Source organism: Camelina sativa, chromosome 12 (genome assembly GCF_030686135.1).
Source record: "Camelina sativa cultivar CO46 ecotype springtype chromosome 12, ASM3068613v1".
NCBI lineage: Eukaryota > Viridiplantae > Streptophyta > Magnoliopsida > Brassicales > Brassicaceae > Camelina > Camelina sativa.
This window is the reverse complement of record NC_141891.1, coordinates 17,331,750-17,473,103: the sequence shown is the minus strand read 5'-3', so window position 1 is coordinate 17,473,103 and position 141,354 is coordinate 17,331,750. Positions and strand designations below refer to the sequence as shown.

General features: G+C 36.2%; 16 protein-coding genes, 3 long non-coding RNA genes, 3 other non-coding genes and 5 pseudogenes across 25 annotated transcripts; 12 read left to right on the top strand and 15 right to left on the bottom strand.

Annotated features, from left to right (window-relative positions):
* Window positions 1–3,538: 3,538 nt before the first annotated feature.
* LOC104732069 (uncharacterized) lies at window positions 3,539–5,039 on the bottom strand. The gene is made up of 5 exons (XR_758716.3): window positions 4,648–5,039; window positions 4,309–4,527; window positions 4,066–4,210; window positions 3,952–3,987; window positions 3,539–3,863 (listed from the first exon to the last, which is right to left on the bottom strand). It is a non-coding gene; the product is annotated as an uncharacterized LOC104732069 (long non-coding RNA).
* Window positions 5,040–17,037: 11,998 nt separating this feature from the next.
* LOC147930649 (uncharacterized) lies at window positions 17,038–22,481 on the top strand (annotated as a pseudogene).
* A 44-nt stretch (window positions 22,482–22,525) lies between these two features.
* LOC104732067 (uncharacterized) lies at window positions 22,526–24,134 on the bottom strand. The gene has a single exon (XM_087478159.1). The coding sequence runs from the start codon at window positions 24,087–24,089 to the stop codon at window positions 22,752–22,754; it is 1,338 nt and encodes a 445-aa protein (XP_087334285.1). The 5' UTR covers window positions 24,090–24,134; the 3' UTR covers window positions 22,526–22,751.
* A 12,117-nt stretch (window positions 24,135–36,251) lies between these two features.
* Window positions 36,252–37,454, top strand: LOC104732066 (cytochrome b561 and DOMON domain-containing protein At3g59070-like; annotated as a pseudogene).
* Window positions 37,455–41,015: 3,561 nt separating this feature from the next.
* Window positions 41,016–41,735, bottom strand: LOC104733619 (protein SRC2-like). Its single transcript, XM_010453189.2, has one exon. It carries the CDS (start codon window positions 41,730–41,732, stop codon window positions 41,094–41,096), a length of 639 nt encoding a protein of 212 aa, XP_010451491.2. The 5' UTR covers window positions 41,733–41,735; the 3' UTR covers window positions 41,016–41,093.
* A 2,898-nt stretch (window positions 41,736–44,633) lies between these two features.
* LOC104733618 (uncharacterized protein At4g04775 pseudogene) lies at window positions 44,634–45,063 on the top strand (annotated as a pseudogene).
* Window positions 45,064–48,031: 2,968 nt separating this feature from the next.
* Window positions 48,032–49,208, bottom strand: LOC104733617 (protein SRC2 homolog). The gene has a single exon (XM_010453187.2). It carries the CDS (start codon window positions 49,020–49,022, stop codon window positions 48,150–48,152), a length of 873 nt encoding a protein of 290 aa, XP_010451489.2. The 5' UTR covers window positions 49,023–49,208; the 3' UTR covers window positions 48,032–48,149.
* A 6,964-nt stretch (window positions 49,209–56,172) lies between these two features.
* Window positions 56,173–56,278, bottom strand: LOC147930648 (small nucleolar RNA R71). The gene has a single exon (XR_015576852.1). It is a non-coding gene; the product is annotated as a small nucleolar RNA R71 (small nucleolar RNA).
* Window positions 56,279–62,844: 6,566 nt separating this feature from the next.
* LOC104732065 (monooxygenase 1-like) lies at window positions 62,845–64,873 on the bottom strand (annotated as a pseudogene). The gene is made up of 5 exons (XR_015573899.1): window positions 64,721–64,873; window positions 64,473–64,619; window positions 64,330–64,386; window positions 64,067–64,232; window positions 62,845–63,680 (listed from the first exon to the last, which is right to left on the bottom strand). The product of XR_015573899.1 is annotated as a monooxygenase 1-like (transcript).
* A 748-nt stretch (window positions 64,874–65,621) lies between these two features.
* LOC104732064 (monooxygenase 1-like) lies at window positions 65,622–67,777 on the bottom strand. Its single transcript, XM_010451591.3, has 5 exons — window positions 67,611–67,777; window positions 67,345–67,491; window positions 67,030–67,258; window positions 66,535–66,763; window positions 65,622–66,278 (listed from the first exon to the last, which is right to left on the bottom strand). Exons 1-5 carry the CDS (start codon window positions 67,679–67,681, stop codon window positions 65,740–65,742), a joined length of 1,215 nt encoding a protein of 404 aa, XP_010449893.2. The 5' UTR covers window positions 67,682–67,777; the 3' UTR covers window positions 65,622–65,739.
* A 3,256-nt stretch (window positions 67,778–71,033) lies between these two features.
* On the top strand, window positions 71,034–71,902 carry LOC104732063 (uncharacterized). The gene has a single exon (XM_010451590.3). It carries the CDS (start codon window positions 71,153–71,155, stop codon window positions 71,714–71,716), a length of 564 nt encoding a protein of 187 aa, XP_010449892.1. The 5' UTR covers window positions 71,034–71,152; the 3' UTR covers window positions 71,717–71,902.
* A 774-nt stretch (window positions 71,903–72,676) lies between these two features.
* Window positions 72,677–72,749, top strand: TRNAK-CUU (transfer RNA lysine (anticodon CUU)). Its single transcript has one exon. It is a non-coding gene; the product is annotated as a tRNA-Lys (tRNA).
* An 8-nt stretch (window positions 72,750–72,757) lies between these two features.
* LOC104732062 (vesicle-associated membrane protein 724) lies at window positions 72,758–75,337 on the bottom strand. The gene is made up of 5 exons (XM_010451589.2): window positions 74,864–75,337; window positions 73,815–73,956; window positions 73,585–73,705; window positions 73,316–73,378; window positions 72,758–73,231 (listed from the first exon to the last, which is right to left on the bottom strand). Exons 1-5 carry the CDS (start codon window positions 75,054–75,056, stop codon window positions 73,082–73,084), a joined length of 669 nt encoding a protein of 222 aa, XP_010449891.1. The 5' UTR covers window positions 75,057–75,337; the 3' UTR covers window positions 72,758–73,081.
* Window positions 75,338–79,111: 3,774 nt separating this feature from the next.
* Window positions 79,112–80,156, top strand: LOC104733616 (uncharacterized). The gene has a single exon (XM_010453185.2). The coding sequence runs from the start codon at window positions 79,126–79,128 to the stop codon at window positions 79,969–79,971; it is 846 nt and encodes a 281-aa protein (XP_010451487.2). The 5' UTR covers window positions 79,112–79,125; the 3' UTR covers window positions 79,972–80,156.
* On the top strand, window positions 80,050–82,133 carry LOC104732060 (uncharacterized). Of its 2 annotated transcripts, none has more exons than XM_087479707.1 (8): window positions 80,050–80,399; window positions 80,511–80,582; window positions 81,047–81,085; window positions 81,152–81,205; window positions 81,340–81,393; window positions 81,487–81,540; window positions 81,656–81,727; window positions 81,860–82,133. In XM_087479707.1, exons 2-8 carry the CDS (start codon window positions 80,514–80,516, stop codon window positions 81,971–81,973), a joined length of 456 nt encoding a protein of 151 aa, XP_087335833.1. In that variant the 5' UTR covers window positions 80,050–80,399; window positions 80,511–80,513; the 3' UTR covers window positions 81,974–82,133. The 2 variants fall into 2 exon arrangements, with proteins under 2 accessions (XP_087335833.1, XP_087335834.1); XM_087479708.1 differs by having other exon boundaries at window positions 80,115–80,307.
* A 608-nt stretch (window positions 82,134–82,741) lies between these two features.
* On the top strand, window positions 82,742–83,268 carry LOC104732059 (protein RALF-like 33). The gene has a single exon (XM_010451585.2). The coding sequence runs from the start codon at window positions 82,807–82,809 to the stop codon at window positions 83,173–83,175; it is 369 nt and encodes a 122-aa protein (XP_010449887.2). The 5' UTR covers window positions 82,742–82,806; the 3' UTR covers window positions 83,176–83,268.
* Window positions 83,269–85,805: 2,537 nt separating this feature from the next.
* Window positions 85,806–88,066, bottom strand: LOC104732058 (heat shock factor-binding protein). Its single transcript, XM_010451584.3, has 5 exons — window positions 87,763–88,066; window positions 86,849–86,902; window positions 86,712–86,735; window positions 86,574–86,616; window positions 85,806–86,161 (listed from the first exon to the last, which is right to left on the bottom strand). The coding sequence occupies exons 1-5, from the start codon at window positions 87,763–87,765 to the stop codon at window positions 86,031–86,033; spliced, it is 255 nt and encodes an 84-aa protein (XP_010449886.1). The 5' UTR covers window positions 87,766–88,066; the 3' UTR covers window positions 85,806–86,030.
* Window positions 88,067–88,618: 552 nt separating this feature from the next.
* LOC104733615 (uncharacterized) lies at window positions 88,619–92,206 on the bottom strand. The gene has a single exon (XM_010453184.3). It carries the CDS (start codon window positions 92,204–92,206, stop codon window positions 88,742–88,744), a length of 3,465 nt encoding a protein of 1,154 aa, XP_010451486.2. The 3' UTR covers window positions 88,619–88,741.
* Window positions 92,207–92,306: 100 nt separating this feature from the next.
* Window positions 92,307–94,963, top strand: LOC104732055 (uncharacterized). Of its 2 annotated transcripts, none has more exons than XM_010451582.3 (4): window positions 92,307–93,533; window positions 93,809–94,044; window positions 94,188–94,397; window positions 94,568–94,963. In XM_010451582.3, the coding sequence occupies exons 1-4, from the start codon at window positions 92,573–92,575 to the stop codon at window positions 94,700–94,702; spliced, it is 1,542 nt and encodes a 513-aa protein (XP_010449884.2). In that variant the 5' UTR covers window positions 92,307–92,572; the 3' UTR covers window positions 94,703–94,963. The 2 variants fall into 2 exon arrangements, 1 of the variants encoding a protein (XP_010449884.2); XR_015574804.1 differs by having other exon boundaries at window positions 92,520–93,533; window positions 93,820–94,044.
* On the bottom strand, window positions 94,787–96,427 carry LOC104732056 (uncharacterized). Its single transcript, XM_010451583.3, has 5 exons — window positions 96,071–96,427; window positions 95,848–95,954; window positions 95,597–95,744; window positions 95,304–95,498; window positions 94,787–95,208 (listed from the first exon to the last, which is right to left on the bottom strand). Exons 1-5 carry the CDS (start codon window positions 96,281–96,283, stop codon window positions 94,957–94,959), a joined length of 915 nt encoding a protein of 304 aa, XP_010449885.2. The 5' UTR covers window positions 96,284–96,427; the 3' UTR covers window positions 94,787–94,956.
* A 173-nt stretch (window positions 96,428–96,600) lies between these two features.
* On the top strand, window positions 96,601–100,815 carry LOC104732054 (uncharacterized). Its single transcript, XR_015575343.1, has 12 exons — window positions 96,601–97,034; window positions 97,153–97,336; window positions 97,423–97,491; window positions 97,582–97,680; window positions 97,996–98,075; window positions 98,169–98,898; window positions 99,070–99,707; window positions 99,831–99,915; window positions 100,013–100,064; window positions 100,160–100,209; window positions 100,305–100,352; window positions 100,495–100,815. It is a non-coding gene; the product is annotated as an uncharacterized LOC104732054 (transcript).
* Window positions 100,816–104,192: 3,377 nt separating this feature from the next.
* Window positions 104,193–104,845, bottom strand: LOC147930647 (uncharacterized). The gene is made up of 2 exons (XR_015575342.1): window positions 104,505–104,845; window positions 104,193–104,423 (listed from the first exon to the last, which is right to left on the bottom strand). It is a non-coding gene; the product is annotated as an uncharacterized LOC147930647 (long non-coding RNA).
* A 585-nt stretch (window positions 104,846–105,430) lies between these two features.
* LOC104732053 (DEAD-box ATP-dependent RNA helicase 1) lies at window positions 105,431–108,359 on the top strand. Its single transcript, XM_087479706.1, has 10 exons — window positions 105,431–105,683; window positions 105,823–106,057; window positions 106,161–106,415; window positions 106,502–106,650; window positions 106,780–106,957; window positions 107,066–107,253; window positions 107,344–107,548; window positions 107,815–107,920; window positions 108,067–108,236; window positions 108,284–108,359. The coding sequence occupies exons 1-9, from the start codon at window positions 105,556–105,558 to the stop codon at window positions 108,189–108,191; spliced, it is 1,569 nt and encodes a 522-aa protein (XP_087335832.1). The 5' UTR covers window positions 105,431–105,555; the 3' UTR covers window positions 108,192–108,236; window positions 108,284–108,359.
* A 67-nt stretch (window positions 108,360–108,426) lies between these two features.
* LOC147930646 (uncharacterized) lies at window positions 108,427–109,113 on the bottom strand. Its single transcript, XR_015575341.1, has 2 exons — window positions 108,893–109,113; window positions 108,427–108,703 (listed from the first exon to the last, which is right to left on the bottom strand). It is a non-coding gene; the product is annotated as an uncharacterized LOC147930646 (long non-coding RNA).
* Window positions 109,114–111,845: 2,732 nt separating this feature from the next.
* On the bottom strand, window positions 111,846–112,237 carry LOC147930645 (terpenoid synthase 1 pseudogene; annotated as a pseudogene).
* A 404-nt stretch (window positions 112,238–112,641) lies between these two features.
* On the bottom strand, window positions 112,642–117,109 carry LOC104723556 (terpenoid synthase 1). The gene is made up of 7 exons (XM_087479923.1): window positions 116,839–117,109; window positions 116,456–116,735; window positions 115,957–116,341; window positions 115,695–115,868; window positions 113,535–113,676; window positions 113,186–113,434; window positions 112,642–113,103 (listed from the first exon to the last, which is right to left on the bottom strand). The coding sequence occupies exons 1-7, from the start codon at window positions 117,085–117,087 to the stop codon at window positions 112,807–112,809; spliced, it is 1,776 nt and encodes a 591-aa protein (XP_087336049.1). The 5' UTR covers window positions 117,088–117,109; the 3' UTR covers window positions 112,642–112,806.
* A 12,885-nt stretch (window positions 117,110–129,994) lies between these two features.
* Window positions 129,995–131,587, top strand: LOC109128114 (putative F-box/kelch-repeat protein At3g46050). Its single transcript, XM_019233905.2, has one exon. It carries the CDS (start codon window positions 130,546–130,548, stop codon window positions 131,512–131,514), a length of 969 nt encoding a protein of 322 aa, XP_019089450.2. The 5' UTR covers window positions 129,995–130,545; the 3' UTR covers window positions 131,515–131,587.
* The last annotated feature ends 9,767 nt before the right edge of the window (window positions 131,588–141,354 follow it).

The window sequence follows — 141,354 nt, the reverse complement described above, 5'->3', positions numbered from 1 at the left end:
TCTTTGCTCCTAGTTTGGGCCGCCCTCCATGGGGTTCTGGTTTGGTGTGGTGGTTGTGGTTTCTGTTTCTCTGTTATGGTATGAATTATGCTTTCGTTCCTGCCGGTTTGATGATGGCTTTTCAACGGAGTGCTATCTTAGTGCTTCCGGTCTTCCGTGTACTCTCCGGCGCTAACAGGTTCTTTGGGAAAGCTTAGTGGAATTCGCTCAGTTTCAGTTGGGCAGTTTTAGAGCTTTGATCCTTCTCTCATTCTCTTTGTAAACTTTTACTTTAGGTTTTGGCTTTTGTTTTTCTGTTCTTAAGTCCTAGTTTCCGGAGGTGTGTTACCTGCCGGCTTAAGCCTCCAGGGATTGTCCTTTATCCGCTGGCTTAGTTTCCGGGGTTATGTTGTTAACCGCTGGCTTTAGCTTCCCTTGTTTGGGCTTAGTGCTTCCCTTGTTTGGGATTAGTCTTAGGTAATTTCTATGTTTTTCACCTTTTTGTTTTCAACAGATATAATCTGTTAATGATAATATAAACCTAGATGACAAAAAAAAAAAAAAAAAACTATATTCAGTGATCTACCTTTGGGTGATCTTCAAGAATAAAAAAAAATAATTGATCAATCATAACTTTTATGTCATTTTTTCGCATCTCTTTAATCATGATCAATTAATAACTCTTTTTAAATTTATCGTCTATATGTAATATAACAAGGCCACTTTGATGACTAACAAGTTATATACATATAAACATTAAAATATTTAATTATTTAATGGGTATTACCTATTTTATATTATGTTAATATTACATAACAAATTACCCAGTTATTAACATAAACTAAAAATTTTGCAGCGGAAGCAAACTACAAGCCATAATCCTACAAGTCACCACTGACCTCCCATCACTACACGTAGGTCCGCCATTGATCACGACTTTACGGTGGCGCTAATGGTATTTTCAACATACCATAATCACCGGTTACCGTTTAGCACCACCACAGATCAAAGAACATAATTGATGCAATAACCGTAAGCATAATTATCAATAGTGGCCCAGATTCTAATCATGCACAACATCAACACCGATTTCATAATAATATATTCTAATCAGAATAATAAAATAACCCAGAAACCTCTAATCATGATTCTACGATGCACAGACAATATTATTCAAAGTGAATTAAACAGTTATGTTCATTCATGCATGCATGAAACGATTTAGAAGAATATGGCAGTTACTTATACGTACGTTGTACGTACGGTTACGATGGTTTCATACACACCAAAAATTCCAGAATTGATTTACGAACCGTTAAGCATTAGATTTTCATGTCGTGCGTTAGATGGTGAACTAAACAAATCTAGATTGCTCTGATACCAAATATAAACTTTAGATTTCTATATTCATGAAATCTATCATATAGATTTAATTTAATTCAACCATAAACACTTTCTTAGAGAAGAAGAAACACTAACCTTGATCCATTGCTTGGTTATGCTTGATGATGGATCCAAGTCTTCAAATTGATTTTCTCCTTCCTTTGACCTTTCTCTCTTATGATTCCTTTGATGGACAAGGAATCCACATTCTTCTCTTTCTATGTTTTCTTTTGTTGTTCTTTTGTTTTGTTACGACATACTAAAATGATGTTCGCTCACTTCTTATATGTGACCAAAAGTCACTAGTGAACCCACGTGACCATTCACGTAACCATCACTTACTTAACAGCCACTTAATAACATATGTATAATGACCTTTCATGTAATTAATATAATACTGCAGATTAATTACACATTATCATATGTATACGAATAACGTAGAAAGATATTAACTATATATATTGGTAAGGAAGGAGGGTTATCAATACACCCAATTCTAATCATTAATTGAAACCGATCCATCATGGTGTCTTCTTATATATTAGAATTCATAAACGTTTTTATGAACTTGAACTTTACAATTAAACCGAATGACATATAGGCCACATAGAATATAAATATTCTTACACGTGAGTTGCCGTTCTAGAGAGAAACAAGAGGGAGAAAGGTATTCTTGAGAGTTTGGAGGCTTTTGGAGAGATCCTTGGCTTGTTTGGTGAGATCTGTTGTTGTGGAGTGGAGATCTTGTGATAGAAGCTAAGGAGAAGGCTTCCAAAGGTTGGATTCATCGTTGTTGGGTTAGAACTTTCTGCAAAAGAGGTGAGTGCAGGACCATGGCTGATCTAAGCTAGAGAATCATTTGTTTTGCTTGTTTTGTGGCTGTTTGTGTTGTTTTCTTGTATGTTTGAGGTTGGGATGTGGTTCCCATGTGTTTCCAGGAATTTTGGATGAGTTTCAGACGATTTGGAGGTTTTGGGAAGCGGTTCTTTGACTTTCGGCTTCGTGCAGATCGTGTTGCAGAGTCGGTGTCGATCGACACCAAGTAGGGGTCGGTCGACACCATGTTTGGGCCAGTGTCGATCAACACCACTATGGTGTCGGTCGACACCAACTTTGTCTGTTCCGTGATTTCTAGTTTGTTGTGTTTGTTGTTGCTTGTTAAACATTGGAATCTCAGTTGCTTGTGTGTATAGCCTAGTAGATGGGAGGATTGCCTCACTTAGTATTTGTGATAATACTTACGCATCTCAATTGTTGTTTGTGGTGTGCAGGTATGCAACATGGAATCATGGTGATGAGGAGGAGGGTGATCTAGGGTCTCGTTTGTGTGTTGTTTGGTTATATTATTTATGTTGGAATTTTGGTTAGAGTCATGTTAGGTTGCTGGATTGAATGGTTAAGAATGTTAATGTATTGATGATGTATTGGTTTTGTATTATTGATATGTTTCCGATGTGTTTATGGTTATTGTTGGTTGATGAGTTTTGGTTTGGGTTGGTTTAATTAAGTAGTATGGGATGCTTAATTATATATTATATTTATTATTAAAAAAAAACGGGTCGGGTTGTTTTAAACTCGTTCGCGGAAACCGACCTTCCATCGACCGATGCACTATGTTATAACCCAGAATTCCGGTTTGCGGATGTTACATTTAGAATCACATTTTTAATTTTTCATAGTATTTTAGTTGTATATACTATATTGAATAAAATATGTCATTTTGTGTTTTAAAATTTTAAAAAGATATCAAAGCATCTTTACTCCAGCAGCCCTCTCATGTTGCTCAAGTATTAATTAATCACTAGGTAACAACCCGCACTATGTGCGCGATAAATATATGCAGATGATATTAGAGTTATGAGTAAAGTTATTTTTAAGGATCTAAAATGTGTTTGTGTAAAAAAAAAAATATAAACCTTGAGAATATGTTTAGATAATCAAACTATTATGTATCAACTAAATATATGTATAAGCAGCTATTTCTTAAATCTATGCAAGATTTTTTTTAAAAACTTTTTTTTTGGTTTTAGGTAAGAATACTAAACAAATTAAAGCAACACACTTAGAACTTAAACAAAATCATCCCTCCACTATAGTACCCCAAATAAGGTTGCTCATCATTTAAATAATAATTTTTTTAATTTTGTTAATTAATTATAATGTAGAACACAAGAGAGGCTTAAAAATTCAATTGATATAGAAGAAAACTCAAAATGGTGAAATATCTACAAGGAACCTATATTGCAGAACAACAAAAGCTCACTTAAACAATGTTTGCAAAAATCATTCGCATCAAAAACTAAGAATATATCAGCAACAAACAAATAAATCAATCAACGCCCACCTGTTTCATAGAATCAAAAACAACCAAACCCGTCAAGATACAAAACAATATTGAGTTGTCATTTGTCTCGGTTATCATGGTAGCAGAGACTGAGCTCAGGGGAGCGGTTGAGCCGTTTCTGCATGTTTTGAGTTTCCTCTGTTTGTTCTTGTGCTACCTAATAACAACAAAATTGTTCCATTAGCTTATTAGCTCAGGTATGTCACAAACGAGGTTAAAGATGCAGTGGGAATTCAAACACGTACCTGAATCTGAGCTTTAAGATTGTCCAGTTCCGATTCCTGACACAAGTAAGTAAAAGAATGAGAGATAGATCACCAAAATTCTGAACTTGCAAAGTGCAGAAAAGCTTTTCGTACCTGTTCGCGTAGTGCATCCTTAAGCTGGTTCACAAGGGAAGTTCTACTTCCTTGAACAGATTTAAGTTTCTCCATACATTGTGTCAAAGGTATTCTTCTTCTTCCAATTCCTTTGCCAACGATTTTCTCTTCGGGTTGTCTTTCGCTGGATAGGCACAAATTGATAAATAAGAATTACATTAGACTTCAAGAAAAAATTGGGGCACTTGTTGGTAATCAATAATTAGTAAAACAGTTTTTTACCAGTAGAGCAGGCTTCTTCAACATCTTTCTCCATCTTTCTGATACGTTTAACAACAAACTTGCATTTATTCATCTCAGCTTCTTCATTTGAGTTTTCTGCAACAACCAAATGATATGCTATCTTCTCAGCCAGACCTCCACTCGAAGATAATTTCTGGTTCCAAAGGCACGCATCTGCTCAGTTTCTACGCTTACACGAATGACTTTAGCTGATACAGCCTGCAACCACAAACCAAAACACCAAGCCATCCTTATTGCTACGCTTACACTAATCGATGAGCAAAACTTTTCAATCTTCTACATAAATAACCCAAAGACTACAACTTTTAACAAAATTACCTCTCCAGATTGACCGAAGATGCTCATGATGTAGCAATACTGCTGCTGTTGACCTAGTGCCGGCGCCGACTACCTCTGTTGCTGTTGTTGCTGTTGTCAAATCATCATCAACAACGGCGGCTGTCCCGATTGTTGTCCTGCTCCGGCGGCGTTTGATGGTGGCAGATGCATTACTAATGACGGACAAAAAAAACCTAACTTTCGCTATGGAGACGAGAAATGAAAACGACACGAGATATGCATCAACTCTTCTGATTTAGCCAAAAAAATTCAACCCATTCAATGTGAATCGATTGGATTTCCCGATTTTCGCATCAATCGCATCTTCTCTCGCCGATAAGAACGAGAGAGTCGGGAATAATGAAAAAAAGAAATGGAAAAAAAAACTTTTATATTTACGCGTCCACCAATGCGTGTACGCCACGTCGCGTTTCTCAAGGTATTGATTGTAGTTTAAATGTTTGGTATTATATGGAATGAGATTAATATTGATGATAGTTAAGGCAATTCGTTTTTTATAAGAATTTTAATTCATTCATATATTCCTTAGTTATCATTATCTTTCTGTTTCTGTTTCTGAAAGCAACGATACTCAGCTTATTAGACTCGAAAATAGGTTTTTAATGAGAAATTGGGGCCCAACACTGAGAATAACTTAGAGAGTACTCCCCAGTAAAGATGGTCTCACTACGCCATGTACAGAACAAAAAATATTGGATAAATTAAATATAATATTCTATTTTAAAAAATATTTATTTTTAATATATAGTTAACGTAGAAAATGAATTAAAGTGTATGGGAATTATATGAGTGGAAGGTAACAGAGAGTATAAAAATTTACATTTGTCACTAAAACTCATCTAAGCTCGGTGCAAAATCATAAAATTTAAATATTTATAAGTATCAAATAAGTTAATCCGTAAAGTATTGTTATGTTTCACATAGACTGACATGATAATATATTACATCTCCTGTAACGACCGCACCCGGATTCCTAATCATTACACCGGACACATGGGAAACAATCTCACACGAACTCCATAATTCCGACAAGACAACCGGCATTAACCGCTTCTTACAAAAAGTTCCACAAATACTAGCTAAAGCAAACTATTTCATACTCTGCAGCTACTAACAGAAATCATAAAAACGTACTTCAGCTCGACAAGCATTTTACATTTATAGACTCTGATTACTCCTCCAACTGGCTATTTCGTGATCCACCCGAACAAGCCACTTAAGCATGTATCCCAAACACCACCTCATCTAGTTACTGAGTCGCACAACCAACAACCCCTAGCGACCGAGTAACAAGAAAAGTGAACTGGAATACTTTATTCCGGTTAAGCCACAGAAACACTTCTCTGACGAATCCATCGATTCACCGTCTTAGCTTTAGCCCGACACTCCTGAGCTCTAACTTGGTTCTACAACCACCATGACCTTGCCCCATAAGCTTACGGAGGTTCCAGCTCAAACCGAGCTTGTTGGCTCAACCAACAACACAACTTAACACAATTCAGTCCATACAAAAGCTTATATAAACACTCGAATAATTCATAAACTAACCGTTCAAATCGAAGTTCCACCGTTGGATGTGAAGCCCGTACTATCATGAGTCTTTCTACCAAATTTCGTCTCGATCAGACAAGTTTTGAACCGCCAAATGCCGCCTAGAAGCAACGCACATAACTCTTCGTGGTTAACTACAAATGAAGTTATCTCTGTTACTTTGGAATCTTGGCTTGATGGAGATTACCTCAGTATCATCATCTTACCGGAAAAATTTCGGATACGGCGCCGGAAAGCCTCCAAAGTCGGCTTCTCTACACTGCATTTATCTCCAAGCTTCTTCCACTTTCCTTCTCCTCTTCACCTCTGTCCACGCCCGCTTTGTTCTTTCACCACTAATGAAGCTTCCCACAGCCACAAAATGACCAACAAGATCCATAAGAGGCTTCCCCACCTCTATCATGTGTCTCTCTCTCATCTCCGCACATCTCGTTCTCTCTCATCGCCTCTCCTCACGGGTTGCACGTTTCCCTTCCTCCTATCCCTTGTCCAATAAGAACAGACCCAACCACAATACATAAACGCTGGCTCTAAGACTTGAACACAATTACGACATCGGTGACTCAACCCATACAACGATGCCTCACTCTCCCTTTTATATAAGAACAACGTAAACAACACAACCGTACGATAACCACAAATGGAGAAGGAGATGCTTACATGTATACATATACATGGCTCACTCCTCTCCTCCTTACACCACCTCAACCACAACCAGCCGTTTCTTCTCTCACACCACCACCAAACTCTCTCTCTCTCTCTTCCTCTCCATCACGGCTCAACATCCCGCTCCATGTCGTCTCGCTCTCTCCGCTATCCCCCGTCTCCCTCTTTAATCCGATACCAAATCACAGCCACATCACAACTAAGGTGACTCCAAGGCCCATATTGGTTCTCTTCCTCACGAGTCCGACAACACCACCTGACCACCACCACGCAGCCTTTCCTTTCGAGCAAAATCAACCCCAGCCCTCTCTACTCTCTCGCCACTACCGAGCTATCCCCCAACCACAACAAAATCAACCACTACCGACCTCCGGGTGAAACCTAGCCTTTCGGTTTAATTTAATCAAACCAAAATTTAACTAAACAATAATTAATTAAACCATTCCTTTGGTTTAATTAATAAATTGACCAACGTAATAAAACAAGTGAAATTAACCGATTTCGTTCTGATTTCTGATATAATTCAAATCATTTATTTTATCGGACCACGGGCGTTACACTACTGAAATATATATTGTTGTAAATTATATCAAACTCTATCTGTATATATATATATATATATATATATATATATATATATATATATATATATATATATATATTAAATAGTAATAATTCCTTAGCTTTAATCTCCCAATATGAATAATTATTTGTGTTTAAATTCATAATTTATTTGTTTAATTTTAAATAATTATTTAATGATTATTCGAAATTTAATTTATAGTTTTCCACTATAATCATATTCAGTTTTATTATATTTTCATAAATATAGTTTTTGTGTTTTTATATTTATATAAATATATATTACATTTATTATAATATTTTTTGTTTAAACTTTGTCGTATCCGCTAGTCATTCAGTTTTAAATCTTCTGGAAATGTTCAACTGTTCTAATAAGGCTTGAAACCTTAAGTACGGCATGTTTTCATAAACTCTTGCAACTACAATTGTTGCGGTTAAACCTGTGAAACCATAAACTTTAATACTGCACGATCTTGGGTTTTATTTTTTATTTATTTATTAAATTACAGATGGATAAATAATGATTTTAAAGTGATAAATAAAATGTGATGTGTATTAATCATTATAATGTTATTGGTTACACATTTTAATTGATATGACACCTCTTAAAAAATCTGATATGTCATTCCAGGAAAAAATCTCCTCTTCTTTTTCTTTTTTTTAACACATAATCTCTTTCTTTAATTGTATCCCTACTAATATTTTGAAAGACGTTTATAGACTAAACATTTGTTTTGTAAGAAATTACAAGGGTATGCCATTGGAGTTATAACCAAATAATATATCTTCATTAAGGGTAAAAACGAAATTTTGTTCATATCCTAAGTGGATAAACACGCGGATCCTGGATCGAATCTTTTAAAATGGCTTTTTCACGTCTAAATAATAAATAAAAGCAATACATTGTGTATTTTGATGTGAAAATTCTAATAGCATATTGGTCCAATGAAGCTAAAAAATTTCGGAAGGTATCATGTTCGATGCACCTTAGCTACAATTTTTGCTGTTTCCAATAGTAATCCCACTACGATTTTTTTGGGAATTAGTGAGGAAATCTTATTTCCACTAATAAGCGGATTACACAGATCAAATATAGCACTTGCCATATATGCTTCCAAAACATGAATATTATAGTTTCCATGTATGCTTCCAAATATAATTTAAATTATTTAAATTACCATATTCCCATAATATTACCTTTAAATTTGATCTTGATATCTGAGTTTCTTACAAAAATATAGGAATGTATATAATTTCAAAATCCCGAATATAACTGATTACGTGATTATTTGTTTTATCATTCATATTTAGATATCTTCCTGAAATTTCACGCATACCGATTCATGCATTTTTGAGTAAGCTGTTACTAATATTTCTCTATTTTCCCATTTTTAATTTCTATATTTTAACGTTTTAAAGTAAATAAGATTTTCCTTTTATTTGTTATTCAAATTAAATTTGTATCCTATTTTCATGATTGATTCCTATGAGTGATTTCATTCCATATACGTAAGATATTCTTTAACTAACAATATATATACGTTGACTATTTACTCAAATTATAATGGTATGTTCGATTTCGTATGCCTCTAAAATTTCGGGAAATCTGTTGTAGTATAGCTTTGCATCCAATAAATTCATTAATTACCTATCAAAATATATTTTCATAATCCCGCTTAACTTGGTAGCAGTTCCAAATTTGATAAACTGGATTAGATGCGTGTGCAAATTATTGAAAAAAAATTAGAAAACCTATTCCTTATTTAAAAATCTATATATGCCCTCCTATTCCTGACTCTTCCATCACCGGCTCACATTCGCAATTTACTTCCTACTCCACTTATATCATATTAGCAATTTACAGATGTTGATCTTATATGCGAATGTGAAAAAATGGTGAGTAAGATTAGTTTTTTTTTATTGTATGTTATGACATTCAACCATTAGCACATAATCATGCTTTTACATTGTCCAGATTATCTTTAATAATATGTTATTATGTGTGTGCAGGTAACTTGGTAAATGGTAAATGGTTGCTGTCGAGGTCCAACCATATTATAATATCCAACACCATGAGTTAGAAAGGTTCGGTTTCAATTATCGAAACATATATATACAAATGTTTTTATAGTTAGACAGAAACATAACTCTAATGATATCTTATATGAATGCATGTGGTTTTAGTATTTTATTTGGCAAGTACAAACTAACTAAGCAACCCAACATTTTAAAAAAGATTGCAAATGAGGTGACTACAAAAAGCATAAACGTAGTTAAGTTTCATTTCCTACTTAAAACTATGTTGGTAGTTTTTTTTGTTTAGGTTATATCTTTCTTATTTTTTCGTTGTATTTCTCTTGAACATAAGCAGACAAAATTCATGAAAAAGCCTAATACCGAGATGTGATAAAGATGAAGATCACAACAACAATAAACATCAACAACGTCGACAAGGTTTTTGCTAATTATAATAATATATAAAAAATTTAAATTATTATGGTTTATATGATTTTTAAGGTATGCTGTCACTATGGAAGCAGGGATGTGTGAGTCGAGGAGCCAAAAATTTAAGGTGAATCGTGAGCGAAGATAACTATTTCAACCTTTGTCACACCAAATGTTCCCCCGATAATAATTGCGACGGATGCCTTTGATGTTGCTTCTGCCAAAAATTTGGTCATTCCAATCATATATCAAATTTAGTCAACTATGTATTAAGCAAATTTATCAATAAATTTATCTTCTTCCTGCTTAGTGTGTTTGTGCATTTGTTCTATAAACACTATAATAATATTTGTCCCCTATTATCACTTTAATATTAATAATATTTGTCTGTAGTAACAAATTAACTTATTAAATTTTAGTTCCTGTATCTATCAATCGTAAGCAAATAAATATATATATTCGCATAACAAATTAACAACCAAGTGAGTCAATAAACAAAAGTTGATGTAAAAGTTGGCTTATTTGGCTTTGTTAGATCTTTGCTTATTCAAATTATCTTATCATTCTCATATTTCCCTACTTTCCCATTTTTAACTTATTTTAATATTTTGTAGGGTGATAAGATTGCTGCTAATGTGAAAAAGGATCAAATCAAGAACTTAGAGAAAAAAAACTCATACTTGGAAGTTGGAATCTAATTTCAACTTTTAATTTAATTATTTAATTATGAGAATTCACTTTACAAAACATGACATTGTTTCGTAAATAATTGCATGTTCATGTTGTTGATATCATGACTATTTAATTAATCTACAAAAGGTAAACACATATATTTGCCACTTTTTGAATTCAGATTAACGAGCTGGTCTCACTGACCCATATAATTTTTTTTGGATCTTTGCATCCAATTCTATCGATGTTTATTTTCTAATTGGTGAATGTCTTTTTAACTATTTTAATAATAATTCAACTTTTAAAATTTGAAAATTAATTTAAAAACACATTCGAATTTAATGGGATTTTGTAGATTTTGTAGTTAAGGAAATAAATATTAATTTATATTTAAACACACTGTTTTCGTATATTCTGAAAATCAGGAATCAAAGATCATTCTTTTGACTAGCAAATATTATTTAGATATTTTTCAACCAGCTATTTTGTTATAGATATGGATAGTTTCAACATTTAAATATAAAATATAAATTTTCATAAAATAAATCTTATAAGTTTTTCAATTAACAGATTCATACTAAAAAAGAAATATGACAATAACGAATTACTTTGAGACAGGTATATTGAGAATTTTGTATACTTTTGAAAATTTTGAGAATTTCTTAACCAAAATGTTTAATAAATATTGTCTAAAAAGTAATTATTTCAAAAAGAACGGTTATAGGACACAAAATTTTTGGCTGTGTGAAATGGACAAGACGGGATAAGAAGAGACTATATGACATGTAAAAAACTACTTTAAAATGGGTATTTTGAGATTTTGTGTATTTTTAAAAATATTTTGAGAGTTTTTGAGAATTATGATCTACTAACTATATATAAATTAAATATTCAAATAAAGATTTTATGTACTTCGTCTACATTTTTTAGCCAAACTTTTTTTAAAAATATTGTCTAATCGAAAATTATTTAAAATAGAAAAGTTATGGGCATTAAATATGTTTCCAAACTCAAATATGATATTTGGGTTTAACACCCTTAAACAAACTGTGAAAAATATTTTTAATAGTTTAGTATACACGTGAAAAAAAAACACGGGCTTTGTTTGGTTATTATGAATGAATTGCCAAAAATCATATATTTTCAAATTTAATTATCCTCGACACGGGTTGCGATATTCACATATAAACCAAAATATTGACAAAACACCCAAATAGTGGCCAACTAATTTTAATAGAAAATACTAACAGCATCTAATTAATTTTTTAATTTCTAAAACATTTTTAACTGAAAAAATATCACAATGTGTTGTATCCCGAGATAGTAATTCGAAGACATTAAAAGTCTCAGTAGTTGATGAGTTTTTGTGTATTGGGTTGCCTATACACAAATATATTAAATTTAAAAGGTTGACCATGCGACATGTAATCAACTAATTTGGAACGGGTACTTTGAAAATTTTGGGTACTTTTGAAAACAGTAAGATAGTTTTTGAGAATTATAATTTTTTTAGATAGTTTAAACCAACTAATTTTTTTAGATAGTCAAAATGAGACGTAGACAATATCCGATAACCGTTGCTTTTACAATGACTATCAACAAAAGCCAAGGTCAGTCACTCTCAACTGTTGGGTTATATTTGCCTAGACCTGTTTTCTCTCATGGCCAGCTATATGTAGCGATGTCCCGTGTAATTACTAAATCAGGATTGAAAATTCTCATTACTGACCCAAAAGAAAAACCTCAAAAGAAAACAAGAAATGTCGTCTTCAAAGAGATTTTCCAAGACATTTGATTCATCTTTATGGATACTTATGTAAGATTCTATTTTATTTTGTTTCCACTTTTTAAAAATTTATGTATATGTTATTCGTGTAAATTATTTGACATAATCTTATGTTTTTTTTTGCAGGTTAAATTTCATAATATCACCCATCCAATAAATTTATAAAAAATCCTTATTCATGTACTCGAATAAATAATTTTTATTGCGTACTTCCATATTTGCATTTTCATTCTTTTTATTTATTTCTTATAATTATTATATTTAATATTCTACCATTTTATTATTTCCAAATTATTTAACCATGTTTATATATATATACTATTAGAGAAATTTAAAACTTATTACATTCATTATATTCTTGATACATCTTTTAAAATCTTATTGTACATTATTTTAAATTTTAGTAGTAAAAACATATTTCTTATAAAATATGGTTGAAGAAATTATAGTAAAATACACAATTATATAAAAGAGATATAACACAGCAGCTAATACAGGAGGATACAGGACAGAGATTATTAGATATGGTGGAAAGTGAAGTATAGAGACCAGAGGTAACTAGATATGAATAGAAGGGTTTCGGGTTCCAAAGTGAATACTCATGTAAATTATACTATCAATATAAAATAACTAACATAGATGTAACTCATACAATATTAAGAATTTTAAAATATAATAAACTTTTTTGCCTGTGCTGTAGCACGGGTTATCACCTAGTTGATTAACAGCACGGGTTATCACCTAGTTGATTAAGCAAAAGCAAAACTTAGTAAAACTTTACTTACTAATAATCTTTTTTTATTTTACCAACATTCGAAAACACAAATCTTAAATTGTCCATTATTGATGAACAATATTATTTAATTGCCATTAATAATATTAATTATATTAACAAAATCAACAATATTTTGTAGTCTTGCTTCATTTTTCGTCGGCAGACCTTTGTATCCATAATCCGGTGGCGGTGGAGGCGGTATGTAACTATAAGGTCCATACACATGCTGACTCGGAATAGCCCACGTTGGCGCCTGGTGGTAACCGTGACCAGATAGAACATGTGCCCCATTGAACCGGTACGAGAAAGTCAAATGACCTTTCAGTTTCTTCGACGTAGTTTTCACCTGATACGTCACAAACCGCATGCCATGGTTGTTACTATTACCACTAGTAGACTGCGAATGTAAGCGCAAGAGATCAAGTATGTTTATGTGACTTGGGAGCTAGTGTAAACTTAATGCCGCTTTCTGTGTCAAAGCATTTGGGAATCACCAATTTCAAACCATCAAGGATTTCCTTAGTGTTTGCTGATCGTTCTGTGCGATCTCCAGTTGGATTGGTGGAGGATGTGCATGCTAGAGTTGGAAACTTCTACATCTTAACTGACTTTACGGTTTTGGAGCTTGATAAAGAACCACATGATCCTCTCATTCTTGGTCTCCCATTCTTACATACCGTTGGGGCTATGATTGATGTAAAAAAGCAGCAAATTCACTTGCAGATAAGTGACCATACTTAGGAGCTAGACATGAAAAGGTTGTTGAAAAAACCTACTATTGGAGGATAAGCCTTTTCAATTGAAACTATTGATGATCCTAGGGATAAGTATGTGAAGACATGCATTGGTTGGAGTGAGGTCAAGGAAGTCCTGGATAGAGACCCTCAAATTCCAATAGAAAAGGTTAGTGCGACATGCAAGGTTAAGCCTAAAAGGATCAAGGAAAATCCTCATGTAACCTTGACACCTATGAAGTGTGTTGGAGATACCATAGAGTATAAGGTGTAGTGTAAGGGAACCTCAAAACCGTTTTCAAAAGCTAGGAGTATTCTAACTTCAGAATTGAAAGAAAAATGTTGAAAAGCTGTGAAAGGGGTTATGAGTAAAGTTCTGAAGCTAAAGATGAATGATTGGGGACCTTGTTTCGGAGCAAGTCCTTGTGCTCATACCCATTAGTTCACAAGAATCCGGTCAAGCTAGTGACATGAAACAAGCGCTTTGTGGTAGGCAACCCACCAGGTATTTCTTTCTTTTACTATATTTTTTTTTAATATATTTTGAGTCTGTTTAGCATCCTTTCTTGGATTTGTTTTCACACCGAGACGGTGTAAAGCGAGTCTGGGGGAGGTTTCATATGTCTATTAATCTTGTTTGCTTTGGTTGTTTTCTTTTTCTTGCTTTCTTTTGAGTCAGTCAATTTGTTTTATCGAGTCAAAAGTGTGTTTTATTGAGTCAAAATGCTGGTTGAGAACTATGAGCTTTACTTAGGGAATTGTACCATGCTTGATTCATTACCTTGAGACCATTTAGCATTTTTTAAGGATGACTTGGAAGTTTAAAAAACAAGAATAAAAAATCATGACATGATCACTTCTTATAATTTATGTCACTTTGAAATTTGGATGATTTAAGCTTGACCTTGCTTATTTGGACTTAATATGGACTTATTATATCTCACTTAGGGGATTGGTAATCATGTAATGGATCACACATTCAGAGTTTAATCCACATTATTTTTACTACTCTTTGTAAACTTCTAAATGGCTAGACTTATTTTTAGTCTAGTACCACACTTTTAACCCTATATATGCTTCATACCACTTGCATTCTTATGTCATCATCATCATGTGCTAGATTTGGTGTTGTGATTAGGTGTGGAGACGATGTGCTAGATTTGGAGTCTTTGGGTTGGATTCAAGTTTAAGAGGAATAAAGAAACAGGAAGTGACTTTTGGACATCTTCAAGTTGAACTGAAGCATGAAGTCTGGTGAAGTCTATAGACGAGTCTAGTGAAGTCTGTAGACAATTCTGGAGGAGTCTGGTGAAGTTTATGGACAAGTCTGCTGAAGTCTAAAAAATTCTGAAGAAGTCTGGTGAAGTTTGTAGACAAGTCTGGTGAAGTATGGTGAAGTTTGTAGACAAGTCTGGTGAAGTCTGTAGACAAATTTGTTGAAGTCTGGAGAAGTCTAGTGATGTCTGCTGTCTTTCTGCCTTGGTTTCAGACACTTATTTCCTTTTCCTGAATTTTTATATTTTCACTTTTATTTTATTTTATTTTATTTTAATAAGGGTATAAATACCCCAAGGACCTAATTAGCAACACATTCTATTTTTCTGAGTTTTTCTGCACCTTGAGACTTTTGTAAACCATTTCTGGAGATTAGAGATTCATCCTCTTTGACAATTGGGAGAAGATTTCTAAACTCTTTCCTCATTTTATTTCATCAATTTAATTATGTCTTCTTCCTCTCTTTGTGTTGTTGCTTTCAATATGTGTGAGTAGTCACCTAATTGGGTTTTAGGATTCTAAGTAGGGGATCAAATGATTTAATGGTTTAATTGTTGCTTAGGAATTCTATTTTCTTTGTGGTTCTTTGATTCATATGCTCTTAATGCTAGAATAGGACTGATCACCTTGTTCTAGATTCTAGGTCTTTCTATGCATCAAACAAGTGTTCGATAGAATGTCTGAACCAATATGAATTGAGCAATATTTCTCTAACCTGTGAAAGTTGATGTTAGGGGATATTGTGAACTTAGTGAACTTGTTTGATAATGCAAATTTGATTAGGAGATTACAAATGAAAATTTAGTAATTGAGTAGTCAACTTTAGTGATTAATACCTTGTAAGAGGGTTAGTCAATGTGTTCATGTTCTAGAACGGTTCTTAACTATTGAATTCGTTGTTTCATTTCCCCATTGGTCAATGATCTCTGAAATATCCTATAGCCCAATTTTTTAATCCCAGAAGTTAAATCATTTTATTTATTGCATTTTTATTTACAGTTTCTGAAACCATACAAAAAAACATTCGTTTGCTTTAGCTATTTACAAGTCTTGCAAATCTTTAGTGTACCATTGGTCCTCATGGATTCGACCCTGCATATACTGCCTTACGGTTAAGTGTATCGGGTAAATACTCGAGCAATCAGAAACTATTTAGTCAAAAAATAGAAACAAAATAATTTAGAAAATGATAACTCATATAGGTTCTTAAATACTTTCAGAATTCATTGTCTTATTCAAAAATAATTCATCATTTCATGCTCTTAAACCTATATTTAGAAAATTGAGACCATCCTGAAAATTAGCATATGTTATAATCTCTGTATACAAAAATTTAAACTTATGACCTTAAATTAGGAGACGGCTCCTTAGGCTTCTCAAGCTACGTAAAACCTACATAAACACATTGTAATTGTTAGCTTATTTAAATAGAATCTAACAAAGAACAAATAATTATAAATAAAAAGAAAAACATAGATTAAACGGAACATGTTAACATGCATATAACAATCTGGAAAAAAAAAGATTTAATAAAGAACACGGAAGTAGATACCTCGGATCTGATCCGTGAAAATTCCCTTACCCTCATAGGGAGACTCACCAACCCAGCTGATCAAAAAATGTGGGCTCTCTTACCTTTTCTTATCAACAGGTGGAATCTGAGAGGAAAAGCAACGGGAGCTGATCTGGGACAAGGTGTTTTCCAGTTCAAATTTGACCTAGAGGAAGATATTTTGCAAGTGCTGGCGAACAGACCTTACCACTTTGATCAGTGGATGGTCATCATACAAAGATGGAAACCAGTAATCTCTCCATATTTCCCTTCTTCCCTCCCGTTCTGGCTAGAAATCCAGGGACTACCCAAGCATTACTGGAAAAAGGAAATGGTTCACTCTATTGGCGAAGCACTTGGTGAAATTCTGGAATGGGAAATCTCCTTTACCTGTGTACAACTCAAGATCTTACTCAATGGCCTAGAGCCCATTACGAAGGAGACCATTATCGAATTCCCGGATGGTAGTGAAGCTGTTATCTGGTTGGAATACAAAAACCTTAAGAATCACTGCTCTCACTGTTTGAGACTGACCCACGATAAATCCCAATGCCCTACAAAAGACAAACAAGGATCAAGCTAGACAAAGCAGAAAAGAACCAGCTTCTTCTGAACAGAGAACAACTTCGAGGAACTACTACACACCTCAGGATAACTTCCTCGCTCCTCGAAACCAGTCCCAAGGCTCTGGAAAGAGTCAACCTCTTTTCCCCAGTTTCAACCCAAGGAAAAGATCTTTTGCAAACATGAACAATGACTCGAGATCTCTCTCGACGGTGAGAAGATCCCCCACCCCTGTCCGAAAACACTACAAAAAGCCATACAGGGCCCGATCTCCTTCAAGATACACCAACAATAGGGAACATTCCCATCCCTCTCGATCCTACAGATCAATGGATCTTCTCCCCCCGACATGAAACCTGAAATGGAGAGAGAAGTCAACATCCTCTGCTGAACAGTATGGTGAACCCTCTATGTCCTCCAGAGCTAGGAGACCGCCCCTAGAAAGAGACACTTTTACTACGGAGAACTCCAGTCTCCCGACCCAACCTACTGCTGCCTCTCCTCGAGTCCCTCCTGGCTTAACAAACACTCCAACTGTCCCTACCAGAGAACAAATAATGGAGGATCTCCAAGAGGTTACCATTCAGTATGTATCATGCCCTGACTCTATTGAGAGTGCTGCCCGAAGAGTGTGAGTCAGAGTGACTCGGAGAACCTTATGGAACACACAGCTGACACCATTATGGAAGCCAACCTACGATCCTCATCCCTGCAAGCCACCCCAGGTAGCAACACTCAGTTGGAGGAACATCCTGCGAACCTTCCTGTACCCACTTCCCCCCCCCCCACGAATCAAGGAACCGGGCAGCTCGAGTAAACGAGGTCGGGGTCGTCCTCCCCTACAAAAGCAAACTGGTAAGTCAAGTCTCAACTTACCAGGTGCAAAATCACAAAAAAGAAACCTTACAAAAGGGTCCCCACGCAAAAGCTCTGAGTCAAAAGGCCCAAGTAAAACCCCTTCCTCCAAACCAAATCAAAAACGAACCTCAAAAGGATCCAATAGTTCGAACTCTCGAACTCCAAACGCTTCCTCCAGTCAACAAAACCAACCTGGTGATGGGGATCAATTGCAACCGAGAGTAACACCACCACCACCCCCATCCTCTGTACCACCAAGAGTTAATATAATTCCTGGTATCAAGAAGAAAAAGGCGGATTTTCAGAAACTGCCAACCCCTCTACCTTAAGAGTGGTAAGCTGGAACTGTTGTGGGTTGGGGAACCCCATAACAGTCCAGCGACTAAAAGTAATCAGGAAGAAGATCTTTCCTGATGTTCTCTTTTTAATGGAAACCAAAAATCTCTCAGAGAGTGTCCAGAAAATCTTACAGTGGCTGGATTATCCACATCATCACTTTGTTCCCCCACACTCTCCTGCCGCAGGTGGCCTTGTTTTGTTCTGGAAGTCAAACATAGAAGTAGAAATAATTACCTCTAATCAGCATTTCATAGATAGCAGAATTAAAGCAAAAGGTAGAACTTTTGCTGCTACCTTCCTCTATGCAGACCCTGAGAGAGTCAAACGAATCCAAGTATGGAACCTCCTTCATGAGATTGGCTTAAGTAGATCCAGCCCCTGGTTCATCACGGGAGACTTCAATGACATCATCTACAGTGATGAAAAGGTGGGAGGCCCTGCTAGAACGGAAGGGTCTTTCTCTGATCTCCGCACCTTCATGTCCATCTGTGACCTGTATGATTTAAAACATTCAGGTAATTTTCTATCTTGGAGGGGACGAAGATATTCCCACTTAGTCAGGTGTAGATTAGACAGAGCAATGTCGAATAGTGATTGGATCTTGGCTTACCCTTCTGGTAGAAGTGAGTATCTGCGTTTTGAGGGTTCGGACCACCGTCCTTTGGTTACATTCTTTGATCCTGCTATAAGGAAGCACAAGAGTCTGTTCAGGTATGATAGAAGACTCAAGAATAGTCCTGAAGTCAGTGAGTTGGTGAGTCAAACCTGGAAGTCAAATCCATCAGCATCCATAGATCAGCGCCTCCAAAAGTGTCGTTTAGCCATCATCCAGTGGAACAAAGAACAAACACAAAATAGTCAACAGGAGATACAATCAATCAAGGAACAACTTGAAGAAGCCATGACTTACGATATGTTTCCACAAGCTATCATTGATGATCTAAACCAAAAACTCTTAACAGCCTACGAACAAGAAGAAGAGTTCTGGAGTCAAAGGAGCAGATAACTCTGGCTTACCCTTGGAGACAAAAATACAGGGTATTTCCACGCTGCAACAAAAACCAGAAGAGCTATAAACAACATTTCGGTTATCGAAACAGTAAATGGAACCAAGGTCTATGAGGAAAAGGAAATTGTTAAAACAATTGCTGACTACTTCCAAGACATCTTTACCTCACAGGAAGGTACAAGAACCAATGTTGTTAATGAAGCCCTATCCCCATGTGTTACTCAGGAGATGAATGAAAAGCTTATAGCTATGCCTTCTTCCTCAGAGATCCAACAGGTGTGTTTCTCAATCCATGCAGAGAAGGCTCAAGGCCCCGATGGCTTCTCAGCCAGTTTCTTTCAGACCAATTTGAGCACAGTGGGGGACGCAGTCATTGCAGAGATTCAAACCTTCTTCATCACTGGGAACTTACCTGCAAAAGTAAACCATACTCATGTAAGGCTCATCCCAAAGATAACTACAACACAAAAGGTCTCTGACTATAGACCTATAGCTCTCTGCTCTGTGTACTATAAAATCATTGCAAAGCTCTTAGCAAAGAGACTACAACCTGTCTTAGACTCCTGTATCTCGGAGAATCAATCCGCCTTTGTTCCTCAGCGAGCTATCTCTGATAACGTCCTGATAACTCATGAAGCATTGCATTACCTAAAGACCTCAGGAGCCAAAAAAAGATGTTTCATGGCGGTCAAAACCGACATGAGCAAAGCATATGACAGGTTAGAATGGGATTTCATAAAGGCTGCTTTTGAGAAAATGGGATTTCATCGAACCTGGACTCTATGGATTATGCAATGCGTTTCCACTGTCTCTTATTCCTTCCTTTTTAACGACCAAATTAAAGGATTGGTAATTCCCCAGAGAGGAATCTGCCAAGGTGATCCCCTGTCTCCTTATATTTTCATCATCTGTAGTGAAGTTCTCTCTCGACTCTGTCTTAAGCTCAAGCACAAGGCACCCTCCCTGGTTTGAAAGTCGCAAAGAAGAGCCCAAGAGTGAATCATCTCCTCTTCGCTGACGATACTATGTTTTTTATCCGCTCTGATCATCACAGCTGTGCAAAGCTTCGCAGTATCCTCCTAAAATATGAAAGAGCTTCGGGTCAGAAAATTAACCTAGATAAATCCTCAATCACCTTCTCTACAAAAACTCCCCCATATCTAAAGGTTCAAGCGAAAAGAATACTAGGCATTTCAAAGGAGGGGGGTCAAGGAAAATACCTTGGCTTACCGGAACTGTTTGGCAGGAAAAAGAAGGACCTCTTTGCCTCCATTGTTGATTGCATGAAACAGAGAGCACTAAGTTGGTCTTCCAGATTCTTATCCACAGCCAGGAAGCTAACTATGCTTAAGTCGGTCCTCACTGCTATGCCATCATACACCATGTCCTGCTTCCACCTTCCTGCTTCTCTCTGCAAACGCATCAATTCTGCGCTTACTTGCTTTTGGTGGGATGCTAGTACTGAAAAGAAAAAGATGTCTTGGTTAGCGTGGAAGAAGATGACTAAACCTACCAAGAACGAGGGTCTAGGTTTGAAAGACTTACAGACCTTTAATAAAGCTTTACTGGTAAAGATCAATTGGAGACTGATCACAAAACCCAACTGTCTCCTTGCTAGAGTTTTGTTGGGAAAATATTGTCACTCGGTGTCCCTACTTGATTGCACTGTCCAAAACTCTTCCTCTCATGGCTGGAGAAGTATCTGTCTAGGTCCGGACCTTATTATTCAAAAACTGGGGATGCTAGTGGGTTCTGCCTCCTTAATCCCTTTGTGGCGAACCCCGTGGCTCTCCTTGTCCTCTCTACAAGCCCCAATGGGACCTCCAGCGGAAGCCCATCAGAATCTTACAGTCGCTGACCTTCTTCTACCAGGAACATGTGACTGGAACCTTGAGCAAATACGCCTTATCATCCCACATCATGAAAAGGAGATCCTCAAACTCAAACCAAGTTCAAAAGGGGCTCCGGATATTTGGGCTTGGCTTCCTACATCTAATGGTATCTACTCTGCTAAATCAGGGTATATCGAAGCTTCAAAACTGGAGGTTGAACCCGCAGACTCCATCAACCTACCCTCTTCAAACCAAGACACTTTCAGCTGGAACTCCGATATCTGGGCAACAAAGACATCTCAAAAAAACAAGCTCCTCCTATGGAAAGCAGCACAGAATGCCCTCCCAGTCGGAGAAAACCTGAAATACAGACATATTACAGAATCAGCCCAATGTCCCCACTGTGGAGAAGAGGAAACCGTGTCACATCTTTTTCTCCACTGTCAGTTTGCTCGATAAATATGGGCTAAGGTACCAGTTAAAACCCCTTTCCTCCCTGACTCTACCTTGACAATAAAGGATGGTATTAAGAAAGCAAAAGAGCTTGTATGCTTACCACCCTCGGGATTAGTTCTGGGACCTATCTCTCCATGGATATCCTGGTCCTTGTGGACCACCCGCAACCAACTGATCTTCAGTAAGAAAAAAATCTTGGAGGAAGATGCAGTTCTTTTGGCCCTGATTAGAGCTAGAGAGTGGCAAATTGCTCAATCACTCATCCTGCAACCTGTCAAGGTACCCAAACCGTCTCCAACCACTCGATCAACCCCGGCTCTGACCTGTTTCACAGATGCTTCCTGGAAGGAAAACGAAAAGGCGGGGTTCGGATGGATTGTAAAAGACCAATCTGACGCTACCCAGCTGCAAGGATCTGCTTCTGCGATCGATGTAGGATCCCCCCTGATGTCCGAAGCACTGGCAACTCTCACTGCGATGAGAGTTGTGAGTGAATCAGGCATCACCGATATCACCTTTGCTTCCGACTCGCAAGTGCTAGTCCAAGCTCTCTGTCAGAAGAACCTCCAGAAGAAACTTCACGGGACTCTCCACGATGTCCTGGCTCTATCTGCTACCTTTAATTCTTGTCTTTTTACTTTCGTTCCTCGGAATCAAAATCGCCAAGCTGATGCGCTGGCTAAGGAGGCTCTCCTCCGGTTATATATCGAACCCTAATTTGCTTAATTGAAATTACTCGTTGTTCAAAAAAAAAAAAAAAATGGAAAGAACAAGCGAAATAAAACAAAAATTAAAGAAACTGTTTCTTACAAATTAAAAAGTAAACATTATAAATATCAAACGCATTTAAAAATATAAATAACAATCAAGAAGATTTAATTTTGCATGCACTAAATGTAACACGGGTGCGACACATTATGCTTCTAAAGGGAAGCCCCCAAGGATTGTTGCCTGTTGGTGGTATCCATGCGATTTTGTATCCGGTAGTTACTGAGGAAGCGGCTGCATACGCAACGGTTGAAGCTGCGACTGTCGTGGTGACGGTTGAAGCTGCGATTTTGACTTCCTTGGTGAATATTGTTGGTATCCATGTGACTGATATGTTGGCGGCATATATATTGGTACTAGACCGTTGCTTGGCCCAGAATTAGCACCCGGTTGAACTGACACATAACTCGAGGTCACCTGAATCTGATCCGATGACGCGTATGACTGAGGCGAAACCGGTACATACATGATGTATGGTTGGCGTGGTGTGGATGGTGGTGGGATATTAACTTGTTCCGCAAGAAACCTATACGTGAAGCTCACGACACCTTTTTTGCCATAAGGACCCGTCAAAGCGTGCGTCTCCAACATCATACCGTTAGCATCACCACTGTTGGTCAACGGATAAGGTGGATTTGAGCCCAATAACTGTTGCATGGGAAGTCTGAGAAATCCAATTTCCTTATCACCAAGGAAAGGCCGGTGACTCATCAATTCCACGAGGAGCGTCAAACGCCCTTCTTGAGCTAACTTCTCATTGACAGAAAACTTAATCATTTGATTCCACTTTGGGTTTGTATAAGCGGAGAAAGCGACAGGGGTATTGATCCTATCCTTAACTTTTCTGTCCTTAAGAATAGCAACCGAAGCGTATACGTCCATGGACGAGAAGGCGTTGACATCTTCGATGTTCTTGGCGTATTTGATTACGAGCTCTAGGATCATTTTCGTCGTGGTGGATTGAAACCGAGGGGAAAATACAAGAGGCTGACCTAATGTTCCTGGATCCAGGTTCCGGTAAACGGGTTTACCGATGGATGGCGAATAAACCGGTGATGGAGGATCACATTCCTCAACCAGCACAGGTTTGAACCGGTATGAAAGGCTTAGTGTTGCTTTGATACTTTCTTCTGTGGCTTTGATAGGACAAGCCATTGACTTCATCTTGTTGATGTTACCGTTAGTAAACGGTGGGATCGGATTTGAGGCAAGAAGCTCCTGAACCGAGAGGTTGACTTCTCCTAAATAAAGGTCATTGTCACCTTGTAGCCAATAGCTAAATAGCTTGACCGTTATTGTCAATAGGCCTTCGGTGGCTTCTCTCTTGTTGACGGAGAACTTAACGGTGTGATTCCACGTAGGGTTGTAGCCACCGTCGTAATCAATGGGAGTTTTGGCCGCTCGTTTTTGATGAGTTGTGTCGCCGTTGATTGTAACGACGGCGTATACGTCCATTTTGTCTGGGGCATCGATATGGTTGATGTCACTAGCTGATACAATTTTGAGCTCAAGAGTTGGGTTCTCCATGGCTGTTTGCAACTGTGGGGATGAAGACATTTTCAAGAGAGTATCGTTTTGTTCTATCTTGGCAAATGTCAACTAGACGAAGACATTTATATACAATTTATATGAGGACATTTTCTTGAATTACAAAATTATTGAAAATAACATGGATGTCATTTCGTGAGTCACCTTTTAGTTTATATACAAAATACTGACCATGTTGTAAAGTAGATATCATATTATAACACGCAAGAAAAAATCTTATCAAATACTTTTATTCAAATTCTTGTAATTCGACATCATTTATAATTGGCCCTTTATAATTCTATATCAAATTTTAGAATATATACTGAGTTTAATACTTTTTTCATTCACCTAGCAACTTTGCTTCGCACGTCAAAACTATCTATATACTGAGTTACATATTTGATAATTTTTTTAAATAACATGGAAGACTCACGGCTAAAAGAAAAAAAAAAAAACAATAAAATAGCTAAATCAACTTGGTCAAACAGGATTATGTACGGACAAAATAATATCCGATTTAGCGAAGTCAATGCTTTTTTGATAATTCGCTAGTCAATGCTTACACGTATAGTGACATTGTTTATTTTGTAACTTATGTTGGTCAAAACGATTTAGTGTTACTATTTACCAAAATTTGATGCAATAACACTTATGGTTCATGGTGCTCACGTAATAAACAATTGATCCATTTTATAAATCGAGAATAGCTTGCACAATTTAATATAACTATGTATCAAATGGCTAGAGTGAAAGGGCAGATCGACAAAAATAAATGGAACAATTAACATTCAAAATATTCAAGCAGGCAAATCAGAGACCACAATTTTTAACTGAAAAAGTGACGCTCCAAATAGACAACATATATGTTTTCTTATACGTAAAAAAAAAAAAAGTATGAAGTTCAAAATCAACTGTGAAGTTCCAATGCTAGATATGTGGAATGGACATTGGTACATAGATACCTGTTGTCTATCATATCCAATCCAAGACGTGAGGAAAAGAAACATATAGTAGTAACTAAGTCTCTTGCCGAGTGGTTTCCCACTATCAAACACAACATCAGTTATAAGACAAGTTCCATAGAAACAAAAAGAAAGATTAATATTAAAATACATGCACATATGTAAGGTTTGGCATTCTAATATTAGCTGTCATTCGACAACTTAATTTTCGTTATATATAGTTTTTTTTTTTGCTGGAGCTCCAACGGATGTATATACGTTGATTATGCTAATAGTAGATACTACGATACATGGAGGAGACGACGTAAATTCAATCACGCATGAAATTAAGAATATGCATATGATAGATTTTTTATTCTCATTTAATTTCTCGGTATCAAGCAACTGATTCATACATATATAGGTAATTTCTTAAGCTATATAAAATTCTCAAGACGCTGGATCATCGTCATGACAGCAGATGCGAGTTGGCTATAAAGAATAAACTGTTCGTAAACTTTATAAGGTGGCTCTTTGAACACGAAAAGGTCTAGATTGTCTCTACAAGCCAGAGGATTTATAACTGCATATTTCATCCAAATGATGGCTTCATCGTAATTATCGGTTACCACTTGGGACTCGGCTTCGTGAAGCTGTAAATTTGCAACTGATAAACCTTTCTTGCAATCTTCTATAACTTTCTTGAATTCTTCAATCTCTTCTTTCGCTGATGATAGACTCTGGACGATGCTACAGCAGGAAAATAAATACAAAATTAATATATAGTCTATAATAAAATGTAAATCGTGACATATATAAATAATTTATATATATATATATATATATCTTATATAATATGAGAAGGTTTTTTCTAGATTTTGCTAACATTTTAACATTTGGTATCTTCTTTTGATGACACCTGTCAATTTTCATTTTAACTTTATTGCTTTTATAGTAAAGATTTTTCATTTTCCCATTTTTTTTTTGCATTAGTTAACAAATTTAATGAAACGATATACCACCCAATTAATACTGTGATTTAAGACAGGTAAACACACTACTCCACTAACTTTTGTCAAATGTATAAGTCAAAATTATTTAATGACTATACAATACAAATTAAGACACATAAATTAGAGAAGAGTAAATGACCAACAATAAGGAACAAAAATTTGATATTTACAAATTAAATTTTGATCATTAACTAAAAGATATTTTCGTGTATCAATGACTCTGAATTTTATTATTTCCAGTTTATAACGAAAAACGAAGACTTTCAACATTTTAATATTGTTCTAATATAAGTATAAGTCTACTTACGTCTTCGACTCATATTGGTGTTTCACCTTTCATTTTTTAGTTTAGTGAATCATTCAAATTGTTAAATGTTCTTAAGATGGCTCAATTGCATATGTTCCTTTTTTGTTTTCCTGTTTTTTCTTTGAACATATATTACAAAACACATCACAAGGTGAAGCAGATTCTATTGTGGAACATGACTAATACCTAGCATGATGTGGTTGAACTAAAGAAGAGAATTGAGAGACATCCAATGCACTTTAAACGATTGAATATATATGAAAAAGGAGTGACCATGGGAAATAGAGTCAGTTGCAAGACCAAGCAAGGACCAAGGAAACAACTGGTACGGGCATAAATTTGTTTATAGTATCATTCATAAAGAAGAAAACCAGAGCCAAGTGTTTTGAATGATCTCTAAGAATGATGGAAAGATAATGACAGGTGCGTTTTTAAAAAAAAAAAACTATAGGTGAGTTAACGTTGTAATTTATTTATCTTCCAAAATAAAATGTTTCTAGCTTATTTTAATTGATTTATTCTATACTCTATATGTTACTATTTTAGGCTAATCATACTCTTATAGTCTTATTGTATATATCATCATCTTTGACAAATTGGTACTAGAAGTAAAGCATTAATTTTAACGTACCTCATTCTCTTACAATTATCTTTTCTCAGTTTTACAAGTGCTATCTCTTCACGTTTTTCTTCATGTAATTCATGTTATTTTGAAGACCAAATATAAAAAGTTGGAGTGAATGGTCTATATTTTTTCATACATCAAGTTTTTTTTTTTTCAAAACAAAAAGAAAGAAACAATTATACATTTGAGTACAAAAGACATATAAAACAACAAACCATTCACTCCAGCTTTTGATATTTGGTTTAAAAGAGATTGGCAAGAATTGGTTAAACTTTTTGAGTGCTCGAAATAATTCTTGATGACATCTGTTTTTGGATGTATAAACTACCTAAGCTGTCTAGATTCTCACTATACGAATGAAATTACAGATCTTTTGAATTTATATATTTCTTTTTTATATAATACATGTTTGCTTAATAAAATAAAATATATATTATGAAAGTTGTTCAACTCTTTCCATATGAAAGACACGTCAGTAATGGAGAGAGTGACACCTGTCAACCCAAATTAAAAGCAAATATGTTTAAAATTAAAGAAGAATTTGAAGCATCTTCATGTCTTTTATTCTTTTTCATATCACAAACAATTTTAATATTTATATATGAAATCTAGAGAGGCTTAGAACATGTTGATGTATTCTGTAAATAAGTAGATGCATCACCAAAAGATAAAAATGTATCGAGAGTAAACCCAAAGATTTGCTTTGTCATCTTAGTGTAAACCATGAAGATATGAACATATGGTTTAGGCGCTAGAATTTTCTCAATAATTTGAATGATTGTAGCAGTGAATGGGAATTTGGTTAATATTGTAGAGAAATTCATGAAAGTGTGTCCTTAGAGAAATAATTTTTTATATATGAAAAAGATCGGAGTTTTGTTCACTATCGAATGAAAGATAGTTAAATCGATGATATAATATTGGTGAGGAAAATACAGAGAAAAAGATTTAGGAAATTAAATTAAATTTTAGAGTTATATTCAAGAAATTGAGTAGCTAGCAGGAAGAGAAATTGTCTATCTTAATTATAACCATTAAAGAGTTAACCAAGCTGCATGAAAATCTTTTTGATAAAAGAGAATTTATGAGTCTCATGGTATTTAGTTGAGAATCTTAAATACAAATACATCTAAATACCTAAGTTTTAGGCAAGAATTATAGGATATTTAAATATTTTTATCTATCAATCAAATATGCAAAAGAAAATTTTTTTGATAAAAGAGAATTTGAGAGTTCCATGGTATTTAGTTGAGAAGCTTAAATACAAATATATCTACCTAAGTTTCAGACAAGAGTTGTAGAATGTTTAAATGATTTTATCTACCAATCAAATGTGCAAATGGTACGATTATTTTAGGGTCAATTTGTGTGATAACCAATATCACAAATAAAATTAAGAATATAGCATTATATTCAAAATAATTAGAAGAATAGGAGGAGGGAATTGTAAAATTACTATTTTAGTGTATTGTAATAGAGGAGGGTAGTGGTGGCTGATGGCCAGCGGTGGTGGCCGGTGGCCGAAGGAGATGGCCGACGGTGGTTGCCGGAAAAGATGACTGGCGGGCGGTGGCCGGAGAAGTTAGCTGGCGGTGGTGGCTGGAGATATAGGCCGGCGGTGGTGGCCGGAGATATTGGCCGGCGGCGGTGGCCGGAGGAGTTGGCCAGCGGTGGTCGCCGGAAAAGTTGGCTGGCGGTGGTTGCTGGAGAAGTTGGCCGGCCGTGGTGGCTGGTAGCCGGAGAAATTAGCCGGCGGTGGTGGTGTTAAAGAGATAGGGTTGGTGGTGGAGGGATAAAATGATATATATTATAGTTTATATAGTGTATATTATGTTTTAATGGTTAGTTTAGTTAGTTTTTGAATTAAAGTTTTTTTGTTGGTTATAGGGTGCAATTCCCCATGATTTTACTTCTGAAAAAAATATGTTAATAGTTTTCGTCTACAAAAATCACTTTAGAAATATTTAGCTTTAAATAAAATTTAGTATTTTTTACCTCTTCACAATAAAATCTAAGTTTTGTCTGTTAATATATAATTTTAATATTTTAAATGTGAAAATATAAGAAACAAAAATATATATAAACAAACTTGCACGTAGTGCGGATATTCATCTAGTATATTATATGATGAAAATATTATAATCATGACATATATAATATGTGCTTGTCGCTAGTGGCTCGTTGGTAGCATTCAAGCATGGGTCAGTGCTTGTGACTAAGAGCTCGAGTGATCGAGCACACTTACCAAACCAAAACAAAAAGAAAAAAAACAATATATATAGTATAATATATGATATATGATGAGGATATTAAAGAGACTGATGAGTACTGAAAGATGCTTTGAAATAAATTCACACGTATATATATATATATAGACTTCGGGTAAAAGAAACTTACGTAATGAGGGTATGGAGGTGAGATTCGAGACAGTGTAAAACAATGAGGGCGAGTCCAACACGGTCAGCTTCAGGGGACGTGGGATCAGATTCAAGACATTCGAGGCATGTGTTTTGGACTTTTGTGTAAACTCTTGCTTCATCAGCTCAACGTCTGCTCTAATCGGTATGACAAGAAGCAATAATATCACAAGCTTGATTTTGGAATAATATCCCACATCAAAAAGATGTGAGGAGTTTAAATAATATATAAAGGGTTAGAGCCAATCCACTCATTGCCAATTGGTTTTGAGTTGGAAGCCCGTAGTAAACCCCGAGTTCAATACATATTTTGCTTTATCTTGGTATTACGTACATCAGATTCCTTGTGCCGTTGGGTAATTGTATGAGTTCATTTATTTTGATCTGCCATCAGATTCCTTGTGACGTTGGATATATGGCTTTAATGTTAAAGTTCACAGAATCAGATTTGTAGGCCTCGTGCAACTGAATTTCATAGTGAAAGATATAAAACATGAGTTTTCAATTGACTGTTCTGATGTCTTAACCATCTAAAATTAATGAACTTATAATGACTGTATGAAGTTTGTTCAAAAAAAATAAAATAATAATGACTGTATGACACATTGGAAAAGTTTTTTAGGCTAAAGGTCCACCTGCCCGTTGGCCATATATATTGCTTATTAGTTTAGTAAAAACTTTCATTATCGTACGTTATTAGTGAATAAGTTTAGGAGTCAATTAAATTTAACCACTCATGAAATATAATAGAGTTTTATTTTATTTTATTTAAATATCTGATCGCAAGCAACCGATCCACACATAGATATATAAACTCTCAAGCTATGTATAATACTCGAGACGTTGCATCATCGTCTTGGCAGCATCGGAGAGTTGGTCATAGAGATTGATCTGGCCATAAACTTGAGGTGATTTTACGAACATGAGACGATGGAGCTAGATTTTCTCTACAAGTTAGAGGCTGTTCAAGCGCAAGTTTCACCAAGTTGATGACTTCATCGTAAAAATCAACTTCCATAAAATCCTCGGCTCTGTGAAGTTGTAACTTTGCGAGCCTTAAAACTTTGTTGCAGTTTTCCAGAACTTTCTTGATTTCTTCGCTCTCTCCTATCTTTGCCAATAAACTTGTGACGTTGCTTCAACAACAAATTAAAAGAAAAACAAGATATACATAGTCTTTATTTTGACCTATAAACTTTGAAAACTGAAATATATATATATATATATATATATATATATATATATATATATATATATTGAAAAACAAACGTTGTACGTACATTATTGATTTTGTGGATAATTAAACATACTTAATGGGGATATTGAGCTGAGATACGAGACAGTGATGAGGGCAAGTCCAAAATTGTCGGCTTGAGGGGAGGTGCGATCAGATTGGGACCTTTGTGCAAGAACAATCTTCCTACATCAGCTCTTTTTCTGCACTAATCAACATCACAAGAAACGACAATAGCATAGCCTTGATCATGGGATTAGTCATATCTCTCTTTTTCGCTAGTTCTTCCGATCAATAATATAGCCTAATAGGTTTTCTATGCTGATGTTTTTGTGGTAGTGATGCTTTGATGATCATTAGGTGTTTTGTACTTATTTAAACTAAAACCCATGAGATTTGATTCGGTCATGAGTCAGTATCACATTTAAGGGGTTTATGAGGTGCATGGTGGCCGTTTGAACCTCTTTTTTGCCATTCCTAGGCAAATTTTCATTTTATTCAACATAAAGTTAATGTAAGCTGTAATCGTTTTTTGCTCCTCTTGGGTATATAGATTAAATCAGATTCTTTCGGACCTTGAGTAATTATGTGAGCTCATTAATATTGATCTGCCATAATAGACATTTTCCTAGCTAAGTAAGGTTTTTTGACCCCTACGCAGGCTACGCTCCAGCAAAGTGGATATGGGCTTTATATCCTGCATGCATGTTCGTGGCCTTGGTGGGCTGGCTCCTAAATCGATTCCCTAATTAAATTAACTCCCTAAACTATGTACATAGGCTTTGTCATATAATTTCAAGGTGCAACACAAAAAGTTTGTTAAGTAAAAAGATAAGGACATCGAAACTGTGTTTTTCAATTGACTCAGATGAATAATAATGAAGTCAAATTCTTAACCATCTAGATTAGAGAACTAGTGAACTTAATATAAAGAATGAACTTACTTATCAACTTTTGTGATAACTAGTGTGGTTGCTTTGAATTGAAGTTAGTATTGCGATGAGTTATCGCCTCTAGTTGCTTTTGATTTGTACTCTAGAGGAGCTAGTAAGGCTGATGGTGTTCTATGTGGTTATGAAAAGCATAAATCAGAATGAAAGCATGAAGACGTTCTGGTGCTACAAGGCTGTGTTGTAGGACTCTGGAAGATGTTTACGCGTCTTGGAAGAGTCACGGATATTGGATGACGTGACAATACTTTTGAAGGCTTGTTAATTAGAGGACAAGATATTATCATATTGACTTGACGATTTGGACTTATCCTTGTTTAGGAAAGTAGGTCATAGGAGGGTTCTTATATATTGTGTTATTAGGCCAAACATGTTGTTTGGCCGTTCAAGAAGATTTTTAGAGAACTAAGCGAATAAGCTTTTAGGGTTCTTAGGGATTTTGGTTAGATTAAGAATTGGTCATTGACAAGTCGTGTTGACTGTGTCTAAATCTGATTAAACATATCTTGTAAGATTGTTTAAGTGATTCTTAATAAGAAAAGAAGTTTTTTTCAATATTGGCTGCATCTTCATTTTTACAATTGGTATCAGAGCAGTCAACCGACGAGAGCTCTGTACTCGCTACAGGTTGAGATCTTGGGATAATGATGCAGTCGGGTAATGAGTTGATGATGCTTCAAAGGGCTGTGATCTTGGATGAACAAAGCTATGGTCGTTGGAAGGTCCGCATGGTTCAGTTGATCCGTAATCTTGGTGAGGATGCTTGGACGGCTGTTGAAGAAGGCTGGGAGCCTCCATATGAGAAAACCGAAGCTGGTGACAATATCACTAAACCTAAGGCACGCTGGACAGTGGAAGAAAAAAACTTGTCTAAATACAATGCTAGGGCTCTTAATGTTATCTTTGGTGCTATTGATGATGATGACTTTAAGCTTGTTCAAGGTTGTGAGTCAGCTAAAGAAGCTTGGGACATTCTGCAGAAGACTCATGAAGGAAACTCAAGTGTCAAAAGAACAAGATTGGATCAGCTTGCTTCTCAATTTGAAGTCCTAAGGATGGATCCAGAAGAGACAATCTCTCAGTTCAGTGCTAAAATGAGTTATATTGCCAATGAAGCTAAGAATCTTGGTAAAACATACAAGAATACCAAGTTGGTTAAAAAAATAATTAGGTGTCTGCCATCTAAGTATGCAGCACACAAATTGTCATGAGAGTCTCTGGAAACACTGATACTTTGAGATTTGAAGATCTGGTTGGTATGTTGAAGTCAAAAGAGATGGAGGTTGCTGAAGAACAGAGAATTCATGACAAAGGGATTGCATTCAAGGTAGATGACACAAACGACCAGCTGAAAGAGATAAAAGATAACATGTCCTTGATGGCAAGAAACTTTGGAAAAGCTCTCAAGCGTGTTGAAAAAGGACAGGGACGAGAATTAGCATGCTGGAATCGAAGTGCTACAGAGAGGTCTTGTTCTACGCCAAATGTATCTGAGAAAGAAAAAGCTAATCGGAGAAAAGAGATTCAATGTCTTGAATGTGGTGGTGTTGGTCATTACAAACTTGAGTGTCCAATGGTTAAGCGCAAGGAGATGAAGTGCTTTGAATGTAAAGGGATTGGACATTTAAAATTTGAATGCCCAAACATGGTGAAAGGAAATAATAAGGCATATGTTAGCTTTAGTGATTCAGAATCAGAGAGTGATGGGGATGAAGAAGAAGGACGAATGTTGAATCTTTTTGCATACAGTGCTAAAAGTGATGATATAGCTGATGAAAGCTCAGACGATGATGATGAAGAATCAATTTCAAAAGAGAGCTATTGTATTTTGTATGACAATTGGGTTCAGTTGTGTAATGAAAAGCTGTTACTTGTCAAGGAAAAACTAAAATTGGAAGCCAAGGTCAATATGCTAGAAGAAGAATGTAGGTCTGAAGTTACAACTTGTAAGGAGCTACTTCCTGCTGAAAAGGAGTCGCTTGAGAGAAAGTTGAGAAATCTTCAAGAACTCTATGGTTTGGAGAAGGAAAGATCAACAAGCCTTGAAAGGGAGCTGAACGAGAATCATAAAAAAATCAGGATGTTGAACAATGGTGGGAAGAAGTTAGATGAGATCTTATCAATGGGAATTGTTGGATCTCAACATCGTGGTCTGGGTTATAACAAACAACAGGATGTTGAACTGTTGTCTCGTGATAAATCAGTAAGCTTCGTTAAGAGCAATGTAAATCATGAAGCTGAGTCAAGTATTCTGGGAAAAGTGGTTCAACAGGAAGCCCCTGTAGCACTAACCAGGAACACACGAGTTCAATCTATATCGGCTCATGAGCAAAAAGGTTGGACTAAATCCCAGCGAGGATGTAGGATTTATGAATGTTTTCACTGTGGTAAACCTGGTCATGTCAGATCTTTGTGTTACAAGTTTAAGAACAAGATCAAGGAGCTTTGGATGGCTAGGAAGTGCTTTATCGATCCATCTCACTTTTGCAAAGTCTGGATTGCTAAAAAGGATCTTTACAGTAAGGGTTCTGAACATAATGAAAGACAATATAATCAAATAATCCAGGAAACTGAGGAAATCAACCTATGTTGCAATCTCTCGAAGATAGTCACTGAAGATGATGTTGGGGTTGAACCTTAGGTTCTACAGAAGCATGTTGCAGAACCACCTGTACAAGATAAAGTCACAACTGAATCAACCAGATCCAATAGTGCTGATTGGAATGATGAATCATCAGGAGTCTTAGCTACATCTAAACAGTTTCAAGGTCATAAGAATCAGTCTGCTGCAGTTCCATTTGTTGAGCAAAGTGTTCGTCATGTTCAGCTGAATTCTCAAGGAGTGCTGCAATATTGTTTTGTTTCACAGGTTGAACCTAAACATTATAAAATCTCTTGAGGATTATTTTTGGTACAAGGCATGATAGGAAGCTTGTTGTGTCTCCCTGCATATATGTCTTCATCCTTGTTTTTATATGAATGTGCACTCACGCTGGGGGAGTATGATGAGATGGTGATATTGGTGATGATGGTGATGTCATAGCTGAATGTAGCTGAGGCTTATGGTTTTGAAAAGATTTTAGTACTATTCACATCTGGAGCTTCAGTTGTCACATTCATATAAAAAGGGGGAGAATGAAAGTATGAAGACATTCTAGTGCTACAAGGCTGTGTTGTAGGACTCTGGAAGATGTTTACGCGTCTTGGAGGAGTCACGGATATTGGATGATGTGGCAATACTTTTGAAGTCTTGTTAATTAGAGGACAAGATATTATCATATTGATTTGAAGATTTGGACTTATCCTTGTTTAGGAAAGTAGGTCATAGGAGGGTTCCTATATATTGTGTTATTAGGCCAAACATGTTGTTTGGCCATTCAAGAAGATTTTTAGAGAACTAAGCGAATAAGCTTTTAAGGTTCTTAGGGATTTTGGTTAGATTAAGAATTGGTCAGTGACAAGTCGTGTTGACTGTGTGTAAATCTGATTAAACATATCTTGTAAGATTGTTTAAGTGATTCTTAATAAGAAAAGAAGTTTTTTTCAATATTGGCTGCATCTTCATTTTTACAGCTCTGCGCTAGCCGACTTCGGGGAATGAACTTGGTAGAGAGGGAACTCATGGATTTGGTTCATGAGGTTCCATTTTGGGAAAGCTCATGGATTTGACTGACTAGTCGCTCTCACATGATGCAGCATGAGTATGTGATCTAGGAATTTGATTTTTTGTCATTGACGACCCATCCTCGGACATCCATTGAAAAGCTTTTAGTACTAAGAGTTTAACACAATTTAGCGTTTTCAAGTTGCAGCCGCCTTTTTCTTCAGCTACTTATCTATGAAGAACTTTAAAATCGTCATCGCTTCGTCTAACTCCTTGAGCTTCAACGCTTTGGCCGAGTGGATGGATGGGAATTTGTGAAATACAATTTATGCTTCTATGTTTTTACCTTTGTTTGCCGTGAGACCATTTGTAGGTTTAAAATATTTGGTTGTAAACCTGAACTGTTTTTATTTTTAATGAAATATTTACACTACTTTTAGCAAAAAGAAAAACATGTCCTATGATATACAGGGATGATGCAATAAACTGTGAATTCTGAAAACTACAAATATTTTCATTTATTTTATTTGAAAAGACTATAGTTTTATCTATTTTAAAACATATAAGATTAACGTGTAGAATTTTTCTTTTCAATAGTTTAAAAAATTTCAGTTTCATTTTCTAAATAATATTTATCTAACGTTTTAAAGAAAAAAAAATACAAATGTGGCCGAAAGAAAAAGAAAAAAAAAAGCAATCCAAAATACTAGTGTAGTTGATTGTAATTTTAAAAATAATTTCCTTTTAGAATTGCTACTGAAAAAAACTTATAAATAAAAGAAAAGGAATATACAACAGGCCTTAGTTGCAATTTTTGAAAGAAGTCGTATTCGATAAAGCAAAGATGTCAAACGATTTTTAATTTTTTGGATTAATGAAGATTCCTTATAAGATATGGGCAAAAAAAAAGGTCACAAGATTGAAATATGGAAACGTAGTCCTAAGTCCTAACGACACTAGGACGTGGATGAAACTCGCTATAAATATTGCGGAAATAATCGAAGTTTGTATAGCAATCAAACATCATAATCTCTTCTTCCAAATTCGTAACCCAATTAGTGCTCTCCGATAATAACCACAACCATAATCATCATCATCATGTCTTTGTTTTGAAGAGCCGCTTTAGTCGTTTTGTGTTGCATGTTTGTGTTGACTCCATCTTTTACTACAGCAGCAACAGTACAAGGACTTCATGCTAGATGTGAATCTCACAGCTTCAAAAACGGAAAAACCTTTAGCTCCTGCACGGATCTTCCGGTGTTAGACTCGTTTCTACACTTCAGCTATGCTCGAGAAACCGGAGCTCTTGAAGTTGCTTACCGTCACGCCAATCTAGAGTCTTCTAGTTGGATCGCTTGGGCCATTAACCCGACGAAAAAAGGCATGCTAGGTGCTCAAGCTATTGTGGCTTACCGTAACTCAACTTCTGGCGTTATGCGTGCATATACTTCCTCCATTAATAGCTACGCTCCTAGGCTTCAAGAATCTCCTCTTAGCATCCAAGTGACACAAGTATCTGCTGAATATATTGATAGGGAGATGACGATATATGCAAATTTATTGTTGTCTCCTAACACAACCGTCGTGAATCACTTATGGCAAGATGGCCCGTTGAAGGAAGGAGATACACTTGGAATGCACGCAATGAGTGGAGATCATCTCAAATCTATGGCTTCTTTGGATTTGCTTTCCGGACAAGTCACATCCACAAAATCAGTTAACGGAAACATGTTGTTGGTAAAACAAATCCATGGAGTTGTAAATGCAGTGAGTTGGGGAATTCTCATGCCAATTGGTGTTATGGCCGCAAGATATATGAAGACATACGAAATATTAGATCCTACATGGTTCTATGTGCACATAATTTGTCAAACCACCGGTTATTTTGCTGGTTTAATTGGAGGATTAGGAACAGCAATATACATGGCGAAACATACCGGGATGAGAACTACAGCGCATACAGTGATTGGGTTGCTTCTTTTTGCTTTAGGGTTTTTACAGATACTTGCACTTAAAGCAAGACCAGGCAAGGATCATAGGTTCCGAAAATATTGGAACTGGTATCATCACACTGTGGGTTACATAGTGGTTATACTAAGTGCCTACAACATTTACAAAGGCTTGTCTATTTTACGACCCGGAAGCGGCTGGAAGATCGCCTACACCACAATAATATGTGCCATTGCAACATTTGCGATTGTAATGGAGATTTTGCAGTTCAAGAAGAGATGGGGAAGCTTGTTCTGCAAGAAAGAGAAAGGTGTTAAAGCTGATCCAACAAATTCTATTGATGTGGTCTAGTTTTTCTTTTGGTTATAACTTACAAGGATGTTTTAAAATTGTCCTAGTTATTATCATTCGTCTGGTCTTCTTCTTCTCTGTAACATTCTAGGCTTGTTTAGTCATTCTTCGTTTTTACTTGTAGAAGATGAATTACTATTTTGATTAAATAAAAGTTCTTTCAGTCACCAAAAAAAAAAAAAAAAAAACAAAAACACTATATAATATTTTCTAGACCAAACTGAACGTATATATATATAACTGGCCATTATCTTTTTTCTTCGCCTTTTGCCTCTGATTGTTTGATTGGAGTTTGTAATGGTATAACTTTATTGCGCTTGTCTTATGGGCAGCCGAAGTGACACCGCTGGTACTCTTCAAGTCCACCTGTTTCTGCAATGTGGGTTCAATGGTTCACTCATGCCTAACTTAGAGCTCTTAGGCCCTGTTCGGGAGGCAGTCGCTGCGACAGCAGCCCAGTCACTATTCCATCTAGTTATTTATTGCTCTTACACCGCTGGTATACTCTTTAAGTAATTTGGCATGTCAGGTTCTAAATCAGTGAAATCTAAGTCATATTGTTTGGAATATTGTAAAATTTCTACCTAAAATATAAGTTTCATTAAGAAAACAAATGATTTCATAAAATTCGTGAATTTAGTTATTTTGCAGAATAACGTTAGTGCAGCAGTTTTGGCGATGGAAAACCCACAAGAATGGCCAAAATATCGTTCAACACTGGTTAAGATACAGAGAGTTCTGAGGAATATGAAGAGAGTCACGTTTCATCTATCAACCCCCAAGGCTAATACTGTGGCCCGAGACATTGCGTGCAGTGTTACCCGGGACGGTAGGTTACAGTTGTATTTAGCTCTGGGTGGACCATAGTGGCTTCACGACCGTTTAAAGCTGGATTGTCGTGGTTGACTGGTTCCTTTATTTTTCATACCGTAAACATGATGTTGCTTTGTGCTTATTGCTTTTCCTTGTTGAACACTATGGTTTATTCTATTTAAAGACGATCAAAAAATATATATATATATATATATATATATATATTTTGAAAACTTTTGATCTACGAACGTTTGAAAATTCTTTTGCACAAGAAGTTTTAGATTTGAAGAATCTTTTGTATGGACCTTCAGAACTGTAATCATCGGTTAGAAGATGGAAATTACCAATTCATATCTAGGCCTGGCCATTTGGGTGTTCGGGTCGGGTTCAGGTTCGGGTAATTCGGGTTTGAATTTTTTGGTTTACTAATATAAGATCCGAGCAGGTGTTCATATAATTTCGGGTCGGGTCAGGTTCGGTTTCTATCGGGTTCGGAATATTTGGGTATCGACTTTAAGAAACCTGTAATATATCCAAAGTACCCACAAAAATCTGAAATGTACCTACAAAATCCAAAAAAATTGAAATATAATTAATTGTACAAACAGTTGTATAATCTAACAAACTCAATAAGAAACAATGAACAAAATCTTAAACAAATAAAACTGAGCATACCATAAAATCTTAAACAAATGAAACTGAGCATACCATGTTTCGCAAAAAAATTCAAACACATACCATATCTGGCAAACTGATTTCCGCAAATCTGCATATGTGATACAGTAATATTTTATATAAATATATTCGGATATAAACAGATACTCACGAATTCTCGGGTTCGGTTCGGGTAATACCCAATACCCGTGGTTACTTGAAAACAAAAACCGATTGGTTATTTATACAGAATCGGTTCGGGTTGGGTTCAGGTATTTTCTAGTCGGGTTTGGGGCGGTTCCTCGGGTTCGGTTTATTTGCCCAGGCAATCATATCTATAAGTTAGAAGATGACATTAATTATCCAAAGAGGCGACGACTTATGCAGACATGATTTATTTCACCATTGAGAATATAAAGTCGAATACAGCGACACAATTGAGTAATTCAAAATTCTAATTAGAAAACAAATTTATTATGGCCATGAATTTGGGGTTTTATATCGACAACAAAAAAAAACAAAAAAACAAAAAAAAACAAAAAACCAGTAACGATAACCGCTTTCATCTTTGCTAGAGGCGACGAAATTATAATTTATTTATCTAACACTTAGTTCATCCAACTCGCAACTTGCATGCAAAATAAATAAAAAAAAAAAAAATGCATACAAAATAAAGGTTTCGACCAAGTGTTAATGTGTTATTATTACTAGATAAATACCTGCATTGCACTTTAATTAATTTATTTTATTTAAAGTTAATTTTTTTTGTTATAAATTATTATAGAGAACTTCGATTAGAAACTTATCATTAGAACAACAGAAACGTTTATCAAAGTTTGAAGAGTAACTAAGATTATTATTCTCACATAATTATGTGCGTTTCACTCCATCATTCTTAAAAACTAAATATCAAACATTGTAACATAGTCTTGAATTTCTTGATAGTATTTGTCTCAAGACAATATCACAACACAATACAACATCAAATAAAATATGTTTGTTTAAGATTTTTAAAATAGACAATAAAATAAAAAATATTATTGAACAAGAAAACACCAAAAAAAAGTATCATCTCATTTGGTTGGTGTTGCCTTGTATCATCTTGTTCATAGATATTATATTGCAACGTCTTCATGTTTTTAAAATGATGTATTGGGTTTAGAACTTGATTGGTTATACCTCTCCAAACTTCTCAAAATCGTTATATTTCAAAAACTTATTTCCGTAAGCATTTGCGGTTGTAGATAAACATGTGGTACATACAAAAATATGAAGGAAAATCACATAAAATAAATAAAACTATATAAATACTTTTTACTAATAATTCCTTATTATATATATTTGCAGATTCTACTGAAATATATATTGTTGTAGATTATATCAAACCCCATCTGTATATATATATATATATATATATATATATGATAATTATCAAACAGTAATACTTCCTTAGCTTTAATCTCCCAATATGAATAAATTATTTGTGTTTAAATTCATAATTTATTTGTTTAATTTTAATTAACTATTTAATGATTATTTGAAACTTAGTTTATAGTTTTCCACTATAATAATATTTATTATATTTTCATAAATATTGTTTTTTGTGTTTTTATATTTCTATAAATATATATTACATTTACTTTAATATATTTTTTGTTTAAACTTTGTCGTATCCGCTAGTCATTCAGTTTTAAATCTTCTGGAAATGGCACATTTTCAACTGTTCTAATAAGGCTTGAAACCTTAAGTACGGCATGTTTCCATAAACTCTTGCAACTACAATTGTTGCGGTTAAACCCGTGAAACCATAAACTTTAAAATTACACCATATTGGGTTTTATTTTTTATTTATTTGTTAAATTACAGCTGGATAAATACTGATTTTAAGTGCTAAATAAAATGTGATGTGTATTAATCATTATAATGTTCTTGATTACAGATTTTAATTGATATGGCACCTCTTAAAAAATCTGATATGTCATTCCAGGAAAAAATCTCCTCCTCTTTTTTTTTTTTTTTTAATACATAATCTTTTTCTTTTATTTCTTGTATTGTATTGATTAAGCAAAAGCAAAACTTAGTAAAACTTTACTTACTAATAATCTTTTTCATTTTCAACCAACATTCGAAAACACAAATCTTAAATTGTCCATTATTAATGAACAATATTATTTAATTGCCATTAATAATACTAATTATATTAACAAAATCAGCAATATTTTGTAGCCTTGCTTCATTCTTCGTCGGAAGACCTTGGTATCCATAATCCGGTGGCGGTGGAGGCGGTATATAACCATAAGGTCTATACACATGCTGACTCGGAATAGCACACGTTGGCGCCTGGTGGTAACCGTGACCAGACTGAAGATGTGCCCCATTGAACCGGTACGAGAAAGTCAAATGACCTTTCAGTTTCTTCGACGTAGTTTTCACCTGATACGTCACAAACCTCATGCCATGGTTGTTACTATTACCACTAGTAGACTGCGTATGTAAGCGCAAGAGATCAAGTAGCGAGACTTCAATACTACCAATATCTTTATCACCGAGGATTCGTTTGGAGAACAATCTCACGACGAGTGTCAAACGACCTTCAAGGGCTAATCTCTCGTTGACGAAAAATTTGATAGCGTGATTCCAATTGGGGTTGGATCCACCAGAGCGATCAACAGCAGTTTTCATCTTCTGTTTCTTTTGGTGTTTGTTGCCTTCAAGGGTTATGACGGCGTAAACGTTCATCTTTGTGATGTAGTTGACATGCTTAAGATCACTTGCGGAGTTGATGTTAAGCTCTAAGGTGAGATTTGCCATGGCTTCGAGCTTCCACGCAAAGACGATATTAGTTAATCAGACTTTAGTTTATAAAGAAGTTCCACTGTTTTTTTTTGTAAATTTGACTACTTCCCCTTCAGGGATACTGTTCCTATATCTATGGGTTGCAGAATTAACAACTAACGTAACAAACGTAGAAAGACTAAATAAAAAAATGAAATAGAAAACGGAAAATAAACACGTTAAAAGGACTTGGTCAATTCTACTTCCAACTTTTTTGGGGATGTGATTATGTGAAAAGCATAAGAATGAAACATTTTTGCGTAATGGAACATATACTTAACTGATTTATTAAAAAAAAACAGAATATCAAATATAATTGTTTCCGCTATTCTCGGATTAAGTTATTTATAAATCAATCATTTTAGTAGATTAAAAAAAAATCCAATTTCTAGTAGTATGATACGCTAATGGACCAGCTATGATCGCGCTTCATAGATACAAAAATCGCATTTTCCAACATCCAAATGATTAAAATTAATGGTCATGATTTTGTTTCATAGACGGTCAGAATTTATCAGCGAAATCTGACTCGGGCAATGTAGATCCGTGTTTTTATCTGTTTACAGTGAAGACTGAATGACATTTTTACATTTTAAGCATATGGCTATAATATTAACTAGGTAGAGGACCCGAAGATAATTTTTTTTTTTTTTTTGTATTTGTTATATAATTTATTTGAATTATTTGTTTTGCCAATTTTTTAATGGTAGCTTGAATTTTGTCCTCCTGTAAAGATTTGGTATAATAAAAATATAAGTATTACAAAAAATTAGAAAATATATAAATGTAAACAGTAAACATATATATTGCAATTGAAAATAGAATAGTTGACAAATACAAAAGTCTTATGCTATATATAAATAATAATGAAAATAATATTAGTTAATCTCTAATTTCAAAACGCTAGAAAAAGTTTAGTATATATAATTGGGGAATTTTAAAACAATCACATTATCAATAATAGCATATATCAAGATCATTTCAATTGTTTCACATGTGATAGCTGAATATTGTTTCCACTGTCGGATGATCTTCACCTTGATCTTCCACATATTTAGAAAGGTTTCAAGTCACAATTATTGTTGAAAGAAGCCACTCTGTCTTTTAATCTCTCATGGCTTCTTTCAACAATGTTTGTGACTTGAAACCTTTCAAAAATATGTAGAAGATCAAGGTGAAGATCATCCTAATGTGGAAAAAATATATTTGCGTCAACTGAGATTTTGTTTGCGTAGTGAACTGGTGGTTTTGATGGTGACTGGAAAAATATATATATAAGGGTAATAATTTCTATTAGCGTTTTATTTTTAATTTTTTTCAAAACTTCACTTCCCTTCAATTAAGCAATTAGAAAAATATAAAATACTTGATTTCGGATTTTTTTGGGAGATATGATTACGTAAATCAAGTTGAATGGTTTCTGTAAATATATTAATACCTTTTATATTTGTGTTATAGTTGATTTCGGATTATTTGATTTGATTCTAACTTTTTTATGCAAATCAAGGATTAAGTGTGGTGTATATGATTCTTTTTCGGGTTAGAGTATCTCTGTTTTATATTTATCAATGTGGTAAATTTATTTTGAAACTGAAATCACTTTTGTCATATCTTGTAAACAACTATAATTATTGATAATCTTGTAAACAACTATAATCAAGGATATTGTTTGATTCGCCAACTATAATTGCAGTGATCCAGCCATATATTTGGAAATATTAAATTTATTTCACTGGTAAGATTTATTTACTTATAAAATATAGAGCATTAAACAGATTACTGAGGTGATGAATATTCAGTTTTTCTTATACCTTTATTTTTGTTATCTTAAACTAAAAACGAATAATTGTTATATTTCTTGTTTAAATATTAAATCTTTAATATTAATAGATATCTAAATTCTGGTAAAGTCTAGTAAATCGTGAACTATAAATTCTAGTAATTTTAAATAACAGTTTTCTATTTACCATTAGTTGATTAAAACAGGTAAACAATCTGTTAAGTAATGTGTTGTGATCCTTGTTTGTCTTTTTTTTCACAAAATCATTATGCTGAAATTTAATATTTCGTAATATATGAATCGTTAGACCCAAAAAAACTATATTATTACACAAAATTTACATCATTATATATGGATTTTATGTTAACAAACCGCTATATATGCGATATAAAATATATGATTCGTTTGAATCTAATAGTTATATTATTAAACCCGATCAGTATTAAATTTATGATTCATTATATCCATAAAAATGATATTATTAAACCCGATCAGGTATTTTTAGGGATTTAAATTATAAAAATGAATATAAAATATAATGACAGAAAGCTATAATTAAGTTGGTGTTTTGAGGGTTGTTTGATAAAAAGTGTTATGAGCTCTGTAACGCTGGCACGTCATATTTTTTTGCAAGTGTGCTTCTCTATTAATATATAGGAGATAGCTTCGAGATGAATGACATGGACATGTGATATTTTACAAAAATATGTTATGTTTTGTGCTTATGGTTTGTTGTTTTGTAGGGATTGAGGGGGAAAACGAGGTATTTCTCCCCCAAGAAGTATCATATCTCGCCGGATAGGACTCGAATTTTGGCCATGAGCTACATATCCCCATCTACATATCCCCCCCCCCCTCCAATCAAAAGTTCTATACTTATATCACCCTGAGCCTGAATTGCGTTGGTTTAGCTGGTGAACCACAGACCAAACCATATAAACCCGGAATTAAACCAATAAAAACTTGATTCCTTACCCAGTTACGACCCATGAACCCACAAATCCCCAATTTTCAACACGAACTCTAAAATCGAGCATTGGCATTGTTCTTCTTCTTTCTTCATTTTTGGGTTCCCATTACCGAATTCGAGCTTCAGAATGAGCAAGTTATCAACAGTGTCGACCGGATCATCCAGTTCTCGTGCGAGAGGAATAGTGTTCGATGTGCCAAAGAGATGTTGGTGTGGGGAAGCAGTTGTAGCTTTTATCTCGAAATCTGATCTCAATCCTTACCGGAGATACTACCGTTGTAGTTTTGCTACAAAAAATAAGGTAAAAGTTATGGTTTTATCCTCTTATTTCATGGTTTTGGTTCTAATAATTGTGATATTGGTAGCTTCGGAATGATTAACACACGTTCAAGTGGGTCGATGAAGCTTTGCTAAATGAGGTAGATGCATTGGCTACGAAGAATGCTAGACTTGAGCAACAGCTGAAAGAGCTTAGGAAAGAGAGGTTGGAGTTTGAGAAGATAGAGAAGGAGGTCTTGGAGAAGGTTGAAGATGGTTTAGGTGAAGCCAAATCATGAAATAAGAAGATGATGAGTGTTATATTGATAGTCTTTATGGTCATGATTGGACTAAGTAAAGTAGTTGGTTGAAGAGTCTGTATGGTCATGTTTGTTTGTTTGTGATTTAAGATAATGTGTATTTGAAACCTTTTATGCCAAACATGAAGCTCCATTTGTGTTAAACATGAAGCTATGCATTCATACAAAAGAGATAGGGAGTAGAGTAAAGAGATGAAATTTAATGTCATGAAGGTTCACCATTTCAAACGAAATAGATCATACAAAAGAGATAGGAAAGGCAAGAGTTTATGTGGTCGAAAATACAACATAGGCAACCACAAAATTCACCTTTTGAGACAAAAGACACTAAGCGATCTAGGGGAAGAAAAGAGTTCATTTGGTCGAAAATACGATCTAGGCAACCACAAAATTAGCACCCTAGTTATAAGTAGCTACTTGATCAAGCTTGAGTGAGTGAATCTTGATTTTGTTCAGGTTGAGAAGGCTGTCGAGAAGGCTGCAAAAAAACATGGCATGAGAGTTAGTAACCAAAAGAAAAGTTAGAAACTGAAACCATCAAAACAATGCATCATACCTTGGCAAACTCAGACTTATGAAACTAGAGTTATGGTTATTGATGGAAGGAAATAATAAGTGAGTAGCAAGTTTAAATTATTTTTTGTCATTTATGAATTGAAAAAGCATAAAATTCGACGCATTGATTTCAATAGTTATGAAAATAAAGATTTCGATGAATTTACAAAAATACATGTAATAAATGTACTTTCTGTATCATATAAATTCAAAAGAAAGGACCATTTCTTGCAGGGGCCATATACGTTTTTACTTGACACCATAGATTCTATGGTAGGATTGAGGACATTTGATGTTTTTAGTGTATTTAAAATTTTAGAAAAATATGAGGCTAGTAAATTAATAGTTGAGTATAAAATTATGATAAGGGCAAAAATGTGGCCCAACTACATGTAGGGTACATTTTTAAGAAGTTGAAGACATACAAAAGTGTTGATAATAAACACAAAAGACAAGAAGAAGAAGAAGCTTTTTCTCTCTTCTCTCACTAAAATCTTTCAGAGAGAGAAAGCTTCCGTTTATGCTTTCCGACGAATATATATCGTCGGTTTCTTTTGTCTCCGGCTTTGTCCGGTCTATCTTTCTCGCCTAAGTGCGAGCTTTTGTTTTTTTGTTTTGTTTCTCCTTTTGCAGAATCCGATAGACCTCTTTTCCTTTTGAAGAGGTAGCTGAGAACTGTTCAGAGATTCTGGATTTTCGGATTGCTCGATTCCATTCACAAGGAGAGTAAATCCTCATACCATTGGTAGCCGTTATCGGCTTTGGATGATGGTTTCTTCTTAGATTTGTGAATCGTGATGGGAGGAATTCGTGGCTGGTGAAGAACAAATTAGGAGAGCGGAGTTTTGCGACTAATTTGGCATCTCATCTTCTTGCGTCTTCCGGAGTTAAATAGATCTGACGACTTTAGAGCCTCTGTTTCTTCATTCTCGGAACAAACTGCCAGCCCCGTCTCAGAAAAAAAAATTGTCCCTAGGAATACAATTGTTTTAAGACTCTTTTCAACATAATTTTTTTTTGTTTTTTTTTCTGGTCCCCATTAGCTTAATGATTTTTTTAAAAAAAAACTTTGTCCCATGGCCATTGTCCCTCTTGCCATGAGTATGAGCCGGGGCTGCAAACTGCAAAAGGTTTATGATGGAATTCCAAGTAAGAAGCTGGAATACGATAGAATCCCATGGAAAAGAGCATGATTTTCTCATCGGAAAACTTTTAGATCTAATCGGCGATTCTGCTCTGGTGGAAAGGCAGTGAAGAGTCGGTTGTTTCCACCCCAACTTTGCGCAATAACACGTGTCTAAACACATGTCCCTTTCTAAACCTAATATTTGTGTTTTGCTGTAAAACTTGTAATGGGTTTACGTTTGGGCCTTTGTACTTTGAGTTGTTGGGCTCTGTTTTCATCATGTATTCTCTTTATAAGAATTAATAATAGAACTGTCGACAAAAAAAAAAAAAAAAAAAAACAAAAGTGTTGATAATGATATATATCTTCAGACGTAGGCACGTAGCAATATGACAGTTTGCAATATTTTTCGGCTCATTTATTCTTATGGTTTCAACATATTAGGATGATGCGTATTTTCTATTATTCAAATAACTAAATGGACTTTGGTAAAAAAAACCTCTTTGGCAACAAATTGATATGTAGTAGGTAAACAATTTTTTTATTTTTATTTTTATTTTTGTCATTTATCAATGGGTGAATTAGCTGTATGACCAAAACAATAAAACTATAGAAGTATATAACATACTATTTGAAAAAATTAGGAAACTAAGATAGAGGGTAACTAAAATTACCATTTTAGGGTTGTGGTTGTCATAGGAATGGAAGGCTGGCTGGAGGTAGGGTGGCCGGAAAAGTACAGTGGTGGTGGTTGGAGGTGGAGTGGTGGCCGGCGGTTAGTGGGAGGTCGGCCGGAGGTTGGCCGGAGGTCAGTCGAAGGTTGGCCGGAGGTCGGCCAGAGGTTGGCCGGAGGTCAGTTCACCGGAAGTCGGTCGGAGGTTCACCGGAGATTCGCCAGAAATAGGCCGGAGGTCGGCCGGAGGTTCGCCGGAGATTCGCTGGAGGTAGACCGGAGGTGCGCCGGAGGTCAGAGGTGGCGGTGACCGGAAGTGGTGGCTGGAGGAAATCTAAACCCTAGAGGTTACATTGGGAACTCTAGTGGAAATGGGAACCCTAGTGGAAATGGTGGCTAAGAGGTGGTGGTGATGGTGGTGGTAGGGGGTAAAGGTGGTGGCTGAAGGTGATGATAAAGGGATAGATAGGATTGGTGGTGGAAGGGTAAGATAGTATATATTGTAGTTTATATACACTATATCATAGTTATATAGTTAGAGTAGTTATGGATTTAATTTTAGTTTTTTTCTTAGTTAGTTTTGCCAATTTTCCTTTATCAAGTTTTCCCTATATTCTCTCACTTTTTTTAATACATGCCAATAAAAATGTAAATAAAACAAAATATAGAAGACACCATAATTATTTTTAAAAATTGTTTAGAGAAAACAAATTAATCATCAAAGCAGTTTGCGACATCAGACACTATATCTCCCATCACCAGCCCACCCAAAAGCCCAGCTCCCAATCCAATTCCAATTCCAAGGCCAGTCTCCTTCGGGTGCTGCTGATACGACGAACTTGCGTATCCATATCCCACCGGTGACGGCGACGCATAACCGTACCGTCCATATCCTTGGTGGCTAGCTGGTGGTGGCGCGTATAGTCCGTGGCTCTTAGATTTACCAGCTTCCTCCGTCTCCACAGCACAGTAGGATATTGGAAGAGGATCATTGCTTGATCGGGAAGCAAAAGGATGTTTTAGAAAATCGCGCGTCTGAGACAACTTAGGAAACTCAATTGGCGATTCTGGTGGATGTGAGATTTGAGACGGTGGTGGATAAGCTGCCTTGTCTACAGAACGCTGGTTAGTGATCGCCGGTAAATCCGGTTTAAACCGGTATGAGAAAGTTAAAGTGCCGGACCGTGTACCTGACGGAGTTCTCACCTGATAAATCATCAGTTTCATCTCTTGACTATTACCAGCATCGTAAGTTGGCGGCTTAACTGAATTCAAAAGTTCAAGTAACGGGATGCTAACTCTTCCGATTTCTATGTTGCCTAGGGATCGACGAGATACCAGTCTCATGACGAGTGTCAAGCGATCATCATACACCAAACTCTCATTGACCGAAAATTTGAATGGGTGATACCAAACCGGGTTAGATCCACGGGAGCGATCGACATTGGTTTTTGCCTTCTGTTTCTTTCGGGAATTTTTGTCATGAATGGTGATGTTGACGTAAACATTCATCTTTGTGATGAAATTGACATTTACAAGGTTGCTTGCAGATTTAATGTTGAGTTCTAGAGTTAGATTTGTCATGACTATAATGAGAACTTAGCTGTTAACTTTGTAAGTTCAACTTATATATAATGTAAAACCAAAACGATAAGATAAACTACATATAGGAAATTAAATAATATAATCTTAGAATTATGTAAATGGGAGATAAAAATTAGTCTTCAAAAAGCCAAAAAAATTTAAGAAATACAGTGCATCACAATGAACTATTAAAAGTTGAAAAACCATCTTATACCATGTGGAAAAAAAATCATTTTATACCATTTGTATATAATTTTCATTACTACATGTAGTAGATATAACTACCTGTATGGAAGTATTAAAATATGATTTTAACAAAAAAAACAAAAAAAAAGTATTAAAATATGACTCATCAGGAAAAATTTATTAGTTTCAATGAAACTTTACATTTTATTATGTCAAAAAAGAAAATTTGATATATAAATTAAATGAATAAATTTAAAAATCAGATACAGCTAGACAGGCAATAATGAAAATTGGTTAAGTTTAGGGGAGTCTTAAATTCTAACACATCTCTATATATCTTGATATTGGTTAAATTTGTTAAACTCAATGAAGGTGATTGGTTGGGCTGTAAAACCTTTGACAGTTTTTAAAGCCTATTAGGACAGTTGTCATATTAAAACCTAAAACTTTTAGGTCCCTAAATATAGATATTTTTGTTGATGATTTGTTTTCATTTTAACCAAATAATTATTTTGGGATTTTAGAGCTTTTACCTAAGAGGTTTATTGGTTCAAAATTAAATAGAATTTTGATGACTTTAAAAGTTATGTAAAATATATTGTTATTCAATCAAGACTTTTTAAAACTCTCTTAAAATTTGGTGTTATTAGTTGCGGATTTGTAAAAAGTTATCTAAAATCTTCATAAATTTAGTATTATTGGATTAAGATTTTTATCAAATCATTAAAAGTTTTATGTTATTCAAGTAAAACAAAAAAAATTTGGATTGTTAACGAATTCAGCTATTATGTTATTGGTTTATGATTCTATATTATTTTCTTCATAAAAAAGTCATGTAAACACTCTTGTCAAATAGAGAGATTGTGAATCATAGTACATGACATTTTGTTGTTCTTTTGTAAAAAATGAAAAAACAATGAACCTGGGTCTTCTGGGGCAGCGGAGAGGAGTTTGGGAGGCGGGGAAGAAGAGCCACCGTTAGACGCAAACTCCCAATCATCTTCTATTATGATATATATGCTTATTATTATATATGTAAGCTAAGCTTCCTTTTACTTAGCTTATAATGTACATTCAGGATTATTAATGAGAAAACATTCTTTCAAAGTTTATATGTTCGATCCAATGTCCCTTTACTCTATCAGTTTTTCTGATAAATAGGATACCTTCTACTGTTTTAGATAACAAAACACCATATGAGTTACTTTTACATAAACAACCTGAATATTCATTTCTTAAATCTTTTGGCTGTCTTTGTTATGTGTCCACTTTGGTGAAAGATAGGCATAAATTTAGTCCTAGGGCTGATCAATGTGTATTCTTGGGTTATGCTTCTGGATATAAAGGTTACAAAGTTCTTCATTTGGATACAAATGTTGTTACGATCTCTCGAAATGTCATCTTTCATGAAACTATTTTTCCATTTAAGACTGATGTTCCTCGTACGGATTTCTTTGATAATTGTATCCTTCCCTTACCTGCTCCTCTCATATCTGACGACGACACTACATCCATGCATGATCACGTCATACATAATCCATCATTGTCATCATCATCATCTACACTATCTGGCAATACACACTCTGGTGCTTCTAGTTCAGAGACTCAACCTGTCGAGACGACTGTGGTCTCCTTGCCCATTTTGAGACATAAACGTTCAGCTAAGGCTCCAGCTTATCTCTCTGACTATCACTGTTCTTTAATACGGCACAACAATTCTTCATTTTCTATCCTACACCTAAAAAGCTTACTACACCATATCCCCTTTCCTCTATTCTTTCTTATTCCCTTTTAAAACCTCCATATCAAGCTTATATTCTTTCTATTTCGACTGAGACTGAGCCGAAAACTTTTCGACAAGCCATAATATCTGTGTGGTGGACAAAGGCTATGAACGTGGAGCTTGATGCTATGGAGGCTTTACGGACTTGGAGTGTTACGTCATTGCCACCAGGGAAGAATGTGGTTGGATGCAAATGGGTATACACAATTAAATACAATGCTGACGGTTCTATTGAACGGTATAAAGCTCGCTTGGTCGCTAAAGGATTCACACAACAAGAAGGAGTTGATTACTTTGATACATTTTCTCCTGTTGCTAAACTTGCTAGTGTGAAGATGATCTTAGGTCTAGCAACTAAGAAGGGATGGAGCTTGACTCAAATGGATGTGACAAATGCTTTCTTACACAGTGATCTAGATGAAGAGATCTATATGAGCTTGCCGGAAGGATACACTCCACCTGAGGGTACGACACTTCCTCCTAATCCGGTACTGCGATTGCACAAGTCTATCTACGGTTTGAAGCAAGCTTCTCGACAATGGTACAAGTGCTTATCAAAGGCTCTGACTGATGAGGGCTATGAACAATCTTATGCTGATAACACACTGTTCACGAAGGTGACAGGTACCTCTTACACTGCAGTCTTAGTATATGTTGATGATATACTCATAGCTAGTGATAGCGATGAGGCTGTTAGATCCATTCAAGCTGCACTGGCTCGACAATTTAAGATGAAAGATCTAGGACCGGCGAAGTTCTTCTTAGGCCTTTTCTGATGGTATTTCAGTCTGTCAACGGAAGTATTGTGTAGATTTGCTAGCGGATATAGGACTGTTAGGTTGTAAGCCCAAAGCTATTCCTATGGATCCTAAGGTACCTTTGAGTAGTGAGACAGGAACCTTACTTGATGATGCTAAACCCTACAGAGAATTGGTCGGACGTCTATTGTACTTGTGTATCACTCGTCCTGATATCACTTTTACAGTACACAAACTGAGTCAATTCATTTCTTGTCCGACTGATGTGCATTTACATGCGGCTCATCAACTGTTGAAGTATCTCAAGAATAATCCTGGACAAGGGCTTTTCTATTCAAAGGAGACAGAGGTTTGCCTTAATGGTTTCGCTGATGCAGACTGTGGCATGTGCACTGATATGAGAAGGTCAGTTTCCGGAATCTGTGTGTTTCTTGGTTCTTCTTTGATCAGTTGGAAATCCAAGAAGCAAGATGTGGCGAGCTCCAGTAGCACAGAGGCAGAATATAGAAGCATGGCGGTCGCGACTAAGGAACTTTTATGGTTGCATCAACTATTGAAGGATCTACATATTCAGGTGGAAACTCCGGCCAAATTGTTCTGTGAAAACAAGTCGGCTATGCACATTGCAAATAATCCGGTCTTTCACAAGAGGACTAAGCATGTTGAGATCGATTGTCATATTACAAGAGATCAAGTGAAAGCTGGTTTTCTCTCTGTTTCACATGTCTCTACCGTCAATCAACTTGCTGACATCCTGATGAAGCCTTTACATCCAGGACCCTTCCAGTCTATACTCTCACGTTTATCGATTTCAAGCCTCTTCTTACAAGATGCTTCGGCTTGAGGGGGGTCTATTATGATATATATGCTTATTATTATAGCTGTAAGCTAAGCTTCCTTTTACTTAGCTTACTCCACTCTGTATATAAGTGGATAATGTACATTCAGGATTATTAATGAGAAAACATTCTTTCAAAGTTAATATCTTCCATCATATCTCCACCCATCTCAACCAAACTCATATATCTAGCAAAAAAAAATAGACAGTTACAATTATTAGCAACGATCACAAGAAACGAATCTAACAGAGCAAAACTGAAACAAGCAACGAAGGTCTAACCTTTAGCAACAATCACACGCTAAAATACCAAAACAAAGCAAAACAGAACCAGAAAAATTAAAAACAAATCACACAATCAACAGATCAAGAGAGGGCAAATCAAGTTTAGAAAGATAGAGAAGAAAGAAGATTACTTGCTTAGATAAACAAAGATCTTTGCAAAATAACTATCTTTGTTTACTAGCTAACTATCAACAGTGGTGGTGGACAAGTCCGACCATATACTCTCTCTACTGATTTTGTATTTTTTGTTGAATATATGAGTCCAAGCAAAAGTGACGTTGCTCAAGTTTCCAGCGCCTTAGAGTATGATTCATGCAATTATTCTGCTCCTAAAGTTGTTTATAACACCGGATATGATGCTGTAACCTTCAAGGAACCAGGACATCACTACTTCATCACCTCAAATCATATTCAATGCGTGTCAGGACTGAAAACTCGACGTTTTTGTTCTCCGTGACCCGTCCCGTCCGATTCCTTCACCACCACCACCGAGGAGCAAGATCAATGAACCATCACGTCCAATTCCTTCACCACCACCACCGAACAAATATATGACTTTGGCAAAGTTTATTTTATGGAAGATGAGATAAGCAAGAGATTATTGTTTTTTTGACAAAAGCGTTGAATAAACCAGAGAATATTGTGTAATATTTTTTAAAAAAATTTGAAAGATTTTATGAGAGATTTTACAAGATTAGGAAAAACAAATCAGCAAGATTTTAAAAAATTTTAAACAATCTCTTAGAATCCTTCATAATAAAGAGGTTTTGGGCCAAACAAAACAAAAAATAATCCTCACTATTTTTGGATGATTTAATGTAGATTTATTGAGTGAATAAGTACTCTTGATCGCTAAAAATGATGGTTAATATCGTCGGCTATTGGTGTTAACTGCTAATGTGTCAGCAACATTGTATGTGGTTTTCTTTTAGGGTGAAGATCATTTGGAAACTGCGATTCCATACAAAGATCAAGCTCTTCCCAAACAGATTTTCAAGTCATCGACACAAGCACGAAAAAATATTCTATATTAAATTCGGGTTTTACTGTGGCTTCCAACTCAAAACCAATTAGCAATGAGTGGAGAGGTTCTACCCCTTTATATATTACTTAAATTCATTCACATCTTTCCGTTGTGGGATATTGATAACTCTCTAATTTACATGTTTTAAGCATCCTTTTTGTCCATATTTTGCATTATATATACCCTAACCTTAACATTTTAAGGACATTAACTGTAGGAATTCGCGTTTAGGCCATTTAGGGTGTTGCATTCTTGCATTTGCACATTTTGGATCAAAACAGGTGCTTTAGAGCCTAAAATTGGGAGAAACAAGGTCAAATCCGAACATGTACCCGAAGGAGCTATTGAGAAGGAAGAACAGTCCGAAGCTCAACCCGATCGAAGAGGATCTAAGAGCAGGAAGAACAACCTGAAGACCTATCCGAGGAGTAACCCGACCTCATCCTCGTGCACCTCATCGAGCAGACCCTCGGGCAGGACTAGGAAGTTAGGTTAATAGAGTTTCCATATATAAATCCCTCCCACTTCTTCCTCTCGCCCTAGCACGCCGTAGGCACTCAGAACAGAGTGTGAGAGCTTCTGAACAAGAGATCTTGAACGACTCAAACACTTTTTCTAATTTGTTAGGATTTATTTTTATTTCTTTTGCTATTCTTTTAGATTTTGACTCTGTACTCTTTTATTTTCATCTTATTTTCAATATAATGCAATTTTTGTTTATCTATGTTTCTATGTTATCTGCAATGAGATCTGAGTAGTGAAACAAAGTTTCTAGGGATGGGATAGACGGTTTTGTGTTCTTGATCAGTTAGGATGTCTTAGCTTTATTGTTTATGTTTTATAAATTCCTTTCTAGATTGGTGTTCTTAATGCTATTTTCAGACAGAGAGGTTGAGACTAGATCTAGGGTGTTTTACCATCGAGAGATGTAGATGAAATGCTTGAATCAATCAATGCTAGAGATTTACTCACTTAGCCTAAGAGATTAAATGTGTAAGGATTTTATTGACAATAATGAATCGGTTTGTATTGCCTGCTTGGTCAAGGTTGATTGTTTCTATCAAGAGAGTGTTTTAACAAGATTTTAGAGATACATTGTCAAAGGAATATTTGCTTGAGGCATGTAGGACTATCCATACTGGTCAGGAACACTTAGGAGTCGATTACCCCATCTTTAGGAGCTTTCGCATCTTGATTGTTTACGTTTTTATTCATAACTCGACCCTATACCCAAACTGGTACTCGATCACCAGCTTCGTGTACATTCGAGCTGTTCATACTTTTCTTCTTTACTCGATTACTCCACCTGATCCTGTACTTGAATGCTTGCATCGAGTGCTTAGGTCGTGTGGTTCTTGTTTATTTACTTTCTTTAATTATTTTAGGATTGTTAGATCAAACCCCATTTATTGCTTGACTTGCATAGTTCTGATCATATCTCATCTGCTAGCATAACAACCATTTGGATTGATAACCCTTTGTACTACAACTGCATAGAGAATTGATACATGGGTGAAAAATCATGTTATCAATTTGGCGTTGTTGCCATTTGGTTGAATTTTAATTTGTTATGTTTAAGATTTCAGCACTTGCTAGATCAAATTCTATTATACACTTTGGTTCAGTACTAACTTGTTTACTTTCGTGTTCAATTGTTTTGCTTTTCAGGTACAACCCGAGTACCCACTCGACCCGTCACTCGATCACCTGGATCGGGTAGACCTTCGTGTACTCACTCGGTTAACTGATTATGCATGCAAATACGATCCAAGGGTAGTCAACACTTGAGTCCTTTCATCGACAACATCGACAGACCAAGGTTACTCCGTCCACAACAAGCCCAACAACCGCAGCCAACCACAGTTGAGGAGATAATGAATAATCAGAATGGTCCACCAGCTCCTCAAGCGAGGACCAACATAGGAGCAGGAGATGCTCCATCTACTCATACTCAAAGAAATGGCATTGTGCCACCTACTGTCAAAAACAGCAACTTTGAGATCAAGAGTAGTCTCATCCAGATGATACAAAGCAACAAGTTTCATGGTCTGCCAATGGAGGATCCATTGGACCATTTGGATGAGTTTGATAGGCTCTGTAGCCTCACCAAGATCAATGGAGTTAGTGAAGATGGATTCAAACTCCGGCTTTTCCCATTTTCTTTGGGAGACAAAGCACACATCTGGGAGAAATCACTCCCCAAGGAGTCCATCACCACTTAGGAAGCATGGAAGAAGGCGTTTCTAGCCAAATTATTCTCCAACTCCATAACCGCAAGGCTGCAAAATGACATCTCCAGCTTTTTTCAGAAAGCAATGAGACGTTCTGTGAAGCTTGGGAACGTTTCAAGAGATACACAAGCAGATGCCGTCATCATGGTTTCAGCAATGCTTCATTGCTAAGTACTCTATACCGAGGTGTAGTCCCTAAGATCAGGATGTTGCTGGACACCGCGAGTAATGGTAACTTCCTCAACAAGGATGTTGATGAAGGTTGGGATCTAGTGGAGAACTTGGCTCAGTCTGATGGGCATTACGATGAGGGAGTATGATCGCACTATACGCTCTACTGGAGAGGATGATGCCAAGTACAAGAGAGACATGAAAGCCCTCAATGACAAGCTTGATAAGCTCCTCAAGCAGCAGCAGCATGTCCATGCAATCTCAGAGGAAGACCAGTTTCAGCAACAAGATGGGGAGAGTGCTCAGCTAGAGGATGTGAACTACATCAACAACCAAGGTGGTTACAACAAAGGGTACAACAACTACAAACCGAACCCGAATCTGTCATACCGTAACCTGAATGTTGCAAATCCTCAAGACCAAATCTACCCATCAGCAGTCCAAGGGAACCAAGGCCAGCAAAAGCCTTTTGTCCAATACAATCAAGGCTATGCTCCTAAGCAGCAGTATTCTGGTAATTACCATCAACCAGTTGCACCACCTGGATTCCCACAACCGCAAGGATTACAGAACCAATCTCAAGAAGCTGATTTACGAGGACTGATTCAGCAGATGATACAGAGTCAAGCATCGGCTGCTATGGAAAATGAAAAACGGTTCGTGGAGATGAGCAACAAGACCGATTCTGGGTATAATGACCTGAACGCCAAGTATGATTCCCTCAACACTAAGCTGAGGTACCTAGAAGGCCACCACAACACCCAACCACCTCCAAAAATCAACCAGCTTCCAGGTAAAGCTGTTTAGAACCCAAAAGACTATGCCACTGCCCAAGCCATCTTTCTTGATGATGATTATGAGGACTACCTCACTGAGGACAGCAATGTTCAAGATGGGAAAGATATGGATTTCTATGGGACGTACAAGCACCAGCACTACATATCCGAGTATGAACCCAATCCTTCACCCGAGCAGGCTGATCAAGCTGATGATCGAGCACTGGTTTGAGAATCGCAAACCGATGAACCATCCGAGGCTGAACCCGATGATGGTGATTGTATGATACATCGGGTAGATGTTCAGATGACACAACCTGTAGCTGAGGAAGGGGAATTAGAGGAAAGGTTCAGAGCTGCTCTTGACATCCAATTAGAGGCGCATGCACAGCGTATGGCTAAGCAAAAAGCCCCACCTCCTAAGTTCTTGCCACCACACGAACTTCGAGAGGAAATCATCAAGGAGACAGCTCAGCTGGAGATTGAGGTTAAGGAAGATGTCAAGGAGATTGGGAATGCAATTTTGAGGAGTAGAGTATGTTTAGATCTTGAACTGCAAATTGAGGAAAAATTGGAGGATCCCGGCTCTTTTACTTTGTCATGTTCGATAGGACTTCAGATTTTGACAATTGCTTGTGCGATTTGGGAGCTTCAGTCAGCATCGTGCCACTATCAGTTGCCAACAAGATGGGTTTCAGCAGTTTCAAACCGAGTAGCCTGTATTTAGTTCTAGCTGATTGAACAATCAGACGCCCCATTGGTATCCTGTAAAACTTGCATCTCAGGATCGGAAGAGTGGAAGTTTCTACTGATTTTATGGTCTTCCAGAAGATCCACTGATCCTAGGAAGACCATTCTTGGCGACAGTAGGAGCAGTGATTGATGTAAAAAAGGGAAATATCAGAATTGAACATGGGGAGCACTTCAAAATGGAATTTGGTATCAAGAAGATAATTAAGAGGCCAACCATTGATGGTCAAGTATTTTCCACCAAGACGAAGCAAAGAAGAGTCAAGCATCACAAAGAAGTCAATACTACATTTGCTGTGGAACCGGGACAAAACCAGGAAAATCAGTTGGACGAGTCTATTTCAGTGGAGAGGATTCCAGAACCTCTCCCTCCTAAAACCCATGCTTGAAGAGCATGAAGAGTTAAGCTTAATGACTTAAAACAAGCTCACTTGGGAGGAAGTCCCAAAGATATCTTTTTAATTTTCTTTTAATTTTATTTACTTATTTTGTCTTATTTTTGATTTTTACATATTTACATATATTTATAATTAAAAAAAAAAAAAGAGAAAAAGAAAAAAGAAATTTTGAGGAACTCGAGGCTCTACCCGAACCCGTACCTGACGCGCCTGATCGTGTTCCTATTCGGATGACGAGTGGAGTCTAATTCCACAAACCCTAGCCCACTCTCGGCGAAGCCCAAGTTGCTAACCCTCTTCTATTTAAAGGAACTAGGACCCTTCTCCCTCAGCATCACAAAATCGATAAGTCTCTCAACCCTAAAAGCTTTTTGCCTTCCAACTTTCTATTTTTCTCTCAAGGGATCGAGAGCCTTTAATCTCTTGGGAACTAACCCTATTAATCTTGAAGTTCAGCTTCTTCTATTTTCAAGGATTCAACAATGGCTCTAAAGATGAAGACTTACCAAAAGAAGGGGAGCAGATCAACCTCCGTTGCTGCTAGAACCGGAGGTGAAGCCGTCGAAGCTCGTGATTCCCAAGGAAGAGGAGACGTTTTGCATTCCTAACCGTCGAGTGGATGTTTCCAATCCCCAACCGATGCTCAACCTGATCTGTCACCCGAGTAGGTGCCCGAGCAACCGATCGTGAAGACCCCTGAGTTCATTCACCAAGCACGGTGGCGAGTGCTGTCCGCAGATTTTCTCGACGTAGGGACCTGTCTACGTCCGAGAGAACCGTCATCGACCCTATGGAGGTCGATTCTGATGCAGATGGAGAAGAACCGGAGGAGATCCAAACCTCACGATTGAGGAGCAGAGCTGCGGTTGCAAGAGGGAAGACACCGGCCTCTGAAAGGGCTGAGAAGGTGGCTGAGAGAGTGGCGGAAGAAGAAGATCGAGACACGGAGGAGGAGAGCCATGACCGAGAGGAGGAACAGAGAGTCATGTTTACAAGCTCCAAATCTGCTCAAATAAAGAGTCATGTTTTGAGGTATTTTCACAAGTCCCTCGCCTGCACTCTTTTTGCTAGAAAGGAGACTGGGAATGTTAATGATCATGAGCTCCAACTGTTAGACATAGCCTTGTGTGGAATCTTGGACAGTGCTAGGGATGGTAAACTGCTAGTAGGGGATGTAGCGGACACTAGCATGATCTTTGTGTTGCTCGATCAGTTCCTATATCTGAAATCTTGGGCAATGAAAACTGAGAGGAGAGATTGAGCTGGAGAGATCTCCATAGATGGTTTAGTCACACCAACTTTGGTAGCTTGCGATGAGCCCTTGAAGGGAGTGGTACATGAGCCGAGATGGCTGGACATCGACTACCTCACATTAGCGAGATACTTGGCTTATGAGAAGCCAAATGATATGTTGCTCTTCAAGTTTGTTCATCCAGCAGTAGGGACCACTTAATTGATCCTACTCAGCGTCGCGTGCACCAAAATCCGGCTAGGGGAGAACATAGACTTCACGCCACCATTGGAAGAGCTGTACAACCCGAAGGAGGAATCTGAAGCTGGAGAGAGAGAGCCGACTGGGCAAGGACAGAGAGACAACTCAGAGGACTATGATTTTGAGAAGTATGTTTGCTCTCAAAAGCAACCAGTTGGGGTGAGAGAAGCTCACCAGAGGATCGGATGGCTGAAGAGGATTAACAAGTTCCTAGCTAGGAAAGTGAAGGACCTTACCGGCTCAGTGAAGGTGATGGGGGTCAGATCAGGGAGTTGCAAGACAAGGAAAGCTGTGTCTCAGCTCCCACTTTGGCTTATGCACCCACATGGATGGGGAGAAGTGGACCACTAGTGAAACAAAGTTTCTAGGGATGGGATAGACGGTTTTGTGTTCTTGATCAGTTAGGATGTCTTAGCTTTATTGTTTATGTTTTATAAATTCCTTTCTAGATTGGTGTTCTTAATGCTATTTTCAGACAGAGAGGTTGAGACTAGATCTAGGGTGTTTTACCATCGAGAGATGTAGATGAAATGCTTGAATCAATCAATGCTAGAGATTTACTCACTTAGCCTAAGAGATTAAATGTGTAAGGATTTTATTGACAATAATGAATCGGTTTGTATTGCCTGCTTGGTCAAGGTTGATTGATTCTATCACGAGAGTGTTTTAACAAGATTTTAGAGATTCATTGTCTAAGGAATATTTGCTTAAGGCATGTAGGACATTCATACTGGTCAAGAACACTTATGAGTCGATTATCCCATCCTTAGGAGCTTTCGCATCTTGATTATTTACGTTTTTATTCATAACTCGACCCTATACCCGAACTGATACTCGATCACCAGCTTTGTGTACACCTTCGAGCTGTTCATACTTTTCTTTTCTACCCGATTACTCCACCCGATCATGTACTAGAATGCTTGCATCGAGCGCTTAGGTTGTGTGGTTCTTGTTTATTTACTTTCTTATAATTATTTTAGGATTTTTAGATCAAACCCCATTTATTGCTTGGCTTGACTTGTATAGTTCTGATCATATCTCATCTGCTAGCATAACTACCATTTGGATTGATAACCCTTTGTACTACAACTGCATAGGGAATTGATACTCTGGGTGAAAAATCCTGTTATCATATATTTTACACTAACACCCCCCCTCCTCACGCTCAGGCATGACCATCTGAAGCGTGGGCATATGTGAGAACAACATCCAGGGGTGGCCCAACAATCAACCTGCTATGATACCATATTAAATTCGGGCTTTACTGTGGGCTTCCAACTCAAAACCAATTGGCAATGAGTGGAGAGGCCCAAACCCTTTATATATTACTTAAATTCCTTCACATCTTTCTGATGTGTGATATTTTACACTAACATTCTACCACAGAAAATGTGGAGTTTTTGTTTTGGGTGAATGATAGAATATATGTAGATCATAACAGATTTAAATAATATACAATGTATATTAACAAAAGGGATGCTTTCTTTACAAAAACCTTGCTTGAGTGAGTCATGGCAAACTTGGGGGATCAGTTTGTTGTCGGAGGTTGCCCATGGTCCACGGGCTTTGCTATGGCTGTTTGGTGGGGTTGGAAGTGGAGATGTGGAAATGTATTTGGTGTGTTTGGTAAATACCGGGATAGGGTGAAGTTTTTACGGGATCTTGCTACAGAGGTCCACCAGGCCAATTCAATGACAAGTGAGGGTGGTACGAGATCTGGTAGGGTGGAGAGGTTGATCTTTTGGACTTGTCTGAGGGAAAGATGGAGTAAAATTAATACGGATGGAGCGTCTAGAGGTAATATTGGGTTAGCTACTATGGGATGCGTACTGCGGACTAGTAATGGAGATTGGTGCCGTGGATTTGCTTTGAACATTGGTATATGTTCGGCGCCATTAGCAGAGTTATGGGGGGTCTACTATGGTTTGGTTTTGGCATGGGAGTGTCAGATGAGTTGTGTTGAGTTAGAGGTGGACTTTGAGGTTGTTGTTGGATTTCTACAGGGATAAGTGATTCTCATCCGTTGACATTCATAGTGCATTTGTGAATTTCTGACATTCATAGTGCTTCCTTGCAAAGAACTGGACAGTTCGAATTTCTCACGTGCATAGAGAAGCTTATCGTCTTGCAGATGGATTAGCCAACTATATGTTTTCATTACTGCTTGGTTTTCATTATTTGGACGTTTGTCTAGTTTATTTAAATTTGATTATGTTCGAGGACTCTAATGGGACTGCGATCCCACGACATGTTCGGTTGTAGATTTTATTTTCTTTAATAATAATTTGTAGGTCGTAGAGGACTCTAATCCCCTACGGACTACCCAAAAAAAAATGTTAGTGAAAAAGCTTACCGAGAGAAAGCATTGTGTATTTAATTTTTTCTGTTTTTTCCATTATTTGTTATTCGCCCTGGGAATTATACCCGAACCGATTTTTCCGAACCGAACCGAACTGATGTTTGGGTAAATCGGTTCGGGTTCGGTTATTTGATGAAAACCGATCGGAAGAGATATAAATTTGAGATCGGTTACCTCTTTGGTTCGGTTCGGTTCAGGGTAACCGAACGGTTACCCGAAAATCTTAACCTAATCATCAATCGTCGTTGAGCTGCCGTTATCGTCCTCGCCGTTTTCACCTGTCTCGACAAAGAAGAAGATACACACATGTGTGTGTATAGATCTGAAGAAAATTAATTATAAAAAAAAAAAAAAGAATAAGAGGCTTTCGATTCATTTCAGTAAAACATATCCAACTTATTTGGGTTTTATTAACGAAATGGACCCAGTTTGGTTTGGGTTTTTATGAAAGCAGTGGCCCATTAGTTTTTTTTTTAATATTCGAACCGATTTAACCGAATTATCCGACTTTAACCGACTTTTTACAAAAAAATTGAAATGTTCGGTTAGTTTCGGTAATGAAATGAATAACCCGAAAAATCCGATAACCGAACCGAACCGAACCGTTCTACATTTCGGTTATTTTCGGCACAGTTTTGAAATCCTGTAAATACCCGATTTTCGAACTACCCGACCCGAACCGAACCGTTCTACCCGAATTCGCAGGGCTATTTGTTATAATTATCATGTTGATAAATTACATTTGCAATATAGTGTATGGTCATTGTTAAATTGAGAAAGAAAAATTTTATAAGAAAGAAACACACAAAAATTAAAGCACACAACCTCGCACTAAAAGATTACAAAGTGACTATCAAATCTCTAAAGACGGCCACAATCATATTGAGTATGACGAATCTGATCACGGCCAAACAATAGTACCAACAAAAATATAAAAATTAGTCTCACAACCTTTGATGGCGTTTGTAGCGAATGTCCGGTCAAATAAGTTTGCATGGAAAGCCCGAGTAATCTCATCCGACGTTCCTTCACATACTCATCAATAGCTTCTTCAATACTTCTCATCGAACAATCCTCTAACAAGTCTCCGTGGTCCGTACCAACATTCCTAGCTAGACATCTAGCTAGAACGACCGCATCCTCTAGCGCCGCCGAGCCGCCTTGTCCCAAGAACGGACCCATCACGTGCATTGCATCGCCGGCTACTGTCACGGTCCCACGTCGAAATTTCCCAAACATGATTTCTGACGGCGCTCGGTACCTTAAGTGTGTCAATGACAATGACTCTACATCGCATGTTTTCACCATTTCTTTCCAGTCTTCAAACAATTTATCCACCCATTTTAGACACAGATTCGCGATCGATACTTGATCTTTGACTTCGTGTCTTGCATATGCACCAGAAACCAAAAGACTTGATTCTCGGTTAAAGGAAGCCTTCCGATTAAGATGTTTCCTTTCTTTATCCTTAGTAGCTCTTGTGGAAACCCATGGCCATTTGGGTAATTAGTAAACCCTCTCACCGCACGACAAGAAAACGCTTTTTTCGGGCCTAACTGTAGGTAGTCACTAACGACCGAGTTTGCACCATCACATCCAATCACGACCTATATATATGAGGGTGAAGGTAAAACATTAGACTATATAAAATGCAAACGAACACAAAATGAAGAACATTTCCTTTTACAAATGAACATAAATATTTTGTTCTAACTAGTCAACGTGTGGGGTTAATTAGAAACAAAAATGCAAACATAGATGCAAACGTGAACACGAATAAAAATTGTAACCTTAATCATAATAAATAATAAGCATATCAACAGGTTATAAAAATCACATGAACAAAAAAAAATTGTTTTTATATAAAAACAAATTTTATGTTTGACAAAAAAAATATATTATGTAAATGTAAAACGCAAATGTAAAAACTTCGTATCGAACAATTAAAGGCTAATCTTTGCTAATTGCTACGACCAAAAAAAAAAGTATTTACCTTGGCTTTGATCATCGTTCCATTAGATAACTGAACGACGGGAAACGACGTAGTTTGGTCCTTGTTTATAGAAACAATCTGGGAACCAAACCGGATGGTTCCTTCAGGAAGAGCATCGGCTAAGGCCTCAACAAGATCGTTCCTTTTAATACAACGAGCTTCATCTCTGTTTAATTCCAAATATTAAATATTTGAATCAGTAATGAAACTTACAACAAAGATTTATATAAATGATAGAGTTAAGGAGGTTAATTAGGACGTACTTGATGGTTAAAACAAATTCTCGTTTTTTCCCATTTTCAATCAACATGGTCCGTGCCCTGTTCACATATCCAAGAAAGATTTAAGTAAATATAAATTTTAAACCAAAGTTGTGATAAAGATTTTTAAAAAGATTAACAATTACTTGTGAATAAGAAGAGAAGTGAGACGAAGACGTTGACCGACACCAAGTTGATCAAGAGCTCTCCAACCATTGGTGAGTGTTCCGATTCCAGCTCCTTCTGATCTCACTTTCTCTGCTCTCTCCAACACCACACTCTTTATTCCTTTCCTACATTTCGAAAAATATACCCAAATATTTAAATTACAAATCTAGTTAATAAATTTGGTTTTCAATAGAAAAAAAAAACAAGGATAATAATAATAACAGACCTATGAAGAGCAAGGGAAGTGGCGAGACCAGCGATTCCACCGCCAATGATAACAATTCCGGCATCTTCCATTAATTTGAGAGCTGATAAATTTTCAGATCTAAAGTTTTTGTTTTAAGTTGTGTGAATCTGTATATAGTATAGTCTTTTTTTATATATATATAGAGAAGAGAAGTAGCGAAGACTTTTTAGTTAAGACAATAAATTACTTGGGAGGCAATCAATTTACGTGAGTGTGGTGGTGGTGGGTCATCGCGAGTCAAACATGTGCTACGTTTATGTAGTAATCACTTGACCGTTGACGCAAGCCATGACGCTAGTTGTTTGGATAAACAACTAGACAAGTTGTTTACAATATATGTACTTGTTGTTATAAATATGACTCACAGTAGTCAATACTTATCTTTTTCAATATATATCTAAAATATCGAAATCAATCTTCCACGATAAACTTTTTCGTTTATTAAAAATGGGAAACGATTATACCAGAAACCGAACATATCTTTGATTACTCAGAACATAAAAGAGAGCAGGACTGCTCTGTCTTAGCTCTATTGCTTTAGTTGATTCATCTTCACATTCTTAGTTATTGGACATTTTGACGTTCATCTTTACCTTTCTAAATTATAATAAATACAGAAAATTCACTTTTTCGATAACCAGTAGTTTAAAATGTTGAGAAAATAAGAGAATTAACTTTTTCTTTCCATGTAAAATATTGGGCCTTTTCTTGATCTCTAATGTTTATGGAAATGAAGCATATATAAGAAACAAATATTTGTTAAAAGTAACTAAATAAAACTAGAATTATTGGCTGAAACCTGTTTGTTTTGAGAATAATATTTTGCAGATGACGAGCCTCAAGAATGCTATTTTTTTTTTTTGACAACACAAGAATGCTATTTTTATAAATAATTTTTGTTCCAATAACATTCGAACACAAAAAGAGAAAGAAGAAAAACATAACACATTTGCAACCGACAATCTCTCGTATCTAAACCGTACATAAGTATGATAAATTTATAAACGGCCACAATCATATCGAGTGTGGCCAATTTGATCACGAAACAGAATCATTAGTAAAACTACAAGCAAGATCTTCCTTACCGGAGACAAGGCTTCAATCAAACAACCGGTAAGATAAGTCTGTGTCGAGAGTCCCACAAGTCTCCCTCGTCTTTCTTTAACATACTCATCAATCGCTTCTTCGAATTTCATCCTTGAAGAGGAGGAAGAGACATTATTATTCACACTGTTTTGACCTAACTTCCTCCACAAGCATCTAGCCAAGATGACACCGTCCTCTAGTGCAGCTGAAGTTCCTTGCCCTAAGAATGGACCCATCAGGTGCATACTATCTCTGGCAACTGTCACAGTACCACGTCGGAAATTACTCGACATAACGTCCCACGGAGCACGATACCTTAAGCGGCTGATGTATAAAGAGACCATATCGCAGTTCTTCACCATCTCTTTCCAATCTTCCGAGAATTCGCCTACCGATGCTAGTGCCAATCTTGCAATGTCTTCTTGATCTTTTAAGAAGTTGGAGTCTAATTCTATAACAAATATATATGTCAATGATCATGGAACATCATCTATTAAGAAGGCCTAGCCACCTAGTGTCTAGTGACCTAATATTCAGTTGTTCAACTAAAACAAATGTTGATTATATAATATTTTCTATATAAATTATATATGTACTGTATGTGATTCTTGTGTAATTATTTATGTTCAATTTCGTATAATTTTTGGAAAAAAAAAACATAGAGGAATATAATATGAGTTGTACCATGAGCTCTATATATTAGTTACCTTGTGGACAGTTTAGCAGAACAACAATCCAGAAGACGACTTTGTGAGTTATAGGAAGTCGTCCGCTTACGACGTTGTCCATCTTGATTCTTATAAACTCTTGCCAAAACCCATGACCTTCCGGGTAATTTGTGAACCCCCTGACCGCCCGAGCTCCAAGGGCTTTAGTTGGGTTCAGTCCTAGAAATCTAGAGACTATAGAATTTGATCCGTCACATCCAATCAAAACCTAAGTTAAAAGAAAGTACAATTAATATAGTACCAGATATAAAAAACGATTTCATGCGAAACATGTTGCTGTCAAGTGTCAATAACACTATTTAAAACACACACACGAAGTACTGAATGTACCAAAACACGTTTTATAGATCCGGTCACGACTTTCAAAAACGTCACTGACGACTAATCAAATCCACTAGCTAGTACTCAATAATTGATTAAAATACAAAATTTATTACCAACAAAAAAAAAAAAATCTGATGTTTCTTGACATACCTTTGCTTTAATAGGTTCTCCGTTTCGAACGTGTACAATTGGAAACGACGCTGTTTCGTCGATCTTGACCGACATAATTTGGCAACCAAGCCGGAGAGTCCCACGAGGAAGAGCATCAGCCAAAGCTCGGACCAAATCATTCCTTATTACACCTCTTACTTCTCCATACGACGCTGGTCCGACCGATTCTCTTCGCTTGATCCCTTTTTCGATCATAACATCTCTTATCCTGTTTTAGTTTCGCACAAGAAAAAACATTAGCAATGAACCATATACTTAGAACTACTTAAACAATAAATCTTTATCTATACGTACTGAGGAATTGGAAGAGAATTAAGACGAAGCTTATCAGCAACACCGAGTTGTTCAAGAGCAAGCCAGCCATTAGTCTGAATACCAAACGCTGCTCCTTCTGATCTTACGGACTCTGATCTCTCCAACACAACGCTCTTTATACCCTTCCTTTATAATTATATGATGCACTAATAATTAGACTATAATATGTATATATGCATGTTTTATACAAGTTTACCATAACAGAGATATATAATCGAGAAAGGGACGATGAGAAAATAGTTTACCTGTGAAGAGCAAGTGAAGTTGCAAGACCAGCAATGCCACCTCCAACAATCACTATGTCCAATTCTTCCATTCTTCTTTATATCTCTTTTACCAAATGTTATGATCTTTATCTCTTTTAATTGCTCTTTATTATATATCTGCGTTGTGGTGGTGGTTGAAGCCACATGGGGGCATGGCCATGATTGCGTATATAGTGTACAATGGCCGGTGGTATTTTATAAATATAAATATCATTACGATTCTGTAAGAATTTCAGATATGAAAGAATGATTTTCAGAATATAAAATAAATATTAATAGTATTTGCCGTTTTCTTTATCCAGTAAGAAAATTCTGTCAGATTTTCAAATAATGGTTTTTAATGAGAAACTAGATAATCGCCCGCGTTGGTAGTGCGGGGAAATTTTTATTTTATTTTATTATTTGTTAATATTATATTTATGTTGTATCATTTATTTACATGTTATATAATATAGTATTATATGGTGAATTTTGATTCACATTAACCTACTAATAGGTAAGCCTGGAACTACTACCAATATCTGTATTTGACCCGTTTTTCGGTTTATATCCGTCCCGAAAAAAGGTACCCGCAACTTTAGAGTCGAGTGAAAGATATAATAATTATATTATTCGTGAATAATGATCGAGTATTGGATATTAATTTAATTTTTGAGCGTCCCGTTACCCGTTTTATTACCTGACTCATCAATACACGTTAGTATTTTGTAGACTAATGTTACCAGTGTGAGGAAATATCTATGTAAATTTGGATTTGTTTGTTACAAAATAATAGTAGAAAATTTATTAATTCTATACATCTTATAAAATCATATATTTAATTACTTAAGGTTATACTCTGATTTTGACCCGTAGTTGGTACTACTATCTTGGTTTGGTGCAATATCAAATTCGTTAATTATACATTCGGTAAAGCTAAAAAACCCAACAAAATATGTATTGACCCGTGATTTGGTAGTACAAATTGATGTGATCGTGTTTAGAGATCTTAATATACCAAATTTACAAATTGAAGTTATTGGTATAACATGTTATATATTAATTTTATAGGTGAAAAATACAATTAGGTTATGTATATTATCAACATTATACACTTAGTATTGTTTATATATTGAATATTGTGTATAAACAATTAAGTTTTAGCCAATTAAATAGTTTGTTATTATTTCCGAAGATTTATGAAACAATAAATAGAGTTTTATTATTTTGTAAACAAATCTAAACTTTTCTTTTGTTAGTTATTAGAATAATTAAAATATTATAGCATTTTCATAATATGTCACATCAGAACTGATTAAATTTTTAACAACATAGCTTAAATAAGTATATAGATATATTTTAAAAATATAAATAATGTTGTATCCTAATTTTAATATATATTTTATTATTAAATAATTTCGATATGTAAATGTTTAATCTTAGTTTTATAAATAAATTTAAGTTTTATAATTTTTCTAAATAGTTTGTTATTGTTTCCTAAGATTTCTGAAACAATAAATAAAATCAGTTTAGTTATTTTATTACATAATTTTGAAATAATTTTATTATTATTTTATTAAATAATTTCGAATTTTTTTGATTAATGATATCTTGTAATCTAATAAATTCATAATTACTATTTTTGGATAATCATTTTCATGTTACAACAAATTAATATTAAGATTCTGTTATTATATTTTGTATTAAAATACAGTGGCATTTTGTATAATATTTTACATGAAGTAGGGTTATTTGTTTAAAAGGTTGATTAAATAAGTATATAGATTTCGTGGTTGCACCTTAGCCGGTTGATTTTTCGTTATATGTACATATCATTCATAACAAAACTAAAAACTTAGAATTAAATATTTTTTGTACTTGTCGAATTCTATATCTTGAAAAGAAAAAGCTAACATTATCGATAGAATCATAAATGTTACTCCATCTGTCACAATATAATAGATACTTAAACTTTTCTTTTTATTTCATTTTATTAGATTTTTTCAAATATTCATGAATAATTTATATATATTAATATTCATAAAATTTTAAAGTATTTAATAATATATTTAATGTAAAAATAACAAAACGTTTTATAAGTTCTTGAACTTGGTGTTTGACAAAGGGAATATATTAGAATTATCTTATTTTATAAAACTGAAAATCATTTTTATAATTTGTACTTCCTCTATTTCATAATATATATATATATATATATATATATAAGTAATGATTTAAGATTTTCTTCTTTTATACTTTCTTTCATCTTTTAGTGTAAAATTAATTATTTCTTGATTGTTTTAACAATTTGTATTTTACAGTTTTTTTTTAATGGTAGACTAGCTAGGCTTTAACCAGATAAGAAATGTTGTTTTAAACTTTTTGTTTCAAACAGAAAAATAAAAAGAAATAATTCTAAAGATGTGAGCCAAAATCATAAAAATCATATATATTGAAACAGAGGGAGTAATCAAGAGTTTGTACATATGTTAAAATGCATTCATTAGAGATAATTTATTTTTAATTTATCCACTAACTTATGACATATGATCTTTGAGCAATTTTGTTGAAAAAATATTAGGGGTATAAAATATTGATCATATGTTGATTTAAAGTTCATGATTTGGTGCATAATCGTTACCTCCTAAATTTGGATGTTTTCTGAATTTTTCTTGACCATTGAGTCAGAAAATGCTTAAAAAAGATTTTTCTTGACCAATCATATACAACATTCCTAAGTGAAGCAAAAGAAGGAATGTCAGAGATAGTATTTGCATAAAATCAAGAAAACTAATTTTAGATGTTTTAATTGTTTAGAATGTATGATACGATTTTTACGAGTTACTTTCTTTTTAAAGTGAAGATTGTGCGAGAAGGTAATTGCTTACAAGTTGCAAATGTTTATGGAGGAAGCAATGTACTCAAGAATCAAGTGGAAGAGATAATATTAACAATCTTGCATTAAGTTGTACAACAGCCTTTTTTTGATGAATATTAATTTAACATTCATTCAAAAAAAAAAGATAATATTAACTCATATAATACAGTTTGATCATAGCACGCTCGTAGATAGCGAGCCGAGTTTATTTGGGATCTGGTATGTTTTTCTCTCTATCGAATCTATTGTATATGTGTCATTTTACTGGTGTATTTGTAATATTAAAAACTATCACTTAAAAAGTGGAAACTTTACTTAATAATTATAAATATATTGATTCTGTTGTATCAACTCTCAAACCTTCTCTGTACCACCACTTCGTTAGTTAACATACAAACTTGTATAGTTGTACTTGTATTGAATCATCCTTATAATATGGTTTAATAAAGTTTGTTATACAAAAATAAAATATAAAGGAATTCAAGGGTTAAAATGATAGTATATATTTCCAAAACAGAAGGACCAAATTATAAATTACAAAAGATAACTCGTCGGCCGCATTAGGTTTTGGTACTAAATCCCTAAAACCCTAGAAAATACAATCCCTCTTAGAAACAGAGAGCTTCGTCTCCAAATTCAGTTTCCTCTCTCTCTTCCCACAAAGATGCGACCTTTAGACGAGACCGAGACGACCGTCGTCTTCGAGAAGCTCTTCAAATTCGTGGGCAACAACCTCAAGAAGATCGTCGAGAACCCATCAGACGAAGGACCCGAATCAACACCCGGCAGCTACTGCTTCCGCCTCCAGAAGAACAGAGTTTACTACGTCAGCGAGGCCCTCGTGAAGCGAGCCACGAACATCTCCAGGAAAAACCTAGTCTCCCTCGGAACCTGCATCGGCAAGTACACTCACGCCGGTAGTTTCCATCTGACGATTATGTCGCTCAATATCTTGGCGGCGAATGCTAAACACAAGGTATGGCTCAAACCCACTTCGGAGATGTCTTTCCTTTACGGGAACCATGTGTTGAAAGGAGGGTTAGGGAGGATTACTGATAGTATTGTTCCTGGAGATGGTGTTGTTGTGTTCTCTATGTCTGATGTTCCGTTAGGGTTTGGTATTGCGGCTAAGAGTACGCAGGATTGTAGGAAATTGGATCCCAATGGTATTGTTGTGCTTCATCAGGCTGATATTGGAGAGTATTTGAGGGATGAAGATGAGCTTTGAGGGGTTTTAAAGGTTTTTGTCTTTGTTGGTAATGTTTCTTTTAAGTTTGTGTAAGTCGGGTCTTAAACTCAGTAGCTTGATTCTGCTTGTTCTAAGTTATAAGGTATGTAGCGGTTGTTACAAGTTTTGTTGAAACTATGGAAAGTCTCGATTTTTATGAATCTGTTTTGAGGTGTTGTTGCTGTTTTTGTGAGTGTTTTTGGGTGTGGAAACGCTCACATACATACGCTAATTATCAATTCGGTAAGCTGATGATTAAGATTTGTGTTGGAAACTGCTTGCTTTTGCTTTGATTTTATTGGTCCGTTAAGCTTGAAATTGTTCACAAGCTTGAAATGTTGAACCTAAGTAGGCATATAGAACTATCTGTTAGTTTTGTACTTTGTATACCAATATTAATCATTACAAATTTTGCGGAACATGGTGCTTGATCAATGGAAGTCTAGATTTTCCTCGAACCCGAGTATTTAAAGGCTAAAATTTTATAAATATATATGAAGAATCGAATATGTAAGCTGATGATTCAGGTTTGTGTTTGGAAACAGATTAATTGCTTTGATTCTATAGCCCAAAAGCTGCAAAATGTCCACAAGTACTATGTCTGTTGAAGTATCTATAGGTTTGTGGACTAAAATGTCAAAAGAATGTGGTGAGCAGATGCTTGAGCCAATTTATAACGATCTGAGACCTTACTGAGACACACATTGCATAACTCTTACCGGAAAATCTTGATGATGTTCTAGACAATGAAATTTTCAAACATTTCGGGTTTGCATTCTGTAAAACTCAATTACAGGCACAAATGAATGTCTAGAAATCAGGATTTCTCAAGAATATTACAGATTGATATTTTCACTTATTCCTGCAAAGTTTCAGTTGAACCCGAAGTCTTCCGGTCTTCGATGTAAAGACGAGTTTTGTGTCGAGCAATAAGTTTTATATGGCTTTATCAGTAACAAAGCCCGTCTAGCTCAGTTGGTAGAGCGCAAGGCTCTTAACCTTGTGGTCGTGGGTTCGAGCCCCACGGTGGGCGCATTTCGATTTTGTGACTTAAACCAAAAATTAAATTCTGATTTTTAAGTTTACTACATCGACCATATGTTCTTTTTCTTACTTAAAGACATCCTCACTGTTTTTTAGATATGCAATCTAGAATAACCTACACCATATTTTTGTTAATCCAACGAAAGAACACACACACTTTTATAATACAACATTCATAGACAAAACCTTGCAATATAAAATATGGTACTGTTTTGTTCCCCCCTCTTTCTCTCTCTCTCCTATCTCTCTACCGGAGACTTTTTGTCTGGCCGTTTCCGCGGAAGGCTCTAACCATCGCATACTGAGTAATTTGTTGTGTCTTCAATCGGTGCAATTGAACCCGTGACAAACTGATATCCAGATAATGAGAACAAGTAGGAGCAAGATCCCAAGAACCACAAGTTTTATCTTCATGTTCTGATACCACAATTTCCTCCTCACCTGTGTTCCTTGTTTCTTGTACTCCTGAGCCTATAAAGGTTCAAAATACACTTATGTTAAAGTTATGCTATGTCAGAGAAGATTAGCTATTTAAGGGTTAAGTGTGCATTCTACCTGAGAACGTAGATTCTCGGTCTTGTCAGTAAGAACAGTTAGAATTTCCCCTCTGTCAATTGCCTATAGATAAATAAAAAATATTGGATAAGTATTAAGAGTCAATGAACAGTGAATTGTCTCTGCTTTAAGGCAACATTCCAACTTTTTCACAGAGACATCATTGTAAAAAGTAAAAGCAAAGGAGAAATGATTGATAGTATAAGTGTGCAGAAAGACATAAAGAGAAGAATGCGATAAAAACTATGAGAGTGATCATTAGCAAATACCTTGTCAATGTTCTCCAACATTATACTTTTAACTTCTGAAACTTGAGCCTTGACTTTTATTAGTTTTTCAATCTCCTCTGCATGGTCAACAATATACTTCATGTGTTCTTTCATCACCGGCCTGCAATTTTTTTTGTAATCATTTTCGTCAATGATATAAAAAAATCTATCACTTGTATGATATTTGTTACTGAACATCTTCCCAAATTTTTTTAAAGAAATATAAGTACCCGAACTCCTTATTCAGACTTTTGGCGATAGCTGTGCTTGCTTTTCCACCTCCATATCTCTTCTTGAAATCAGCTTTCACACGTTCCAGAAACGCAATCGAGATTTGCTTGCTAAGAGAATCTTTCGCCACAACACAATATGCTGAAAGCGCAAAAGAAGGACATATGTCAATTTCAAGGAACATTGTAAAAGTGAAATACACATACACTTAAGTTTCAGCAAGATATAAGTAGAAAAACATTTTCAAGAAGAACTAGTTCTCCTCATAACATTGCCAACAACGCAAAACATTAATCAGTTATATGTCCTGTAAAACTCAAAGGACACCCCGCACATATAGAACCAAATGATTTATTACTGTTTAACAGAACAAGAGTAACAACAAGTAGAATGTAATTTGATAGTAATGCTAAATTACCAATGTCCAAGAACTATTAAATCTATATATAGTGCTAAACAAGAAGATTCCAATTCAGGGAGCAACACTATACAGGCAAGTCCTGCCTCATGTATGCCAAAGATGGAATCTTTTCGACTCCAAAACCATTAACTGATACCTATAGAAATACTGATACAAACATCTCCAATCGGCATCACACAAAGGTATCTCCAAATATAGGAATCATAATGCAAAAGCGCTCACCACCATACAACACACCAAAAATAGAAACACTAATAGATAGTACATACAAAACCCCTACCAAAACACTCAAAAGACTTTTGAGATTTTCTGCTACTAAGTGAATCTTTAAAGAAAACAAAGTCCACAGAGATCTATCAAGCTTAGATATATACTTCACCTAATTTGTTCACCGGAAATTTCCAAGTGGAAACCAAATCAAATCAGCAAAAAAGGAACCATTTTTTTCTTTCTCAATTCAAATCACACAGAACAGTGCTGAATCAACAAGTAAGACGAACCTAATATAACAGCTTTAGCTATAGATCCATACTAGGTTCAACCAAAAGAGCAATTTTTTAAAAAAAAAACAAGACAATGTTATTATTGTTCATCATTCCACGAGAGAAGAGATAGTGAATCACAAACCGTAGCCATCTTCGACGAGGAAATTGAAGGTATGGTGATCGCAGTTGTAAGTGAACTTGCTGCTGCTGGAGGAAGGAAGCTTCTGGAGACACTGAGATGCAATGGACGGGAAATTACCGGTGAACTCTGTATACTCGGCGAGGATCATAGTGCCTCTTGCGACGAAGCTGTAGATAAACGATTCCTGACCCATTGAGTCGCGCCACCGAGTTGGCTCAGGCAGAGAGAAAGAGAGAGAGAGAGAGAGAGTTTTGATTCTTTACCTTTGGAGCAAAGGAACAAGTATTTTCCCGTGTACTCTCGCTTAAAGGGGGTATTGAACTTAGATTTTAGAGGATTTTGTAGGATTTTAAAATTTTAGAATTTTAAAAGATTTGAGTGAGTTTTTAGTAGATCTGATTTTTTTTACAGTTTTTATATTTCAAAAAAGAAAATGAAGTGGGATTGTGGGAGATTTTATGTTAAACTTCGGATGATTTTATTAGAATATTTTGTCAACAAAGGATTTAACTTCTTTACATGGTTTTTGACTTTTAATTGTTCTCCATTGTGACTTTTACTTGGTCGTTCTAATGCCATGCCTCTTGCAATTATACTAATGTTTGAACGTAGGAGTTCTGTTTTCAACTTCTAGTAGTTAAAAGGTTCAACAAAACTGTCTTGTTTTTTTCTTGGCAATGAAGTTCGTGGAATTGATAGAATATGGAATGGACTTTACTAAACCGAAAGACTCTTTCTTTGTTGCTAAGGTATCGTTATGTGCACTTTACTCCATTTTCATTTTATTTTTCTTTACATTTTTTTACTCATTTCATGAATTGATATATTCCTACACCTTCAAAATTCTCCAAATTTACAGTCAGTGCAAATTGAAGTTTCTATAAAGAGAAGATAGTCAAGATTCAAGAAAAAACTTTTTTGTTTTCAAAAGATTTATTAATTATTTATACATGAGGTATGAGGAAAATAATTTTATTATATAAAGCTTGATGTCAAAATTACTAATTAACAAGATCGTTACATGTGTCAATTGTATCATTCAGATGTTGACACGTGTCAATTCTAAATTTATTAAGAATTTAAAAAATAAAATATAAAAATTCAAAACTTACCATAAAAATATTTTATATAAAAGTAAAATAGAGAAAAGAAAAACTAATAAATAGAAATTCGAATTATAATCGTCTCATATTTTTTTTCACCAATCAAATAATTTATTCAAAAAGACTGTTATTGTAATATATATAACTAGATATTCATCCGCGGTACACCGTGGGACTCTATTTTTTGTTTAGAAATGCAAAATAAAATTTTATTATTATATTAACTATATATGTATATAATATATTTTGTATTTTTTAATTTACTATAGTTTTACATCAAAAAATTGTGTAGTGTATAATTTCCATTGTCTACATATAGTGGTTTATCTATATAACAATTTGTGTCAGCTCGAGTCTGAAGGAGTATATTTATTAATAAAATCTCTCTTCCTAAGTTATGCTGATCTAGAGAAGGTAAACTCTCTTCCTAAGTTATGCTGATTTGGAGAAGTAATTTTTTTTTTTAACAATTTGTGTTAGTTCGGGCCCCAAATTTTTTAAAAATTAAATTTATTATCAACAGTTTAATCACTTAAACTTTCAAACACATAAAAATAAGTTATTATCAACAGTTTTTTATAGAATGAATTAATTAAATATAAAATATATAATGCTAATGGGTGTTAGTCCAATACTTTTGGAAATTTGAATAGGAGAAAAACTTCTTAAGTTAGATTCCTAATTTGATATTATAAAATTAATATTAATGGCATGATTGTAAATAAGTTCCAACTCCATGATTTATTTCATAATTGTCTCCAAAAATGTATATATAGATATATGAGTATGTAAGAATAACGTATGTGTTTTTGTAACTATAAAAATATTAAAGTAAAGATATATATATAATAAATTATTTAATATGTTCATAAATAAAATTTGTTGGTTGTAGTAAAGACTAAAGAGTATATTTTTATAAGTAAAATATTTTTGTGTGTACAAATACATTTTTAGTGTTAATGTTGATAGTATATTTGTAAATGGATATACATTAGTGTATTATAGCAAAAAAACAATTATTTTCTATAACTAAAAGTTTATCTCTTTACTTTTATACATTATTTTTACTTACGAAAAGAATTAAATATATATTCTTTGTTAAATTTTATTTTATTTTAATAACTTTGAACTCATCTACAACTATTTTCTTTAACTAAAAATGTATCTATTTACTTTTTTTTCAACCAAACAATAAATTAAAAGGAAATTCCTCAGTTAGTTGCCCAAACCGGAGGGAAAGGGTTTATTAAAAAACCTTCAGAGATAAGAGAACGCGAAACACATGCAAGATACTCCGCCTTCGTATCTGCTGCACACGAGATCTAGGAGATGAAGAATAGTAGGAAGGACTCCAGCGAGTTAAACTCATCGATCATGTTGGAGAAAGACGGGCAATCTTGGACTGCATCATTGTGAGTAACTCAGCACAATCAGTCTCAAAATGTTGACAAGTGATTCCTACAGCACGTATCCGCTCCATGGTCCACAACAACTCTTCTAACTCCAAATGCAAGGGGACAGGCTCCGTCTTAGACACGAGGTGAAAAACATGGACATGCGAAGATGGAGATGGAGCTGACATGACCACCGTAAAAGAGAGCGCCTCTTCCCAGGCTAACTTATCGCCCAAAGCTTTAGCAATTATATCATTTGCCTCAATCTCTAAACCTTGAAAAACTTTTTTGTTTATGGCTTTCCAGATTGCCCATAAAATTCATGGTAATTGAAGAAGTTGATCAGGATCACCCTTTTGAGAGGCACCCTTCCAGAAAAAAAAAATCCAAATTCGATTACATCGACTCATTTGTAAAACCCTCTGACGAGACCAGAGTCAGAGATAATTCTCAAAATTCACACGAGCGAGGACATTCAAAGAAAACATGATTAATTGTCTTAACCGCAGAGTCGCACTTTTTACACCAAATGTCACATTGGATATTTCGGTGTATCTATTTACTTTTATAGATAAATTACTAAAATATTTACTTTATATTCTTTTAAATTTAATTTTATTTTTAAAAATCTAGACCCGCACATCGGGCGGGTCCTAATCTAGTAGTTTTATATAATCTCTTAGCTAGTAAGAGTTTGAGAATTTTTTTTCTGTCAAATTCACATTTTAGTTTTATATTATATTTAGTATATGATGTTTATGTAATTATTTGTTTTGGAAGTCTTGGTAACAATTTTGATATCAGTGAATTTGTTTTGCCCGGAAAAAAAATTTCGATGGAAAGAAAATTAACTACGTTTTATTTTCCTTTAATATAAATTGTTGTAAATGTTGTACCAATCCCATAATTTGTAACTAACAAAATAGTGGCCAATCAACAAAAACAAATAAAAGTTGTAACTAAAATTATAGAAAAAAAAAACCAAGGTACATCATAAAAATTTTTACAACCATCTTAGTTGGAAACATTATATTTGTACATGATATAGTGGATGATCAGTTAGGTTGTAATTATAAATTATTTATAGTTATATTCTCTTCGTATATAATTTTTTATTTAAGAAGAAAACATGTAGTCTTTAAAACTCCAAATTAATACTTTTTAGAAAAGGAATAAATAATAAAAAATTATCATGTAAAAACTAGATGTTTGTTAGAGAAAATTGTTACAATTGGGCTTAAAAGCCCTAAAACTTTTTGCAGTCTCACCAATTACCCACATAGGTTTTAGTAAATTTAAGCGGATAGAAATTTGAAATGCAGAGACGTGTTAGGATTTAAGATTACCTAAACACAACTAATTATTATTTTATTTATTTCATTATATAATTGTATCGGATTCTTTTCTAAATATGAATTTTTTGCATTTGATAAGATTACTTTTTTTTGATACTGCAAAATAAAATATATTTTTGAAACTAATAAATCTTTTCCCATGTCAAATGAGTCATGATTGTATACTTACAATTTCAATATTAGTATATCTATGCTACATATACTAAAGAAAATTGTATATTTATGGGAAAAAATGGGTTCCAAAATTTCATTTGGATGCAATGTATTTCTGAAATTATTTTCCATCTATGTAATGACTAAATCTCTTATTTCCATTTGAATATAATTTTCTATATTTAGTTTATTATATCGTTTTCTTTCACATTATAAGCTCAACTTTGTGGAGTTGATGTTACACTCGCATTACAGTTATGGCGAATCTTACTCTAGAGCTCAACATCAATTCTGCAAGTAGCCTTTTGAATGTCAATCTCATCACAAAGATGGACGTTTACGCCAAAATCAACATTCGTGACGAAAACACCCAGAAGAAACAAAAGGCGAAAACCACTGTCGATCGTTCTGGTGGGTCTAACCCGATTTGGAATCAAGCTGCCAAATTTTCCGTCAACGAGAGGTTAGTCCGTGATGGTCGTTTGACACTTGTCATGAGATTAATTTCTCGTCGAATCCTAGGCAACAAAGAAATCGGAAGAGTTGGCATCCCGTTACTTGAGCTTCTGAATTCAGCCACGTGGCCAATTGGTAGTGGCAATAACAATCAGGAGATGATACTGATGAATCGTCAGGTGAGAACTCTGTCTGGAAAACAAGCAGGATTTTTGAACTTTCAGTACAGGTTTAAATTGGATTCACCAGTGGCAGTGATGGTTAATCAGAATTTGGTAGACCACACACCAGCAGCTGATCCTCCATCCTCGCAAATGGAGCCTCTACCTTTGGCTCCACCAGAAACACCGATTGAGTTTCCTAGGCTGCCTGAGCCACCAAGTCATTCGAGACATCCATTTGCCGTTGGACCGAGCGATGACTATGCAGTTGCCGTTGGACCGAAAGACGATGATCACCTTCCCATACATGTCTATAAAACTGTGACAATGGAGCAAGCCATTGGTCATCACAACTACATACCACCATCACCGAGCCTCCAAGGATATGAACCGTACGATTATAGAATGCCGACACCACAAGCATCACTACCGCCGGCACCACCGTCGTCACCAATAGGATATGATGGATATGGAAGGTGGATGTAACAAGAGCCCAAGGAGAGATGATAGAGACTTGGATTGGAAGCTGGGCTTTTTTGGGTGGGTTCGTTGTGTCTGTCTGATGGGCCAAACTCTTTTGTTCATTTTTCTTTGTATTTCTGTATTTCGCTTTCTTTTCCTTCTCTTCTGTAATCCTCCTCTATAAACAATTTCCTTCCCCTCTTAGACAACTTGATGAACTCATTGATCACCAAAATTACCCGACTAACTTCGACATACTGTATTAAAAAAGCAAAACAAAACGAAAAGCCATATTAGATCGGATGAACAAGAACAAGACCAAGTCTCGGGAATAACAACAACAACCTATCAGATAAAAAAGTAACATTATTATTTTTATTTTTATTGTCATTTTTTGTATTTTGAAAATTTGAGCGTCTGGTCTGAGCAACGACATCACTACTACTAATAAGGTCTCTCTCTCTCTCATGTTTGTTTCTTCTCACTTTACCAAATCTCTTCTTCTTCTTCTTCTTCTTCTTCTTCTTCTTCTTCGCCTGTAATTGTCTCTTTAAAATCTATAGATAATGGCGGACCAAACCTCCGATTCAACATCTCCACCGGCTCCTCTCTCCGTATCTTCTCCTACTGCTCCTGTAATCTCTCGCTCTCTCTCTCTCGTTTGCTCTCTAATTGCTTTAATTTATACGTGAGTAGTCTTAGGGTTCGTCTGGGTTTCTGAGTTGTTAATGTTCAGATTGAGATTTGTGCGGTTGTTTTATCATAATTGGGGTCTTTGATTTCAGATTTATCTAGGGTTTGGGATTCAATGTGGCATTGTTTGGAACCTTAGATCCTTTGCTTTGTCTGCAACTTGTAACACATCTTTTGTTTTGTGGTCTTGATTCGAATTGAAGTGTTATAGAGAAGGTCTCGTTAATGGATCTTGGGGCTACTCACTGTGTATCTCTTTAGATTTGGTAGTCAGATTTTGTTTGAACCATTCTCTCAGATTCTTTGTAGTCTGTTTATATAGGTATCAGACTTATGATTTTGTTTTTGAAGTGGTGGAATTGGAAACTGATGTTGTTGATCTTGGTTGTTTCTTTCTTTGTTGCAGAAGAAGGATAATACCAGTCCTGTTGATTCAAAGCTCACGGTATGTTGCTTTCTATCTTCTGATCAAAGGGTTTTTTTCTCAAGTCCTTGATTCTGTTTTCTGTAGGAACTAAACGAATCGAGGGCTGAGTTGCTTAACAGGATCCAGAATCTGAAACAGGTTTTTTTAACACCATATATGTTCATCACTGACTTTTTCATCTTGTTATAGACATCTATTATCTTCTTTTTTAACAGGTTTTTTCTTGTTATATAACAATCTTGTATCTCTTCATCTGTTCATTATCGTCACAGGACTTACAGAGTTGGAGAGGTAAATTGGACACTCAAGTTAAAGTCTACCGTGAGGTGAGTTCCATTTCTATTCCTGTTTCTACTTTTTGTGGTTTTACAGGAGCTCTCCTCTTGAACTGCTATAAACTCTTCCTTGGTGCTTTACAGGAGCTCTCTGGGCTAAAGAAGACTCTGAATCTTGAAGTTGAGCAGCTCCGTGAGGTATGTATGTATGTATGTATGTATGTATATTGAGCCAGGATGCACATCGATATCATACCAGTTTCTGTTTCTTGATACATGCTTGATTTCGTTTCGTTTCCATAAACAAAACTAGGAATTCAAAGATCTGAAAACCACCTTAAATCAGCAACAAGATGATGTTTCTGCTAGCCTGAAAAACTTAGGCGTGAGTCTCCTCATACTCTCTCTTCTTCCTTACTATTTTCAATAGATTAGAAAAAAAAAAAAATACTGGCTTTTAAGCTTACAGCGGCTAATCTATGTTTCCTCCACAATTCTCTATTTTTGTGACTTGCAGCTACAAGATAACCCCAAAGATTCAAAAGAGCAAATGGATAAGAGCAGTGAGGTAATAGAAGAGAAACTCGAAGCTCCATCGACTGATGACAATGCGAAAGAATCAGAGCATTAGATGTTTGTTCTTATGATCTTGTCACTATTACTACTACTACTACTATTAATTACCACTACATTGAGATTGTACTGGTACGCTTAAAACGTGTAGTTCTGCGGTTTAGTTGATTCTAATGATGCACCATGACTCAATGGTTTGCAGCGGGTTGCTATGCCAATAACTTGATTCCAAATACAGAACCAACTTTAGTTCATATCTCAAAAAATCAAGCTTCTCCTCCGTTCTTGACATCAAACGTGATTTTTAATATTTATGCATATCAATCCCATTATTGATCCCAAAGTTAATATGCAAAATCTTAAGATAGGAATAGGAGCTACATGTAAAGTTGTGCATTTCCCTAATTTTAAGATATATTACATATAGAAGCTTTTGAAATTTCAAAATGGATCAATCAATGAACCAACCAACCAACCAAGTACTACATGATACCAATAATTTCACTTGTGTGTTTAATTTTTGAAATAAAAGTTACTCCTTTTTTTTTTTCTGTTTCTTCTGATATTCTTCTTCATTTGTTCAAATTTTTCAATTTAGCTTTTGATTTGTCAACCAATTTGAGCCTAACTATATAATGTTTTCTTTCATAAGTTGGTACCATAATCAATAAAATAAAAAAACGAAGTTTATTGAAGGACACAAAGCACCTAAAACGCGTTAAAACATTTATTTTTATACAAGTGTCAAGTGGCATAAACCCGTAAATATTCCAGACGGTAGTGGCAATTTCAATAACACTTTCTCTTTTAAACCATTTCTCTCTCTGTCTTCAATAAAACTTTTCAAACACTCCAAAAAAGCTTTGAGAAAAAGAAAAAAAGAAAGAAACAATGAGAGGACTCTCCACAAAATCCGGTGCGATAATCACCGCAATTCTCACCGTCAACTTCTTACTCACCACCGCCGCAACAATAACCTCCCAATCCTCTGTCGGTGATTTCATGCCGATCATCGAGTCGAGATGCACCGGTTCCATCGCCGAGTGCTCCTTATCATCCTCAGAGTCAGAGGAGTTCGAGATGGACTCTGAGATCAACAGGCGTATATTAGCTACGACGAAGTACATAAGCTACGGAGCGCTGAAGAGGAACACGGTGCCATGCTCACGACGCGGCGCATCTTACTACAATTGCCGACGTGGAGCTCAGGCTAATCCTTACTCTCGTGGTTGTAGTGCCATTACTCGTTGCAGACGATGATGATTTACCAATTTACTACTTTCTCTTCTCTTTTTTATGTACTTTAAAAGTTTTAATCCTCCATTCTTTATATTTATACAATTTTTTTCCTAAGAGTATTATTTACTTATGTTTATAATTTCATTGCAGTATCATTTTCAATTTCGTGAACATATATAGTAGTAGTGTATGTACATTTCATTGCAATATAAGTTTGATATATGAACAGATATATATATATATATATATATATATAGATGTATACATTTCTGATTAATATATTTATCAGGAATTATCAGTAATGATTAAGGTGTAGTGTGAAATAATAGTAATAAAGAAAACAATATTTATGTGTATGGGTGCTTTTTGCATGTGCAGGAGAGAAATCCAGGTGTTCATATCATATGGAATAAATGTGATTTTTAAAAATTTTAGGTTTTAAATCTATAGCTGTTGTTCATAATTCAAATGGAGACAAATATGATGGCGATTAATAAATTTTGTTCCTACCAAAAAAAAAAAATACATTTTTGGTTTACTTTTTATTGTTGAATAATGGAGTAATATTTAAACTGTGGAGAAGTGGGAAAAATAGAGAGAGTCAATAATTGGGATTGGTTGGGGCCAAAAAACTAAACGGGCAGCTTCACATGCAAATGCTTTCGGCAGAACCACACGTGGCTTATTTATTACGTTTTTTTTCTGGTATAGAAGTATAGAACTAACAATAAATTTATACTATTAAATTAGATATTACTACAATTTGTGTAAAAAACAAAGAAACGAAAAGAAAAATATGTCAACAATTGTGAGTACAACAGCTTACTTGTCTTGTTGGAGGAGCCACTTGGGGATGGGGGAGGAGAAAAAAATGACAAAAGAAAAGAAAACGTTACAATGAGAGAAGTGAGAACAAGAGAAAAGAAAAAACTAATTTACTCCCATAATTAGAGGGGAGGCTGATTTTTGGGGAGAAAGGTCAAAAAAACAAATGACAAAGCAATAAATATAGAGCAGACACTTTAATTTTTAATGCACTTCATCTAAACGGCCCTTATTTGCTCCTTGGTCCCTCGAGGAGTTTGTCACATTTACGTATAAAAACTATAACTACAAAAATAAATCTATACCCTACAAAAATAATACTATAAATTACTGAGTTACTACATAGCCAAAGTGTGGAGCAAGGGAATCAATTGCTGGAACGCCACTTTGTGGAAAAAAATTATCGTGAATGCTACCGTTATGTTTTTATTTATTTTTCTAATATTCTTTTTAATTAAAATACATGAAAAAGACTAAAAACCCATACTTTATATTTACAACTATCCTATCTTATTCTAAACACTTAACCATTTCTTTTCTCTTTCTCTCTCGCCGACAGATCTACAGATCTGAAAAAACAAAAAAATTAGTTTTTTTTTGAATCTTTTAGATTTCTCGTTCTTATTGTTATGTGTGTGCTGCCATAGCCAAAACTTATCTCGGTTCTCTTTTTGTTGCACTTGAGATGGCGATTTACAGCGATGTTAACAAAAGAGAGGGATTGCAAGGAGAATGTGGAGAATAACCGTAAAGATGGTGTAAGACGAGATGGTGGTGAAGAAGGGAGATCAAGTGAAGGTTATGTGAGATATGTGAACAATCGCTGCAAGAGAAGACAGTCCATGGCAGAGAATCGGCAAGCAGAGACGAGTTAGTAAGGGTGGCGGCGCTAGGGTTTACGATTTGCACCAGTTGTACTAGGGTTATACCATTTGTTTTAGTTGTACTATTATCTCTTAGTTATACCTTTTGTACTAGTTATTCTATTATCTGTTAGTTATACCAGTTGTACCAAATGTTATATATGTTTCGATTGTATCATTTGTACTATTTGTCCTATTACATCTTAGTTATACCAGTTGTACCATTTGTTGTATATCACTCAATTAAACTATTTGTACTAGTTGTTCAATTCTCTCTCAATTGTACCAATTCGTCTGTAATTTCATTAAGGCTAATTTGGGGATATCACATTTAACGGTGGTACTCAGATTACAAAGTGGCACACAGATTATTTTTTTCCCCAAAGTGGCATTCTAGCCCTGCGCTCGGAGCAAGGGGGTTTCGACCGCAAACTCATACCTCATGAACAACCATATACCAACTCATCACCAGCCGATTGTTATTGACAAATTGATAATGATAAGTTTGTTTCGTTGCTTCTGCTTACGTTTATATTATTGTTTTTTGAAACCAACCTCATACCTTTAAACGAATAGGGCATAAAAAGTAAACTGGACTATATTCTTTTGTTTGAATTCACGTTGGGCGTAAAAGTAAACTGGAATATATTTTTTACTATAGAAGTATCACTTATTTTGTTTTAAGTAAAAACACATGCGAACATAGAAATTGCGTTTTCAAACTTGAAATCCTAATACAGATATATGAGTTCAAATAAATCCTAAACCATATCTACATTACTGTATATTAAATGGTTAAAACTTGTCATTGCTGTATATTCGGTCTACCTATGGCTCCAAATTTACTTCCGGAATCAAACCGAAGATGTAACAATAGTCAAGTTGGAAACTTCGTTCGCTAGTTTTTTTTTTTCCCTTATAACTTGTGGTTGTAATGACTTCTCACTACTCTCGAAACCAAAATAGAAAAGGTAGTTCAATAGTTCATAAGTGCAGAGTAATGTAACGCACCACATCATCAATCTAACTTAACAGTAATACTCATTTCTTAAAACAGGAATTTAAAAGTAAATACTGCTCTTAACAAGTTTCCATAGATTTTTTTCTTTTCTTCTGCAAATGCTGTTATAAGCAAAAAGATCATGACCAGTCAAGCATTTGATAGCTGGTGAGCACCACTCTCCCTTTTCAACTGGAACTAGCCGGTGTTTTGGGTTCATCTTTGACGGCTGGAGGAGGAGTGCCTTCTACTCCCATCTCGGCTCTTAGATCATTGATGCTTTGCTCCAGCTCATTGATTCTACCTCCCATGTCATCAAGTGAACCATCAAAGTTAAGGAGATCAAAACCAAAATGTCAAGAACACAAAATTGCTGATCAAAGAGTTCCCACAGATTCCAAAATTTGTACAACATCATGGTGACAAAGTTGGATTTTGTTAGCGAGCAGAAGAACAAGTATGTATATAATATCAACTTAACAAGAGAACATACAATGGAACAATGTGGTTCTATGACTATCCATAGAATAGACTCATTTAGACTCTCAAGACTTACTTAAATCAGAAACAGATTCTATTGATCATTGCTTATTTCTAGTACTAAATTTCTTTTCTTAAAGACACAAAGAATCACTTATCACGGATCATCATTACTGCTCTAGGAGGGAGACATATAAATTATTCTAATGCAAGCAACATTCAAGCAAAACCACAGATTGGTATAAGGATATTCTTTGTGATGATGGAGTCCGACATTGTCTGGAACCTGGTTTGCTGAAACACACAATGAGACCAAATTTAATCAGAATCTACCTATTGAAGTTACAATTTTAAGGCCTACGAAGACATAAAAAAGCTGAAAAACTTACCATCTGATGGAGAAGATTTTGGACCTGCGTATAACATTTCAAGGTATCAGTGATATAACCAAGTGATGATATTGTCTCAAAATGAGAAACATACCAAACAAAGAGAAGAAATAACTCTATTAGAAACGGAAACTCACAAAAGCTGTCATATCAGCAGTGCTCTGCTTAGAGTCCTCAGAATCATGTCCATCCTGTAACCATAAAGGAAGATACTGTGTAAGACGAAGCAAAAACACAACCCAATTGGATCTATTGCATGCATCAAGACATGAAGATGAAGCATAAACCTATTGCTCATGAAGTATAATTTCTATCTGAATTATCTTAGTACCAACATCATCACACACAGAAAACTCAATACATTGACATTCCAAAGAAAACTTATATGGCGCGCCAATCAGATCCTGAACTTTTATCATCACAGTACTGGAGTTCCAGCAAAGACTGAAATCCTCAAGTACAAAAAAGAATATAAACTCAACTTCGAAAATCAATCCACATATGAACCTAATCCGAAGATAGAAAATCTGAACTCTATTGCTGATGCTTTATATCAACGTAAAAACTCGTGTTAAGGACAAACAAGTATAAGCTTATATAGCTCATGGAGGATAATCTCAATCTGAAATTTCTTAGTACCAACATCAAACACACACAAGAAAAAAAAAATCCGATACATGAACATTTCTAAGCACGGCTATACAACAAAGAAAACAGATTCTAAACTTATTTCAAGTTTCGCGATACTGGAGTTCTTGCAAAAAACCGAATTCTAAAGTATGAATCCAACAAAAAAATCCCCAAAATCGTGCAGATTTCGCTATATAAACTCACAATTTGGGTAATCGATCTACAATAACAGAACAAAATTCGGAAAAAAAATCATGCCAGATTCCAATAAACCGTTTAAAAAACCTAATCCGAAGATATATCATAGGAAAAAAATTTAGTCTTAAAATTAAATCGAAAAAATCCAGGTAACGAGCCTAGGGTTCGTGAATTGATACAACAAATTCAAGAAACGCGCACTGATCTGAAGAAGGAGACATACCATTTTTAGGGTTTTTTCTTCAGTCTGATCGGACGATTTGGGGGAAATTTTGATTCAGCGAAAAGCGATGAGAGGATTGAGAGAAGCGATGTGTGTATAACCCAGACTTATAGATCTGAAATGTCTAAAATACCCCTCTTTACTTTAGTATCCGTCGTTATGATTTCACTGGGTGGGATCGTGTGTGTGTGTGTGTGTGTGAGTGTGTGTGATTCAAATTTCAATTTCAAATTTATATGGACGTTTTGGTAGTGAGATCTAGATCTTTGGATGATCCAATTTGGTTTAATTTTAAACGGATTACAAATAAAAAATGTGGGTGTCGATATAAAAAGAAAAAAAAGTTTATTTGACAAAAAAGGAAAAACTAAAAGTTGATAAATAAATCTTTGGCCATTTTTCAAAAACTTTGGTTGGTTATTTATTATTATTGTTTACAAAACCATAAAATTGTTTTGTTTACACAATAAATTAAGTTAGCATACAACCTAAGCTATTTTAAGGTCACACAATGCAAAAAGTTTATAATACAATTTTAAAGTATCTTTATTTGTAATTATCTTATTTTCAAAGTTGGGTTATTTTTGTTCCTCTTGATGAAGGCAGACCAATTTGACTTGTATTATGTATAAGACCAATGGCATAAACCCTGAATCCATTGATGGGTCAATCCTACAATCCAATTAATACACATTGATGACTAAAGTTTGTAGACAAATTAAGGAGGTTGTTGAACATTATAGCATGAATTACTAGATCACAAGTTCACACCATTTGGTTAGATTGTTTCTAACCCCACAAACCAAAACGACCAAATAGGAGAAGAAGTAACAAAACTGACATAAGAGAAGGGTCCTTATCCTCACAACATTTGTATTTGATATATTTAATTTCGTGTATTGTTAATGGCATAAACACAGAATCCAAAAGTGATGACCAAAACATGTGATATGTAACAAATTATACAACAAGAGCAATTTTAAATATCTTCTTTTCCACCATAGACCGAAGTGAATACGGACATCAGCATAGGAACCAAACCTATAACAGACATTGACCCTCTCATCCTCACCAAGTCCTGTGCGTCGTTTCTACAGCCACGGCTTCCAATGGAAAACCCGGTGTGCAAATCGGATGTATCGAGATAGATACCCAACCGTTTGGTTGCTTGGAACCCAAGTCTTCCTCTTCCGGTTCTCACACGACCAGAAACCCAAGTCTTCTCGTCTTCTGGTTCTTGATTCTCAATGAGAAGTGTTTCTTGCTCGAGACATTCTTGACTCTGTTCGTCCCAGATAATTTTAGGGTAACAATCCAGCAATTTCCTTTTCTTCTCCTCCAAATCATCATGTGAATACGAAGTATGCCCTGAGTTTAGCAAAACATTCCACAAGGAACAAAAAAGAGTAAAAGAGCTAGGCTGGGAGCCAAAGACACCAGCCTTTTCCACATCGGTATTCTGCTTCTCAAAAGAACCGGCTTTAGACTTTATCTTAACCGAGCAACATAAGATCAATAGGTTCAGTCTCCAGTCTGGACAAGTAGATTCACTGCTTTTGTTTGCCGAGAAAGAGCTCATGTTGTTCTCCGCTAGAACAATTCTAGGCATCTTGCTCTGGCCTACACAGCTTAACTTAGGCACTGCTTGTCTGATTGATTGGTGCATAAGAGAAGATCTCTGTGCAATAAAGTCTTTGCAGCTTAAAGTATCTGGCACATCAGAAGCTGCATGAGTTAGAACCACGATAGCATTTTGCCAAATTGATGAGCCCAGAGAACTGGTAATGATTCTAAGTAAACGGATGTCGGGAGTGTCATCTAGACGGTCAATATAGAGGAAGACATCAATTGGGAACTTTCTCATGCTCTTCTTTATCGACATAAGGACTTCCTGATTAAACTGTTCCTCAGTTGCGGAAGACATGAGACCTGGAGTATCAAGTATTCTTATCAGGATTCCTCCTACATTCCCAAATATGTAATTTGCAGACTTTGTGGTAACTCCAAATGCACCAACAGGAGACTTACTCTCCCCAAATATTGAATTAATCGTTGCACTTTTTCCCACCCCGGTTTTTCCAATAACAAGGACGTTAATGGAGAAGTCTAGATCATCTCGGACCTCTTGTTCAGGCAGCACTATCTTTGTTCCGTCAGACACGTAATCAATCCCGAAGGATGTTTGATGTTCTCCACCAGCTAGGCTCAGCTTAGACGCAGCTTCAGTAACAGCTGAATTTTCACTGCAATTACCTGTGCTTCTTATAATCCTCTGGAGCTTCTCTTTCAAGAGCTGGGTCTTCTCAACTCTTTCCTTGACTTTCTCACTTATCAGCTGCAAAGAATGATCAGAGGGTAATACTTCTGAATAATTCTGGAAAGTGGACTCAGCGAGCTTCTCCCTTGTATCGCCTGTTCCTTCGTAATTTTCAAGCTCCATAAAAGTTTGATTGTGAATCACCTGTGCCATCTTCGTCTCATTTTCCATCATATCATAAGCAACTACAGAAGAAATTTCAGGCATGGTTCTCTCAATATCTTTAACCGAAAGCAAAATGGTTTCTTCTACGCCCACTGAGATTTGATTTGGTTCACTATCAGACTGAAAATTGACCTGTTTATTAATGTGCTCCGAAATCTGCTCCTTCCTTTCCACAGTCTCATTGGCCGTCTCAAAGAAACTTCTTAAAGTTGATGCGCTATCTTCACCAGGAAGTGATAACTTCCTATCATCATCGTCTAATTCTTGATTTTCTTCATTTTCAGACTCTTGTTTAGCATTTTGGTCGGACGAACCACACTTACTTTCGACGAAATCTATTTTTCCAGCGACCTCAAGGTTCCTCGTCGTTACAAAATCCGGAGTTGGAGTCAACTGAAAACTTTCAGAACTCATACCAACTTCAGGTTTGTCCTCGGATTCAGGTTGTTCTAATTCACTAACAGCACCAGAATCATTTTCGAAGTCTTCTTTTACCTCCCCCATCATATTTACAGCGGCTTCATCCCCTGCGTCTCTGCTTTCTGATCCAATAGATCCCTCACCTGGAATAACCAATTCATCTGCTTCACAAGCACTACCAACATAAGTTATGTTATTGCTGATACTTGCTTGACCCACCCCTTGTTCGACAAGGCTGCTGATAGTTTCATCTGCTTCTATAATATCCTCATGAACAGCGTTTCCTTCACTTTCCAGTAGAAACTCATTGCAATCACGTGGCACAACACCAAGAATACTCTCAGAGGACATCAACCCATCGTCAAAAGATTTCTCTTGCACCATATCTTCCTCTGGGGAAACAAGTTCACCTACATTATAGCCTGAGTAGTCTGGTTTATCATTCATTCCCCTTTTTGCTAATTCAACTGCATTATCTTCTACTCTTTCTGCATCACTTTGCTTCATCAATGCGTCAAAGTCATGAATGTTACCACCACCATTGTCCTTGTTGATGGCACTTTGAACATCACCTTTCTCGATGAACTGCTTGAAACTTTGACCCAATACCATACTCGCCTCAGTAGAGCTCCCTTCATTTTCCGCCATAAAATCATTAGAACCTCCTGGTAGAACACCGAGAGTTGCTTCCTCAATACTCCCAAAGGACATCAAATCATCATCTAATTCTTCTGAATAGTTCATTCTCACCACTTCTTCCTCTGTAGAGACAACACCCGAACACTCTGGCTCATCAACCACTCCATTATCTCCAAATTGCAATACCCTATCTCCAATTTCGGATTCTTCATCACTAGGAGCCTTTGTAACACGCAAAATCACAGCCTCTTCGTCACCACTACCCAAAATTTCGTCAAATTCCTCATCATCCAAAGACAAAATAGCCCTGGGAATGACTACTTTTGCTTTCATGCTAACTCTATCAGCTTCACTATCTTCACTCTCACTAATTCCCTCAACCTCATCACTAACCTCACTCCCTTCCTCAAAAGAAGAGTAATTCACGGACGCTTCCTCATCAATATCATCAGCAAATGGTCTATAAATCACACTCCCACCTGAAAAATCATCACTCCCATCTCCAACATCTCCACCTAGCTCTTCCCCTAGTAGCCTTTGAACCCTAACCCCACCCGTAATCACATCCTCTAACTCATTCTCATCGTCTGCGTCCCCAGAAACAGACTCAAAACCGTCATCTGTCCCAGAATCAATTCCCCTACTAGCTTCACTACTTGCTAAGCTATGTTCCTCGATTACAGAATCATCATCATCATCATCATCCTCATCAACTGTAAGAGGTGCACGAATTGGAACAGAACCAGCAGATGAAAACGAGCCAGAGAGAGTACGCGTGAGAAGAAAAGATTCAGCTCTTGCCGCCGCAACCGCTCTCACCGCAGAAATCGAAACGCGAGGCTTCTCCGAATCGACCGTTGCTGCCGCGAGAATTGAAACAATTCCAGGCTTCTCTGATTCCATTTTTACTCAAAACATCCAAATAATACAAAAAGGTGTATTTTGTAGTTTTGTGTTTGTCTGTGACGAGTTTGTTAGGGTTTAATTTAAGATTTATGTGAAGCTTTTTGTGGATATGGAAGTGATAGTGTGGAAGACGAAAGAGCCACACAGAGAGTGAGAGCGATGCAAAACGAAACAGGCGGCTGAAGACAAATTTAATGATTTTGCCTAATTATCCACTTTTGGGGTCAATTTTGATCATTTCAAATTTGAAAAAGGAATATACGGAATAATTCAAAAGTTGTGGGGTTTATTTGTTATTATTACTTTTTATCAAATGTGTCTAATAAGAAACTCTCTCTGGCTAAAACCATCTCCGCCGTAGCCATGGCGGTTCTCCGATACGCCGTCTTCTCATCTCCGTCCCCTTTGCTTCCGTCGTACTCCACCGGAAGGAGAGTTTCTTTAAAAGTTACACGGTGTTCCTCGGTTTCGGTTCCGTTCTCGTCGAAGTCATCAAGAAGGAAAAATTACCTCCGACCCAAAATTCTCAGAACCCTAAATCCGAAGCCTCAAGAAACCGCCTTAATCGGAATCAAAACGCCGGAAAATGTTCCTCCGAGCGACGTAGTGTCTAACGAGAGTGATGATGTAGAGGAGGAGGAGGAGGTTCAGGTCTTAAGTAGCTCTGTTGTGCCAAAAGAGGGGAATGGTGAACTGAGTAAGCTCTCTCCGAAGTTGATAGCCAAGTATGGATGGTGGTTGATCGGAATTTTCGCATTTCAAACTGTTTGTGCTGTTTTGTTTCTTGGAGACTCAACAAAATCGGATAACACGCCGGAAACTTCAAGTGGTAGTGGTGGTCGTCAAGACGGGGAAAGAGAGAGCAGTGTGGTTTTGCTTGAGGATCTTGAGATGAATGTGAAGATTGCAGAGATCAGAATGATGGCACGTGAAGCACGTAAAAGTGAGGGTAAGCAAGCAGAGGATGAAACTGGGGTTGACATTGAGAAAGAGATAGGAGCAAGATTGTCTAACATGGAGAAACGGTTGAATTCTCAGAGAAAAGGTTTGGCGGGATTGCGTGTAGACCCGTTGGATGAATCTGGAAATGATGATTTGAATAATGAGAAAAGTTTGATGTTTGAGAAGAAGTATAAGTTTAAAGCTGAGAAGCCACCAACGGGTAATGTGAAAGGTTTTGGTGGAAGTAAGGGAAACAATGAGCTAGTGTCTGAGACTGAGAAGGCAGGGAAAAATGGGAGTGTTAGTGAATCACAAGAGGGTGAGAAGAATCCTGAAGAACAACAAAAAAAGGCTGGGGATTCAGATTCCAAGATGGTTTCTGGTATGTTTTAGAATAAAGTGCATAATACCACAACAACATCTTGCTAAGTAGTGCATTGATGAGTTGTGTTAATTTGCAATTAACAAATGGTGCTGTTAGGGATGTATTGAATAGATATTGGATTGACTAGCAATGAATAGATTGGAACAAACAGGTAGGGTTCTAAGAATTATTCCATAAGTGTTCTGACATAATCGTTGCAACACATGGAATATGCTAACTAGTCATGAAGACGAAATATCTTGCACAACCCTCAGCTTATCTTAAAATTTTAGGTGCTGCTCAGGATCCTGAGCAAAGACGACCATCAAACGAAACTAAGAAGTCAAAGAAATCTGGAAACCGAGTGAGCGGAACACCGAATATGGAAGCTGGTTCTGGATTTGGTAGCACTTCGTTGTCAGGGAAACATGGAGACGTCAGGAAAGGAAAACCGCTGAGGAGAGCAAGGGAGGAGAAACAATCTGAGAAAGATAATAATATGTGGTGGCTGAAGCTTCCTTATGTGCTGGTAGGTGATATATTAGGTTATGAGAGCATTGTTCTTGCCGGTTTTATGAATAATATTTGACTTTTGGTTTTAAAAGCTCTGATTGCCAGATCCAATAAACTAATTCACAACCAAGAACTTACCGTTTCTCTTTTTTCTTCCAGAGAATTCTCATGCGGAGTAAAATAGATCAAGACATATCCGAGGGATATTTTACCTTAAGAACCGAATCTATGGAACAAAATGAGGGCCAGATTTCACACATGATTGCATTTGAGGATCAAAGTGATGCTAGAAACTTCTCTTATCTGCTTGAATCAGTTTTTGAAGACTTAGATGAGTTCATTGCAGATATAGCTCCTGTATCAACCAAGGTAGATAACTCATTCTTCTACTAACTATATTCTTCTTTTCTAATGTCTGTGAAATTTACTTAGGAGATTTGCGTTCCTCAGAACCCTGGATTTCTCTTCATGATCAGAGAGTATAAAGTATACTAGATTCTAAGAGCATTGAGATTGTATTTTTTACTTATTCACTGTAGGATCTTTATGACGAAGTGAGTTCTGGTGGTAAGAATGTGATAGTTGTGAGGAAGAGGCAGCTTACATTGTACGCTGGACAACCATTCGAAGACGTTGAAAGAGCTTTGAGAACTCTGATTCAAGAACAAAGATGAAAAAGCAACAACATCACTTCGGAATGGAAAAATTAGAGACTCCAGAGATGATTGAAGTGGATGACAAAGTCAGTAAGAACAATGGAGCCAAACCAACAATTTTTTTTTGAAGCTTAATGAGCCAATGAGCCTCTAGTGTACTATGGCATTAACATTGGAACTGAGAGGACAAATCCAATAGGGATAGGAGAAATAGAAAGATCGTTATATCATGTAAAAACGTATTTTACATGAATGAGAGAGAACAACAACATTTATTGAGATGAGACAATCTTGATCATGGCTTGTGCATTGAGCCCTGTTACATTCTTTTCACAAAACTTCTGCCAAGCTTCTTGTTTGCTGCTTCCGTCTTCGTCTTCTTCTGCAATCCATGTAAATTTCTGGAAAACCGAGTTCACCATACCCCTCGCGGCTTCCCTTGCCTCTGGCAACTTGTCACTCAACAAATCCGCAGCCATTTGCGCAAGCACAACCATCCCAAACTCTTCCATTTCATTTAGCTCCTGATAACCAAACATACAGAGACAAAAAAATCAATCACACAATTCAAGAATAGAATAACTTTATCTCTAAACATTTTAAAGAATTGTAAAAATACCATTTTAGAAACGCAGTTGGAAGTAGACATAGCAGCTTTGGCCCTGACACGAGGGTTACTGTGACGGACATAAGTCTGGAGCTTACGCAAAAGAGGCAAGCGAGCCACCGAGTTAACCATCGTGTTCAGCGCTTTATCTGCTTCTTCACACACAAACTTCTTGTCTTGTGAAGCTTTCATCAGCAACTGCAACAGCTGTTTTTTAATTTCACCATCAAGATTACCAAAATGTTAAATTAAGAATCCATAGCCCAATCAAAAACTAAAAATGACAGAAGAAATCAAAATTTTACCAGATCGTCCATTGATTTCAAATGAGGTCCTTGGAGCAACTTTTCTCCATAAGCAATGAAGATATCAGAACAAGTCATAATGGAAGTCTTGCACAAAGCACTTCTAGGGTTCTTCATTGCCTTCACCATCACAACTATAAGCTTTTCTCTACACATTCAAATTGATCCAAAAACAAAAAAAAACAAAATCATCACCAGACTCTATAAGCGCTTCAGGCACTGATAAATAGAATAATTCAAAAGAAACTCACAGTATTGGTAGCAACAGAGAAGAGTGATAAATTGCAAATCTCCTTGTGTTGTTCAATGACTCGCATACTTTAATCCAATCCTTTGATGCTAATTCTTCTACTAACCTCTTCAATATATTAACAAAAAAAACCAAGATAAGTAGATTGAATATATGATCATCATCCAAACAAATCACTCACTCCACATCCACATAGTTGTAGAAATCAGAGGAGAATCTTTTACCTTGACAGAGGATTCAGGATCTTCAATTGGTTTGAGATTCTCCGAAGCAACGTATTCAACAGTCGATTCAGGCACAGCGACAGGGTTGTTTTCATCGTTCAGACCAATCTCTGGTTGCTTTGAGACAATCTCTGGTTGCTTTGAGAGTTTAGCCAGCTTCTTAGGTCGTTCCTGTGAGATCGGAAGTGCGTTTTCAATGTTCCTTAACGCCATTGATGCAAGTTTTGCGATTTCAAAGAGATAGAGAGAGATTTTTTGAGTTTTGAAATTGTGCTGTGGAATAATAATCAATGGAAGGTAGGGTTTAGTTAATTATAAAGACGAAATTTTTGTTCCCTTTTTCGCATTTTCTATTCGAAAATCAAAAGGAGAAAAAAAAGCTTAAGATAAAGTTAGCCGTTGGGAAAGTTTTTGGCTCCAACGGTCATAATCATCGGTTCGGTTTAGTTAAACTAGATTCGGTTATCGTAATTGGTATTTTCCAATTTAGTAATTTCTCTTAAAGTCTACGAAACGACGGCGTTTAGGTTATCACTTTACACGCGAGTTTGGTGTGTGTGACTGTTGAAGTCCAAGGTAGAGAGAGAGAGAGCTTCTTCCTCCGTCTTCAATGGCTTTCGTCCTCAATTGAAATTGAATCCCTAGAACAATTAATTTGAGAATTCGACATCGTTGTTTTTATGGACCAAGACTATCGAAACTCTAGAACGTCGGTGTCGCATCATCATCAAATGAGGATGACGGTTCCACCACCACCGTCTCCTCAACCATCGCGACCGGTTCTTGCTGAAAGTGATCAGACTACATCGGAGCTTCGTTCTCTCGATTGTAATCTTACTTCCTTATGCGATCATATTCAATCCGAAGGTTTCGGGTCCGGTGCGTTTTCCGATGTTGTTGTTAAAGCTATGGGATCCAGCTACCATCTCCATCGGCTTATTCTATCTCGCAGCTCTTACTTCAGGTATATGATCGATTGTTAATTATCAAAAAATCTCAGCGGTGTTATGTGGGGATAGGTTTGATTTTGATGTTCAGGTTTTGAATTTTGATTAGAATGTATGCAATTTTTGTGATTTAAGGACTATGCTCCAAGGTCCATGGAAAGAAGCAAGCTCTCCGGTTGTTAACTTACTTGTGGATGATAAAAATGTTAATGGAGATGCAATTTCTGTTGCTTTGGCTTATCTATATGGGTATCATCCTAAGCTTGATGATGATAACGCCTTTCGCGTTTTAGCTGCAGCTTCTTTTCTTGATCTTCAGGTATTCTTAATACTTATGACTTAGATCAATATGTCTAGGTTCTTGTGGATCAGTTTATCTAAAAACTAGAGGTTTTTGTCATTCAGGATTTGTGTGCAATATGCACTGATTTTATTATTTCTGAGCTGAGGACTTCAAACTTCCTGGCATATCAGGTTTGAGAAATCTCAGTCATGTGTATTTTTCAACCTCTTTTTTTCTACGTGAATCTTGAGTACACAGAGCTTCTTCCACTTTTGACTCAGGTGTTTGCTGAGAGCCAAGACTATGGCATACATGGAGAACGTGTAAGGAATGCTTGCTGGGGTTATCTCTGTCAAAGTGGTGCTGTGGAACTGAGAGAGGTAATTTAATGTCTATGCTTTAGACTGACATTATGATTTTTGTGTCGTTAGTGATTGTCTCGTTTCTTTTTGGGTATCCGTCAGAAGCAAAAATATCCCCATACAAGTAAATCTTGTTCAACCCATCTCGCTGCTAAATTGTTTGTCCCAACTATTGACATGATGTATCTGGCTTCACCATCTTCCATTTTGATACCATTCTATCTTGAACGCATCTTATACTGATATTGAACAGTATTCAACCTAGTTTTGTAGTTAGAAGTAAGTCTTCTAAATTTCTGTCTTGCTAATTATTTATTCGCATTTTATTGTCAGATGCTGCCAAAACTCTCTGCACAGACTTTATGTGCATTGCTGACATCTGATGAATTATGGGTCCCTAGTGAAGAAAAACGGTATAGAATTGCATAGACTAATTGGATTACAGTTTATACTGTATGTTATATTTCTTAAGCTCCTTAAACCGTGTTTCTTTCCATGTCAAAAAGGTTTGAACTGGCACTGTATGCCTTCATTGCAAATGGTGCTCTTTCCAACACAGAACATTCCAATCAAGATTCCAGATTTGAGAAAGGGACTAGCTTTCCTATTGATTCTGCTATATCGAAGGGAAAAAATATGATGGATGATTTCTCCTTCGGGAGTTTGGAAAGTAAGATTGGTCATTTAGATATAGAAGACGGCCTAAGAGATGCTAGTGATGACGTGATTGTTCCAGTCGCAGAAGGTGTTGTTGACTTCCAAAGAGGTGTTTCTGGTTCAAACCTCGTCTTTCAGCAATCTGCTAGCTCACAAACAAGCTTTGGTCGTATTAGCACCAGTGTTGTTGATAAGACAGAAGGCAGTGGGGTGGCAATTGAAGGACCTTCTGAAGAAGCATACCATTTGGGTAATGATAGTTGGTTATCAGGAGCAGACTCTAGAAGTTCTCCTACTTTAGGTTCTTCTTCTGATGGTTTTGTGGTCAATGACTGGGGAAACTGTGGTGTTTCTGCTCTAACATGGGGTGGACGGGTTGTGGGGACAAGGCAAGGTACAGGATCTGTTAAAGGAAAATGTGGATTTACTGAGGAAGAATACGGTGCCTTTGTTAACACTTTTGAAGGTGGTTCGCTTTTGTATTGCAATATGTCTTTTGAAATACTACTGAACGCAAGAAAAGAACTTGAAGAGCTGGGTTTCCCTTGTAAAGCCGTGAATGATGGCCTCTGGTTGCAGGTTCGTTGTCCTTAAACTTGCTTCCTTTCTCACTCAAACAGTCTTAGAAAGTTAGGGGTGGTTGATCCGCTTAGCTTTGATACATTTGTCTTAATAGTAGCAATTCTACTCTGGTTTTAAATGTTTGCGTACATAAATGCATTAATGTTTTTATGTTTGACTACTATTCAGATGCTTCTCAGTCAGAGGGTGCAGGAAGTGGCTGCCAACACATGCAAAAGGTGTTGCCTTATCAGTGTTGCATGCGCGTGTAAACAGGGATTTGGGGTTTCACATGGTGCAGCCTTTAACAACTATTATTGCCAAGACAATGTGCAGAACAATATGATGGGAGACATGGAAAACGTGTATGTGACGGAATCTTCTCAAGGCGAAGGAATAGGTATCTTTAAGCCTGTCAGGATCAGTGTCAGAGGACAACACATCGATGGACTTGCAGGCATTGGCTGCGAAGCTACATTTGTGCCACCACCTGCTTGGCCTCCTACACCTTTTGTGTATTCTCGTGTCCCCATTAACAGAAATGGTCAGCAACCTATTGCTAGTGATGGTTCTGAAGGTAGGATTGATCAGAGTGGGGAAATTTCTAAAGATGGTTTGACAGCTCTTGTTGGGCTGAGCCAAGGGACAAGCGGTGTTGGTAATAATCATCGTGGTGGTCAAACGGAGGGAGGGTGTGGCAGTGGAAGTACTGTTGGAATGTCAGAACCAAAGGAAACTTCAGTAGGGACTGAGTGGGAGAACGCAAGTTGTACCATATCACTTGATACAAGGACACCTTTGTGTCACTTTCCTCCCTTTCGTTTTGGGTAATGTTTCCAGTTCTGTTTACTTGTAACTAACTCTCTTGGTTTAATCAAATTTGCTGTGACTCCTTACTTTGTCCTGTTTGGTAATGATTCCTCTCGTATGCATATTTTAATTGTCTGCAGAGTTGAATTTGAAGATGTCCATAGACTCGCTAATGGTCATGTTGAGCATTCTCCTGAATTCTTCTATGCTGGTTCTCTGTGGAAGGTATCAAAAACTCCCAACTTGGTCGCCAAGCTTTCTCTTGAAGCTGGTGTGGCTTTCTAACTATGAGATTTGGGTTACGTTTTGATACCATATCCAGATTAGCATTCAGGCGTTCAATGATGAAGACCCTCAAGGACGTCGAACTATTGGTAACATAAGTCAACACAATGACAAGATCACATGTTTCCTCACATTAGTTGGTTTGGTGTGTCATAATACATAACTTGATAATCAATTTCTACAGGATTGTTTCTTCACCGTCGCAAAGCAGAGATACTGGATTCAGTAAGGAAGGTTAGTTTCCTACGGTATATTGTTATAATAGACCTATAAGAGCTACTTCAGCTGTCATTTCTCGTGAAATAACAATCTCTTCTACCTCATTTCAGGTTCATGTTTACATAGATCCTCGTGACAAAGTGACTGCACGTTACCAGGTATTTACAAATATATATATGCTCAAGTTTTTGTTGATATTCATGTACGATTCCATTGTCTTAGCGGAATGAAAAAATCTTTGGTCTTGTTTTGATGCATCTGAGTCATAATAAGCTATATTATTTTCAAATGTTCTTGTAGCTGATATGCCCGTCAAAAAGAGAAGTGATGTTGTTTGGGAGCTTTAAACAGAGAGGAACTCTTCTGCCTAAAGCTCCCAAAGGGTGGGGTTGGCGTACCGCACTGCTCTTCGATGAGCTCTCTGAACTTCTCCAGAACGGTGCTCTGAGAGTCGCTGCCGTGGTTCAGCTCGTTTAGAGGTCTCTTTAAACTCGACAATTGTATGTAAAAAACTAAAAACTCGAGAGAAAGTCCACATTCGGTAACCCTCTTAATAAATACTACACAGTATATTCTACTTCCTCAGACTGTGGGTATGTTTGTATAAATGAGTTTTCACAATATCGATTTCTTCTGTATAGTTTATTGCTTTGAGTTAAATCAATGAACTAGTCTACCTTTTCTATAGTTTTAACTTTTAACAGATTAAATTGTATTTTCTTGTTTTTGAGATTTTTGTTTGACATAGTATTTGGCTTTGTTAAGTGTGGACATGCGATTGTTGGTTTATATCTATATTAACATTTTTAAATACGTTTTATGATATATTCTTATAGTTTTGTTTATTAAAAAAATTATTTACAATTTTAATCTTTAAAAAATTGCACAAACCCAATTAGTAAAATCTATGAAATAGACCTAAATCTTTAAAGTTTATTGCCATAAAATCTCCACAATATCTATAAGTTTGTTATAATTTATCTAAATCTCAATCATATAATCGATTTTTCATAAAGAAAATTCTACCATTTTCCTCCAGAATTTACAAAATCAATAAGATTCCTAAAATATCTCTAATATATCTCTACAAAATAAATTATTCCTAAATCAACAGCCCAAATTTTTTCCTTCTTAAAACCAATAATCTCACACAAGGTCTAAACGGTTAACAACAAAAATACATTTATTTTGGTGATATTTTCTTCAGAAACTAAATATTATTCCACAAATTTTAAACAAATTTTTATGTTGCGTTTTGCCTCGTTTTCATATTTAAAAAGTATCGGTAGACAACTAATTGAACTCGTAGACATCTTAGTTAATATAATTTTCGTGGATAAGTTATTTAAATGATATTCGTGGACAAGTTAACAACTTACTCTAATAATTTGTCCATCAATACAACTTACTCTAATAATTTATATATTTTATATTTTTATGTTAATATATAGGTTGAAAATCAAATATAAGTTTGATTCTTGATTTATTTTGAAAGCATGAAATATGTCTAATTTTTATTTTATTTCTAATGCCTTAGTATATTATACTTATTTATTTTTAAAATTTAAAATTTTTAATTTAAATTCACATATGTAAAATAAAAGTTTTGATAACTATAACAAAACTTTCAGATATATTGGTGGAGATTAAGAAATTTCAATTTCAATCATCACACAACAAGAGAATGAAGTTGAAAAGATCCATCTCTATTATGTTTGTACTTTCAATGTTTTATTATTTTCTAACATATTGACATATCTTTTTTTAATATGTAATACTTCAATAAGCTTTACTTTTATTGTTTGGAAAAGTATAAATATAAAAGTTTGGAAAAGTATATATAAAACCACATTGCATTACACATTCAAGTCCACAATTTAAAAATACCGATAGTTTTTTTTTAACTCAAAAATACAGATAGGTTAAAAATTAATAATAGAAATATATTTGTTTGTAACATCCCATATTATAACCATAGTAATGTTCCTCACGATTTTATTTCTTAAAAATGTGAAAAATATATTAATAAGCACTTATTCCACTTTTCTAATTCTCATATGTTATTATTGGTACATTATTGGTTCATTATCTATATATTTAAATCAAATGAATTGTTTGTTTTGAACCATAATTTTCTCTATAAAACAGCAAGTCACACAATGAACATCTTAAACTAAATGCTTCAATATCATATTAAAATTCCATTTTCATCATTAACAATGTTTTTTTAATCTCGAATACTCAAAAGTTCTAAAGAACATTATTCTCAAAGTTGAACAATAAAAAATAAATAAATTTTGAAAATATGTATGTATTATTATATTTAAATAAGTTATATATTTTGATATTTTATGATCTGAATAAAAAGTGCAAAAATATTAGTGACATTTACAGAAATTATTTATTATATATAATTTTATGATTAATTAACATAATTAACTAAACAAAAATCTGCGCATGCGCGCGAGATATAACCTACTAAATAATAAAACAATTTTTTACAACGGTATGATGATACAAGATTTTAGTTCTTTCTTATGACTCAAGAAGATTTAAAACTCTATTCTTCTCCTACAAGTGTATTGAATTGAAGACTTCAGAAAATTTTGTGGAATTTAGAAAATTTTGGATTTTGTAAGATTTATGTGAGATTTTATGATACTTTGGTGGAATTGTTAGTTTTTTTTGTTTTTTTAAAAAAGAATTATAGATTGTGATTTGGTGAGATTATTTTAGAAGTATAGGGTGGTTTTAGGAGATTGTAATAACAAAAGACAAGATTTGGATTTCAAAAAATATATATTGAAACGTGCTTAAGCAAAGATGCTAGTGACGAAGAATGTACCTGTGAGTGTATTTATCACCATTTTGCAATTACAAATCACAGATTAACATAGGCAAACTCCCAAATAACAAAACTAAGTTATGTTGAAAAAAATATGCAAACTCAAAGACACCAAATTCTGAAAGAGAAATGTATAAGGAACAAACACAACGGATTTCTCTCCGATTGTAAGATTAGAGAACTGAAAAAATATAAATACTTGAGGATAGATGGTCAATCTCCATTACACATAGAGAATAAAATCTTTGTATTGCCTCATATAGTACTTGGCATTAGAAACATAGCCTCTACTTATATCATCCTGTGATACCTTACAACTCATTTGTTAACACAATATTGGTCTTGATCACTAACAAAACCAGGACAACTGTCCATTAGTTACCTCAAAGCCGGGCAAGTAATTTATCAGATGACCCTTTTTACCCTGGTCGTCAACAAGTTTTGGTCTGGATTTTAAGTTTTAACCATTCATAACATTGTCCCCTATCAATTTTTCAACTCCCCCAATCTCCATGTACTGGTCACATGTAGGCACCACGTCTCCGTATTCCCCCTTGGTAAAGGAAAAGTTGGCTCTTAGGTATATTTTAAACTGCTTAGTATAAAAGCATATAAAAGAAAGTTAAACAACGTTAATAAATTACAATTTTTATATTTGTATGGTACAGTTAACTTTGATCTTTACACTAATACCTCTTCAAGTGCTCCTAATTGTACATTATATGACAATCGTTCTTCGAATCTGCCCACATTTTCACACTCTTTGAAAGTATTCCAAGCTAACTTAAAGACGGTTTTCATATAATATGGTAACTTTTCCACGTAATCTGGATCCCATATGTATTCATATATATGAAATACTATTTACTATAGTTTTTTCTAGGGATATCTCTATTACATTTTTGTAGTCCACACGAGTCAACTCCTCATGTATAAATATTCTTGTGTCACAGCTCAAACCTTTATATATATATATAAGATCGTTACAATTTTAATATGTATATTTGTAAAAGGAGACAGAGATCTAGAGACTAGAATCAGAGAACACATAGTGTAGTACAGTAGTAATGTAGTATTTGATTTCATTCAGGAGTTTTATTCTATTTCACTAAGATTTTTTATGGGGATACTGATTTTTGAGGATTAATTAATAACGTGACAAGAAAGTTTTGATGGTGTTTTTATTCTACAACTTCGGAAACATTACCATATCTAGCCATCACAAGGGTAAATACGATTTTGAGCTTAGCTTGTGCAACTCTCCCTCGTGAAAACTGTGGCTATAAATATACCATTAATGCGAATAAATAACACTCGATCAATCTATCCCTGAAGTAAGGTGGAAGTTTAGATGCAAGATCTTGCTGCTTCCAGCCTTCACCATCTGCAAAACACATTAATGACTTTTTCAAGCTCGCAAGAAAAAATATAGCTGGAAGCGTACGTGAAATATGTAGAGTAGTACTTGCTCAGAGTTTTCAGTTCTTGAATCCAATGTAGCTGCATGAACTTGAAGTTTATCTTCGCAAATCTGAGTAGCATCTTGTTGTGATGTTTTTCTTGTTCGTAGAAAGGAAGGTATTCCCTCGTGAATACCATTTTGGCATTGTAATGCTGAGGCATGCGAAGAGCGTTTCGTATACGCATTGAGATATATATGGGGCGAACTTGCTTAGCTAACGACTCCAAGGTTTCTTGTCGTGAAGCTTAACGCTTCGTCCAGTTTATCCTTTCTCGTCTTCCTCAAGTGAGAAACTTCATACAAACTCACCATACCCTTGACATCTCTGACTAGAGATTCCTTAAACTTTTTATTCTCTCTTTCGAATCTCTTGAAAACCTCTTTTCGTCAACAGAAGCATGCATCTTGTTATTATACATATAACATATAATTCAATGAAAAAAAAAAAAATGTGGTTCAGCTCGTTTAGAAGTCTCTTTAAACTCGACAATTGTATGTAAAAAAGCTAAAAACTCGACAAATTCCACATTCGGTAGTTATAACTTATAGGTTATAACCCTCTTAATAATTATATTACAGTAGATTCTACTTCCTCAAGACGGTGGGTATGTTGTATAAATGAGTCAGAAATTATTAGGGAAATATATAAAGTTTTCACGATATCAATTTCTTCTATGTAGTTAAATCAATGGTCCAACTAGTCTACCTTTTTTTTTTTTATATTTTTAACAGATTAAATTGTATTTTCTTGTTTTTGAGATTTTGTTTTTGATAATTTGTATTTGGTTTTGTCAAAGTGTGGAGTGTGGACTTACTTTTATATGGTTCACCCATGTTTTTTCGGTGCTAGATCATAAACCGGACCTGCCGGTTCGACCGATCGGTTATGGGTTAATAGGTAAAACCGTAAAATCTGTAAAACCCTTTTTGGTTTTAATCATCGAAATCGAAAGAGGGGTTTTGGTTGCCGGAGAGAAGCTTTTGTCTCACCACCCACCGGCTTCTTCCTTCTCGTCCTGGGAAATCATCGCCACAGAAAACGATTACGCTGAGTATGGGAAGAGATAAAGAGGATGCGGCGGAGAGAGAGATTGATTCTGTTGTTCCATGGATGAGAGCTCCGATTGACGTCAGCAATGTCGAAACCTGTGCTCTCGAAACCCTCCCTTGCCTTAATCCCAGGTAACATCGACTTATGTATATAATATAAGATTTGATTGAAGTATCTCTGTTACGGCTTTTGATTCCAGCTGAAAGTTTCTTAGTTGTATGATGACTTTTTTAAGCTTCTGAAACTATGTTCTCTTTAATATGTGATAAGGTTGATGAAAGCATTGGAGGAGATGGGTATCTCTTCACTTTTTCCAGTGCAAGTTTCAGTTTGGCATGAGACAATAGGACCAGGTGGTTTCGAAAGAGACATCTGTGTTAACTCTCCAACAGGAAGTGGCAAGACTCTCTCTTATGCTTTACCAATTGTGCAAATCCTTGCTTCTCGTCCTGTCAGATGCCTCCGTGCTTTAGTCGTTTTGCCCACTCGTGATTTAGCCTTGCAGGTAGGTTCTCACTTCTGGCTTTGTTCTTTTTTTTTTTTTGTGAAACGCAACATCAACTTCTATGGTTTACTGAAGTCTTCCGTTTTGTCATTGCTAAGTTTAGGTTAAGGATGTGTTTGATGCTATAGCTCCAGCTGTGGGATTAACTGTTGGTTCAGCTGTGGGTCAATCTTCTATAGCTGGTGAAATCTCACAGCTCATTAAGACGCCTAAACTTGATGCGGGGATATGCTTTGATCCTGACGATCTTTCCCAAAACCTTGAGAGTGCTGTGGACATATTGGTAGCAACACCAGGAAGGCTGATGGATCATATCAACAACACCAAGGGATTTACGCTTGAGCATTTGCGTTACCTTGTATGATAAAAAAAAATCTAGATTTCGCTTCTTACTTTACCTCTGTCTTAGTTTTCAATTTGTTTGATAAAGCGAATTTTTTTCAGGTTGTTGATGAAACCGACAGATTGCTAAGGGAAGCTTATCAATCATGGCTACCAACTGTTCTGCAACTTACTCAGGCATCTGACGATGGCCTATTTCCTACAGCGTTTGTTCCTTCCGCTTTTGGTGCTCTGCAGACTGTTCGTAGACAGTGAGTTACATCTCTCGAGCATATTTCCTTTGTTATACTACATTAGTCACATAATAACCTCAGCTGGTTAAAGGCTGTAGTCAAAGCTGATTAAAAGTAACTAATGTGATGCTTACTTTAAATCCACAGAAGTGTGGAAAGAGGTTTCAAGGGTAAACCATATCCAAGGTTGGTGAAGATGGTATTATCAGCTACATTGACGCAGGATCCAAGCAAGCTTATTCAGCTTGACCTGCATCATCCGTTATTCATGACAACTGGAGGAAGCCGATACAGACTACCCGAGAAGTTGGAATGCCTTAGACTGGTATGTATATGTGTTTAATGTGTCATTTTTTTCTTCAAGTTTGTGCTTTGACACAACATTTGTCTGCAAAAATTTATCTCCTGATTTTACGTCACATGTTTTTAACAGATTTGCGAAACCGGGATGAAGCCTGTATATTTAGTTGCTCTCCTAAAATCATGGGAAGGTGAAAAGTGTATCATCTTCACATCCTCCGTAGAGACAACTCGTCGTCTATGCAAGTTACTCAACTTTTTCGGTGACGCAAACATAAAAGCAAAAGAGTATTCAGGTGGTCTGAACCAATCAGTTCGAAGGTAATACTTGAATCTTGCATCACTTAATAGGACCCTGTGGCACTCAAATATAAAGAAATCTGCTCATTTATTGAAAATTTTTGCCTGCAGCAAAGAATTAAAGGCCTTTAGAAAAGGCGATATCCAAGTTCTTGTTGCGTCTGATGCTCTAACACGTGGAATGGATGTTAAAGGGGTAACAAATGTCATAAACTATGATATGCCTCCTTTTGCAAAGACCTTCATCCATCGTGCTGGGCGGACAGCTAGAGCAGGCCAGGCTGGGCGGTGCTTCACATTGCTGAGTAATCATGAGGTAAACTGAAACTATATTCTGCACATACACACAAACATTCTTTCTCTATCACTTATGTGGAAACACAAGCTAGAGGTACGTGAGATAATAGATACTAGATGACAAGGTGTGTCTCAAACAGGGGAAGAAAATACAATATCAGAATCTTGTACTCATCTCACTGAATTATTCACTAATCACTTAGGGTAATTGTATAGGGCAATTGCCATGCTTAAGCTCTTGACTCTAGCTCCACTTGTTCATTTGGATATTTTAAAAATTTTCAGGTAAGGCGTTTCTCAAAGCTCCTGAAGAAAGTTGGGAGTGATTCATGTCCTATCTATCCGATCTCGCCCACTTCATTAGATTCCATTCGTGCCACTTACACACCCGGTAATTTCTTAGCCTAGTGTACATATTTCTAGGAAACAACACTCTACAAAATAGACATGAAAGTACTCTGTTAGTGCATAGGAAACATATGAGGCCATTCATATCATTTGTATATTGGCAAATGATGAAGTCATTTCTCGTTGCAGCTCTAGAGAAGCTCAAGAAGTTGGTTGAGTCAGAAGCACCCAAGAAAGGAAGACAAGCTTTTAGGCACAATTCAAGAACCGGAAACTCCCAAACCAAATTCAACAAAACGACATCAGACACATAGTTCATCTGGGTCTGTCGGATCAAGTACTCAATCGGGTTGGATCCAGTGATATTATTGGTTTGAGATATTTCTTGGTGTAAAAGTTTTTGTAGGCGAAGTATCCATCCATTGTATTAATGAAACCTCAATTTATTGTTGCTTTTAATTCAATGATTTCCAATTGGATGATTTCTTCCTCCTAAAACAACCACAAACGTTGCTTTTAATTAATTTATGAAACCTCAATGATTTCCAATTTAATGAAACCTCAATGATCATTGAATTAATTTATTGTTGCTTTTAATTCAATGATTTCTTCCTCCTAAAACAACCACAAACGTATCACTTATCCCCAGCAGCAGCTTTTCCAACATGTAATCCAGTGAAATCCAGCATCAGTACAACAACTTTATAAACCCACAAGATTAAGGTACAGCAACATATACAAGAAGTTCTAAAACTACTGATCACAAATAGAGCTACAGATTTGTTTTTGGGGTTTTCGTTCTTGAAAGTCTCACAAAAATCTTTCCCTACAGATCACAAATCAACATGGGTATTAACACACATAATATTATTGGAACCATCAACAAATCAAATCAAAGTATGGGCAATAACGAGATTCGTTGGACAAGCAAGATTCATAACCTATGGGATCAATCACGATAGACAGAGGGATCAACTGAACGAAAACGAAACAAATCGGTGACGAAGAAACTCACCCGCTTAAGATGATTCTGAACAGAAGGAGAAATTATGAACGGAAGGATAACCTCAAAACTCGAATCATTCTGTTCCGATTCTGAGACAAGATTAGCGATAGAAAGAGAGAGGAGGAAGAGAAAGAGGCACAATCGACATTTTTCTTTATATAAAACGGTTCACCCAACCAATACGCAACACGTCACCGTCTCTTTTTTTTCTTTCTTTTTGTTTTTGGTTTGGTATATATACACAACACACCATTTTTCATTTATTTTTAATCACCTTCACATTAAAAAAAGAGAAATTTATGATTTATGCCATGTACAGTCATTGTGACCAATGCCACTTTCAACCAAGCATTTTTTAATATGCCATAGGACCCACTTCTGACTAATCTAAAATGACAAAATTGTCCTTAACTAAAGCTTTCATTTGTTTCTCTCTTCTTCTCTCATTTCTCTCGATCTCTCTCCAATTCACCATTTTTGTTTTTTTCAAAACCTCCAAAACTTCATTCTCTTTCTCCAAAACCCCATCTCTCCACATATCCAACTCTCTCTCTCTCTCTCCAAATTTCCATCTCTTTCATTTCAAACCTCTATATGATTCGCCTGTCCAGAATTTGCGATTCAAAAAACACATTGATGCATCTCCGGTGGACAAGATCCACAGTCAGATGGACAAGATGTCAAGATGTCTTTTGTTTTTTGATGGACCAGATCCGGTGGACTAGAAAACTGGTAAACCAAACTTTTCCATTTTACTAACAAATCTTGTCCATCCTTGAGATCTTATGAAGTTGATATAGTCCACTAGAGAAAAGAAAGTTTTAGGGACTATAAATACCTTGGTTGTCGGATATGGTCCACCAGAGTCAAAAAGCGTCGACGGACAAAAAGCGCCGATAGACAAAATTGGGGTGCACAACGAATTTTGATGTTGTATTTGATCTATTGTATCTGCAGACCTGTTATGTGGACAGAATTGTGAGTGGACATAAAAAACATATCTAGAGGTTGAATCTGGTCCACCCAAAGTATAAAAAGTTTAGCAGACTTGTAGGGTAGACAAGTTATTTTAATAAATTTTGGACAATAATGGACATGTAAAGTCCAACCAAGTAGATCAGATCAATTTGAGAGGTTGATAGACAAATTAGGGATGAACTAAACCTGATTATATGGATTTGGTCCACTGGAATGTTATTTACTAAAAGGTTATTTATGTCTTTTTGCTATGTGGCATGATAATGGAAAGTGGCAGAATTGATAAGAAAAGAAAAAAATGGCATTTTCTATAAGTTTTGTTTAAAAAATGGCATTCTTGACTAAAATCCCTTAAAAAAAACCCCTCATAAAAACCTCCGTTGGACTTGCTCTTAGCTCAGAATGTAAAGCAAGATACATGTCATATAGATTTCTTTTGAAGACAAAAATCTAGAACTCGTTAATAAACAAAATTTAATTTGAAAATAATTAAAAACGACTAAAAACATATGATTTATTATACAAAATCAGTTTATCTCACAAACTAACACAAAACAAGGTCAAATGGGTGAAATACTTAATCACATATAATTAAAAGCAATTCATTAGTAATATACTCTTTCCGTTTTGTTTTAGTTGTTTTTCTAGAGTGAAAATTTTGTTTTATAATAGTTGCCGTTTTGAATTTTCAGTGTAGATATTTTATATATATTTCAATTTTGTCAAACTATCTTAATGTCTTGATCAATTCAAAAAATTAGAAAATATATTAAAGAAGGGTAAAATATAAAATTTAATTATTTTCTTAATTTGTATGAAATAACCTTAAAAGACAACTAATTTGAATCGGAGGAAGTATCGTACAACTGAACAATTGAATCTGTAACATCTTAAACCATGCAAAACTGCATTGAAATAATGAAAATTGATTGCTGTTTTACTTAATAACTCATTGTTTATATCATGCATGATCTTTAAATATTGTATAAAAGTCATCTATAAGTTGACAAAATAATTTAAGATATCACTCAACATTTGTTTTCCTTCTCACTTAATTTTGGATCTTATCATTATAGTTAGAAAGGAAGAATGGTGATCTTTTGCTTAGGTTTTGCTTATATTTGGCTCATATTTTATTTTCTCTTCCTTCATTTTTTTAGTAGTGTGATAAATCAATAGAATTGTAGTATAATTCACTTCAAATTTATATTATATCTAGACTTCTTTTTCTTGTATGCTATAGATTTTTCTTCAAGACAAAAATCTAGGAAAACTCATTAATAAACAAAATTTAATTTGAGAAATAATTAAAAACGACTAAAAACATATGATTTATTCTACAAAATCAGTTTATCTCGCAAACTAACGAAAACAAGGCCAAATGGGTGAAATACTTAATCACATATAACTAAAAGCTATTCAATAGTAATATACTCTTTCCATTGTTGATGGAGCATGGCAAAAGTAGGTACAAAGAAGATGTGTTTGTGAATGGACACACCTCAGTGTGGGGTTCATGGTGGGACAAACACCAGTGGGGATATGCCTGCTGCAAACTGAAGATCAGATTATGTTGCTGCACTAAATTTCTCTACCATTGACAAAATTTTGTGTCAGTTTGGGTTTACAAATAAGGTGATTAGAATATAGATTTTACAATTAGAATGAAATTATATGTCGGTTTGGGTTTACAAATGAAATGATTAGGATTTAGGGTTTCAGTTTGTTCAATTATGTTTTTATTTTTAAATTAACCGAATCAGGACACGTTTTGAGTAATGACACCAAACTATAATTGTCCAGGATATTTTTATCTTCTTTATATATGTTAGTTAATAGTGTAGAAGTTTATAATTAGATCTAGACATTATAATGTATTTAATCTCATTTAGAAGTTTTATTCTATTTCACTAAGATTTTATCATGGGGATACTGATTTGTGAGGATTAAATAATCACGAGACAAGAAGTTTTGGATGGTGCTGTTACCTTTCCACGCAATCAACAAGAGCTGCAACTTCAGAAACATTACTATATCTATCACAAGTTTCATCAGCAAGGGTAAAGACTGTGCTGATCATATATAGCTTGTGGAATTCCCTGATCCCACGTGAAAACTGTGACTCGAAATATACAATTAATGCAAATAAATAGCATTCGACCAATCTATCCCTGAAGTAAGGTGGGAGTTTAGATGCAAGCTCTTGCTGCTTCAACCATCTGCAAAACATATTAATGACTTTTTCAGCTCGTATTGCAAGAAAGAAACATAGCTAGACGTGAAAAATGTAGAGTAGTACTTGTTCAGAGTTTTTAGTTCTTGAATCCGATGTAGCTGCATGAACTTGAAGTTGATCTTTGCAAATCTTAGTAGCATCTTTTTCGTCGTCTATGCAAGTTACTCAACTTTTTCGGTGACGCAAAAATTTAAGCAAAAGAGTAATCAGGTGGTCTTAACCAATCAGTTTGAACGTGGTCTTAAGCAAAAGAGTATTCAGGTGGTCTCATTCAAATTATAATTATGTATGTTTGTGCTCTTTATTTTTTTCCATAATAGTATGGTTCAGATTTGTCCGTATACTGTCGGAATCAGTGAATAGTGCGTAAAACCAAATTTTTAAAAGGTGTGTGTAGAGGAGAATCATACATAGAAGAACCAAGTTGGATAGAGTGATCTCTTTAGTGAAGACAATATGTCCTGACGTTCATTTTATAAAAATTGTTTTAGTCTGCAAATGATGTATAGTAGTGTTCCAAAGTGCCAACCCGGATTACCGCAAATTAGTCAATTATAAATTCATTATAAATTTAGTTTGTGATTTTGTTACAAACATATATGTAGCGGGGAAATGATGTGAATTTCACAAATTTGTGGGAGACATGTTCGCCACAAATTTTGTTATTGAAAAAGACAGACATATATCATAAATACCAAGTATTATTATTTCAAATGCTAATAAGCTTGACAAACAAAGATGTGATATGATCCTTGTATCTTCCTTCGGGATGAGTGTATTCTTCACCAGACCTATAAGTAAAGTCTAGTATTTTTCCAAATATAATAGCCCGCTTAAGGGCTTGTCGTGGCACACTCTTTGTTGTCTTCAATATCTCATCGTTCACTGTTTTATCCAAGTCCCTAACCATTTTCTGAAGCTTTGTGAATGTTTCCTCCTCGGTGACTTTGTGTTGCTTCATATAGTACATGATGGCATTAACATCATACCCTCTGCTCATGTCACTCTGTTAGGTACCATATGTGCATTAGCATTACTAATTATGTCTTAATCACTAAACAAACAAGAGATCATGTAATTTTTGTTACCTCAAAGCCGGCCATGTCATTCATTAGACGAGCCTTTTTAGCCTGAGCCTCAACGAATTTTGGTCTTGATTTTAGCCATTCATAACCTTGTTCCCTAGATATTTTCTCCAACCCCATAAAACTGCTTGCTATACTTATATACATTGTTACTTCGACTCCCCCAATCTCCAAAAACTCATCAAATGTAGGCACCACGTCTCCTTTTTCCCAGTTGGTAAAGCTAAAGAGGGATCTCAAGTATATCTTGAACTGCTTATGCGGATCATACAAAAGAATGTTAAACAACATCAATTAATTTAATGATTTTGATATTAAGATATTTGGATGGTTGTAATTTTATGTACACTACCTCTTCGAGTGCAACTTGCACACTATATGAAAATCCCTCGTCCAACCTGCCTGCACTTTCGCACTCTTTGAAAGTATTCCAAGCAAACTTGAAGACGATTTTCATATAATCTGGTAAATTTTCTACATAATCTGGATCCCATCTGTACATTTATACTGAGATTTTTAATTATACGGAAAATATATTCATTGTATATAATTACAGCTCTCTCTATTCTATATATATATATTATATCAAATGTTTGATATATTATTTTTTTTCCATGTTCTTTTGATCATTTGTTATCATGTTTTTACTTTGATATATATAAATGATGTCTTAGTGTTAATTTTTTTTGTTTTAAAAATAATAATATAATTTATTGAGATCTGCGTTTTTTTCTACAACATCTTATGAAACAAACCTAAGAAGGATAATGTTTCCTAATGCTAGATCATTTACTTAACTTGTAAATTAATTAACATAAACAAAACAAAACAAAACAACTTACTTCATACTAGATGACCTGCGTGATTACGCGGACTTTAAAATATTTAAGCTTTTATTGATAAATCAATATAGTAAATAATAATTCATACATTTTTTAACAGATTTAATCTGATAATCCTACTATATTAATTGAGAAGTACAAATATGAAACTAATCTTAAAATATGTAAAAAATTACATTCAATTGCCATTAGAAAAGTTTAATTAAGATTAATTAATTAAATATAATTAGTTAAAGATAAAACATGTTGCAGATAAAAATAAAAAAATCTAGAAAAATTAAAAAAAAATTTACTCAAATCAAAACTAACTTGTACTTGAAAAAAATAAAAATAAAAATTAACAGCTAAGATTTTTTTAAAAATACAGATAATTATTAGTTAATAAAAAATTATTTTTCTCTCTAATAAATTATGGACAAAAATTACTAAATATTTTCTTAAAAAATATAAACCAATCAGAATTTCAAAACTAAGATTTTATATCCAAGTAGAGTAGTAGACAATAAATTTTGTTTTAATAACTAGATTTCAAAATTTTTATTAAGATTTTAAATTATGATTCTCCTATCATCTTTTTCTATTTATTTTATTTACAAATTGTTTGGAACTTTCATTTATATGATTAATAAATATACAAAAAATTTTCCGCATATGTTGTGATTTGAATTTTTAAAAACAAATATATATTACTCAATCTATGAAAAAAATGTTTGTCTTAATTTTTACATTGGCGGGTTGATACATGTCAAATGGACCAATATTCTATTTTGTGATAATTTATATTTGGTAACTTAAAAAAGAACGGTTTTAAAACTCATGCACTCTAGCCTCCAGTACAATTTAACCTTTTAAACCAACCTTTTAAATTCAGCCTTAATTATTTTGGGGCTTGTGGCCTTTATAAACTCAGCGCCGGCTCTGGTTCTAAGCCCAAAAAAATTAGTAAAATAATGAATAATGGCCTAAGAACAATTTTTTTGATCTTGAATAAGAACTGATTTAAGCTCAGTTCTTATTGGTCGTGGCTTCACGTGATTGGCCGAGATTTTTTGCAAAGAAAGAAAAAAATAAAATGTTTGTTTGTGTGTTTAATTAAATAAAATGTTTGTGTGTTTACTTAATTAAGTAATATGTTTGTTTGTTTTTTTTTTAATTTTATTTACAATGTTTTTTTGTTTCATAAAATTTTGGTATTGTATTTTGAATTTTAGTAAAAATTTTATAAGTTTGCAATTTAAATGTTATTTTATAAGTTTTTATAATTGTAATATATTTAAGAATATTATATTATTAAATCTTATGATCTTAAACATGTTCTCCCAATAACTAACTTCTTAACAAAAGATCTTAACTAATGATCTTACATTATTTTCATAATATTTTTACTCTAAGAACACCTAAAATAGTTCCCCCTATGGAGATGCCCTTAAAAGATAGTGATATGGTATATGACTATATGGAGTCATGGTCAAGTGGTAAAGTAATCAGTGAATTTTATTTCATTAATTAGGAATTTAGGATCTCTATATTGCACTAGGATTTTTTCATGGGTTGGCTTAGAGATTTTTCTCATGTAAGAAGGGGATACTCGTTTGTTACAAGAAAGTGTTGGAACATGTTACCTTTCCACGCAATGAACAAGAGCTGCAAGTTCAGAAACATTACCATACCTGTCACACGTGTCATCAACAAGGGTAAGGACTGTGTTGATCTTAGCTAGTGCAACTCTACCACGTGAAAACTGTGGCTCGTAATGTACAATTAATGCTAATAAATAGCACTCGGTCAACCTATCCCTGAAGTAAGGTGGGAGTTTAGATGCAAGGTCTTGCTGCTTCCACCATCTGCAAAACATGTCAATATAATGACTATTGTCGTCAACTTGTATGGCAAAAAACATAGCTAGAAGCGCAAAAAAATCTTGAATAATACATGCTTAGGGATTCCAGTTCTTGTATCCAGTTTAGCTGCAAGAGCTTGAAATTGATCTTAGCAAATCTGAGTAGCATCTTGTTGTGATCTTCTTCTTGTTCATAGAAAGAAATGTATTCCCTCGCGAATACCATTTCTGCATTGTAGTGCTGAGGCATGCAAAGAGCATTTCGTATACGCATTAAAATATGGGGAGAACTTGATCCGGCTATAGCTAACGACTCCAAGTTGCTTGTCGTGAAGCTTAACGCTTCGTCCAAGATATCATCTCTCATCGTCCTCAATTGAGAAGCTTCATACAAGCTCACCGTACCCTTGACTTCACCGATTAAAGAATATTCCTTATTAAACTTTTCATTCTCCCCCTTGAATCTCTTGAAAACGCCTGTTTGTCAATAGACACATCTTGTCATAATACATATATGATCAATGAAAAAGAAGATTGCAAATTAAAATCTCGATCATGACAAGTATATATAGCTAGCTAGAGAATTTTTACCGGAAGACATGTTGTAACCGTATGTTCTGAACACCCAAAACATGGTGGAAGTCGTATATAAATCATCTTCATCTGCTATCATCTCATTTATCTTTCCAAAACTCTCTTCTAGAATCTCCTCAATCTCATCTTTGAAGTGGAATGCTACACCAAGGCTCAGAAGCATATATATAAGAAGGATTCTCTTCTTGGTCGACTCAACGCTTTTCGAAGAAAACATGAGCATCTCCCCTACTTTCAACTTTAGGATCTCGATCTCTTGCGCAAGGCCATTCATTTCCTAACAATAAGATCATTTGTTTCATCGTTCCTTTACCCACATATATATATATATATATATATATATATATGAGTGTGTGTGTGTGTGTGTTATATAGACTCACCGAGACATCGACTTGAGCAGAGAGGAAATGATGACCCCATTTCGAAGGTGGCAACTTCTTGAACTTTCGATTAAAACCTTGATCATCAGTCGGAGTGGCAGTGGCCTTCACGCAAACAAGCTTTACATGCTTACCCGGAAATAACTTTTGGGGAAAGCTAGAGAGTTTGCATGACGAAAATAAGTTGGTAGGGAAACTAAGAGAGGGTATAGATCCATGTTTTGGTCCAAAAGCTACTATGCCTTCCATGTTTAGCACTAATGATAAGGAATCGACCATTTTCATCACCAAACTTATAGGCACTTATTATCAAGTTAATCCAAGTTAGATGCATGCTAAGTTACCCGTATATGTAACTTAACTATGGTTAAGAGTTTATCTTGTCATTTATTTTTGTTCTTTTTTCCACAGATTGTATTATTGAGTTACCTGCGTCTTTCTATCGATATCAAACCCACCTTCAAATTTGTCTTTATTAATTAAAATAATGTCGTTCTTTCGACTTTTTTTGGAAAGTACAACTAATACAGTATTTATTTTGACTTCTACATAGAGTCATAAACTACTCTTTGTTTTGCATTATCATCCACTTGCTACAAAAAAAAAAAAAAAAAAAACACTATAAAAAGGACTTTTTTTTCGTCTGAATGATTTATTGATAATAACTTCAAAGTAAAATATAAAGACGGACAAATAAATTAATCTTTCCGGAGACTTAAGCCAATGAGTACAAGACCCTCCCGGTGATTAAGACCAAACAAGGTGAACTAAGAGGAAACAACCCAGACAGACAGATTATACAATATCCATTCACTTCCCGGAACAGAATCAAGAGATCCAAAAATAAGAAAAATTAAAACCTAAATTTTATGAAGACAATTAAAACAAATCTGAGACAAGAAAAAACACACAATAAGTTAACTTGCAAGAATCTCCTTTACCACTAGTTAGAACCGAATGAGCATGCCGTGCGACCCTTTATGTTGCTTCAAAGAGGAGCTACCGGGGGCGGTGAGACACTACCAAAGCCTAGAGACCACTCAGCAAGAAAGACTCTTTAAAAACAGGAAGGAGATCTCGATCTGCGTTGGTGAAGATTCTTCATCAGAGGCAGTGAAGTAGTAGTTGGAGACTGCCTCAGCCATGAAAACGGCCAGATCTGAAGCTAAACTTGACGGAGAAAAAAAAAGCCAAGAAGCTGAACCCAAGGTTAGGAAGATCGAAGCTTAAAAATTATAGATCTAATGCCGTTGGAAGAAAAAAGATGGATGTGCCGATAAAAGAAGGAAGCAAAGACAAAATAAAAGAAGAAACCCGACTCCGATGCTGAAGAAGCCACCGGAGCCGGTCAACCTAAGCGGTGGCGGCGATTTTTTGGCTAGAGAGAAGGTAGAGGGTTTTTATGTTTTTTTAGAGAGAGAGGCTAGGTGACACTATAATATAAAAAAAAAAAAAAGAGAGAGAGAAAAAAGACATTAACATGTTTTTGTTTTGGCATTATTATCCACTTGCTACCAAAAAAAAGACACTAACTATTACACTAGATTAGGATACGCCCGATGGGTGAATTTAGAGTTTTTAAAATAAAATTAAATTTAATAAAGAATATAAAATAAATATTTTTAGTAAGTAAAAACTATCTATAAAAGTAAATAGATACACCGAGGTGTCCAATGTGATATTTGGTGTAAAAGGTGCGACTTTGCAGTTGAGACTATTAATCATGTTTTCTTTGAAAGCCCTCGCTCGTGTGAAGTTTAGGATTTATCTCCGACTCCAGTCACGTCAGAGGGTTTTCCAAATGAGTCGGTGTACTCGAATTTGGATTTTGTTTTCTGGAGGGGTTCCTCTCAACAGGGTGATCCTGATCAACTTCTTCAATTACCATAGATTTTATGGGCAATCTGGAAAGCTATAATAAAGTTTTTCAAGGTTTAGAGATCGAGGCGAATGATATAATTGCTCAGGCTTTGGGCGATAAGTTAGCCTGGGAAGAGGCGCTCTCTTTTACAGCGGTCATGTCAGCTTCATCTCCGTTTTGGGATATCCAGGTTTCTTCACCTGGTTATAAGATTGATGGTTCTTGGAAAACAACCAATGTGCATTCAGGATTGGGCTGGTGATGTTGCGTTGGTGAAGAGAGAACCTTGTTAATGGGGGCCAAGTGTCTAAGACAGAGCCCCTCTCCCCTACATCCGGAGTTAGAAGCGTTGTTGTGGGTCATGGAGAGAATATGTGCTGCAGGAATCGCTTGTCAACATTTCGAGACTGATTGTGCTGAGTTATACACTATGGTACAATCCCCTGAAGATTAGTAGTCCTTCTTCAACCTGCTCGATGAGTTTAACTCATTGGAGTCCTTCCCACTATTCTTTATTTTTTCGATCCCGCGTGCATCAAATACGAAGGCAGATTGTCTTGCCCGTGCTTCGCATTGTCTTATCTCTGAAATTTCTTTTGTAAACCCCTTTTGATGTGAGCACGGGACCGGACACGGAGCCAGGAACGCTCGTACCGGACCAGGACGCCTAGGACGTGACCGAGACACTTGCACCACTCGCGGGACAACAGCCGGCCAACACACCAAGGATCACTCCGGGAGCTACTACGCAATCCAAGAGCTCGTCCAAGGCCGCAAGACAGAAGATCGACCGGTTCGTGCAAGCATTTTTTCAAGGAGACGACCCGGCCAAAGCAGTTCAAGTGGAGACCGTTCGCACCGCCTTCACCCTTACCCAAGGATGAAGGCGACCAAGTCGTTAGGATCATGACCCGTACTCTTTTTCCTTACTCTGGGTTTGTCCCACGAGGTTTACCGGAGAATGTTTTAATGAGGCGACGAGTCCTAACGCAAACCTCCACGTTTTGAAGCCAATGACGTAGTTCCCGCGTCTAAGCCTAAGGACGTGTTATCTTTACTTAAGCTATGCGTTTTGAACTTTGTCTAGAACTTTCTTTTGTAACGTTAGAGTAGTGTGACGTGTGTGGTTCTGTTTAAACCACTTTAGAGGGCGACATGTTCTCCAATAAAGGAAACACGTCAAGCGCAAACGTGTGCGGACCATACCGAGTCCGCGTGTCCTAGGTTCCCTTTAAACCCTCACACTATTTACACCCTTCTCTCTATTGTAAAACGCAGACTTGAATTAATATAATTTCCCAAAGAGCGATTCTTTGTTTCTTGTCTCATTTCTCTCTTTAGTCAAAGTTTGGGACTCACTATCGAGAAACCCTAGTCGATTCACGAACCAGGTTCGTAATCTTCTAGTCCGACCGTATCACAAGTAGAGCCATCACTCGCGTGTCGTCATTCAATCCACCCTTGCTCCCATTCCTCCTAGTGGAACCATCCCTTGGTTTGCTAGCCGCTTCCCAACCTTGACAGCCGTTCCGAACCGCTACCGCATCGGACCGTTCGTACACTCGAAGTTGTGACCATCTTTCGATCTCGTGTTCCACTCGTTTGTTCTTCATCAAAACTCGTTTCCGTCGTTTGTTTGTCCTCTAAAGCCATTCAACAACGTTTGGCCCGAGGAAAGTTGCCTCTACACTGATCGGCCCGAGGACGCGGCTTTCTGTCTGTACCGCGAGACGACCGGTGCTCGCATCAGCTGGTATCAGAGCTAAAAGGTTCTACCTAAAGGTTGTATCTTTCTGAACCCAGAACTCGCTTTTATTTGTTTAAAGTTTGAATCTTGAGTGTTTCTAGTAGCCTCGTTTGCTTTTCTCTTGCTTCGTTAGAACGTTTGGTTTAATTTGTTTTATGCGTAGTATCGTTGATAGATCTTTTAGGCTATTGTTTGTTCATCGTGTTCTTAGATCGATAAAGTTTAGTATTTGCTTTTGCGATTGTGTTGTGGTCCCAAAAAAGTTTGTCGTGTATCGCTTTTGCTTTTGCTTTTGATTAGTCATAGGTTTACTTTTGCATCGCTGTCATCAATCATTGTCTTGGCCAAAGAAATATCTTAGTTGTTGTCCATTGAATGTAATATACTCACGAATATTCGTTTTTGTTTCAACGAGGTTTAAGATCGATCGGACAGCGCAACGTGTACGGACTGAGCTACGTCACCATTGACCGTTCGTACAAGCACCATGGCGAAACAACATCCACCGGAGATTCCTTTACCTCCACCAGAGATCGGCGCCACCTTGACGGCCCTTCGCAACGGCATAGAACGTCTGGCCGAGCGAATGACACGTCTTGAACTTGCAAATCCCGCAAGGGAAGACCCATTGCCCATGCGGCGCCAACGACAAGAGCCGGAACAAAGCAACCAATCCGACGAAGACTATGAACCACGTCTGAGGCGACGGCATGGACGCGATGATCAGTACGAGGACGCACCACGGCCTAACGAACCTGGTCATAAAATGACGGCACCAACCTTTGCCAGAAAATCTGACCCGGAGGCCTACCTCGACTAAGAGAGCCGAATGGACCACCTTGACTCCTATCACAACTATCCGGAGCTTCGCAAGATCACTTATGTTGTGGCCCAATTCACTGACTACGCGCTTACATGGTGGGATCGCTTAGCGGCCGAACAACACCGCAACCATGACCAACCGATTGCTACATGGGAGGTCATGAAAGCCGTGATGAGGAGACGATACGTTCCACCGTTCTATCATCGAGAGCTCCAAAAGAAATTTAGGAGACTCACTCCAGGTTCGCGGTCCGTTGAAGAGTACTTCGAGGAGTTCGAGCACCTAAGTAACCGACTCCAAGTAGAAGACACCGAGGAGTCCCTCATGGCGCAGTTCCTTGACGGTTTACAAGATCGAATCGCACGAAAGGTCGAGCGACAACCTTACCAAGGGTTCGAAGAGTTATTGCACCTAGCGGTGCAAATTGAATCCTAGATCAAAAAGAAGGTCACCGCTACAAACCAAACCAGAGCTCAGGGAGTGCCAAACTGGTCACCGAACGCTTCAACCTCCAACCGGCCACAAGAGAAGCCGAAAACGACCAATGTTGACTCGAGGTTCAAATCGAAGGAGCCGGCCAGTGATAATCGTCAAGATCCACGAACGACCAATGACGTTCGAAGCCGGGACATTATTTGTTACAAGTGCTAAGGTCGAGGCCACTATGCACGAGAATGTCTGAACACCTGGAACATGATCATTACTGAGTCCACATAGCTCGAGTCCGAAGGAGAGGCGGCCGAAGAGAACGATTAAGCCGAAGCGGACTTGGAGGAGGCCGTAGCTCAACCGGAGGTTGGAAAACTTTTGATGATCCGACGTATCCTCAGCACCAACCTGGAGACGGACTCGAATCAGCGAGACAACATTTTCCATATGTGTTGCACTGTAAGTGGGAGGGTTTGTGGGTTGATCATCGATGGTGGATATTGCACTAATGTTGCAAGTTCTTACATAGTCAAAAAATTGTCCCTTAACACCACAAACCACCTGAAACCCTATAAACTCAAATGGTTGAATGAAAAAACTGTGATTCATGTCAAAGAACAAGTCACGGTTCCGTTCAGTGTGAGTCCTTATAAAGACCAAGTCTTGTGTGATGTGGTGCCAATGCAACCTAGCCACCTCCTTTAGGGGCGTCCATGGAAGTTTGACAAAAGGACCTCTCACTGCGGCCACACCAACCAATACTCATTTGTGCATGATAATAAGCGTATTTGCTTAAAACCGTTGAGTCCCACACAAGTTCATGAAATGCAATCTAAATTGTCTAAGGATTCAGACTCTAAAATGAACTTTTTAATTCAATCTGGTGATGTTAAAAAGTCCCTTAAGGACTCCAACCAAATTTTATCGATGGTTTTTAGAGATTTGTTGGTTGAAGGGATTGAAAACTTGGCTGACGCACTACCGGACGTTATCCGACACATTCTTCGACGCTTTGCGGACGTGTTCCCGGACGAACTGCCCGAAGGCCTACTACCAATCTGAGGAATTGAACATCAGATTGATCTAGTTCCTGGAGCTCAATTACCGAACCGTCCTGCGTACCGAGTCAACCCAGATGAAATCAAGGAGTTAGAGCGATAACTGGCCGAATCATGTCCCAAGGCTATGTTCGAGAGAGCCTTAGTCCGTGTGCCGTTCCTGTCCTACTCGTACCGAAGAAAGATGGAACCTGGCGTATGTGCGTCGATTTGTCGGGCCGTGAACAACATCACGATCAAATACCGGCACCCTATACCGAGGCTAGACGACATGCTAGACGAGTTGAGTGGTTCGAGCATTTTCTCAAAGATTGATCTGAAAAGCAGGTACCACCAAGTGAGAATGAAGGAAGGGGACAAATGGAAAACCGCATTCAAAACCAAGCAAGGTTTGTACGAATCGTTGATAATGCCATTCGGTTTATCTAATGCACCTTCTACCTTCATGCGATTGATGAACCATGTTTTGAGGGCTTATATCAACAATTTTGTTGTGGTTTACTTTGATGATATCCTTGTTTATAGTTCTTGCCTATATGATCATGTTGTGCATCTCGAATATGTTTTAAACACTCTCCGCGAAGAGCAATTGTACGCTAACTTGAAAAAGTGCATCTTTGCTACTAATGAACTAGTCTTCCTAGGTTTTGTTGTTAGTGAAAAGGGACTCAAGGTGGACGGCGAGAAGATTCGAGCCATCGAGGAATGGCCCACTCCTACCAGCATTTCACATGTCTGATCCTTTCACGGCCTCGCCAGTTTCTACCGCTGGTTCGTGAAAGATTTTAGTACGATCGCGGCGCCTCTTACCACTGTGATCAAGAAGAACCAGGAGTTCAAATGGGAAGAGGATCAAGAACGAGCCTTCAAGGAGCTTAAAAGGCGTCTCACCCAAGCTCCCCTACTCGTCCTACCCAACTTCAACAAAACTTTTGAAGTAGAGTATGATGCGTCCGGCGTAGGCATAGGAGCGGTTCTCACACAAGGTGGCAAACCGGTGGCCTATTTCAGTAAGAAACTAAGCGGAGCCACTCTCAACTACCCTACATATGATAAGGAGCTGTACGCTTTGGTCTATGCCATGGAGACCTGGCAGCACTATCTTTTGGCCCGGGAGTTTGTGATTCACGCGGATCACAAGACCTTGAAGCATTTGCGCGGTCAGACCAATCTCAAGAGGAGGCACGCTAAATGGCTGGAGTTCATTGAGTCTTTTCCCTACGTGATCAAATACAAGAAGGGCAAAGAAAACATCGTCGCCGACGCTTTGTCACGAAGACACACCCTGATCACTGCCATGGACGCCAAAGTGTTGGGGTTCAAGAGCATCAAAGAAGCGTACGCCAACGACGCTGAGTTCGGAGATTGTTTCAAGAACCATGGTAAAGGCACGTTCACCGAGTTTTACGTGTACGGAGGCTATCTGTTCCGGGGCCGACGTCTTTGCATCCCCATCGGCTCTATTCGAGAGTTGTTGATCCGAGAAGCGCATAGTGGAAGCCTGTCCGGACATTTTGGTATTACGAAGACTTTGGCCGTGCTCCAAGAACACTTCTATTGGCCAAAGATGCGAAGCATGGTTGAGAAACATTGTGGTCAATGCATGGTGTGTCGTGCGTCCAAGTCAACTACCCACCTACACGGCCTGTACACACCACTGCCGGTTTCGACTGGACCTTGGATCGACCTTTCGATGGATTTTGCTCGGCTTACCACCCTTACACAAAAAGGACAATTTTATGGCCATGGTTGATCGGTTCTCCGAGATGGCGCATTTCATTCCGTGTAACAAGAGCCACGATGCGGTGCAATTGGCTGACCTGTTCTTTAGTCAAGTGATCCGACTCCATGGTGTACCACAAACCATTATTCTGACCAAGACCCGAAGTTCCTTGGCCATTTCTGGCGGACCTTATGGAAGAAGCTTAGCACCAAGCTGCTGTACTCTACCGCCGCACATCCGTACACCGACGGCCAGATCAAAGTTGTGAACCGATCTATTGGAGCCTTACTTCGGACAGCGATCGCAAGCAACAAAGGATCATGGTTAGAGTGCATCCCACTCATCGAGTTCGCATATAATCAAGCCGTTCACTCGGCCACCAAGAAATCGCAATTCAAGATCGCGTACGGATTTAAACCTCTTACGCCGATGGATCTACTATCGTTACCACCGGACGAGGTCGAGAGTCAAGACGGAGCCGCAAGAGCCGAGTTAGTCAAGAAGCTTCATGAGGAGGTTCGAGCAAACATGGAGAGGAGGACTGAACAATATGCACGTTTCTTGAACCGCGGACAAAAACCTATGCTTTTCAAGCCGGGAGATTGGGTTTGGCTGCACCTAAGGCTGGAGCGGTTCGCACAAAAGAGGAAGGACAAGCTTAGCCCGCATGGCGATGGACCCTTCCGAGTCATCGAGAAGATCAACGACAACGCCTACCGCCTTGAACTGCCAGGTGAGTACAATACTTCGACCTCATTCAACGTTACTGATCTTGTTCCGTTTGACACCAGCGACGACAAAGAAGTTTTGGGGACTAAACCTTCTCAAGAGAGAGGGAATGATGTGAGCACGGAACCGGACACGCAGCCAGGAACGCTCGTACCGGACCAGGACTCCCAGGACGTGACCGAGACACTTGCACCACTCGCAGGACAACAGCCAGCCAACGCACCAACAATCACTTCGGGAGCTACTACGCAATCCAAGAGCTCGTCCAAGGCCGCAAGACAGAAGATCGACCGGTTCGTGCAAGCATTTGTTCAAAGAGACGACCCGGCCAAAGCAGTTCAAGTGGAGACCGTTCGCACGGCCTTCATCCTTACCCAAGGATGAAGGCGACCAAGTTGTTAGGATCATGATCCGTACTCTTTTTCCTTACTCCAGGTTTGTCCCACGAGGTTTACCGGAGAAGGTTTTAATGAGGCGACGATTCTTAACGCAAACCTCCACGTTTTGAAGCCAATGACGTGGTTCCCGCGTCTAAGCCTAAGGACGTGTTATCTTTACTTAAGCTATGCGTTTTGAACTTTGTCTAGAACTTTCTTTTGTAACGTTAGTGTGACGTGTGTGGTTCTGTTTAAACCATTTTAGAGGGCGACGTGTTCTCCATCAAAGGAAACACGTTAAGGGAAAACGTGTGCAGACCATAGCAAGTACGCGTGTGCTAGGTTCCCTCTAAACCCTCACACTATTTAAACCCTTCTCTCTATTGTAAAACGCAGACTTGAATAAATATAATTTCTCGAAGAGCGATTCTTTTTTTCTTGTCTCACTTCTCTCTTTAGTCAAAGTCTGGGACTCACTATCGAGAAACCCTAGTCGATTCACGAACCGGGTTCGTAATCTTCTAGTCCAACCGTATCACGAGTAGATCTATCACTCGCGTGCCGTCATTCAATCCACCCTCGCTCCCATTCCTCCTAGTAGAACCATCCCTTGGTTCGCTAGCCGCTTCCCAACCTCGACGGTCGTTCTGAACCGCTACCGCATCAGACCGTCCGTACGCCCGAAGTTGTGACTATCTTTCGATCTCGTGTTCCACTCATTTATTCTTCACCAAAACTCGTTTCCGTCGTTTGTTTGTCCTCTAAAGCCATTCAACAACGTTTGGCCCGAGGAAAGTTGCCTCTACACTGATCGGCCCGAAGACGCGACTTTCTGTCCGTACCGCGAGACGACCGGTGCTCGCATCAGCTTTCCTCCAGCTTGGGCAACTAACCAAATAATTTTCTTTTTATTTATTTTTTGGTAAAAAAATAAAAGTAAATAGATACACTTTTAGTTAAAGAAAATAGTTGTAGATAAGTTCAAAGTTATTAAAATCAAATTAAATTTACCAAAGAATATATATATTTAATTCTTTTTGTAAGTAAAAAAAAAAGTATAAAAGTAAAGAGATAAACTTTAATTTACAGAAAATAATTGTGTTTTTTTTTTGCTATAATACACTAATGTATATCCATTTACAAATCTACTATCTATATTACCACTAAAAGTGTATTTGTACACACAAATTTATTTTACTGTTAACATATACTCTTTAGTCTTTACTACTACCAACAAATTTTCTCTATGAACACATTAAATAACCTATTATATGTCTCTTCACTTTAAAATTTTTATAGTTACAAAAACAAATATGTTAATTTTACATACTCCTATTTTATATATTACAATAGCAGTCTTTTTGAATAAATTATTTGATTGGTGAAAAAAAATATGAGACAATCTATTTTTTTATTTTATTTTTTTACTTCAACGATCTTTTTCTTTATGTAAAGGTGAGTATTTATATTTTTTAGAAACAGTAATTAATTGTATAATTTTCACAATCATTTTTTATATTATATAAAAAGTAATCTATTTTCTTGTAAAATTAGCAACTTAAAATTAAAATAAGTAAACAATACTATAATTTTGAATTTTATGATATATATATATATATATAATTTCCTTGTAATGATCTTCTCTAAATTTTAAAGATATTTAAATTTTATATTTTTTTTATAATTGCCTTTTAAAACAAAAATTTTGTTTTACATTTGGAAATTTACAAAGGTTTTTTTTTCTTTAAAATATTTTAAATAAAATTAGGTTTTCTTTTTCCTATTTTACTTTTATATATAACCTTTTTACGGTAGGTTTTGAATTTTTATATTTTTAAAAATTTTAATATATTTAGAATAACATGTGTCAACATCTGAATGATACAATTGTCTTTGTAATGATCTCTTCTAAATTTTAAAGCTATTTAAATTTTATAATTTTTTTATAATTGTCTTTTAAAAACAATTTTTTTGTTTTACATTTGGAAGTTTACAAAGGTTTTTTTCTTTAAAAGATTTTAAATAAAATTTGGTTTTATTTTCTCTATTTTACTTTTATATAGAACCTTTTTATGGTAGGTTTTGAATTTTTACATTTTTAAAATTTTTAATAAATTTAGAATTGACATGTGTCAACATCTGAATGATACAATTGACACGTGTCACGATCTTGTTAATTAGTAACTTTGACGTCAAACTTTATATAATAATATTTTAATGATGTTTTAGCTAAAAAAAATTGTTTCATTTTAAGTTATGTTTTCAATTTTCTATATAAATATTAAATACAGATCATATTTTACAAGATATTTTTTATTGGTTAAATTCATTTTATTAATGGTGTTTTTATAGAAAAGATGTAAATTATATATTTTTTTTAGTTTATGTGTAATAACCTTAAACATCACTTAAAATGGATGATTACATGAGTATCAAATTAGATATTATTATGCATTAACATCCTTTTCTTTTTGACATATCTGGGGTATTTCTATCAAACAGTTCCTTTGAAAATATAGACGGAGTTTGAAAAGAAATTACTGATTAAATCAATTTTTGAAGACATGTAATTTTCAGCTTTGCCTCAAAGTTAAATGGATGATTACATGAGTATCAAATTTTGAAAAGTCAGAAAAACAAATAATAATTCTATAAAAAAAACTATAACCAATCCAGAAAATATTAATTATATTATAGAAGGAATTAATGATTGATGTGCTTTTGTATATAATTATGTATTGTTGTTCAACTATATTCTCAATAGATCTGTCTTTACAAGAGATAATGATCTCATATGAATTTACTACAAGATGGTGTTATTCGTAGAACTTGCATGTTACTTGATTGACATTAATAAAATGTTTCATAAGGAAAATTAAAGTACATTCATGCATGTGATCATTATGATTAAAGCAATATGTTGTTGCTTAACATATGAGATCATTACGATTAAAAGCGATTTATTGTTGCTTTTAATTCAATGATTTCCAGTTGCGCTTCATATAATATTATTTCTCAGATGTCCAATTTATATCAAAACCTATCACAAAACAAGGCTAAATGGGTGAAATACTGAATCACATATACACCCTTTGGAAACTCTTTTTTCAAGCTCACCTGGCAAGATTATAACAACATTGTCTAAGCCTTGACCAGCCACATATATACTAATAAAATAAAAACTCGAGCGTTACTTGGACCTACCGTCTTGATCCTCGGCTCTATAGTCGATAACACGATCGACCCCAAGCTCTTTTGACCACAGCCATGACAAACGTTTGTGATGACTCACTGCCTAAACTAAGTTACTTCATGCGCAAAACTGAATGATGGTAAGCTGTTGTCAATGTTTCTTTAATGCTATGAGTGCCACAGATCAATAGCAGAAAACAATTGGTACCTCGTATAATCGTGAAGGCAGGCTGCATAATCTGCAGGGTTCCCAGAATAAATTGTTCATGGTTCCGAATATAAACGAAAACAGCAAAACAGACCTCATCGAAGGTATAAAATATTCAACCTAACAAAAAACTTGGCACTGAGCTCTTTATCAAGCTTCCCATTATCTTAGCCATTTTATCAAATACACGATTCAACGTACAAAACTATTTGTAACAAGTTAGGTCCAATCTTTAATAATACAGGAACAGCAATGACGATCAATCATTATGGCGAATATATACTATTATTAACATATCTATGTGCTAGCCTCCCAAAAGCATATCTTTCCAAAACGTATGAATATATAGTGCTTCAAAATTGGATTTCAAGTGTGGAAAAGAAAGTACTTTAAACAAGCTAATCATGAGTAATAGCACGAAGAAAATACACATAGATATGACATACCCCTGCTTTAGGCTTCTGAAGAAGGACATCTTCAACAGTATAACCGATTAACCGGCAGTCTCCAGGAATACCGGAAATGGCTTCTTGGATGAAGAATTTTTCATTACATGAATATTATTAATATTTTTTTTTTTGTTGGTAAAATTATAAAATAGTATGATATTAATGGGCATTTTCTTTTAATATTTCCGTTACGGGGCATTTTTTTTCGTCTTTGGAAAGATTTAATTATTTTGTCGGTTTAAATCTAAGGTTAATTCAAACACGAATTACAAGTCAATTATAATAATCTCTTTTTTTGGTTGGCAAAAAAAAAAAAAGTAATCTCTTTAATTTTTTTCCTCATCCTTAGCTATCTGTTTCCTTTTAATTGCTTAATAATTTTACCTTTTTTTTTTTGGTGTGAAAAATATTACCTTTTTATATATTCGTCGAATTCGTTATAGTATATAAATGGAATATATATATTTGTAAATAAATAATGTACAAAAATAAAAAAGTAAGAAGAAAAAAAAACAGGGCTATATAATAATTGTGTAACCCTCTTTCTTCCCTTCGACCTTCGTCCTCGGTTATTCTCTTCTTCGCCTCCTCCTGTCAGCTTTCCGATTTGCTTAGATATGTAAAATAATAAGTCTCTTCTTGACTACGATGCTTGACCACAAGAAAAAAGGTTTTCAATAGCATATCTTCTCTTCTTTTTTCCTCTGCTCCACCACTTTTCCTTTTTCCTTTATTATACAATCTTGTGACTACTCATGTCAAGACACAAGATTTATAAACTAGCAGATCTGTTGCCCGCTCGCTTTTGATTTTGACTGACCAGAGATTAGTTTCTGTGTGGATCCTCTCACGATCGAGAATGGGAATTAATATTCCTTCCGTTGAACAATCATCAAGAAGTGCGATATAAGGATTGACGCCATGTCACAATAAAAAGACGGAGAATAAAACAAAAAAGAAGGAGGTTTGTGGGTTATGGTCGTTGCCGGATGAGGTAGTTGTAAACTGCTTGGCTCAGTTGTCGAGATTGGACCTCGCGGCTTTAGCTATCGCCTCCAAGAGTCACCGGTCTCTGGTGGTTTCCTCTGAGGTAACGAAATTGAGATGGCAGATGGGTTGCGTCGAGCAATATGTCTACGTATGCTTGCACATCTTTCCAGAACCAAGCCCACGCTGGTTCATCCTCCACCCCATGCAACGTTGTCTGAAACCCATCCATATGGACTTGTATGATCAGGCTCCGAAATCAGGCTCCGCTTTCGTGACGATGTCTTATCTGATTTATATCATCGGTGGACTCGTAGACGGCAAGCCCACTTCGGAAGTCTCGTATTTCAATTGTATCCAGCACAAATGGTACGCCCTGCCGCCCATGAAGATGGCTCGTGCTTCCCCATCTGCAAGCCTGATGTTGACAGACTCAGGCGGCTGCAAGATATATGTGTTTGGAGGGCTCGCGGATGATGTAGCTGATTCCTCAAACTGGGCAGAGGTGTACGACATCTCCACCAACACTTGGGATTTCTTGTTTGTGTTTACGCCCAAGATGCCCCTCAATATCCAACAAAGCGTGTTGATGAAAACTAAAGAGGAGGAGGAGGTTTACGCAGTGGATGAGGATGGTCAAAACTTCTCCTTCTCACCAAGTAAATGTATGTTTGTGGCAAGGGGTAAAACAGATTCCATGCCAGGATACATTTACAGAAACGATTGGTGTGTCATGGGGACATTCTTATTCTGCCGTGCCACCCGCGGGAGAATACTGTGGTGTTTGCCCTATGACTTGCATTGGAAGGAAGTGAAGGGTTTGGAACAACTCCGACATTGGGGTTCTTATATCACCAAACTCTGCACCGGCCCTGCTGGGAAGATTGTCATTTTCTCGAAACCGCATCCTCACAGTCTCGAGCTTTACTCCACCGAGATTTCCATTTCTCTTGTCAAAGGCAAACGCAATAGACGCGACTCACGCGAGATTTGGGGGAAGATTGAGTGGTCTTGTCCTGTCTTCAAACTTGATCCTCTCACAGACTCATCATATAGCTTTAATGTCTTATATGCAAATTATGTCCATAACTGAAATTCTCAACTTTTTTAGTACGTGTTCATAAATTATATATTTATTCATCTAGCTGGCAAAGTGAATTCTGATATGATCTTTAGCTTCCAAGATATTGGTAACTTTGATCTTTACACTACTACCTTTTTTTTTTTGTCAACAGCACTACTACTACCTCTTCAAGTGCTGCTTGTACATTATATGACAATCCTTCTTCGGATCTCAAAGTTTGATACAATAAAACTAACGATCAATCAACCAAACCAATTCAATATTCATAAAACACAGAATCGATTATGTTAACTCTCAAGATGAGAGCTAAGCTCAGAGAAACATTTTAGAGATTTTTAGTTTTTTACAAATTTCAGATTCTTTTCATAATTTTGCAAATGAACTCCTCCGCCTCTTTATACTTCAACGTCGTCAATGGTCAACAACACCAATGCACACCACGTCATTGGCTCCTTTCCCTCCAATTAGATTCTTCAAAACCTCCACGTCAGCCACATCCAAACTATGTTTTTCTTCTCTCCAACTAACCCTTCTTTCCTGTATCAAATCTCCCTCCTTTGAGAAACCTTGACCTCAAGGTTTAGTGGCAAGAACTCCTCTGCAAATCATAGACATTGTAAAGTGGCTTCTTTGGAGAGTTAGTTTGTCTGCTTAGCAAAACTAGTGTAGCAGCTCTAGTTTGAATATGTCTTCTTAAAGTCTCTTGTGATTCAAATCTGATTCCAGGGTCAAAGGTTTGGGTCTGTGTAACCACAAGAATTCGTTCTACTTTGACAATTCCCATTGGAACTAGTTGATCCACACGCTGATACAAAACTGCAACTATCTTAGCCGTACTTCCAAGCTTGTAAGTAACCAGTCCCACTAACGTAGGAAGGATTTAGTGAATTTAACTTTTCTTTTGATATATTCACTTATGTTAGTTTTCTATTTCTGTTTAGAGTTTTCTATTTTGTGTTTTGGGTTTCTTCTCTATATATAGAGAGAGTCTAGGTTATTGGAAAAACAGTTTTGATTCTAATTAATAAAAGCATAGAGTTTTCTTCTCTAAATCTGGTAGATTTTCAGAGTTTTTCTTAATCAAGTTCACGCTTGAGAACTTGATTTCTAACTAGGTTTAGTGCTTGCTAATCCTAGAGCTTCCTACTGCGTCAAGTGGTATCAGAGCAGGCTTTTTCCTGTTTCTTTTTCAAGGCTTGATCAGCTATGGGAGATCAATCTGTGACCAAAGCAGACTTTGAGGGTTTTACCAAGGCTATTACCTCGGCTTTAACTGCTTTGACCAATCAGATGACAAATTTGATGACAAATTTGACAACTGAGATCAGAAACAACAACAACGCAAATCAGCAAAGAGGCATAGAAGGAGGACAAGGGCTTAACGAAAATCAGCACAGAAACAGAGGAAGAGGAATCCCAAGGGTAGACAACAATCGTGCTATTATTAATGAAAGCTCAAGTTCTGATGAAGAGGAAGTTGGGGAGGATGAAGTTGAGCCAAGAAATCGACAGAATAATCATGATTACCGTGTTAAAGCTGACATTCCATTGTTCGATGGAACTATGGGTGTTGAAGATTTTCTAGATTGGCAAATAAGCGTCGATAGGTTCTTTGAAGTTATGGGTGTCCCTGAAAACAAGCAAGTTAAGATGGTGGCAATTAGGCTGAAGAGTACTGTTGTTGTGTGGTGGGATAAACTTGTTGTTCAGAAGCAAAAGCAAAGAAAGGGACCAGTCAAGACATGGAGGCGGATGAAACAGTTCATGATGGACTAGTTCTTACCGGAGGACTATGAACATATTCTCTATAAGATGTATATTGAATGTGTTCAAGGCAAAAGGACTATGACAGAGTATACAGCAGAGTTTCTCCGATTTTCTGAGCGTAATAATCTTGAAGAGACAGAAAATCAGAAAGTGGCAAGATACATCAGTGGGTTAAAGAGTTCTATTCAAGAGAAGATGGGTTTACAAACTGTATGGACTGTGCAAGAGGCTTCTAGTCTAGCTTTGAAAGCTGAGTTAATTGAGAAATCTCCTCGCAATTTCACTTCTTTCAGAAGATATTCACCTCAAAATAATTCTGAATCAATAGGAGATAAGGAGAAGAGTGTAGTAACAAAGGATACTAACCTTGGGAACAAAAGAGCTAGAAGTTTTAACAACGGATCTAATAATGCTCAGCAGAATAAAGCACCAATCCATAAGCAAAGTAACACTTATGCGAGACCATCCATCGACAAGTGTTTCCGCTGTCAAGGACAAGGTCACAAATCAAATGTTTGTCCGAGTAGGAGAACTACAGCTTTGCTAGAGGAGGAAGAAGAACATGAAGAAGAGGATGAATATGCAGGTGTTGAGTTTGCTGAAGAAGAATCGAATTAGATGATAAACATTGTACTTGAATGGGTCTTGTTATCATCTAAGAAAGAAGGACAGCGAAAAAAATTGTTCAGAACAAGGTGTTCAATTAACGACAAAGTCTGCAACTTGATTGTGGATAATGGTAGCACAGAAAACCTAGTTTCTCATAAACTGGTTGAATATCTGAAGTTACCCACAACGCCATTTGAGAAGCCATATGCTTTAGGATGGGTGAGTAAAGGCTCTCGATATAGAGTGACACTGTCTTGTAAGGTTCCGATCTCCATTGGAAAATATTACAAAGAAGAGGTATTGTGTGATGTTCTTGACATGGATGTTTGTCATATCATACTTGGTCATCCTTGGCAGTACAATAATGACGTTACATATCGAGGAAGAGATAATGTGTTAATGTTTTCATGGAATGGGCACAAGATTGCTATGGCTCATGTTTCACACCTTGATCAGAATTCAGGGAGGAAAAATTCTAACTTCTTGGTATTGACAGATAGTGAAAGAGAGCTAGGTGAAGCAATAAAAGAATCTGAATGTATATGTCCGGTGGTGATTAAAGGGCTGATGAGTGTTATAACAGAACAAGTAACGACTCCAAAAGAAATACTAGAGATTCTGCAAGATTTCAAGGAGCTAATTGCAGATGAGTTACCACAAGAATTACCTCCTATGCGCAACATTCAGCATCAGATTGACCTTATTCTAGGATCAAGCTTACCAAACCTTCCCCATTACCGTATGAGTCCTAAAGAAAATGAGATTTTAAGGGAACAAATTGAAGATCTGTTAAGGAAAGGGTTCATTCGTGAAAGTATGAGTCCTTGTGCAGTGCCAGTCCTTCTTGTTCCTAAGAAAGGAAATCAATGGCGGATGTGTGTAGATAGCAGAGCTATCTACAAGATAACTATCAAGTATCGTTTCCCTATTCCTAGATTGGACGACATGCTTGACGAGTTAACTGGTTCTAAAGTCTTTTCTAAGATAGATCTTCGCAGTGGATACCATCATATACGAATTAGGCCTGGAGATGAATGGAAGACAACTTTTAAGAGCAAAGATGGATTGTATGAGTGGCTGGTGATGCCATTTGGGCTGTCAAACGCCCCTAGTACCTTCATGCGGCTAATGAACCAAGTTCTTCGTCCGTTTACAAGTTCTTTTGTGGTGGTTTATTTTGATGATATTCTGATCTACAGTAAAACAAAAGAAGATCATTTGGAGCATGGGAGACAGGTGTTGCAGGTCTTAGAAGAGAATAAGTTGTACATTAATCTGAAAAATGTACATTCAGTACCAATAAGTTGCTCTTCTTAGGTTTTGTTGTTGGAGAAGAAGGAATTCATGTTGACGAAGATAAAGTGAAAGCTATTAGGGATTGGCCTGTCCTGAAATCAGTCAGTGATATACGCAGCTTTCATGGTCTTGCTACCTTTTATAGTAGATTTATAAGAGATTTCAGTACTATTACTTCTCCTATTACCGAGTGCTTGAAGAAAGGAAAGTTTCAGTGGGGTCTCGAGCAAGAGAAAAGTTTTGAGTTAATCAAGGAAAAGCTGTGTACTGCACCAGTTCTAGCGTTGCCTAATTTTGATAAAGTGTTCCAAGTTGAATGTGATGCTAGTGGAGTGGGAATAGGTGCTGTCTTGTCTCAAGAAAAACGACCAGTGGCTTTCTTCAGCGAGAAATTGAGTGAAGCTCGACAAAAGTGGAGCACTTATGATCAAGAGTTTTATGCAGTATTTAGAGCCTTAAGGCAGTGGGAGCATTATTTGATTCAGAAAGAGTTCATTTTGTTTACTGACCACCAAGCTTTGAAGTTTCTTCACAGCCAAAAGGTGATCAATAAAATGCATGCTCGTTGGTAGCTTCCTGCAGAAATTTCCTTTCATAATCCAGCATAAGTCAGGTGCGCTTAATAAGGTGGCTGATGCTTTGAGTTGGAGGGCGTCATTGCTAGCTACTTTAACACAAGAGATTGTGAGATTTGAGTTTATGAAGGAATTGTATGAGAATGATGTTGAATTCAAGGAACGATGGGCCAAATGCAACGAGAAGCATCCTTCTGCAGATTTTCATATTCGGGAAGCTACTTGTTTAAAGGAGATCGATTGTGCATCCCTTGCTCATCGCTAAGAGAGAAGTTGATCCGTGATTTGCATGGGGGTGGTCTTAGTGGGCATTTGGGAAGAGATAAGACTATCGCTAGCCTAGAGGAGCGATACTTTTGGCCACACGTAAGGAGAGATGCTGGAGCCATTGTCAAAAGGTGTTACATTTGTCAAGTATCAAAAGGCCATTCACAGAACACTGGTCTTTATATGCCTTTACCTGTTCCTGATGATATTTGGCAAGACTTGGCTATGGATTTTGTGTTAGAATTGCCTCGTACACAGCGGGGTGTGGATTATGTGTCTGTGGTAGTTGACAGATTTTCTAAGATGACACATTTCATTGCTTGCAAGAAGACTGTGCATGCATCCAACATAGCCAAATTGTTTTTCAGGGAAGTGGTGCTCCTTCACGGAGTTCCTAAGTCGATTACTTCTGATAGGGACACAAAGTTTGTAAGTCATTTTTGGATTACTCTTTGGAGGATGTTTGGAACAGCTATTAATCGAAGTTCTACAGCTCATCCACAAACAGATGGACAAACTGAAGTAACTAATCGGACTTTAGGAAATATGGTTCAAAGTATTTGTGGGGATAAACCAAAACAGTGGGATTTAGCTTTGCCTTAAATAGAATTTGCTTACAACAGTGTTGTCCATTCTGCGACAGGGAAATCTACTTTTTCTCTAGTGTATACTTCTGTTCCTAGACATGTGGTTGATTTGGTTAAGTTGCCTAAGACTCGTGGAGTTAATGCATCAGCTGAAACCATGGCTGAAGAAGTTTTGGCTGTTAAAGAAGTTGTTAAGGCTAAGTTAGAAGCTACTGGACAAAAGAACAAGGTTGCTGATGATAAACGCCGAAGACTCAAAGTTTTCAAAGAAGGTGATGAAGTCATGGTGTTCCTGCGTAAAGAGAGATTTCCAGTTGGTACCAACAGCAAGCTGAAGTCTCGCAAGTATGGTCCATTCAAGGTGTTACGGAAGATCAATGACAATGCTTATGTTCTGGATCTCCCAGAATCGATGAACATTTCCAGTACTTTTAATTTCGCTGACATTTATGAGTATCATGAAGATGGGGTTCTATATCCAGAAGAGAACTTGAGGACAAGTTCTTCGGAGGTGGATGAGACTGACGTAGGAAGGATTTAGTGAATTTAACTTTTCTTTTGATATATTCACTTATGTTAGTTTTCTATTTATGTTTAGAGTTTTCTATTTTGTGTTTTGGGTTTCTTCTCTATATATAGAGAGAGTCTAGGTTATTGGAGAAACAGTTTTTATTCTAATTAATAAAAGCAGAGAGTTTTCTTCTCTAAATCTGGTGGATTTCCAGAGTTTTTCTTAATCAAGTTCACGCTTGAGAACTTGATTTCTAACTAGGTTTAGTGCATGCTAATCCTAGAGCTTCCTACTGCATCACCCATGAAGCAATAGAGTTTCGTTCACTTGTCACTCTGTTCCCCGAGCTTATATAGCCATTTGTGCTTGATTTGGAACCTCTCAGCACCAGATAGAAACTGTAGTAGCAATGCATCCCTGTCCTTATGCCTTTGCAACTTGTCCACATTGTTCACAAACTGCTCAAACTCATCTTGTAGAAAATAATGCACACCACTCTCGGTGAAAAATATACACCAATCATGTATTTTTGCTAGCCATCTTCTCACCTCTGTTGTGTACTTGAGCTGCTTGTTTGCAACAATGATATCAATATCATGAGCGTCATTTCTCCTAATCCTATGAACAGCCCAGGTTGCAGTTAGAGGACCCACAATAGCAAAAGAATGCAGAAACTGGGCTCTCTTTACATATTCTTTGTACTTAAACATCCACCGCTTGGGAAACTCAAACTGTTTGTTTCTCATGGCTTTTTGAATGAACAAATTGGGTTGCAACAACTGCTTACTCACCCTTAAAATCTGCTCACACACAACTTCTTGTTCAAGAACAACAACACTCTCTCTTATCCCAGACGTTAAACATAGCATACTTCTCTTGCCAACATTTCTGACCACTTTGAACATCTCATGTTCGTCTATAACATATCTCGGCTTCTTCAGTTGATGTAATATGTAGCTTATTCCACTGAAATCTTGGTAGGCATAAGAATTGCTATCCTCCTCCATTAAAATCTGAGATTTCCGAATGTATGCTTCATCATTAAAGAACCACTGTGCCTCCTGAAAATCTCTAACATCTACTGCACTAACAAGGTACTGATCACACAAAATATCACTTCCACAATCAAAATGCAATTCATCAACAACAAGTCCAATGGGTGACATCAACTGATTTCTTGTTGCATTGGCTTCATAAACCCCCCAATTTTTCTTGTATCAGTTCTCTTAATTGTGCCATGTCTTTGAATTTAAACCACCAAGTCTTTGAACATGTTTCCCTTCTCCCATTTGTCAACAATTTTGTTCTCCCTGACATTGAATCAAACACTTAGCGTGCACAACTCACCACAATTAGATGATCAAATTATGACTGATGTGTGAGCGGTGAACACATATACTGATCCAAAGTATTCTCAGCTTGTTCTTGAACCAATTGATTCTGTTGAATCAATAAATCCATTTCACACTCTACTACGTTGATTCCAGAAACTTTCTCAACATCAGGAAATTGATCATCAACATCCTGAGATTCTATGGTAGACCTATGGCTAAGTTCCAAGTGAAAGATTGATGATACCTGCTGTTTGATAACAGAATCGGAGAACGAACCTTTCTCTTCAACATCAACCTCAATTTCTACCAAATCCTTCTCAATATCATTCTCTACCAAGTCTGACTCACTAACAAAATCATCTTCATCTTCATCTTCATCTTTCATGCAAATACGTAAGTTTTTATGTTGCAGGTGATGATCGGGTGTTTCCGGTTCTTCACAAAATAGACATAATCCCTTCATCCTTTTCTCATTCATCTCCTCCAAAGGAATTTGTCGATAAAGCTTGTATGTGAAATTAGACATTGGCGATGAAATTTTAGGTACATCTGGAATATTGTTGGCTATATAGATTGGTTTCAGCAGAGGACGAGAGAACTCCGATGACTCCGACCGCTGCGGCAAGGCTGGGAAAGCATCGACTTGTAGAGTCTCCTCATCCGCGTTCTCTGATCGGTAAACAATCAGTCGAATAGCTTCCTTCAGTTTAGCCACCATCTCGTCCATCTCTTGCATTTGTCTCGCCATCATTTGCTCAAAACAAAATCGTGATCTAGTTTCCGCCATTGAAGCCGAGAAAAGATATGGCTCTGATACTTTTGATACAATAAAACTCATGATCAATCAACCAAACCAATTCAATGTTCATAAAACACGGAATCGATCATGTTAACTCTCAAGATGAGAGCTAAGCTCAGAGAAACTTTTTAGAGATTTTTAGTTTTTTTACAAATTTCAGATTCTTTTCATAACTTTGCAAATGAACTCCTCCGCCTCTTTATACTTCAACGTCGTCAATGGTCAACAACACCAATGCACACCACGTCATTGGCTCCTTTCCCTCCAATTAGATTCTTCAAAACCTCCACGTCAGCCACATCCAAACTATGTTCTTCTTCTCTCCAACTAACCCTTCTTTCTTGTATCAAAGTATTCCAGGCAAACTTGATAACGGTTTTTATATAATCTGGTAAATTTTCCACGTAATCTGGATCCAGTCTGTACATTCATATAAAAATTTTATGCATAAGAGAAATACTAAATATTTACTATATTCTTTCTATGGATATCTCTTTTACATTGTTGTAATACACACAGTCTCTCATGTATAAATAATCTTGTATCTTAGCTCAATCTTTATATATAAGATCTTTCTACATGTTCAAACGCTAATGTGTATTTAATTTAATATGTATATATAAACAAAAAGAGTTAGAGAACATATATATATATATATATATATATTAATAGTGTAGAAGTTTCACTATAAGAAAACATGAAATTGCTGACTGCAAAGTTGTGACTTAAAACACAGTTGCTAAATTTAGCGACTGAATTGTGATTGTTTTACTATTGAATGGCTACTAAAATAAAACAGTCGCCTAGTAAACGCTAATTCGAGACTGATGCATAATGTCGTAGTTTAGTCGCCAATTTGCGACTAATTTCGAGACCAATTTGACAGTTGCCAAACGTTGCGACTAAACAACTACTCTTTAGCGACTGATATATTTAATTTGGGCCTTAAACCAAATTTGAGCCGTAACAAAATGGCGAAAACCCAAATCGATCTAATCTTCATCCCCGAGAAAACCCTAATCCCTCATTTCTCTTCATCCCCGAGAAAATCCTAGATCCCATTTCCTCTCAATCGAGAAAACTCTAGATCTTCATCTCCGTCCTAGTATCTCTCGATTTTGATGGCTGGAGTAAAGAAAAGAGGAGGAGGAAGAAGAAACCCCTCAAATCGAACCTCTGGAACTTCACAAACGGCGAATCGAAGACCCGCTAATCTTCCCAGCCAGTATGCCTTCACGCCGGCGAACAAGAGAGATCCAGACATTATAATGTATTTTATTTCATTTTCCATGGGAATGCTGATTTCACTAAGATTCGGTGACGCAAAAATATAAGCAAAGGAGTAATCAGGTGGTCTTAACCAATCAGTTGGAAGGTGGTCTCATTCAAAAAATAATTATGTATGTTTGTGCTCTTTATTTTTTTTCCATAATAGTATGGTTCAGATTTGTCCGTATACTGTCGGAATTAGTGAGTAGTGCGTAAAACCAAAATTTTAAAAGGTGTTTGTAGAGGAGAATGACGAGTGTTATACATAGAAGAACCAAGTTGGATATAGTGATTCTCTTTAGTGAAGACAATATGCCCTAAAGTAATCGTCTCCACTTTCAACTCTTCGTTCAATTTATAAAAATTGTTTTAGTCTACATAATGATGTATAGTAGTGTTCCAAAGTACCAATGCGGATTACCGCAAATTAGTCAATTATAAATTCATTATAAATATAGTTTGTGATTTCCGTTACAAACATATATGTAGCGGGAAATTGATGTGAATTTCACAAATTTGTGGGAGACATGTTCGCCACAAATTTTGTTATTGAAAAAGACAAATATATATCAATAAATACCAAGTATTATTATTTCAAATGCTAATAAGCTTGACAAACAAAGATGTGATATGATCCTTGTATCTTCCTTCGGGACAAGCCGGCCGAGAAGGGAAGCCACCCAAGCGGTGGATTCGGGTCCCAAATTTTTAAAAAATTTTCTTCGAAGTTTTGTTGATGTAAAGGTATAGAAAAGACCTAATTTGGTAAGAAAAAAAAATTTGTCTCAAAAATTAGATTTTAGTATGAATTTGAGTCAAAAATTTTACTTTTTAG

Coding starts and splice junctions, on each gene's coding strand:
- LOC104732067 (XM_087478159.1), bottom strand. CDS start 24,089: ATGTCTTCATCCCCACAGTTGCAAACAGCCATGGAGAACCCAACTCTT.
- LOC104733619 (XM_010453189.2), bottom strand. CDS start 41,732: ATGGCAAATCTCACCTTAGAGCTTAACATCAACTCCGCAAGTGATCTT.
- LOC104733617 (XM_010453187.2), bottom strand. CDS start 49,022: ATGACAAATCTAACTCTAGAACTCAACATTAAATCTGCAAGCAACCTT.
- LOC104732064 (XM_010451591.3), bottom strand. CDS start 67,681: ATGGAAGAATTGGACATAGTGATTGTTGGAGGTGGCATTGCTGGTCTT. Junction 66,764..67,029: donor GAGAACCTATTAAAGCAAAG/GTATGTCAAGAA, acceptor CTTTTAACTTAG/GTTTTGATTGGATGTGACGG. Junction 66,279..66,534: donor TCTGCTAAACTGTCCACAAG/GTAACTAATATA, acceptor TATTTGTTATAG/AATTAGACTCCAACTTCTTA.
- LOC104732063 (XM_010451590.3), top strand. CDS start 71,153: ATGCGACCTTTAGACGAGACCGAGACGACCGTCGTCTTCGAGAAGCTC.
- LOC104732062 (XM_010451589.2), bottom strand. CDS start 75,056: ATGGGTCAGGAATCGTTTATCTACAGCTTCGTCGCAAGAGGCACTATG. Junction 73,706..73,814: donor AGTCTGAATAAGGAGTTCGG/GTACTTATATTT, acceptor AAAAAATTGCAG/GCCGGTGATGAAAGAACACA. Junction 73,232..73,315: donor CCGAGAATCTACGTTCTCAG/GTAGAATGCACA, acceptor GAACCTTTATAG/GCTCAGGAGTACAAGAAACA.
- LOC104733616 (XM_010453185.2), top strand. CDS start 79,126: ATGGCGAATCTTACTCTAGAGCTCAACATCAATTCTGCAAGTAGCCTT.
- LOC104732060 (XM_087479707.1), top strand. CDS start 80,514: ATGGCGGACCAAACCTCCGATTCAACATCTCCACCGGCTCCTCTCTCC. Junction 81,086..81,151: donor CTGTTGATTCAAAGCTCACG/GTATGTTGCTTT, acceptor TGTTTTCTGTAG/GAACTAAACGAATCGAGGGC. Junction 81,728..81,859: donor CTAGCCTGAAAAACTTAGGC/GTGAGTCTCCTC, acceptor TGTGACTTGCAG/CTACAAGATAACCCCAAAGA.
- LOC104732059 (XM_010451585.2), top strand. CDS start 82,807: ATGAGAGGACTCTCCACAAAATCCGGTGCGATAATCACCGCAATTCTC.
- LOC104732058 (XM_010451584.3), bottom strand. Junction 86,617..86,711: donor AAAATCTTCTCCATCAGATG/GTAAGTTTTTCA, acceptor TGTGTGTTTCAG/CAAACCAGGTTCCAGACAAT. Junction 86,162..86,573: donor GGACTCCATCATCACAAAGA/ATATCCTTATAC, acceptor TTGATGGTTCAC/TTGATGACATGGGAGGTAGA.
- LOC104733615 (XM_010453184.3), bottom strand. CDS start 92,206: ATGGAATCAGAGAAGCCTGGAATTGTTTCAATTCTCGCGGCAGCAACG.
- LOC104732055 (XM_010451582.3), top strand. CDS start 92,573: ATGGCGGTTCTCCGATACGCCGTCTTCTCATCTCCGTCCCCTTTGCTT. Junction 93,534..93,808: donor AGATTCCAAGATGGTTTCTG/GTATGTTTTAGA, acceptor TTAAAATTTTAG/GTGCTGCTCAGGATCCTGAG. Junction 94,045..94,187: donor TGAAGCTTCCTTATGTGCTG/GTAGGTGATATA, acceptor TTTTTCTTCCAG/AGAATTCTCATGCGGAGTAA.
- LOC104732056 (XM_010451583.3), bottom strand. CDS start 96,283: ATGGCGTTAAGGAACATTGAAAACGCACTTCCGATCTCACAGGAACGA. Junction 95,745..95,847: donor TCTCTGTTGCTACCAATACT/GTGAGTTTCTTT, acceptor TTGAATGTGTAG/AGAAAAGCTTATAGTTGTGA. Junction 95,499..95,596: donor TGAAATCAATGGACGATCTG/GTAAAATTTTGA, acceptor ATTAAAAAACAG/CTGTTGCAGTTGCTGATGAA.
- LOC104732053 (XM_087479706.1), top strand. CDS start 105,556: ATGGGAAGAGATAAAGAGGATGCGGCGGAGAGAGAGATTGATTCTGTT. Junction 105,684..105,822: donor CTCCCTTGCCTTAATCCCAG/GTAACATCGACT, acceptor ATATGTGATAAG/GTTGATGAAAGCATTGGAGG. Junction 106,416..106,501: donor TTGAGCATTTGCGTTACCTT/GTATGATAAAAA, acceptor AATTTTTTTCAG/GTTGTTGATGAAACCGACAG.
- LOC104723556 (XM_087479923.1), bottom strand. CDS start 117,087: ATGGAAGGCATAGTAGCTTTTGGACCAAAACATGGATCTATACCCTCT. Junction 116,736..116,838: donor CTGCTCAAGTCGATGTCTCG/GTGAGTCTATAT, acceptor TCTTATTGTTAG/GAAATGAATGGCCTTGCGCA. Junction 113,435..113,534: donor TGCAAGTTGCACTCGAAGAG/GTAGTGTACATA, acceptor CCGCATAAGCAG/TTCAAGATATACTTGAGATC.
- LOC109128114 (XM_019233905.2), top strand. CDS start 130,546: ATGGGTTGCGTCGAGCAATATGTCTACGTATGCTTGCACATCTTTCCA.